The sequence below is a fragment of the Canis aureus genome, chromosome 20 (genome assembly GCF_053574225.1).
Source record: "Canis aureus isolate CA01 chromosome 20, VMU_Caureus_v.1.0, whole genome shotgun sequence".
NCBI classification, from domain to species: domain Eukaryota; kingdom Metazoa; phylum Chordata; class Mammalia; order Carnivora; family Canidae; genus Canis; species Canis aureus.
Genome location: NC_135630.1, coordinates 3,252,329 through 3,396,507, shown reverse-complemented (window position 1 = coordinate 3,396,507; position 144,179 = coordinate 3,252,329).

The window sequence follows — 144,179 nt, the reverse complement described above, 5'->3', positions numbered from 1 at the left end:
ACTGAGCTTGGAGGCACTAGTCTTGTGTGCCGGGTGATTCCAATTACCTCTCCCAGCACTTCCGTCAAACAGCGAGCCTAGGCCTTTTAGAAGCCAAGGGTACCAGCAGGCTGGCTGTGGAGGTACAGGCCATAAGCTCAACTCTCAGAAGTGTGTATGCATGGGAGGCAGATGTCTGCTACTCGCTCGTATATGGGATTTGGACACTAGCTACACTCTGGTTGAAAAAGCCGTTGGAAATCGCTGTATTCAACTCAGGTACACGGGAGTTCAGGCCCAGTGCTCACACATGCTTTTCCCGCAACCTCTCCCAGCCACTAACATAAGGATGTTAGCAGCTACTCCTACAGTCAGGCAGGATGCGGGAGGGTTCTGCCCTGTCCTCAGCTCTCACAGGGAAGCATGTCTTGAAGCCAGCTGTCAACTAGCTGCATTCCTATGGCAGTGAGAAGGTAGCAGTATTCTGAGTCAGGAGGTTCCAAGATTACCAATCGACTGCACCTGGGGATACCCTCCAGGTCTGCATTGTTTCCCTGCGTCTCAGTAGCCTCTGGCAAACGTCTCTGCTGAAGACCTGCGAAACTCACTCTGCAGGCAGTGTCGAACTGTGAGGGACGGAGGCTGAGCTCAACTCTCAGAAGTAAGATGGTTTTGGACAAGGCGTTCAGCTACCCTCTCACGTATGGAACTTAGTATGTAGCACCAGTCTAACACAGGAATTACTAGGAAATCGCTGAACTGAGCTTGGAGGCAATAGTCTTGTGTGCCGGGTGATTCCAATTACCTCTCCCAGCACTTCCGTCAAACAGCGAGCCTAGGCCTTTTAGAAGCCAAGGGTACCAGCAGGCTGGATGTGGAGGTACAGGCCATAAGCTCAACTCTCAGAAGTGTGTATGCATGGGAGGCAGATGTCTGCTACCCGCTCGTACATGGGATTTGGAACCTAGCTACACTCTGGTTGAGGAAAGCCGTTGGAAATCGCTGTATTCAACTCAGGTACACGGGAGTTCAGGCCCAGTGCACACACATGCTTTTCCCGCAACCTCTCCCAGCCACTAACATAAGGATGTTAGCAGCTACTCCTACAGTCAGGCAGCATGCGGGAGGGTTCTGCTCTGTCCTCAGCTCTCACAGGGAAACATGTCTTGAAGCCAGCTGTCAACTAGGTGCATTCCTATGGCAGTGAGAAGGTAGCAGTATTCTGAGTCAGGAGGTTCCAAGATTACCAGTCGACTGCACCTGGGGATACCCTCCAGGTCTGCATTGTTACCCTGCGTCTCAGAAGACTCTGGCAAACGTCTCTGCTGAAGACCTGCGAAAATCACTCTGCAGGCAGTATCGATCTGTGAGGGACGGAGGCTGAGCTCAACTCTCAGAAGGAAGATGGTTTTGGACAAGGCGTTTAGCTACCCTCTCACGTATGGAACTTAGTATGTAGCACCAGTCTACCACAGGAATTACTAGGAAATCGCTGAACTGAGCTTGGAGGCACTAGTCTTGTGTGCGGGTGATTCCAATTACCTCTCCCAGCACTTCCCTCAAACAGCAAGCCTAGGCCTTTTAGAAGCCAAGGGTACCAGCAGGCTGGATGTGGAGGTACAGGCCATAAGCTCAACTCTCAGAAGTGTGTATGCATGGGAGGCAGATGTCTGCTACCCGCTCGTACATGGGATTTGGAACCTAGCTACACTCTGGTTGAGGAAAGCCGTTGGAAATCGCTGTATTCAACTCAGATACACGGGAGTTCAGGCCCAAGGCTCACACATGCTTTTCCCGCAACGTCTCCCCGCCACTAACATAAGGATGTTAGCAGCTACTCCTACAGTCAGGCAGCATGTGGGAGGGTTCTGCCCTGTCCTCAGCTCTCACAGGGAAGCATGTCTTGAAGCCAGCTGTCAACTAGCTGCATTCCTATGGCAGTGAGAAGGTAGCAGTATTCTGAGTCAGGAGGTTCCAAGATTACCAGTCGACTGCACCTGGGGATACCCTCCAGGTCTGCATTGTTACCCTGCGTCTCAGAAGCCTCTGGCAAACGTCTCTGCTGAAGACCTGCGAAACTCACTCTGCAGGCAGTGTGGAACTGTGAGGGACTGAGGCTGAGCTCAACTCTCAGAAGTAAGATGCTTTTGGACAAGGCGTTCAGCTACATTCTCACATATGGAACTTAGTATGTAGCACCTGTCTACCACAAGAATTACTGGGAAATCGTGAATTGAGCTTGGAGGCACTCGTCTTGTGTGCCGGAATATTCCAATTACCTCTCCCAGCACTTCCGTCAAACAGCGAGCCTAGGCCTTTTAGAAGCCAAGGGTACCAGCAGGCTGGATGTGGAGGTACAGGCCATAAGCTCAACTCTCAGAAGTGTGTATGCATGGGAGGCAGATGTCTGCTACCCACTCGGACATGGGAGTTGGAACCTAGCTACACTGTGATTGAAGAAGGCCATTGGAAATCGCTGTATTCAACTCAGATACACGGGAGTTCAGGCCCAGTGCTCACACATGCTTTTCAGGCAACCTCTCCCAGCCACTAACATTAGGATGTTAGGAGCTAGTCCTACAGTCAGGCAGGATGCGGGACGGTTCTGCCCTTTCCTCAGCTCTCACAGGGAAGCATGTCTTGAAGTCAGCTGTCAACTAGCTGCATTCCTATGGCAGTGAGAAGGTAGCAGTACTCTGAGACAGGAGGTTCCAAGATTACCACTCTACTGCACCTGGAGATACCCTCCAGGTCTGCATTGTTACCCTGCGTCTCAGAAGCCTCTGGTAATCGTCTCTGGTGAAGACGTGTGAAACTCACTCTGCAGGCAGTGTGGAACTGTGAGGGACTGAGGCTGAGCTCAACTCTCAGAAGTAAGATGCTTTTGGACAAGGCGTTCAGCTACCTTCTCACGTATGGAAATTAGTATGTAGCACCTTTCTACCACAAGAATTACTGGGAAATCGTGAATTGAGCTTGGAGGCACTAGTCTTGTGTGCCGGGTGATTCCAATTACCTCTCCCAACACTTCCGTCAAACAGCAAGCCTAGGCCTTTTAGAAGCCAAGGGTACCAGCAGGCTGGATGTGGAGGTACAGGCCATAAGCTCAACTCTCAGAAGTGTGTATGCATGGGAGGCAGATGTCTGCTACCCGCTCGTACATGGGATTTGGAACCTAGCTACACTCTGGTTGAGGACAGCCGTTGGAAATCGCTGTATTCAACTCACATACACGGGAGTTCAGGCCCAGTGCTCACACATGCTTTTCCCACAACCTCTCCCAGCCACTAACATTAGGATGTTAGCAGCTACTCCTACAGTCAGGCAGGATGTGGGAGGGTTCTGCCCTGTCCTCAGCTCTCACAGGGAAGCATGTCTTGAAGCCAGCTGTCAAGTAGCTGCATTCCTATAGCAGTGAGAAGGTAGCAGTATTCTGAGTCAGGATGTCCAAGATTACCACTCTACTGCACCTGGAGATACCCTCCAGGTCTGCATTGTTAACTTGTACTCAGAAGTCTCTGGCAATCGTCTCTGCTGAAGACCTGCGAAACTCACTCTGCAGGCAGTGTGGAACTGTGAGGGACTGAGGGTTAGCTCAACTCTCAGAAGTAAGATGCTTTTGGACAAGGCGTTCAGCTACCTTCTCACATATGGAACTTAGTATGTAGCACCTGTCTACCACAAGAATTACTGGGAAATCGCTGGACTGAGCTTGGAGGCACTCGTCTTGTGTGCAGGGTGATTCCAATTACCTCTCCCAACACTTCAGTCAAACAGCGAGCCTAGGCCTTTTAGAAGCCAAGGGTACCAGCAGGCTGGATGTGGAGGTACAGGCCATAAGCTCAACTCTCAGAAGTGTGTATGCATGGGAGGCAGATGTCTGCTACCCGCTCGTACATGGGATTTGGAACCTAGCTACACTATGGTTGAGGAAAGCCGTTGGAAATCGCTGTATTCAACTCAGATACACGGGAGTTCAGGCCCAGTGCTCACACATGCTTTTCCCACAACCTCTCCCAGCCACTAACATTAGGATGTTAGCAGCTACTCCTACAGTCAGGCAGGATGCGGGAGGGTTCTGCCCTGTCCTCAGCTCTCACAGGGAAGCATGTCTTGAAGCCAGCTGTCAAGTAGCTGCATTCCTATAGCAGTGAGAAGGTAGCAGTATTCTGAGTCAGGATGTCCAAGATTACCACTCTACTGCACCTGGAGATACCCTCCAGGTCTGCATTGTTAACTTGTACTCAGAAGCCTCTGGCAATCGTCTCTGGTGAAGACGTGTGAAACTCACATTGCAGGCAGTGTGGAAGTGTGAGGGACTGAGGGTGGGCTCAACTCTCAGAAGTAAGATGCTTTTGGACAAGACGTTCAGCTACTTTCTCACATATGGAACTTAGTATGTAGCACCTGTCTACCACAAGAATTACTGGGAAATCGTGAATTGAGCTGGGAGGCACTCGTCTTGTGTGCTTGGAGATTCCAATTACCTCTCGCAGCACTTCCGTCAAACAGCGAGCCTAGGCCTTTTAGAAGCCAAGGGTACCAGCAGGCTGGATGTGGAGGTTCAGGCCATAAGCTCAACTCTCAGAAGTGTGTATGCATTGGAGGCAGATGTCTGCTACCCGCTCGTACATGGGATTTGGAACCTAGCTCCACTCTGGTTGAGGAAAGCCGTTGGAAATCGCTGTATTCAACTCAGATACACGGGAGTTCAGGCCCAGTGCTCACACATGCTTTTCCCGCAACATCTCCCAGCCACTAATATAAGGATGTTAGCAGCTACTCCTACAGTCAGGCAGCATGCGGGAGGGTTCTGCCCTGTCCTCAGCTCTCACAGGGAAGCATGTCTTGAAGCCAGCTGTCAACTAGCTGCATTCCTATGGCAGTGAGAAGGTACCAGTATTCTGAGTCAGGAGGTTCCAAGATTACCAGTCGACTGCACCTGGGGATAACCTCCAGGTCTGCATTGTTACCCTGCGTCTCAGAAGCCTCTGGCAGACATCTCTGCTGAAGACCTGCGAAACTCACTCTGCAGGCAGTGTGGAACTGTGAGGGACTGAGGGTGAGCTCAACTCTCAGAAGTAAGATGGTTTTGGACAAGGCGTTCAGCTACCCTCTCACGTATGGAACTTAGTATGTAGCACCAGTCTACCACAGGAATTACTAGGAAATCGCAGAACTGAGCTTGGAGGCACTAGTCTTGTGTGCCGGGTGATTCCAGGTACCTCTCCCAGCACTTCCGTCAAACAGCGAGCCTAGGCCTTTTAGATGCCAAGGGTACCAGCAGGCTGGATGTGGAGGTACAGGCCATAAGCTCAACTCTCAGAAGTGTGTATGCATGGGAGGCAGATGTCTGCTACCCACTCGGACATGGGATTTGGAACACAGCTACACTGTGATTGAAGAAGGCCATTGGAAATCGCTGTATTCAACTCACATACACGGGAGTTCAGGCCCAGTGCTCACACATGCTTTTCCCGCAACCACTCCCAGCCACTAACATAAGGATGTTAGCAGCTACTCCTACAGTCAGGAGGATGCGGGAGGGTTCTGCCCTGTCCTCAGCTCTCACAGGGAAGCATGTCTTGAAGCCAGCTGTCAACTAGCTGCATTACTATGGCAGTGAGAAGGTAGCAGTACTCTGAGTCAGGAGGTTCCAAGATTACCACTCTACTGCACCTGGAGATACCCTCCAGGTCTGCATTGTTAACTTGTACTCAGAAGCCTCTGGCAATCGTCTCTGGTGAAGACGTGTGAAACTCACATTGCAGGCAGTGTGGAAGTGTGAGGGACTGAGGGTGGGCTCAACTCTCAGAAGTAAGATGCTTTTGGACAAGACGTTCAGCTACAATCTCACATATGGAACTTAGTATGTAGCACCTGTCTACCACAAGAATTACTGGGAAATCGTGAATTGAGCTTGGAGACACTCGTCTTGTGTGCCGGGAGATTCCAATTACCTCTCCCAGCACTTCCGACAAACAGCGAGCCTAGGCCTTTTAGAAGCCAAGGGTACCAGCAAGCTTGCTGTGGAGGTACAGGCCATAAGCTCAACTCTCAGAAGTGTGTATGCATGGGAGGCAGATGTCTGCTACCCGCTCGTACATGGGATTTGGAACCTAGATACACTTTGGTTGAGGTAAGCCGTTGGAAATCGCTGTAATAAACTCAGATACACGGGAGTTCAGGCCCAGTGCTCACACATACTTTTCCCGCAACCTCTCCCAGCCACTAACATAAGGATGTTAGCAGCTACTCCTACAGTCAGGCAGCATGCGGGAGGGTTCTGCCCTGTCCTCAGCTCTCACAGGGAAGCAGGTCTTGAATCCAGCTGTCAACTAGCTGCATTCCTATGGCAGTGAGAAGGTAGCAGTATTCTGAGTCAGGAGGTTCCAAGATTACCTGTCGACTGCACCTGGGGATACCCTCCAGGTCTGCATTGTTACCCTGCGTCTCAGAAGCCTCTGGCAATCGTCTCTGGTGAAGACGTGTGAAACTCACATTGCAGGCAGTGTGGAAGTGTGAGGGACTGAGGGTGGGCTCAACTCTCAGAAGTAAGATGCTTTTGGACAAGACGTTCAGCTACTTTCTCACATATGGAACTTAGTATGTAGCACCTGTCTACCACAAGAATTACTGGGAAATCGTGAATTGAGCTGGGAGGCACTCGTCTTGTGTGCTTGGAGATTCCAATTACCTCTCGCAGCACTTCCGTCAAACAGCGAGCCTAGGCCTTTTAGAAGCCAAGGGTACCAGCAGGCTGGATGTGGAGGTTCAGGCCATAAGCTCAACTCTCAGAAGTGTGTATGCATTGGAGGCAGATGTCTGCTACCCGCTCGTACATGGGATTTGGAACCTAGCTCCACTCTGGTTGAGGAAAGCCGTTGGAAATCGCTGTATTCAACTCAGATACACGGGAGTTCAGGCCCAGTGCTCACACATGCTTTTCCCGCAACATCTCCCAGCCACTAATATAAGGATGTTAGCAGCTACTCCTACAGTCAGGCAGCATGCGGGAGGGTTCTGCCCTGTCCTCAGCTCTCACAGGGAAGCATGTCTTGAAGCCAGCTGTCAACTAGCTGCATTCCTATGGCAGTGAGAAGGTACCAGTATTCTGAGTCAGGAGGTTCCAAGATTACCAGTCGACTGCACCTGGGGATAACCTCCAGGTCTGCATTGTTACCCTGCGTCTCAGAAGCCTCTGGCAGACATCTCTGCTGAAGACCTGCGAAACTCACTCTGCAGGCAGTGTGGAACTGTGAGGGACTGAGGGTGAGCTCAACTCTCAGAAGTAAGATGGTTTTGGACAAGGCGTTCAGCTACCCTCTCACGTATGGAACTTAGTATGTAGCACCAGTCTACCACAGGAATTACTAGGAAATCGCAGAACTGAGCTTGGAGGCACTAGTCTTGTGTGCCGGGTGATTCCAGGTACCTCTCCCAGCACTTCCGTCAAACAGCGAGCCTAGGCCTTTTAGATGCCAAGGGTACCAGCAGGCTGGATGTGGAGGTACAGGCCATAAGCTCAACTCTCAGAAGTGTGTATGCATGGGAGGCAGATGTCTGCTACCCACTCGGACATGGGATTTGGAACACAGCTACACTGTGATTGAAGAAGGCCATTGGAAATCGCTGTATTCAACTCACATACACGGGAGTTCAGGCCCAGTGCTCACACATGCTTTTCCCGCAACCACTCCCAGCCACTAACATAAGGATGTTAGCAGCTACTCCTACAGTCAGGAGGATGCGGGAGGGTTCTGCCCTGTCCTCAGCTCTCACAGGGAAGCATGTCTTGAAGCCAGCTGTCAACTAGCTGCATTACTATGGCAGTGAGAAGGTAGCAGTACTCTGAGTCAGGAGGTTCCAAGATTACCACTCTACTGCACCTGGAGATACCCTCCAGGTCTGCATTGTTAACTTGTACTCAGAAGCCTCTGGCAATCGTCTCTGGTGAAGACGTGTGAAACTCACATTGCAGGCAGTGTGGAAGTGTGAGGGACTGAGGGTGGGCTCAACTCTCAGAAGTAAGATGCTTTTGGACAAGACGTTCAGCTACAATCTCACATATGGAACTTAGTATGTAGCACCTGTCTACCACAAGAATTACTGGGAAATCGTGAATTGAGCTTGGAGACACTCGTCTTGTGTGCCGGGAGATTCCAATTACCTCTCCCAGCACTTCCGACAAACAGCGAGCCTAGGCCTTTTAGAAGCCAAGGGTACCAGCAAGCTTGCTGTGGAGGTACAGGCCATAAGCTCAACTCTCAGAAGTGTGTATGCATGGGAGGCAGATGTCTGCTACCCGCTCGTACATGGGATTTGGAACCTAGATACACTTTGGTTGAGGTAAGCCGTTGGAAATCGCTGTAATAAACTCAGATACACGGGAGTTCAGGCCCAGTGCTCACACATACTTTTCCCGCAACCTCTCCCAGCCACTAACATAAGGATGTTAGCAGCTACTCCTACAGTCAGGCAGCATGCGGGAGGGTTCTGCCCTGTCCTCAGCTCTCACAGGGAAGCAGGTCTTGAATCCAGCTGTCAACTAGCTGCATTCCTATGGCAGTGAGAAGGTAGCAGTATTCTGAGTCAGGAGGTTCCAAGATTACCTGTCGACTGCACCTGGGGATACCCTCCAGGTCTGCATTGTTACCCTGCGTCTCAGAAGCCTCTGGCAATCGTCTCTGGTGAAGACGTGTGAAACTCACTCTGCAGGCAGTGTGGAAGTGTGAGGGACTGAGGGTGTGCTCAACTCTCAGAAGTAAGATGCTTTTGGACAAGGCCTTCAGCTACCTTCTCACATATGGAACTTAGTATGTAGCACCTGTCTACCACAAGAATTACTGGGAAATCGTGAATTGAGCTTGGAGGCACTCGTATTGTGTGCCAGGAGATTCCAATTACCTCTCCCAGCACGTCCGTCAAACAGCGAGCCTAGGCCTTTTAGAAGCCAAGGGTACCAGCAGGCTGGCTGTGGAGGTACAGGCCATAAGCTCAACTCTCAGAAGTGTGTATGCATGGGAGGCAGATGTCTGCTACCCACTCGGACATGGGAGTTGGAACCTAGCTACACTGTGATTGAAGAAGGCCATTGGAAATCGCTGTATTCAACTCAGATACACGGGAGTTCAGGCCCAGGGCTCACACATGCTTTTCCCGCAACCTCTCCCAGCCACTAACATAAGGATGTTAGCAGCTACTCCTACAGTCAGGCAGGATGCGGGAGGGTTCTGCCCTGTCCTCAGCTCTCACAGGGAAGCATGTCTTGAAGCCAGCTGTCAACTAGCTGCATTCCTCTGGCAGTGAGAAAGTAGCAGTACTCTGAGTCAGGAGGTTCCAAGATTACCACTCTACTGCACCTGGAGATACCCTCCAGGTCTGCATTGTTAACTTGTACTCAGAAGCCTCTGGCAAACGTCTCTGCTGAAGACCTGCGAAACTCACTCTGCAGGCAGTGTGGAACTGTGAGGGACTGAGGCTGAGCTCAACTCTCAGAAGTAAGATGCTTTTGGACAAGGCGTTCAGCTACCCTCTCACGTATGGAACTTAGTATGTAGCACCAGTCTACCACAGGAATTACTAGGAAATCGCTGGACTGAGCTTGGAGGCACTAGTCTTGTGTGCCGGGTGATTCCAATTAACTCTCCCAACACTTCCGTCAAACAGCGAGCCTAGGCCTTTTAGAAGCCAAGGGTACCAGCAGGATGGCTGTGGAGGTACAGGCCATAAGCTCAACTCTCAGAAGTGTGTATGCATGGGAGGCAGATGTCTGCTACCCACTCGGACATGGGAGTTGGAACCTAGCTACACTGTGATTGAAGAAGGCCATTTGAAATCGCTGTATTCAACTCAGATACACGGGAGTTCAGGCCCAGTGCTCACACATGCTTTTCCCGCAACCTCTCCCAGCCACTAACATTAGGATGTAAGCAGCTACTCCTACAGTCAGGCAGGATGCGGGAGGGTTCTGCCCTGTCCTCAGCTCTCACAGGGAAGCATGTCTTGAAGCCAACTGTCCACTAGCTGCATTCCTATAGCAGTGAGAAGGTAGCAGTATTCTGAGTCAGGATGTCCAAGATTACCACTCTACTGCACCTGGAGATACCCTCCAGGTCTGCATTGTTAACTTGTACTCAGAAGCCTCTGGCAATCGTCTCTGCTGAAGACCTGCGAAACTCACTCTGCAGGCAGTGTGGAACTGTGAGGGACTGAGGCTGAGCTCAACTCTCAGAAGTAAGATGATTTTGGACAAGGCGTTCAGCTACATTCTCACGTATGGTACTTAGTATGTAGCACCTGCCTACCACAAGAATTACTGGGAAATCGTGAATTGATCTTGGAGGCACTCGTCTTGTGTGCCGGGAGATTCCAATTACCTCTCCCAGCACTTCCGTCAAACTGCGAGCCTAGGCCTTTTAGAAGCCAAGGGTACCAGCAGGCTGGCTGTGGAGGTACAGGCCATAAGCTCAACTCTCAGAAGTGTGTATGCATGGGAGGCAGATGTCTGCTACCCACTCGGACATGGGAGTTGGAACCTAGCTATATTGTGATTGAAGAAGGCCATTGGAAATCGCTGTCTTCAACTCAGATACACGGGAGTTCAGGCCCAGTGCTCACACATGCTTTTCCCGCAACCTCTCCCAGCCACTAACATTAGGATGTTAGCAGCTACTCCTACAGTCAGGCAGGATGCGGGAGGGTTCTGCCCTGTCCTCAGCTTTCACAGGGAAGCATGTCTTGAAGTCAGCTGTCAACTAGCTGCATTCCTATGGCAGTGAGAAGGTAGCAGCACTCTGAGTCAGGAGGTTCCAAGATTACCTCTCTACTGCACATGGAGATACCCTCCAGGTCTGCATTGTTACCCTGCGTCTCAGAAGCCTCTGGTAATCGTCTCTGGTGAAGACGTGTGAAACTCACTCTGCAGGCAGTGTGGAACTGTGAGGGACTGAGGGTGAGCTCAACTCTCAGAAGTAAGATGCTTTTGGACAAGGCGATCAGCTACCTTCTCACATATGGAACTTAGTATGTAGCACCTGTCTACCACAAGAATTACTGGGAAATCGCTGGACTGAGCTTGGAGGCACTAGTCTTGTGTACAGGGTGATTCCAATTACCTCTCCCAGCACTTCAGTCAAACAGCGAGCCTAGGCCTTTTAGAAGCCAAGGGTACCAGCAGACTGGATTTGGAGGTACAGGCCATAATCTCAACTCTCAGAAGTGTGTAGGCATTGGAGGCAGATGTCTGCTACCCGCTCGTACATGGGATTTGGAACCTAGCTACACTCTGGTTGAGGAAAGCCGTTGGAAATCGCTGTATTCAACTCAGATACACGGGAGTTCAGGCCCAGTGCTCACACATGCTTTTCCCGCAACCTCTCCCAGCCACTAACATTAGGATGTTAGCAGCTACTCCTACAGTCAGGCAGGATGCGGGAGGGTTCTGCCCTGTCCTCAGCTCTCACAGGGAAGCATGTCTTGAAGTCAGCTGTCAACTAGCTGCATTCCTATGGCAGTGAGAAGGTAGCAGTACTCTGAGTCAGGAGGTTCCAAGATTACCACTCTACTGCACCTGGAGATACCCTCCAGGTCTGCATTGTTACCCTGCGTCTCGGAAGCCTCTGGTAATCGTCTCTGGTGAAGACGTGTGAAACTCACTCTGCAGGCAGTGTGGAACTGTGAGGGACTGAGAGTGAGCTCAACTCTCAGAAGTAAGATGGTTTTGGACAAGGCTTTCAGCTACCTTCTCACATATGGAACTTAGTATGTAGAACCTGTCTACCACAAGAATTACTGGGAAATCGCTGGACTGAGCTTGGAGGCACTAGTCTTGTGTGCAGGGTGATTCCAATTACCTCTCCCAGCACTTCAGTCAAACAGCGAGCCTAGGCCTTTTAGAAGCCAAGGGTACCAGCAGGCTGGATGTGGAGGTACAGGCCATAAGCTCAACTCTCAGAAGTGTGTATGCATTGGAGGCAGATGTCTGCTACCGCTCGTACATGGGATTTGTAACCTAGCTACACTCTGGTTGAGGAAAGCCGTTGGAAATCGCTGTATTCAACTCAGATACACGGGAGTTCAGGCCCAGTATTCACACATGCTTTTCCCGCAACCTCTCCCAGCCACTAATATTAGGATGTTAGCAGCTACTCCTAAAGTCAGGCAGGATGCGGGAGGGTTCTGCCCTGTCCTCAGCTCTCTCAGGGAAGCATGTCTTGAAGCCAGCTAGCTGTCAACTAGCTGCATTCCTATGGCAGTGAAAAGGTAGCAGTATTCTGAGTCAGGAGGTTCCAAGATTACCAGTCGACTGCACCTGGGGATACCCTCCATGTCTGCATTGTTACCCTGCGTCTCAGAAGCCTCTGGCAAACGTCTCTGCTGAAGACCTGCGAAACTCACTCTGCAGGCAGTGTGGATCTGTGACAGACTGATGCTGAGCTCAACTCTCAGAAGTAAGATGGTTTTGGACAATGCGTTCAGCTACCCTCTCATGTATGGAACTTAGTATATAGCACCTGTCTACCACAGGAATTACGAGGAAATCGCTGAACTGAGCTTGGAGGCACTAGTCTTGTGTGCCGGGTGATTCCAATTACCTCTCCCAGCACGTCAGTGAAACAGCGAGCCTAGGCCTTTTAGAAGCCAAGGGTACCAGCAGGCTGGATGTGGAGGTACAGGCCATAAGCTCAACTCTCAGAAGTGTGTATGCATGGGAGGCAGATGTCTGCTACCAGCTCGTACATGGGATTTGGAACCTAGCTACACTCTGGTTGAGGAAAGCCGTTGGAAATCGCTGTATTCAACTCAGATACACGGGAGATCAGGCCCAGTGTTCACACATGCTTTTCCCGCAACCTCTCCCAGCCACTAACATTAGGATGTTAGCAGCTACTCCTACAGTCAGGCAGCATGCGGGAGGGTTCTGCCCTGTCCTCAGCTCTCACAGGGAAGCATGTCTTGAAGCCAGCTGTCAACTAGCTGCATTCCTATGGCAGTGAGAAGGTAGCAGTACCCTGAGTCAGGAGGTTCCAAGATTACCACTCTACTGCACCTGGAGATACCCTCCAGGTCTGCATCGTTAACTTGTACTCAGAAGCCTCTGGCAATCGTCTCTGGTGAAGACGTGTGAAACTCACTCTGCAGGCAGTGTGGAAGTGTGAGGGACTGAGGGTGTGCTCAACTCTCAGAAGTAAGATGCTTTTGGACAAGGCGTTCAGCTACCTTCTCACATATGGAACTTAGTATGTAGCACCTGTCTACCACAAGAATTACTGGGAAATCGTGAATTGAGCTGGGAGGCACTCGTCTTGTGTGCTTGGAGATTCCAATTACCTCTCGCAGCACTTCCGTCAAACAGCGAGCCTAGGCCTTTTAGAAGCCAAGGGTACCAGCAGGCTGGATGTGGAGGTTCAGGCCATAAGCTCAACTCTCAGAAGTGTGTATGCATTGGAGGCAGATGTCTGCTACCCGCTCGTACATGGGATTTGGAACCTAGCTCCACTCTGGTTGAGGAAAGCCGTTGGAAATCGCTGTATTCAACTCAGATACACGGGAGTTCAGGCCCAGTGCTCACACATGTTTTTCCCGCAACATCTCCCAGCCACTAACATTAGGATGTTAGCAGCTACTCCTACAGTCAGGCAGCATGCGGGAGGGTTCTTCCCTGTCCTCAGCTCTCTCAGGGAAGCATGTCTTGAAGCCAGCTAGCTGTCAACTAGCTGCATTCCTATGGCAGTGAGAAGGTAGCAGTATTCTGAGTCAGGAGGTTCCAAGATTACCAGTCGACTGCACCTGGGGATACCCTCCAGGTCTGCATTGTTACCCTGCGTCTCAGAAGCCTCTGGCAAACGTCTCTGCTGAAGACCTGCGAAACTCACTCTGCAGGCAGTGTGGAACTGTGAGGGACTGAGGCTGAGCTCAACTCTCAGAAGTAAGATGGTTTTGGACAAGGCGTTCAGCTACCCTCTCACGTATGGAACTTAGTATGTAGCACCAGTCTACCACAGGAATTACTAGGAAATCTCTGAACTGAGCTTGGAGGCACTAGTCTTGTGTGCCGGGTGATTCCAATTACCTCTCCCAGCACTTCCGTCAAAGAGCGAGCCTAGGCCTTTTAGAAGACAAGGGTACCAGCAGGATGGCTGTGGAGGTACAGGCCATAAGCTCAACTCTCAGAAGTGTGTATGCATGGTAGGCAGATGTCTCCGACCCGCTCGTACATGGGATTTGGAACCTAGCTAAACTCTGGTTGAGGAAAGCCGTTGGAAATCGCTGTATTCAACTCAGATACACGGGAGTTCAGGCCCAGTGCTCACACATGCTTTTCCCGCAACCTCTCCCAGCCACTAACATTAGGATGTTAGCAGCTACTCCTACAGTCAGGCAGGATGCGGGAAGGTTCTGCCCTGTCCTCAGCTCTCACAGGGAAGCATGTCTTGAAGCCAGCTGTCAACTAGCTGCATTCCTATAGCAGTGAGAAGGTAGCAGTACTCTGAGTCAGGAGGTTCCAAGATTACCACTCTACTGCACCTGGAGATACCCTCCAGGTCTGCATTGTTAACTTGTACTCAGAAGCCTCTGGCAATCGTCTCTGGTGAAGACGTGTGAAACTCACTCTGCAGGCAGTGTGGAACTGTGAGGGACTGAGGGTGGGCTCAACTCTCAGAAGTAAGATGCTTTTGGACAAGGCGTTCAGCCACATTCTCACATATGGAACTTAGTATGTAGCACCTGTCTACCACAAGAATTACTGGGAAATCGTGAATTGAGCTTGGAGGCACTCGTCTTGTGTGCCGGGAGATTCCAATTACCTCTCCCAGCACTTCCGTCAACAGCGAGCCTAGGCCTTTTAGAAGCCAAGGGTACCAGCAGGCTGGTTGTGGAGGTACAGGCCATACTCTCAACTCTCAGAAGTGTGTATGCATGGGAGGCAGATGTCTGCTACCCGCTCGTACATGGGATTTGGAACCTAGCTACACTCTTGTTGAGGAAAGCCGTTGGAAATCGCTGTATTCAACTCAGATACACGGGAGTTCAGGCCCAGTGCTCACACATGTTTTTCCCGCAACATCTCCCAGCCACTAACATTAGGATGTTAGCAGCTACTCCTACAGTCAGGCAGCATGCCGGAGGGTTCTTCCCTGTCCTCAGCTCTCTCAGGGAAGCATGTCTTGAAGCCAGCTAGCTGTCAACTAGCTGCATTCCTATGGCAGTGAGAAGGTAGCAGTATTCTGAGTCAGGAGGTTCCATGATTACCAGTCGACTGCACCTGGGGATACCCTCCAGGTCTGCATTGTTACCCTGCGTCTCAGAAGCCTCTGGCAAACGTCTCTGCTGAAGACCTGCGAAACTCACTCTGCAGGCAGTGTGGAACTGTGAGGGACTGAGGCTGAGTTCAACTCTCAGAAGTAAGATGGTTTTGGACAAGGCGTTCAGCTACCCTCTCACGTATGGAACTTAGTATGTAGCACCAGTCTACCACAGGAATTACTAGGAAATCGCTGAACTGAGCTTGAAGGCACTAGTCTTGTGTGCCGGGTGATTCCAATTACCTCTCCCAGCACTTCCGTCAAACAGCGAGCCTAGGCCTTTTAGAAGCCAAGGGTACCAGCAGGCTGGCTGTGGAGGTACAGGCCATAAACTCAACTCTCAGAAGTGTGTATGCATGGGAGGCAGATGTCTGCTACCCGCTCGTACATGGGATTTGGAACCTAGCTACACTCTGGTTGAGGAAAGCCGTTGGAAATCGCTGTATTCAACTCAGATACACGGGAGTTCATGCCCAGTGCTCACACATGCTTTTCCCGCAACATCTCCCAGCCACTAATATAAGGATGTTAGCAGCTACTCCTACAGTCAGGCAGCATGCGGGAGGGTTCTGCCCTGTCCTCAGCTCTCACAGGGAAGCATGTCTTGAAGCCAGCTGTCAACTAGCTGCATTCCTATGGCAGTGAGAAGGTACCAGTATTCTGAATCAGGAGGTTCCAAGATTACCAGTCGACTGCACCTGGGGATAACCTCCAGGTCTGCATTGTTACCCTGCGTCTCAGAAGCCTCTGGCAGACGTCTCTGCTGAAGACCTGCGAAACTCACTCTGCAGGCAGTGTGGAACTGTGAGGGACTGAGGCTGAGCTCAACTCTCAGAAGTAAGATGCTTTTGGACAAGGCGTTCAGCTACATTCTCACATATGGAACTTAGTATGTAGCACCTGTCTACCACAAGAATTACTGGGAAATCGTGAATTGAGCTTGGAGGCACTCGTCTTGTGTGCCGGAATATTCCAATTACCTCTCCCAGCACTTCCGTCAAACAGCGAGCCTAGGCCTTTTAGAAGCCAAGGGTACCAGCAGGCTGGATGTGGAGGTACAGGCCATAAGCTCAACTCTCAGAAGTGTGTATGCATGGGAGGCAGATGTCTGCTACCCACTCGGACATGGGAGTTGGAACCTAGCTACACTGTGATTGAAGAAGGCCATTGGAAATCGCTGTATTCAACTCAGATACACGGGAGTTCAGGCCCAGTGCTCACACATGCTTTTCAGGCAACCTCTCCCAGCCACTAACATTAGGATGTTAGGAGCTAGTCCTACAGTCAGGCAGGATGCGGGACGGTTCTGCCCTTTCCTCAGCTCTCACAGGGAAGCATGTCTTGAAGTCAGCTGTCAACTAGCTGCATTCCTATGGCAGTGAGAAGGTAGCAGTACTCTGAGACAGGAGGTTCCAAGATTACCACTCTACTGCACCTGGATATACCCTCCAGGTCTGCATTGTTACCCTGCGTCTCAGAAGCCTCTGGTAATCGTCTCTGGTGAAGACGTGTGAAACTCACTCTGCAGGCAGTGTGGAACTGTGAGGGACTGAGGCTGAGCTCAACTCTCAGAAGTAAGATGCTTTTGGACAAGGCGTTCAGCTACCTTCTCACGTATGGAAATTAGTATGTAGCACCTTTCTACCACAAGAATTACTGGGAAATCGTGAATTGAGCTTGGAGGCACTAGTCTTGTGTGCCGGGTGATTCCAATTACCTCTCCCAACACTTCCGTCAAACAGCAAGCCTAGGCCTTTTAGAAGCCAAGGGTACCAGCAGGCTGGATGTGGAGGTACAGGCCATAAGCTCAACTCTCAGAAGTGTGTATGCATGGGAGGCAGATGTCTGCTACCCGCTCGTACATGGGATTTGGAACCTAGCTACACTCTGGTTGAGGACAGCCGTTGGAAATCGCTGTATTCAACTCACATACACGGGAGTTCAGGCCCAGTGCTCACACATGCTTTTCCCACAACCTCTCCCAGCCACTAACATTAGGATGTTAGCAGCTACTCCTACAGTCAGGCAGGATGTGGGAGGGTTCTGCCCTGTCCTCAGCTCTCACAGGGAAGCATGTCTTGAAGCCAGCTGTCAAGTAGCTGCATTCCTATAGCAGTGAGAAGGTAGCAGTATTCTGAGTCAGGATGTCCAAGATTACCACTCTACTGCACCTGGAGATACCCTCCAGGTCTGCATTGTTAACTTGTACTCAGAAGTCTCTGGCAATCGTCTCTGCTGAAGACCTGCGAAACTCACTCTGCAGGCAGTGTGGAACTGTGAGGGACTGAGGGTTAGCTCAACTCTCAGAAGTAAGATGCTTTTGGACAAGGCGTTCAGCTACCTTCTCACATATGGAACTTAGTATGTAGCACCTGTCTACCACAAGAATTACTGGGAAATCGCTGGACTGAGCTTGGAGGCACTCGTCTTGTGTGCAGGGTGATTCCAATTACCTCTCCCAACACTTCAGTCAAACAGCGAGCCTAGGCCTTTTAGAAGCCAAGGGTACCAGCAGGCTGGATGTGGAGGTACAGGCCATAAGCTCAACTCTCAGAAGTGTGTATGCATGGGAGGCAGATGTCTGCTACCCGCTCGTACATGGGATTTGGAACCTAGCTACACTATGGTTGAGGAAAGCCGTTGGAAATCGCTGTATTCAACTCAGATACACGGGAGTTCAGGCCCAGTGCTCACACATGCTTTTCCCACAACCTCTCCCAGCCACTAACATTAGGATGTTAGCAGCTACTCCTACAGTCAGGCAGGATGCGGGAGGGTTCTGCCCTGTCCTCAGCTCTCACAGGGAAGCATGTCTTGAAGCCAGCTGTCAAGTAGCTGCATTCCTATAGCAGTGAGAAGGTAGCAGTATTCTGAGTCAGGATGTCCAAGATTACCACTCTACTGCACCTGGAGATACCCTCCAGGTCTGCATTGTTAACTTGTACTCAGAAGCCTCTGGCAATCGTCTCTGGTGAAGACGTGTGAAACTCACATTGCAGGCAGTGTGGAAGTGTGAGGGACTGAGGGTGGGCTCAACTCTCAGAAGTAAGATGCTTTTGGACAAGACGTTCAGCTACCTTCTCACATATGGAACTTAGTATGTAGCACCTGTCTACCACAAGAATTACTGGGAAATCGTGAATTGAGCTGGGAGGCACTCGTCTTGTGTGCTTGGAGATTCCAATTACCTCTCGCAGCACTTCCGTCAAACAGCGAGCCTAGGCCTTTTAGAAGCCAAGGGTACCAGCAGGCTGGATGTGGAGGTTCAGGCCATAAGCTCAACTCTCAGAAGTGTGTATGCATTGGAGGCAGATGTCTGCTACCCGCTCGTACATGGGATTTGGAACCTAGCTCCACTCTGGTTGAGGAAAGCCGTTGGAAATCGCTGTATTCAACTCAGATACACGGGAGTTCAGGCCCAGTGCTCACACATGTTTTTCCCGCAACATCTCCCAGCCACTAACATTAGGATGTTAGCAGCTACTCCTACAGTCAGGCAGCATGCGGGAGGGTTCTTCCCTGTCCTCAGCTCTCTCAGGGAAGCATGTCTTGAAGCCAGCTAGCTGTCAACTAGCTGCATTCCTATGGCAGTGAGAAGGTAGCAGTATTCTGAGTCAGGAGGTTCCAAGATTACCAGTCGACTGCACCTGGGGATACCCTCCAGGTCTGCATTGTTACCCTGCGTCTCAGAAGCCTCTGGCAAACGTCTCTGCTGAAGACCTGCGAAACTCACTCTGCAGGCAGTGTGGAACTGTGAGGGACTGAGGCTGAGCTCAACTCTCAGAAGTAAGATGGTTTTGGACAAGGAGTTCAGCTACCCTCTCACGTATGGAACTTAGTATGTAGCACCAGTCTACCACAGGAATTACTAGGAAATCTCTGAACTGAGCTTGGAGGCACTAGTCTTGTGTGCCGGGTGATTCCAATTACCTCTCCCAGCACTTCCGTCAAAGAGCGAGCCTAGGCCTTTTAGAAGACAAGGGTACCAGCAGGATGGCTGTGGAGGTACAGGCCATAAGCTCAACTCTCAGAAGTGTGTATGCATGGTAGGCAGATGTCTCCGACCCGCTCGTACATGGGATTTGGAACCTAGCTAAACTCTGGTTGAGGAAAGCGGTTGGAAATCGCTGTATTCAACTCAGATACACGGGAGTTCAGGCCCAGTGCTCACACATGCTTTTCCCGCAACCTCTCCCAGCCACTAACATTAGGATGTTAGCAGCTACTCCTACAGTCAGGCAGGATGCGGGAAGGTTCTGCCCTGTCCTCAGCTCTCACAGGGAAGCATGTCTTGAAGCCAGCTGTCAACTAGCTGCATTCCTATAGCAGTGAGAAGGTAGCAGTACTCTGAGTCAGGAGGTTCCAAGATTACCACTCTACTGCACCTGGAGATACCCTCCAGGTCTGCATTGTTAACTTGTACTCAGAAGCCTCTGGCAATCGTCTCTGGTGAAGACGTGTGAAACTCACTCTGCAGGCAGTGTGGAACTGTGAGGGACTGAGGGTGGGCTCAACTCTCAGAAGTAAGATGCTTTTGGACAAGGCGTTCAGCCACATTCTCACATATGGAACTTAGTATGTAGCACCTGTCTACCACAAGAATTACTGGGAAATCGTGAATTGAGCTTGGAGGCACTCGTCTTGTGTGCCGGGAGATTCGAATTACCTCTCCCAGCACTTCCGTCAACAGCGAGCCTAGGCCTTTTAGAAGCCAAGGGTACCAGCAGGCTGGTTGTGGAGGTACAGGCCATACTCTCAACTCTCAGAAGTGTGTATGCATGGGAGGCAGATGTCTGCTACCCGCTCGTACATGGGATTTGGAACCTAGATACACTTTGGTTGAGGTAAGCCGTTGGAAATCGCTGTAATAAACTCAGATACACGGGAGTTCAGGCCCAGTGCTCACACATACTTTTCCCGCAACCTCTCCCAGCCACTAACATAAGGATGTTAGCAGCTACTCCTACAGTCAGGCAGCATGCGGGAGGGTTCTGCCCTGTCCTCAGCTCTCACAGGGAAGCAGGTCTTGAATCCAGCTGTCAACTAGCTGCATTCCTATGGCAGTGAGAAGGTAGCAGTATTCTGAGTCAGGAGGTTCCAAGATTACCAGTCGACTGCACCTGGGGATACCCTCCAGGTCTGCATTGTTACCCTGCGTCTCAGAAGCCTCTGGCAATCGTCTCTGGTGAAGACGTGTGAAACTCACTCTGCAGGCAGTGTGGAAGTGTGAGGGACTGAGGGTGTGCTCAACTCTCAGAAGTAAGATGCTTTTGGACAAGGCCTTCAGCTACCTTCTCACATATGGAACTTAGTATGTAGCACCTGTCTACCACAAGAATTACTGGGAAATCGTGAATTGAGCTTGGAGGCACTCGTATTGTGTGCCAGGAGATTCCAATTACCTCTCCCAGCACGTCCGTCAAACAGCGAGCCTAGGCCTTTTAGAAGCCAAGGGTACCAGCAGGCTGGCTGTGGAGGTACAGGCCATAAGCTCAACTCTCAGAAGTGTGTATGCATGGGAGGCAGATGTCTGCTACCCACTCGGACATGGGAGTTGGAACCTAGCTACACTGTGATTGAAGAAGGCCATTGGAAATCGCTGTATTCAACTCAGATACACGGGAGTTCAGGCCCAGGGCTCACACATGCTTTTCCCGCAACCTCTCCCAGCCACTAACATAAGGATGTTAGCAGCTACTCCTACAGTCAGGCAGGATGCGGGAGGGTTCTGCCCTGTCCTCAGCTCTCACAGGGAAGCATGTCTTGAAGCCAGCTGTCAACTAGCTGCATTCCTCTGGCAGTGAGAAAGTAGCAGTACTCTGAGTCAGGAGGTTCCAAGATTACCACTCTACTGCACCTGGAGATACCCTCCAGGTCTGCATTGTTAACTTGTACTCAGAAGCCTCTGGCAAACGTCTCTGCTGAAGACCTGCGAAACTCACTCTGCAGGCAGTGTGGAACTGTGAGGGACTGAGGCTGAGCTCAACTCTCAGAAGTAAGATGCTTTTGGACAAGGCGTTCAGCTACCCTCTCACATATGGAACTTAGTATGTAGCACCAGTCTACGACAGGAATTACTAGGAAATCGCTGGACTGAGCTTGGAGGCACTAGTCTTGTGTGCCGGGTGATTCCAATTAACTCTCCCAACACTTCCGTCAAACAGCGAGCCTAGGCCTTTTAGAAGCCAAGGGTACCAGCAGGCTGGATGTGGAGGTAGAGGCCATAAGCTCAACCCTCAGAAGTGTGTATGCATGGGAGTCAGATGTCTGCTACCCACTCGGACATGGGAGTTGGAACCTAGCTACACTGTGATTGAAGAAGGCCATTGGAAATGGCTGTATTCAACTCAGATACACGGGAGTTCAGGCCCAGTGCTCACACATGCTTTTCCCACAACATCTCCCAGCCACTAACATAAGGATGTTAGCAGCTACTCCTACAGTCAGGCAGGATGCGGGAGGGTTCTGCCCTGTCCTCAGCTCTCACAGGGAAGCATGTCTTGAAGCCAGCTGTCAACTGGCTGCATTCCTATGGCAGTGAGAAGGTAGCAATACTCTGAGTCAGGAGGTTCCAAGATTACCACTCTACTGCACCTGGAGATACCCTCCAGGTCTGCATTGTTAACTTGTACTCAGAAGCCTCTGGCAATCGTCTCTGGTGAAGACGTGTAACACACTCTGCAGGTAGTGTGGAACTGTGAGGGACTGTGGCTGAGCTCAACTCTCAGAAGTAAGATGCTTTTGGACAAGGCGTTCAGCTACCTTCTCACATATGGAACTTAGTATGTAGCACCTGTCTACCACAAGAATTCCTGGGAAATCGTGAATTGAGCTTGGAGGCACTCGTCTTGTGTGCCGGGATATTCCAATTACCTCTCCCAGCACTTCCGTCAAACAGCGAGCCTAGGCCTTTTAGAAGCCAAGGGTAACAGCAGGCTGGATGTGGAGGTACAGGCCATAAGCTCTACTCTCAGAAGTGTGTATGCATGGGAGGCAGATGTCTGCTACCCGCTCATACATGGGATTTGTAACCTAGCTACACTCTGGTTGAGGAAAGCCATTGGAAATCGCTGTGTTCAACTCAGATACACGGGAGTTCAGGCCCAGTGCTCACACATGCTTTTCCCGCAACCTCTCCCAGCCACTAACATAAGGATGTTAGCAGCTACTCCTACAGTCAGGTACCATGCGGGAGGGTTCTGCCCTGTCCTCAGCTCTCACAGGGAAGCATGTCTTGAAGCCAGCTGTCAACTAGCTGCATTCCTATGGCAGTGAGAAGGTAGCAGTATTCTGAGTCAGGAGGTTCCAAGATTACCAGTCGACTGCACCTGGGGATACCCTCCAGGTCTGCATTGTTACCCTGCGTCTCAAAAGCCTCTGGCAAACGTCTCTGCTGAAGACCTGCGAAACTCACTCTGCAGGCAGTGTGGAACTGTGAGGGACTGAGGCTGAGCTCAACTCTCAGAAGTAAGATGGTTTTGGACAAGGCGTTCAGCTACCCTCTCACGTATGGAACTTAGTATGTAGCACCAGTCTACCACAGGAATTACTAGGAAATCGCTGAACTGAGCTTGAAGGCACTAGTCTTGTGTGCCGGGTGATTCCAATTACCTCTCCCAGCACTTGCGTCAATCAGCGAGCCTAGGCCTTTTAGAAGCCAAGGGTACCAGCAGGCTGGCTGTGGAGGTACAGGCCATAAACTCAACTCTCAGAAGTGTGTATGCATGGGAGGCAGATGTCTGCTACCCGCTCGTACATGGGATTTGGAACCTAGCTACACTCTGGTTGAGGAAAGCCGTTGGAAATCGCTGTATTCAACTCAGATACACGGGAGTTCATGCCCAGTGCTCACACATGCTTTTCCCGCAACATCTCCCAGCCACTAATATAAGGATGTTAGCAGCTACTCCTACAGTCAGGCAGCATGCGGGAGGGTTCTGCCCTGTCCTCAGCTCTCACAGGGAAGCATGTCTTGAAGCCAGCTGTCAACTAGCTGCATTCCTATGGCAGTGAGAAGGTACCAGTATTCTGAGTCAGGAGGTTCCAAGATTACCAGTCGACTGCACCTGGGGATAACCTCCAGGTCTGCATTGTTACCCTGCGTCTCAGAAGCCTCTGGCAGACATCTCTGCTGAAGACCTGCGAAACTCACTCTGCAGGCAGTGTGGAACTGTGAGGGACTGAGGGTGAGCTCAACTCTCAGAGGTAAGATGGTTTTGGACAAGGCGTTCAGCTACCCTCTCACGTATGGAACTTAGTATGTAGCACCAGTCTACCACAGGAATTACTAGGAAATCGCAGAACTGAGCTTGGAGGCACTAGTCTTGTGTGCCGGGTGATTCCAGGTACCTCTCCCAGCACTTCCGTCAAACAGCGAGCCTAGGCCTTTTAGATGCCAAGGGTACCAGCAGGCTGGATGTGGAGGTACAGGCCATAAGCTCAACTCTCAGAAGTGTGTATGCATGGGAGGCAGATGTCTGCTACCCACTCGGACATGGGAGTTGGAACACAGCTACACTGTGATTGAAGAAGGCCATTGGAAATCGCTGTATTCAACTCACATACACGGGAGTTCAGTCCCAGTGCTCACACATGCTTTTCCCGCAACCACTCCCAGCCACTAACATAAGGATGTTAGCAGCTACTCCTACAGTCAGGAGGATGCGGGAGGGTTCTGCCCTGTCCTCAGCTCTCACAGGGAAGCATGTCTTGAAGCCAGCTGTCAACTAGCTGCATTACTATGGCAGTGAGAAGGTAGCAGTACTCTGAGTCAGGAGGTTCCAAGATTACCACTCTACTGCACCTGGAGATACCCTCCAGGTCTGCATTGTTAACTTGTACTCAGAAGCCTCTGGCAATCGTCTCTGGTGAAGACGTGTGAAACTCACATTGCAGGCAGTGTGGAAGTGTGAGGGACTGAGGGTGGGCTCAACTCTCAGAAGTAAGATGCTTTTGGACAAGACGTTCAGCTACAATCTCACATATGGAACTTAGTATGTAGCACCTGTCTACCACAAGAATTACTGGGAAATCGTGAATTGAGCTTGGAGACACTCGTCTTGTGTGCCGGGAGATTCCAATTACCTCTCCCAGCACTTCCGACAAACAGCGAGCCTAGGCCTTTTAGAAGCCAAGGGTACCAGCAAGCTTGCTGTGGAGGTACAGGCCATAAGCTCAACTCTCAGAAGTGTGTATGCATGGGAGGCAGATGTCTGCTACCCGCTCGTACATGGGATTTGGAACCTAGATACACTTTGGTTGAGGTAAGCCGTTGGAAATCGCTGTAATAAACTCAGATACACGGGAGTTCAGGCCCAGTGCTCACACATACTTTTCCCGCAACCTCTCCCAGCCACTAACATAAGGATGTTAGCAGCTACTCCTACAGTCAGGCAGCATGCGGGAGGGTTCTGCCCTGTCCTCAGCTCTCACAGGGAAGCAGGTCTTGAATCCAGCTGTCAACTAGCTGCATTCCTATGGCAGTGAGAAGGTAGCAGTATTCTGAGTCAGGAGGTTCCAAGATTACCTGTCGACTGCACCTGGGGATACCCTCCAGGTCTGCATTGTTACCCTGCGTCTCAGAAGCCTCTGGCAATCGTCTCTGGTGAAGACGTGTGAAACTCACTCTGCAGGCAGTGTGGAAGTGTGAGGGACTGAGGGTGTGCTCAACTCTCAGAAGTAAGATGCTTTTGGACAAGGCCTTCAGCTACCTTCTCACATATGGAACTTAGTATGTAGCACCTGTCTACCACAAGAATTACTGGGAAATCGTGAATTGAGCTTGGAGGCACTCGTATTGTGTGCCAGGAGATTCCAATTACCTCTCCCAGCACGTCCGTCAAACAGCGAGCCTAGGCCTTTTAGAAGCCAAGGGTACCAGCAGGCTGGCTGTGGAGGTACAGGCCATAAGCTCAACTCTCAGAAGTGTGTATGCATGGGAGGCAGATGTCTGCTACCCACTCGGACATGGGAGTTGGAACCTAGCTACACTGTGATTGAAGAAGGCCATTGGAAATCGCTGTATTCAACTCAGATACACGGGAGTTCAGGCCCAGGGCTCACACATGCTTTTCCCGCAACCTCTCCCAGCCACTAACATAAGGATGTTAGCAGCTACTCCTACAGTCAGGCAGGATGCGGGAGGGTTCTGCCCTGTCCTCAGCTCTCACAGGGAAGCATGTCTTGAAGCCAGCTGTCAACTAGCTGCATTCCTCTGGCAGTGAGAAAGTAGCAGTACTCTGAGTCAGGAGGTTCCAAGATTACCACTCTACTGCACCTGGAGATACCCTCCAGGTCTGCATTGTTAACTTGTACTCAGAAGCCTCTGGCAAACGTCTCTGCTGAAGACCTGCGAAACTCACTCTGCAGGCAGTGTGGAACTGTGAGGGACTGAGGCTGAGCTCAACTCTCAGAAGTAAGATGCTTTTGGACAAGGCGTTCAGCTACCCTCTCACGTATGGAACTTAGTATGTAGCACCAGTCTACCACAGGAATTACTAGGAAATCGCTGGACTGAGCTTGGAGGCACTAGTCTTGTGTGCCGGGTGATTCCAATTAACTCTCCCAACACTTCCGTCAAACAGCGAGCCTAGGCCTTTTAGAAGCCAAGGGTACCAGCAGGATGGCTGTGGAGGTACAGGCCATAAGCTCAACTCTCAGAAGTGTGTATGCATGGGAGGCAGATGTCTGCTACCCACTCGGACATGGGAGTTGGAACCTAGCTACACTGTGATTGAAGAAGGCCATTTGAAATCGCTGTATTCAACTCAGATACACGGGAGTTCAGGCCCAGTGCTCACACATGCTTTTCCCGCAACCTCTCCCAGCCACTAACATTAGGATGTAAGCAGCTACTCCTACAGTCAGGCAGGATGCGGGAGGGTTCTGCCCTGTCCTCAGCTCTCACAGGGAAGCATGTCTTGAAGCCAACTGTCCACTAGCTGCATTCCTATAGCAGTGAGAAGGTAGCAGTATTCTGAGTCAGGATGTCCAAGATTACCACTCTACTGCACCTGGAGATACCCTCCAGGTCTGCATTGTTAACTTGTACTCAGAAGCCTCTGGCAATCGTCTCTGCTGAAGACCTGCGAAACTCACTCTGCAGGCAGTGTGGAACTGTGAGGGACTGAGGCTGAGCTCAACTCTCAGAAGTAAGATGATTTTGGACAAGGCGTTCAGCTACATTCTCACGTATGGTACTTAGTATGTAGCACCTGCCTACCACAAGAATTACTGGGAAATCGTGAATTGATCTTGGAGGCACTCGTCTTGTGTGCCGGGAGATTCCAATTACCTCTCCCAGCACTTCCGTCAAACTGCGAGCCTAGGCCTTTTAGAAGCCAAGGGTACCAGCAGGCTGGATGTGGAGGTACAGGCCATAAGCTCAACTCTCAGAAGTGTGTATGCATGGGAGGCAGATGTCTGCTACCCACTCGGACATGGGAGTTGGAACCTAGCTATATTGTGATTGAAGAAGGCCATTGGAAATCGCTGTCTTCAACTCAGATACACGGGAGTTCAGGCCCAGTGCTCACACATGCTTTTCCCGCAACCTCTCCCAGCCACTAACATTAGGATGTTAGCAGCTACTCCTACAGTCAGGCAGGATGCGGGAGGGTTCTGCCCTGTCCTCAGCTTTCACAGGGAAGCATGTCTTGAAGTCAGCTGTCAACTAGCTGCATTCCTATGGCAGTGAGAAGGTAGCAGCACTCTGAGTCAGGAGGTTCCAAGATTACCTCTCTACTGCACATGGAGATACCCTCCAGGTCTGCATTGTTACCCTGCGTCTCAGAAGCCTCTGGTAATCGTCTCTGGTGAAGACGTGTGAAACTCACTCTGCAGGCAGTGTGGAACTGTGAGGGACTGAGGGTGAGCTCAACTCTCAGAAGTAAGATGCTTTTGGACAAGGCGATCAGCTACCTTCTCACATATGGAACTTAGTATGTAGCACCTGTCTACCACAAGAATTACTGGGAAATCGCTGGACTGAGCTTGGAGGCACTAGTCTTGTGTACAGGGTGATTCCAATTACCTCTCCCAGCACTTCAGTCAAACAGCGAGCCTAGGCCTTTTAGAAGCCAAGGGTACCAGCAGACTGGATTTGGAGGTACAGGCCATAATCTCAACTCTCAGAAGTGTGTAGGCATTGGAGGCAGATGTCTGCTACCCGCTCGTACATGGGATTTGGAACCTAGCTACACTCTGGTTGAGGAAAGCCGTTGGAAATCGCTGTATTCAACTCAGATACACGGGAGTTCAGGCCCAGTGCTCACACATGCTTTTCCCGCAACCTCTCCCAGCCACTAACATTAGGATGTTAGCAGCTACTCCTACAGTCAGGCAGGATGCGGGAGGGTTCTGCCCTGTCCTCAGCTCTCACAGGGAAGCATGTCTTGAAGTCAGCTGTCAACTAGCTGCATTCCTATGGCAGTGAGAAGGTAGCAGTACTCTGAGTCAGGAGGTTCCAAGATTACCACTCTACTGCACCTGGAGATACCCTCCAGGTCTGCATTGTTACCCTGCGTCTCGGAAGCCTCTGGTAATCGTCTCTGGTGAAGACGTGTGAAACTCACTCTGCAGGCAGTGTGGAACTGTGAGGGACTGAGAGTGAGCTCAACTCTCAGAAGTAAGATGGTTTTGGACAAGGCTTTCAGCTACCTTCTCACATATGGAACTTAGTATGTAGAACCTGTCTACCACTAGAATTACTGGGAAATCGCTGGACTGAGCTTGGAGGCACTAGTCTTGTGTGCAGGGTGATTCCAATTACCTCTCCCAGCACTTCAGTCAAACAGCGAGCCTAGGCCTTTTAGAAGCCAAGGGTACCAGCAGGCTGGATGTGGAGGTACAGGCCATAAGCTCAACTCTCAGAAGTGTGTATGCATTGGAGGCAGATGTCTGCTACCGCTCGTACATGGGATTTGTAACCTAGCTACACTCTGGTTGAGGAAAGCCGTTGGAAATCGCTGTATTCAACTCAGATACACGGGAGTTCAGGCCCAGTACTCACACATGCTTTTCCCGCAACCTCTCCCAGCCACTAATATTAGGATGTTAGCAGCTACTCCTAAAGTCAGGCAGGATGCGGGAGGGTTCTGCCCTGTCCTCAGCTCTCTCAGGGAAGCATGTCTTGAAGCCAGCTAGCTGTCAACTAGCTGCATTCCTATGGCAGTGAAAAGGTAGCAGTATTCTGAGTCAGGAGGTTCCAAGATTACCAGTCGACTGCACCTGGGGATACCCTCCATGTCTGCATTGTTACCCTGCGTCTCAGAAGCCTCTGGCAAACGTCTCTGCTGAAGACCTGCGAAACTCACTCTGCAGGCAGTGTGGATCTGTGACAGACTGATGCTGAGCTCAACTCTCAGAAGTAAGATGGTTTTGGACAATGCGTTCAGCTACCCTCTCATGTATGGAACTTAGTATATAGCACCTGTCTACCACAGGAATTACGAGGAAATCGCTGAACTGAGCTTGGAGGCACTAGTCTTGTGTGCCGGGTGATTCCAATTACCTCTCCCAGCACGTCAGTGAAACAGCGAGCCTAGGCCTTTTAGAAGCCAAGGGTACCAGCAGGCTGGATGTGGAGGTACAGGCCATAAGCTCAACTCTCAGAAGTGTGTATGCATGGGAGGCAGATGTCTGCTACCAGCTCGTACATGGGATTTGGAACCTAGCTACACTCTGGTTGAGGAAAGCCGTTGGAAATCGCTGTATTCAACTCAGATACACGGGAGATCAGGCCCAGTGTTCACACATGCTTTTCCCGCAACCTCTCCCAGCCACTAACATTAGGATGTTAGCAGCTACTCCTACAGTCAGGCAGCATGCGGGAGGGTTCTGCCCTGTCCTCAGCTCTCACAGGGAAGCATGTCTTGAAGCCAGCTGTCAACTAGCTGCATTCCTATGGCAGTGAGAAGGTAGCAGTACCCTGAGTCAGGAGGTTCCAAGATTACCACTCTACTGCACCTGGAGATACCCTCCAGGTCTGCATCGTTAACTTGTACTCAGAAGCCTCTGGCAATCGTCTCTGGTGAAGACGTGTGAAACTCACTCTGCAGGCAGTGTGGAAGTGTGAGGGACTGAGGGTGTGCTCAACTCTCAGAAGTAAGATGCTTTTGGACAAGGCGTTCAGCTACCTTCTCACATATGGAACTTAGTATGTAGCACCTGTCTACCACAAGAATTACTGGGAAATCGTGAATTGAGCTGGGAGGCACTCGTCTTGTGTGCTTGGAGATTCCAATTACCTCTCGCAGCACTTCCGTCAAACAGCGAGCCTAGGCCTTTTAGAAGCCAAGGGTACCAGCAGGCGGGATGTGGAGGTTCAGGCCATAAGCTCAACTCTCAGAAGTGTGTATGCATTGGAGGCAGATGTCTGCTACCCGCTCGTACATGGGATTTGGAACCTAGCTCCACTCTGGTTGAGGAAAGCCGTTGGAAATCGCTGTATTCAACTCAGATACACGGGAGTTCAGGCCCAGTGCTCACACATGTTTTTCCCGCAACATTTCCCAGCCACTAACATTAGGATGTTAGCAGCTACTCCTACAGTCAGGCAGCATGCGGGAGGGTTCTTCCCTGTCCTCAGCTCTCTCAGGGAAGCATGTCTTGAAGCCAGCTAGCTGTCAACTAGCTGCATTCCTATGGCAGTGAGAAGGTAGCAGTATTCTGAGTCAGGAGGTTCCAAGATTACCAGTCGACTGCACCTGGGGATACCCTCCAGGTCTGCATTGTTACCCTGCGTCTCAGAAGCCTCTGGCAAACGTCTCTGCTGAAGACCTGCGAAACTCACTCTGCAGGCAGTGTGGAACTGTGAGGGACTGAGGCTGAGCTCAACTCTCAGAAGTAAGATGGTTTTGGACAAGGAGTTCAGCTACCCTCTCACGTATGGAACTTAGTATGTAGCACCAGTCTACCACAGGAATTACTAGGAAATCTCTGAACTGAGCTTGGAGGCACTAGTCTTGTGTGCCGGGTGATTCCAATTACCTCTCCCAGCACTTCCGTCAAAGAGCGAGCCTAGGCCTTTTAGAAGACAAGGGTACCAGCAGGATGGCTGTGGAGGTACAGGCCATAAGCTCAACTCTCAGAAGTGTGTATGCATGGTAGGCAGATGTCTCCGACCCGCTCGTACATGGGATTTGGAACCTAGCTAAACTCTGGTTGAGGAAAGCCGTTGGAAATCGCTGTATTCAACTCAGATACACGGGAGTTCAGGCCCAGTGCTCACACATGCTTTTCCCGCAACCTCTCCCAGCCACTAACATTAGGATGTTAGCAGCTACTCCTACAGTCAGGCAGGATGCGGGAAGGTTCTGCCCTGTCCTCAGCTCTCACAGGGAAGCATGTCTTGAAGCCAGCTGTCAACTAGCTGCATTCCTATAGCAGTGAGAAGGTAGCAGTACTCTGAGTCAGGAGGTTCCAAGATTACCACTCTACTGCACCTGGAGATACCCTCCAGGTCTGCATTGTTAACTTGTACTCAGAAGCCTCTGGCAATCGTCTCTGGTGAAGACGTGTGAAACTCACTCTGCAGGCAGTGTGGAACTGTGAGGGACTGAGGGTGGGCTCAACTCTCAGAAGTAAGATGCTTTTGGACAAGGCGTTCAGCCACATTCTCACATATGGAACTTAGTATGTAGCACCTGTCTACCACAAGAATTACTGGGAAATCGTGAATTGAGCTTGGAGGCACTCGTCTTGTGTGCCGGGAGATTCCAATTACCTCTCCCAGCACTTCCGTCAACAGCGAGCCTAGGCCTTTTAGAAGCCAAGGGTACCAGCAGGCTGGTTGTGGAGGTACAGGCCATACTCTCAACTCTCAGAAGTGTGTATGCATGGGAGGCAGATGTCTGCTACCCGCTCGTACATGGGATTTGGAACCTAGCTACACTCTTGTTGAGGAAAGCCGTTGGAAATCGCTGTATTCAACTCAGATACACGGGAGTTCAGGCCCAGTGCTCACACATGTTTTTCCCGCAACATCTCCCAGCCACTAACATTAGGATGTTAGCAGCTACTCCTACAGTCAGGCAGCATGCCGGAGGGTTCTTCCCTGTCCTCAGCTCTCTCAGGGAAGCATGTCTTGAAGCCAGCTAGCTGTCAACTAGCTGCATTCCTATGGCAGTGAGAAGGTAGCAGTATTCTGAGTCAGGAGGTTCCATGATTACCAGTCGACTGCACCTGGGGATACCCTCCAGGTCTGCATTGTTACCCTGCGTCTCAGAAGCCTCTGGCAAACGTCTCTGCTGAAGACCTGCGAAACTCACTCTGCAGGCAGTGTGGAACTGTGAGGGACTGAGGCTGAGCTCAACTCTCAGAAGTAAGATGGTTTTGGACAAGGCGTTCAGCTACCCTCTCACGTATGGAACTTAGTATGTAGCACCAGTCTACCACAGGAATTACTAGGAAATCGCTGAACTGAGCTTGAAGGCACTAGTCTTGTGTGCCGGGTGATTCCAATTACCTCTCCCAGCACTTCCGTCAAACAGCGAGCCTAGGCCTTTTAGAAGCCAAGGGTACCAGCAGGCTGGCTGTGGAGGTACAGGCCATAAACTCAACTCTCAGAAGTGTGTATGCATGGGAGGCAGATGTCTGCTACCCGCTCGTACATGGGATTTGGAACCTAGCTACACTCTGGTTGAGGAAAGCCGTTGGAAATCGCTGTATTCAACTCAGATACACGGGAGTTCATGCCCAGTGCTCACACATGCTTTTCCCGCAACATCTCCCAGCCACTAATATAAGGATGTTAGCAGCTACTCCTACAGTCAGGCAGCATGCGGGAGGGTTCTGCCCTGTCCTCAGCTCTCACAGGGAAGCATGTCTTGAAGCCAGCTGTCAACTAGCTGCATTCCTATGGCAGTGAGAAGGTACCAGTATTCTGAATCAGGAGGTTCCAAGATTACCAGTCGACTGCACCTGGGGATAACCTCCAGGTCTGCATTGTTACCCTGCGTCTCAGAAGCCTCTGGCAGACGTCTCTGCTGAAGACCTGCGAAACTCACTCTGCAGGCAGTGTGGAACTGTGAGGGACAGAGGGTGAGCTCAACTCTCAGAAGTAAGATGGTTTTGGACAAGGCGTTCAGCTACCCTCTCACGTATGGAACTTAGTATGTAGCACCAGTCTACCACAGGAATTACTAGGAAATCGCTGAACTGAGCTTGGAGGCACTAGTCTTGTGTGCCGGGTGATTCCAGGTACCTCTCCCAGCACTTCCGTCAAACAGCGAGCCTAGGCCTTTTAGATGCCAAGGGTACCAGCAGGCTGGATGTGGAGGTACAGGCCATAAGCTCAACTCTCAGAAGTGTGTATGCATGGGAGGCAGATGTCTGCTACCAACTCGGACATGGGAGTTGGAAACCAGCTACACTGTGATTGAAGAAGGCCATTGGAAATCGCTGTATTCAACTCACATACACGGGAGTTCAGTCCCAGTGCTCACACATGCTTTTCCCGCAACCACTCCCAGCCACTAACATAAGGATGTTAGCAGCTACTCCTACAGTCAGGCAGGATGCGGGAGGGTTCTGCCCTGTCCTCAGCTCTCACAGGGAAGCATGTCTTGAAGCCAGCTGTCAACTAGCTGCATTACTATGGCAGTTAGAAGGTAGCAGTACTCTGAGTCAGGAGGTTCCAAGATTACCACTCTACTGCACATGGAGATACCCTCCAGGTCTGCATTGTTAACTTGTACTCAGAAGCCTCTGGCAATCGTCTCTGGTGAAGACGTGTGAAACTCACATTGCAGGCAGTGTGGAAGTGTGAGGGACTGAGGGTGGGCTCAAATCTCAGAAGTAAGATGCTTTTGGACAAGACGTTCAGCTACAATCTCACATATGGAACTTAGTATGTAGCACCTGTCTACCACAAGAATTACTGGGAAATCGTGAATTGAGCTTGGAGACACTCGTCTTGTGTGCCGGGAGATTCCAATTACCTCTCCCAGCACTTCCGACAAACAGCGAGCCTAGGCCTTCTAGAAGCCAAGGGTACCAGCAAGCTTGCTGTGGAGGTACAGGCCATAAGCTCAACTCTCAGAAGTGTGTATGCATGGGAGGCAGATGTCTGCTACCCGCTCGTACATGGGATTTGGAACCTAGATACACTTTGGTTGAGGTAAGCCGTTGGAAATCGCTGTAATAAACTCAGATACACGGGAGTTCAGGCCCAGTGCTCACACATACTTTTCCCGCAACCTCTCCCAGCCACTAACATAAGGATGTTAGCAGCTACTCCTACAGTCAGGCAGCATGCGGGAGGGTTCTGCCCTGTCCTCAGCTCTCACAGGGAAGCAGGTCTTTAATCCAGCTGTCAACTAGCTGCATTCCTATGGCAGTGAGAAGGTAGCAGTATTCTGAGTCAGGAGGTTCCAAGATTACCAGTCGACTGCACCTGGGGATACCCTCCAGGTCTGCATTGTTACCCTGCGTCTCAGAAGCCTCTGGCAATCGTCTCTGGTGAAGACGTGTGAAACTCACTCTGCAGGCAGTGTGGAAGTGTGAGGGACTGAGGGTGTGCTCAACTCTCAGAAGTAAGATGCTTTTGGACAAGGCCTTCAGCTACCTTCTCACATATGGAACTTAGTATGTAGCACCTGTCTACCACAAGAATTACTGGGAAATCGTGAATTGAGCTTGGACGCACTCGTATTGTGTGCCAGGAGATTCCAATTACCTCTCCCAGCACTTCCGTCAAACAGCGAGCCTAGGCCTTTTAGAAGCCAAGGGTACCAGCAGGCTGGCTGTGGAGGTACAGGCCATAAGCTCAACTCTCAGAAGTGTGTATGCATGGGAGGCAGATGTCTGCTACCCGCTCGTACATGGGATTTGGAACCTAGCTACACTCTGGTTGAGGAAAGCCGTTGGAAATCGCTGTATTCAACTCAGATACACGGGTGTTCAGGCCCAGTGCTCACACATGCTTTTCCCGCAACCTCTCCCAGCCACTAATATAAGGATGTTAGCAGCTACTCCTACAGTCAGGCAAAATGCGGGAGGGTTCTGCCCTGTCCTCAGCTCTCACAGGGAAGCATGTCTTGAAGCAGGCTGTCAACTGGCTGCATTCCTATGGCAGTGAGAAGGTAGCAGTATTCTGAGTCAGGAGGTTCCAAGATTACCAGTCGACTGCACCTGGGGATACCCTCCAGGTCTGCATTGTTACCCTGCGTCTCAGAAGCCTCTGGCAAACGTCTCTGCTGAAGACCTGCGAAACTCACTCTGCAGGCAGTGTCGAACTGTGAGGGACTGAGGCTGAGCTCAACTCTCAGAAGTAAGATGGTTTTGGACAAGGCGTTCAGCTACCCTCTCACGTATGGAACTTAGTATGTAGCACCAGTCTACCACAGGAATTACTAGGAAATCGCTGAACTGAGCTTGGAGGCACTAGTCTTGTGTGCCGGGTAATTCCAATGACCTCTCCCAGCACTTCCGTCAAACAGCGAGCCTAGGCCTTTTATAAGCCAAGGGTACCAGCAGGCTGGCTGTGGAGGTACAGGCCATAAGCTCAACTCTCAGAAGTGTGTATGCATGGGAGGCAGATATCTGTTACCCGCTCGTACATGGGATTTGGAACCTAGCTACACTCTGGTTGAGGAAAGCCGTTGGAAATCGCTGTATTCAACTCAGATACACGGGAGTTCAGGCCCAGTGCTCACACATGCTTTTCCCGCAACCTGTCCCAGCCACTAACATAAGGATGTTAGCAGATACTCCTACAGTCAGGCAGCATGCGGGAGGGTTCTGCCCTGTCCTCAGCTCTCACAGGGAAGCATGTCTTGAAGCCAGCTGTCAACTAGCTTCATTCCTATGGCAGTGAGAAGGTAGCAGTATTCTGAGTCAGGAGGTTCCAAGATTACCAGTCGACTGCACCTGGGGATACCCTCCAGGTCTGCATTGTTACCCTGCGTCTCAGAAGCCTCTGGCAAACGTCTCTGCTGAAGACCTGCGAAACTCACTCTGCAGGCAGTGTGGAACTGTGAGGGACTGAGGCTGAGCTCAACTCTCAGAAGTAAGATGGTTTTGGACAAGGCGTTCAGCTACCCTCTCACGTATGGAACTTAGTATGTAGCACCAGTCTACCACAGGAATTACTAGGAAATCGCTGAACTGAGCTTGGAGGCACTAGTCTTGTGTGCCGGGTGATTCCAATTACCTCTCCCAGCACTTCCGTCAAATAGCGAGCCTAGGCCTTTTAGAAGCCAAGGGTACCAGCAGGCTGGATGTGGAGGTACAGGCCATAAGCTCAACTCTCAGAAGTGTGTATGCATGGGAGGCAGATGTCTGCAACCCACTCGGACATGGGAGTTGGAACCTAGCTACACTGTGATTGAAGAAGGCCATTGGAAATCGCTGTATTCAACTAAGATACACGGGAGTTCAGGCCCAGTGCTCACACATGCTTTTCCCGCAACCTCTCCCAGCCACTAACATTAGGATGTTAGCAGCTACTCCTACAGTCAGGCAGCATGCGGGAGGGTTCTGCCCTGTCCTCAGCTCTCACAGGGAAGCATGTCTTGAAGCCAGCTGTCAACTAGCTGCATTCCTATGGCAGTGAGAAGGTAGCAGTACTCTGAGTCAGGATGTTCCAAGATTACCACTCTACTGCACCTGGAGATACCCTCCAGGTCTGCATTGTTAACTTGTACTCAGAAGCCTCTGGCAATCGTCTCTGGTGAAGACGTGTGAAACTCACTCTGCAGGCAGTGTGGAAGTGTGAGGGACTGAGGGTGTGCTCAACTCTCAGAAGTAAGATGCTTTTGGACAAGGCCTTCAGCTACCTTCTCACATATGGAACTTAGTATGTAGCACCTGTCTACCACAAGAATTACTGGGAAATCGTGAATTGAGCTTGGAGGCACTCGTCTTGTGTGCCGGGAGATTCCAATTACCTCTCCCAGCACTTCCGTCAAACAGCGAGCCTAGGCCTTTTAGAAGCCAAGGGTACCAGCAGGCTGGCTGTGGAGGTACAGGCCATAAGCTCAACTCTCAGAAGTGTGTATGCATGAGAGGCAGATGTCTGCTACCCGCTCGTACATGGGATTTGGAACCTAGCTACACTCTGGTTGAGGAAAGCCGTTGGAAATCGCTGTATTCAACTCAGATACACGGGAGTTCAGGCCCAGTGCTCACACATGCTTTTCCCGCAACCTGTCCCAGCCACTAACATAAGGATGTTAGCAGCTACTCCTACAGTCAGGCAGCATGCGGGAGGGTTCTGCCCTATCCTCAGCTCTCACAGGGAAGCATGTCTTGAAGCCAGCTAGCTGTCAACTAGCTGCATTCCTATGGCAGTGAGAAGGTAGCAGTATTCTGAGTCAGGAGGTTCCAAGATTACCAGTCGACTGCACCTGGGGATACCCTCCAGGTCTGCATTGTTACCCTGCGTCTCAGAAGCCTCTGGCAAACGTCTCTGCTGAAGACCTGCGAAACTCACTCTGCAGGCAGTGTCGAACTGTGAGGGACTGAGGCTGAGCTCAACTCTCAGAAGTAAGATGGTTTTGGACAAGGCGTTCAGCTACCCTCTCACGTATGGAACTTAGTATGTAGCACCAGTCTACCACAGGAATTACTAGGAAATCGCTGAACTGAGCTTGGAGGCACTAGTCTTGTGTGCCGGGTGATTCCAATTACCTCTCCCAGCACTTCCGCCAAACAGCGAGCCTAGGCCTTTTAGAAGCCAAGGGTACCAGCAGGCTGGCTGTGGAGGTACAGGCCATAAGCTCAACTCTCAGAAGTGTGTATGCATGGGAGGCAGATGTCTGCTACCCGCTCGTACATGGGATTTGGAACCTAGCTACACTCTGGTTGAGGAAAGCCGTTGGAAATCGCTGTATTCAACTCAGATACACGGGAGTTCAGGCCCAGAGCTCACACATGCTTTTCCCGCAACCTCTCCCAGCCACTAACATAAGGATGTTAGCAGCTACTCCTACAGTCAGGCAGCATGCGGGAGGGTTCTGCCCTGTCCTCAGCTCTCACAGGGAAGCATGTCTTGAAGCCAGCTGTCAACTAGCTGCATTCCTATGGCAGTGAGAAGGTAGCAGTATTCTGAGTCAGGAGGTTCCAAGATTACCAGTCGACTGCACCTGGGGATGCCCTCCAGGTCTGCATTGTTACCCTGCGTCTCAGAAGCCTCTGGCAAACGTCTCTGCTGAAGACCTGCGAAACTCACTCTGCAGGCAGTGTGGAACTGTGAGGGACTGAGGCTGAGCTCAACTCTCAGAAGTATGATGGTTTTGGACAAGGTGTTCAGCTACCCTCTCACGTATGGAACTTAGTATGTAGCACCAGTCTACCACAGGAATTACTAGGAAATCGCTGAACTGAGCTTGGAGGCACTAGTCTTGTGTGCCGGGTGATTCCAATTACTTCTCCCAGCACTTCCGCCAAACAGCGAGCCTAGGCCTTTTAGAAGCCAAGGGTACCAGCAGGCTGGCTGTGGAGGTACAGGCCATAAGCTCAACTCTCAGAAGTGTGTATGCATGGGAGGCAGATGTCTGCTACCCGCTCGTACATGTGATTTGGAACCTAGCTACACTCTGGTTGAGGAAAGCCGTTGGAAATCGCTGTATTCAACTCAGGTACACGGGCGTTCAGGCCCAGTGCTCACACATGCTTTTCCCGCAACCTCTCCCAGCCACTAACATAAGGATGTTAGCAGCTACTCCTACAGTCAGGCAGCATGCGGGAGGGTTCTGCCCTGTCCTCAGCTCTCACAGGGAAGCATGTCTTGAAGCCAGCTGTCAACTAGCTGCATTCCTATGGCAGTGAGAAGGTAGCAGTATTCTGAGTCAGGAGGTTCCAAGATTACCAGTCGACTACACCTGGGGATGCCCTCCAGGTCTGCATTGTTACCCTGCGTCTCAGAATCCTCTGGCAAACGTCTCTGCTGAAGACCTGCGAAACTCATTCTGCAGGCAGTGTCGAACTGTGAGGGACTGAGGCTGAGCTCAACTCTCAGAAGTAAGATGGTTTTGGACAAGGCGTTCAGCTACCCTCTCACGTATGGAACTTAGTATGTAGCACCAGTCTACCACAGGAATACCTAGGAAATCGCTGAACTGAGCTAGGAGACACTAGTCTTGTGTGCCGGGTGATTCCAATTACCTCTCCCAGCACTTCCGTCAAACAGTGAGCCTAGGCCTTTTAGAAGCCAAGGGTACCAGCAGGCTGGATGTGGAGGTACAGGCCATAAGCTCAACTCTCAGAAGTGTGTATGCATGGGAGGCAGATATCTGTTACCCGCTCGTACATGGGATTTGGAACCTAGCTACACTCTGGTTGAGGAAAGCCGTTGGAAATCGCTGTATTCAACTCAGATACACGGGAGTTCAGGCCCAGTGCTCACACATGCTTTTCCCGCAACCTCTCCCAGCCACTAACATAAGGATGTTAGCAGCTACAACTACAGTCAGGTAGCATGCGGGAGGGTTCTGCCCTGTCCTCAGCTCTCACAGGGAAGCATGTCTTGAAGCCAGCTGTCAACTAGCTGCATTCCTATGACAGTGAGAAGGTAGCAGTACTCTGAGTCAGGAGGTTCCAAGATTACCACTCTACTGCACCTGGAGATACCCTCCAGGTCTGCATTGTTAACTTGTACTCAGAAGCCTCTGGCAATCGTCCTGGTGAAGACGTGTGAAACTCACTCTGCAGGCACTGTGGAAGTGTGAGGGACTGAGGGTGTGCTCAACTCTCAGAAGTAAGATGCTTTTGGACAAGGCGTTCAGCTACCTTCTCACATATGGAACTTAGTATGTAGCACCTGTCTACCACAAGAATTACTGGGAAATCGTGAATTGAGCTTGGAGGCACTCGTCTTGTGTGCCGGGAGATTCCAATTACCTCTCCCAGCACTTCCGTCAAACAGCGAGCCTAGGCCTTTTAGAAGCCAAGGGTACCAGCAGGCTGGCTGTGGAGGTACAGGCCATAAGCTCAACTCTCAGAAGTGTGTATGCATGGGAGGCAGATGTCTGCTACCCGCTCGTACATGGGATTTGGAACCTAGCTACACTCTGGTTGAGGAAGACGTTGGAAATCGCTGTATTCAACTCAGATACACGGGAGTTCAGGCCCAGTGCTCACACATGCTTTTCCCGCAACCTCTCCCAGCCACTAACATAAGGATGTTAGCAGCTACTCCTACAGTCAGGCAACATGCGGGAGGGTTCTGCCCTGTCCTCAGCTCTCACAGGGAAGCATGTCTTGAAGCCAGCTGTCAACTAGCTGCATTCCTATGGCAATGAGAAGGTAGCAGTATTCTGAGTCAGGAGGTTCCAAGATTACCAGTCGACTGCACCTGGGGAAACCCTCCAGGTCTGCATTGTTACCCTGCGTCTCAGAAGCCTCTGGCAAACGTCTCTGCTGAAGACCTGCGAAACTCACTCTGCAGGCAGTGTGGAACTGTGAGGGACTGAGGCTGAGCTCAACTCTCAGAAGTAAGATGGTTTTGGACAAGGCGTTCAGCTACCCTCTCACGTATGGAACTTAGTATGTAGCACCAGTCTACCACAGGAATTACGAGGAAATCGCTGAACTGAGCTTGGAGGCACTAGTCTTGTGTGCCGGGTGATTCCAATTACCTCTCCCAGCACTTCCGCCAAACAGCGAGCCTAGGCCTTTTAGAAGCCAAGGGTACCAGCAGGCTGGCTGTGGAGGTACAGGCCATAAGCTCAACTCTCAGAAGTGTGTATGCATGGGAGGCAGATGTCTGCTACCCGCTCGTACATGGGATTTGGAACCTAGCTACACTCTGGTTGAGGAAAGCCGTTGGAAATCGCTGTATTCAACTCAGATACACGGGAGATCAGGCCCAGTGCTCACACATGCTTTTCCCGCAACCTCTCCCAGCCACTAACATAAGGATGTTAGCAGCTACTCCTACAGTCAGGCAGCATGCGGGAGTGTTCTGCCCTGTCCTCAGCTCTCACGGGAAGCATGTTTTGAAGCCAGCTGTCAACTAGCTGCATTCCTATGGCAGTGAGAAGGTAGCAGTATTCTGAGTCAGGAGGTTCCAAGATTACCAGTCGACTGCACCTGGGGATACCCTCCAGGTCTGCATTGTTACCCTGCGTCTCAGAAGCCTCTGGCAAACGTCTCTGCTGAAGACCTGCGAAACTCACTCTGCAGGCAGTGTCGAACTGTGAGGGACTGAGGCTGAGCTCAACTCTCAGAAGTAAGATGGTTTTGGACAAGGCGTTCAGCTACCCTCTCACGTATGGAACTTAGTATGTAGCACCAGTCTACCACAGGAATTACTAGGAAATCGCTGAACTGAGCTTGGAGGCACTAGTCTTGTGTGCCGGGTGATTCCAATTACCTCTCCCAGCACTTCCGTCAAACAGCGAGCCTAGGCCTTTTAGAAGCCAAGGGTACCAGCAGGCTGGATGTGGAGGTACAGGCCATAAGCTCAACTCTCAGAAGTGTGTATGCATGGGAGGCAGATGTCTGCTACCCACTAGGACATGGGAGTTGGAACCTAGCTACACTGTGATAAAGAAGGCCATTGGAAATCGTTTTATTCAACTCAGATACACGGGAGTTCAGGCCCAGTGCTCACACATGCTTTTCCCGCAACCTCTCCCAGCCACTAACATTAGGATGTTAGCAGCTACTACTACAGTCAGGCAGGATGCGGGAGGGTTCTGCCCTGTCCTCAGCTCTCACAGGGAAGCATGTCTTGAAGCCAGCTGTCAACTAGCTCCATTCCTATGGCAGTGAGAAACTAGCAGTACTCTGAGTCAGGAGGTTCCAAGATTACCGCTCTACTGCACCTGGAGATACCCTCCAGGTCTGCATTGTTAACTTGTACTCAGAAGCCTCTGGCAATCGTCCTGGTGAAGACGTGTGAAACTCACTCTGCAGGTGTGTGGAAGTGTGAGGGACTGAGGGTGTGCTCACTCTCAGAAGTAAGATGCTTTCGGACAAGGCGTTCAGCTACCTTCTCACATATGGAACTTAGTATGTAGCACCTGTCTACCGCAAGAATTACTGGGAAATCGTGAATTGAGCTTGGAGGAACTCGTCTTGTGTGCCGGGAGATTCCAGTTACCTCTCCCAGCACTTCTGTCAAACAGCGAGCCTAGGCCTTTTAGAAGCCAAGGGTACCAGCAGGCTGGATGTGGAGGTACAGGCCATAAGCTCAACTCTCAGAAGTGTGTATGCATGGGAGGCAGATGTCTGCTACCCACTCGTACATTGGATTTGTATCCTAGCTACACTCTGGTTGAGGAAAGCCGTTGGAAATCGCTGTATTCAACTCAGATACACGGGAGTTCAGGCCCAGTGCTCACACATGCTTTTCCCGCAACCTCTCCCAGCCACTAACATAAGGATGTTAGCAGCTACTCCTACAGTCAGGCAGCATGCGGGAGGGTTCTGCCCTGTCCTCAGCTCTCACAGGGAAGCATGTCTTGAAGCCAGCTGTCAACTAGCTGCATTCCTATGGCAGTGAGAAGGTAGCAGTATTCTGAGTCAGGAGGTTCCAAGATTACCAGTCGACTGCACCTGGGGATACCCTCCAGGTCTGCATTGTTACCCTGCGTCTCAGAAGCCTCTGGCAAACGTCTCTGCTGAAGACCTGCGAAACTACTCTGCAGGCAGTGTGGAACTGTGAGGGACTGAGGCTGAGCTCAACTCTCAGAAGTAAGATGGTTTTGGACAAGGTGTTCAGCTACCCTCTCACGTATGGAACTTAGTATGTAGCACCAGTCTACCACAGGAATTACTAGGAAATCGCTGAACTGAGCTTGGAGGCACTAGTCTTGTGTGCCGGGTGATTCCAATTACCTCTCCCAGCACTTCCGCCAAACAGCGAGCCTAGGCCTTTTAGAAGCCAAGGGTAACAGCAGGCTGGCTGTGGAGGTACAGGCCATAAGCTCAACTCTCAGAAGTGTGTATGCATGGGAGGCAGATGTCTGCTACCCGCTCGTACATGGGATTTGGAACCTAGCTACACTCTGGTTGAGGAAAGCCGTTGGAAATCGCTGTATTCAACTCAGGTACACGGGAGTTCAGGCCCAGTGCTCACACATGCTTTTCCCGCAACCTCTCCCAGCCACTAACATAAAGATGTTAGCAGCTACTCCTACAGTCAGGCAGCATGCGGGAGGGTTCTGCCCTGTCCTCAGCTCTCACGGGGAAGCATGTCTTGAAGTCAGCTGTCAACTAGCTGCATTCCTATGGCAGTGAGAAGGTAGCAGTATTCTGAGTCAGGAGGTTCCAAGATTACCAGTCGACTGCACCTGGGGATACCCTCCAGGTCTGCATTGTTACCCTGCGTCTCAGAAGCCTCTGGCAAACGTCTCTGCTGAAGACCTGCGAAACTCACTCTGCAGGCAGTGTGGAACTGTGAGGGACTGAGGCTGAGCTCAACTCTCAGAAGTAAGATGGTTTTGGACAAGGCGTTCAGCTACCCTCTCACGTATGGAACTTAGTATGTACACCAGTCTACCACAGGAATTACTAGGAAATCTCTGAAATGAGCTTGGAGGCACCAGTCTTGTGTGCCGGGTGATTCCAATTACCTCTCCCAGCACTTCCGTCAAACAGCGAGCCTAGGCCTTTTAGAACCCAAGGGTACCAGCAGGCTGGATGTGGAGGTACAGGCCATAAGCTCAACTCTCAGAAGTGTGTATGCATGGGAGGCAGATGTCTGCTACCCACTCGGACATGGGAGTTGGAACGTAGCTACACTGTGATTAAAAAGGTCATTTAAATCTCTGTATTCAACTCAGATACACGGGAGTTCAGGCCCAGTGCTCACACATGCTTTTCCCGCAACCTCTCCCAGCCACTAACATAAGGATGTTAGGAGCTACTCCTACAGTCAGGCAGGATGCGGGAGGGTTCTGCCCTGTCCTCAGCTCTCACAGGGAAGCATGTCTTGAAGCCAGCTGTCAACTAGCTCCATTCCTATGGCAGTGAGAAGTTGGCAGTACTCTGAGTCAGGATGTTCCAAGATTACCACTCTACTGCACCTGGAGATACCCTCCAGGTCTGCATTGTTAACTTGTACTCAGAAGCCTCTGGCAATCGTCTCTGGTGAAGACATGTGATACACACTCTGCAGGCAGTGTGGAACTGTGAGGGACTGAGGCTGAGCTCAACTCTCAGAAGTAAGATGCTTTTGGACAAGGCGTTCAGCTACCTTCTCACATATGGAACTTAGTATGTAGCACCTGTCTACCACAGGAATTACTGGGAAATCGTGAATTGACCTTGGAGCACTCGTCTTGTGTGCCGGGAGATTCCAATTACCTCTCCCAGCACTTCCGTCAAAGAGCGAGCCTAGGCCTTTTAGAAGCCAAGGGTACCAGCAGGCTGGATGTGGAGGTACAGGCCATAAGCTCAACTCTCAGAAGTGTGTATGCATGGGAGGCAGATGTCTTCTTCCCGCTCGTACATGGGATTTGGAACCTAGCTACACTCTGGTTGAGGAAAGCCGTTGGAAATCGCTGTATTCAACTCAGATACACGGGAGTTCAGGCCCAGTGCTCACACATGCTTTTCCCGCAACATCTCCCAGCCACTAATATTAGGATGTTAGCAGCTACTCCTACAGTCAGGCAGCATGCGGGAGGGTTCTGCACTGTCCTCAGCTCTCTCAGGGAAGCATGTCTTGAAGCCAGCTAGCTGTCAACTAGCTGCATTCCTATGGCAGTGAGAAGGTAGCAGTATTCTGAGTCAGGAGGTTCCAAGATTACCAGTCGACTGCACCTGGGGATACCCTCCAGGTCTGCATTGTTACCCTGCGTCTCAGAAGCCTCTGGCAAACGTCTCTGCTGAAGACCTGCGAAACTCACTCTGCAGGCAGTGTGGAACTGTGAGGGACTGAGGCTGAGCTCAACTCTCAGAAGTAAGATGGTTTTGGACAAGGCGTTCAGCTACACTCTCACGTATGGAACTTAGTATGTAGCACCAGTCTACCACAGGAATTACTAGGAAATCGCTGAACTGAGCTTGGAGGCACTAGTCTTGTGTGCCGGGTGATTCCAATTACCTCTCCCAGCACTTCCGTCAAACAGCGAGCCTAGGCCTTTTAGAAGCCAAGGGTACCAGCAGGCTGGATGTGGAGGTACAGGCCATAAGCTCAACTCTCAGAAGTGTGTATGCATGGGAGGCAGATGTCTGCTACCCACTCGGACATGGGAGTTGGAACCTAGCTACACTGTGATTGAAGAAGGCCATTGGAAATCGCTGTATTCAACTCAGATACACGGGAGTTCAGGCCCAGTGCTCACACATGCTTTTCCCGCAACCTCTCCCAGCCACTAACATTAGGATGTTAGCAGCTACTCCTACAGTCAGGCAGGATGCGGGAGGGTTCTGCCCTGTCCTCAGCTCTCACAGGGAAGCATGTCTTGAAGCCAGCTGTCAACTAGCTGCATTCCTATGGCAGTGAGAAGGTAGTAGTACTCTGAGTCAGGAGGTTCCAAGATTACCACTCTACTGCACCTGGAGATACCCTCCAGGTCTGCATTGTTAACTTGTACTCAGAAGCCTCTGGCAATCGTCTCTAGTGAAGACGTCTGAAACTCACTCTGCAGGCAGTGTGGAAGTGTGAGGGACTGAGGGTGTGCTCAACTCTCAGAAGTAAGATGCTTTTGGACAAGGCGTTCAGCTACCTTCTCACATATGGAACTAAGTATGTAGCACCTGTCTACCACAGGAATTACTAGGAAATCGCTGAACTGAGCTTGGAGGCACTAGTCTTGTGTGCCGGGTGATTCCAATTACCTCTCCCAGCACTTGCGTCAAACAGCGAGCCTAGGCCTTTTAGAAGCCAAGGGTACCAGCAGGCTGCCTGTGGAGGTACAGGCCATAAGCTCAACTCTCAGAAGTGTTTATCAATGGGAGGCAGATGTCTGCTACCCGCTCGTACAAGGGATTTGGAACCTAGCTACACTCTGGTTGAGGAAAGCCGTTGGAAATCGCTGTATTCACCTCAGATACACGGGAGTTCAGGCCCAGTGCTCACACATGCTTTTCCCGCAACCTCTCCCAGCCACTAACATAAGGATGTTAGCAGCTATTCCTACAGTCAGGCAGCATGCGGGAGGGTTCTGCCCTGTCCTCAGCTCTCACAGGGAAGCATGTCTTGAAGCCAGCTGTCAACTAGCTTCACTCCTATGGCAGTGAGAAGGTAGCAGTATTCTGAGTCAGGAGGTTCCAAGATTACCAGTCGACTGCACCTGGGGATACCCTCCAGGTCTGCATTGTTACCCTGCGTCTCAGAAGCCTCTGGCAAACGTCTCTGCTGAAGACCTGCGAAACTCACTCTGCAGGCAGTGTGGAACTGTGAGGGACTGAGGCTGAGCTCAACTCTCAGAAGTAAGATGGTTTTGGACAAGGCGTTCAGCTACCCTCTCACGTATGGAACTTAGTATGTAGCACCAGTCTACCACAGGAATTACTAGGAAATCGCTGAACTGAGCTTGGAGGCACTAGTCTTGTGTGCCGGGTGATTCCAATTACCTCTCCCAGCACTTCCGTCAAACAGCGAGCCTAGGCCTTTTAGAAGCCAAGGGTACCAGCAGGCTGGATGTGGAGGTACAGGCCATAAGCTCAACTCTCAGAAGTGTGTATGCATGGGAGGCAGATGTCTGCTACCCACTCGGACATGGGAGATGGAACCTAGCTACACTGTGATTGAAGAAGGCCATTGGAAATCGCTGTATTCAACTCAGATACACTGGAGTTCAGGCCCAGTGCTCACACATGCTTTTCCCGCAACCTCTCCCAGCCACTAACATTAGGATGTTAGCAGCTACTCCTACAGTCAGGCAGGATGCGGGAGGGTTCTGCCCTGTCCTCAGCTCTCACAGGGAAGCATGTCTTGAAGCCAGCTGTCAACTAGCTGCATTCCTATGGCAGTGAGAATGTAGCAGTACTCTGAGTCAGGAGGTTCCAAGATTAACACTCTACTGCACCTGGAGATACCCTCCAGGTCTGCATTGTTAACTTGTACTCAGAAGCCTCTGGCAATCGTATCTGGTGAAGACGTGTGAAACTCACTGTGCAGGCAGTGTGGATGTGTGAGGGACTGAGGGTGTGCTCAACACTCAGAAGTAAGATGCTTTTGGACAAGGCTTTCAGATACCTTCTCACATATGGAAATTAGTATGTAGCACCTGTCTACCACAAGAATTACTGGGAAATCGTGAATTGAGCTTGGAGGCACTCGTCTTGTGTGCCGGGAGATTCCAATTACCTCTCGCAGCACTTGCTTCAAACAGCGAGCCTAGGCCTTTTAGAAGCCAAGGGTACCAGCAGGCTGGCTGTGGAGGTACAGGCCATAAGCTCAACTCTCAGAAGTGTGTATGCATGGGAGGCAGATGTCTGCTACGCGCTCGTACAAGGGATTTGGAACCTAGCTACACTCTGGTTGAGGAAAGCCGTTGGAAATCGCTGTATTCACCTCAGATACACGGGAGTTCAGGCCCAGTGCTCACACATGCTTTTCCCGCAACCTCTCCCAGCCACTAACATAAGGATGTTAGCAGCTACTCCTACAGTCAGGCAGCATGCGGGAGGGTTCTGCCCTGTCCTCAGCTCTCACAGGGAAGCATGTCTTGAAGCCAGCAGTCAACTAGCTTCACTCCTATGGCAGTGAGAAGGTAGCAGTATTCTGAGTCAGGAGGTTCCAAGATTACCAGTCGACTGCACCTGGGGATAAGCTCCAGGTCTGCATTGTTACCCTGCGTCTCAGAAGCCTCTGGCAAACGTCTCTACTGAAGACCTGCGAAACTCAGTCTGCAGGCAGTGTCGAACTGTGAGGGACTGAGGCTGAGCTCAACTCTCAGAAGTAAGATGGTTTTGGACAAGGCGTTCAGCTACCCTCTCACATATGGAACTTAGTATGTAGCACCTGTCTACAACAAGAATTACTGGGAAATCGTGAATTGAGCTTGGAGCACTCGTCTTGTGTGCCGGGTGATTCCAATTACCTCTCCCAGCACTTCCGTCAAACAGCGAGCCTAGGCCTTTTAGAAGCCAAGGGTACCAGCAGGCTGGCTGTGGAGGTACAGGCCATAAGCTCAACTCTCAGAAGTGTGTATGCATGGGAGGCAGATGTCTGCTACCCACTCGGACATGGGAGTTGGAACCTAGCTACACTGTGATTGAAGAAGGCCATTGGAAATCGCTGTATTCAACTCAGATACACGGGAGTTCAGGCCCAGTGCTCACACATGCTTTTCCCGCAACCTCTCCCAGCCACTAACATAAGGATGTTAGCAGCTACTCCTACAGTCAGGCAGGATGCGGGAGAGTTCTGCCCTGTCCTCAGCTCTCATAGGGAAGCATGTCTTGAAGCCAGCTGTCAACTAGCTGCATTCCTATGGCAGTGAGAAGGTAGCAGTACTCTGAGTCAGGAGGTTCCAAGATTACCACTCTACTGCACCTGGAGATACCCTCCAGGTCTGCATTGTTAGCTTGTACTCAGAAGCCTCTGGTAATCGTCTCTGGTGAAGACGTGTGAAACTCAATCTGCAGGCAGTGTGGAACTCTGAGGGACTGAGGGTGGGCTCAACTCTCAGAGTAAGATGCTTTTGGACAAGGCGTTCAGCTACCATCTCACATATGGAACTTAGTATGTAGCACCTGTCTACCACAAGAATTACTGGGAAATCGTGAATTGAGCCTGGAGGCACTCGTCTTGTGTGCCGGGAGATTCCAATTACCTCTCGCAGCACTTCCGTCAAACAGCGAGCCTAGGCCTTTTAGAAGCCAAGGGTACCAGCAGGCTGGCTGTGGAGGTACAGGCCATAAGCTCAACTCTCAGAAGTGTGTATGCATGGGAGGCAGATGTCTGCTACCCGCTCGTACATGGGATTTGGAACCTAGCTACACTGTGGTTGAGGAAAGCCGTTGGAAACCGCTGTATTCAACTCAGATACACGGGAGTTCAGTCCCAGTGCTCACACATGCTTTTCCCGCATCATCTCCCAGCCACTAACATTAGGATGTTAGCAGCTACACCTACCGTCAGGCAGCATGCGGGAGGGTTCTGCCCTGTCCTCAGCTCTCTCAGGGAAGCATGTCTTGAAGCCAGCTAGCTGTCAACTAGCTGCATTCCTATGGCAGTGAGAAGGTAGCAGTATTCTGAGTCAGGAGGTTCCAAGATTACCAGTCGACTGTACCTGGGGATACCCTCCAGGTCTGCATTGTTACCCTGCGTCTCAGAAGCCTCTGGCAAACGTCTCTGCTGAAGACCTGCGAAACTCACTCTGCAGGCAGTGTGGAACTGTGAGGGACTGAGGCTGAGCTCAACTCTCAGATGTAAGATGGTTTTGGACAAGGCGTTCAGCTACCCTCTCACGTATGGAACTTAGTATGTAGCACCAGTCTAACACAGGAATTACTAGGAAATCGCTGAACTGAGCTTGGAGGCACTAGTCTTGTGTGCCGGGTGATTCCAATTACCTCTCCCAGCACTTCCGTCAAAAAGCGAGCCTAGGCCTTTTAGAAGCCAAGGGTACCAGCAGGCTGGATGTGGAGGTACAGGCCATAAGCTCAACTCTCAGAAGTGTGTATGCATGGGAGGCAGATGTCTGCTACCCACTCGGACATGGGAGTTGGAACCTAGCTACACTGTGATTGAAGAAGGCCATTGGAAATCGCTCTATTCAACTCACATACGCGGGAGTTCAGGCCCAGTGCTCACACATGCTTTTCCCGCAACCTCTCCCAGCCACTAACATTAGGATATTAGCAGCTACTCCTACAGTCAGGCAGGATGCGGGACGGTTCTGCCCTGTCCTCAGCTCTCACAGGGAAGCATGTCTTGAAGGCAGCTGTCAACTAGCTGCATTCCTATGGCAGTGAGAAGGTAGCAGTATTCTGAGTCAGGATGGTCCAAGATTACCAGTCGACTGCACCTGGGGATACCCTCCAGGGCTGCATTGTAACCCTGCGTCTCAGAAGCCTCTGGCAAACGTCTCTGCTGAAGACCTGCGAAACTCACTCTGCAGGCAGTGTGGAACTGTGAGGGACTGAGGCTGAGCTCAACTCTCAGAAGTAAGATGGTTTTGGACAAGGCGTTCAGCTACCCTCTCACGTATGGAAATTAGTATGTAGCACCAGTCTACCACAGGAATTACTAGGAAATCGCTGAACTGAGCTTGGAGGCACTAGTCTTGTGTGCCGGGTGATTCCAATTACCTCTCCCAGCACTTCCGTCAAACAGCGTGCCTAGGCCTTTTAGAAGCCAAGGGTACCAGCAGGCTGGATGTGGAGGTACAGGCCATAAGCTCAACTCTCAGAAGTGTGTATGCATGGGAGGCAGATGTCTGCTACCCACTCGGACATGGGAGTTGGAACCTAGCTACACTGTGATTGAAGAAGGCCATTGGAAATCGCTCTATTCAACTCAGATACACAGGAGTTCAGGCCCAGTGCTCACACATGCTTTTCCCGCAACCTCTCCCAGCCACTAACATTAGGATGTTAGAGGATACTCCTACAGTCAGGCAGGATGCGGGAGGGTTCTGCCCTGTCCTCAGCTCTCACAGGGAAGCATGTCTTGAAGCCAGCTGTCAACTAGCTGCATTCCTATGGCAGTGAGAAGGTATCAGTACTCTGAGTCAGGAGGTTCCAAGATTACCACTCTACTGCACCTGGAGATACCCTCCAGGTCTGCATTGTTAACTTGTACTCAGAAGCCTCTGGCAATCGTCTCTGGTGAAGACGTGTCAAACTCACTCTGCAGGCAGTGTGGAAGTGTGAGGGACTGAGGGTGTGCTCAACTCTCAGAAGTAAGATGCTTTTGGACAAGGCGTTCAGCTACCTTCTCACATACGGAACTTAGAATGTAGCACCTGTCTACCACAAGAATTACTGGGAAATCGTGAATTGAGCTTGGAGGCACTCGTCTTGTGTGCCGGGAGATTCCAATTACCTCTCCCAGCACTTCCGTCAAACAGCGAGCCTAGGCCTTTTAGAAGCCAAGGGTACCAGCAGGCTGGATGTGGAGGTACAGGCCATAAGCTCTACTCACAGAAGTGTGTATGCATGGGAGGCAGATGTCTGCTACACGCTCATACATGGGATTTGGAACCTAGCTACACTCTGGTTGAGGAAAGCCGTTGGAAATCGCTGTGTTCAACTCAGATACACGGGAGTTCAGGCCCAGTGCTCACACATGCTTTTCCCGCAACCTCTCCCAGCCACTAACATAAGGATGTTAGCAGCTACTCCTACAGTCAGGCAGCATGCGGGAGGGTTCTGCCCTGTCCTCAGCTCTCACAGGGAAGCATGTCTTGAAGCCAGCTGTCAACTAGCTGCATTCCTATGGCAGTGAGAAGGTAGCAGTATTCTGAGTCATGAGGTTCCAAGATTACCAGTCGACTGCACCTGGGGATACCCTCCAGGTCTGCATTGTTACCCTGCGTCTCAGAAGACTCTGGCAAACGTCTCTTCTGAAGACCTGCGAAACTCACTCTGCAGGCAGTGTAGAACTGTGAGGGACTGAGGCTGAGCTCAACTCTCAGATGTAAGATGGTTTTGGACAAGGCGTTCAGCTACCCTCTCACGTATGGAACTTAGTATGTAGCACCAGTCTACCACCGGAATTACTAGGAAATCGCTGAACTGAGCTTGGAGGCACTAGTCTTGTGTGCCGGGTGATTCCAATTACCTCTCCCAGCACTTCCGTCAAACAGCGAGCCTAGGCCTTTTAGAAGCCAAGGGTACCAGCAGGCTGGATGTGGAGGTACAGGCCATAAGCTCAACTCTCAGAAGTGTGTATGCATTGGAGGCAGATGTCTGCTACCCGCTCGTACATGGGATTTGTAACCTAGCTACACTCTGGTTGAGGAAAGCCGTTGGAAATCGCTGTATTCAACTCAGGTACACGGGAGTTCAGGCCCAGTGCTCACACATGCTTTTCCCGCAACCTCTCCCAGCCACTAACATTAGGATGTTAGCAGCTACTCCTACAGTCAGGCAGGATGCGGGAGGGTTCTGCCCTGTCCTCAGCTCTCACAGGGAAGCATGTCTTGAAGCCAACTGTCAACTAGCTGCATTCCTATAGCAGTGAGAAGGTAGCAGTATTCTGAGTCAGGAAGTCCAAGATTACCACTCTACTGCACCTGGAGATACCCTCCAGGTCTGCATTGTTAACTTGTACTCAGAAGCCTCTGGCAATCGTCTCTGCTGAAGACCTGCGAAACTCACTCTGCAGGCAGTGTGGAACTGTGAGGGACTGAGGCTGAGCTCAACTCTCAGAAGTAAGATGATTTTGGACAAGGCGTTCAGCTACCTTCTCACGTATGGAACTTAGTATGTAGCACCTGCCTACCACAAGAATTACTGGGAAATCGTGAATTGAGCTTGGAGGCACTAGTCTTATGTGCCGTGTGATTCCAATTACCTCTCCCAACATATCCGTCAAACAGCGAGTCTAGGCCTTTTAGAAGCCAAGGGTACCAGCAGGCTGGATGTGGAGGTACAGGCCACAAGCTCAACTCTCAGAAATGTGTATGCATGGGAGGCAGATGTCTGCTACCCACTCGGACATGGGAGTTGGAAACTAGCTACACTGTGATTGAAGAAGGCCATTGGAAATCGCTGTATTCAACTCAGATACACGGGAGTTCAGGCCCAGTGCTCACACATGCTTTTCCCGCAACCTCTCCCAGCCACTAACATTAGGATGTTAGCAGCTACTCCTACAGTCAGGCAGGATGCGGGAGGGTTCTGCCCTGTCCTCAGCTCTCACAGGGAAGCATGTCTTAAAGCCAGCTGTCAACTAGCTGCATTCCTATGGCAGTGAGAAGGTAGCAGTATTCTGAGTCAGGAGGTTCCAAGATTACCAGTCTACTGCACCTGGGGATACCCTCCAGGTCTGCATTGTTACTCTGCGTCTCAGAAGCCTCTGGCAAACGTCTCTGCTGAAGACCTGCGAAACTCACTCTGCAGGCAGTGTGGAACTGTGAGGGACTGAGGCTGAGCTCAACTCTCAGAAGTAAGATGCTTTTGGACAAGGCGTTCAGCTACCCTCTCACGTATGGAACTTAGTATGTAGCACCAGTCTACCACAGGAATTACTAGGAAATCGCTGGACTGAGCTTGGAGGCACTAGTCTTGTGTGCCGGGTGATTCCAATTAACTCTCCCAACACTTCCGTCAAACAGCCATGCTAGGCCTTTTATAAGCCAAGGGTACCAGCAGGGTGGATGTGGAGGTAAAGGCCATAAGCTCAACTCTCAGAAGTGTGTATGCATTGGAGACAGATGTCTGCTACCCGCTCGTACATGGGATTTGGAACCTAGCTACACTCTGGTTGAGGAAAGCCGTTGGAAATCGCTGTATTCAACTCAGATACACGGGAGTTCACGCCCAGTGCTCACACATGCTTTTCCCGCAACCTCTCCCAGCCACTAACATTAGGATGTTAGCAGCTACTCCTACAGTCAGGCAGCATGCGGGAGGGTTCTGCCCTGTCCTCAGCTCTCACAGGGAAGCATGTCTTGAAGCGAGCTGTCAACTAGCTGCATTCCTATAGCAGTGAGAAGGTAGCAGTGTTCTGAGTCAGGATGTCCAAGATTACCACTCTACTGCACCTGGAGATACCCTTCAGGTCTGCATTGTTAACTTGTACTCAGAAGCCTCTGGCAATCGTCTCTGCTGAAGACCTGCGAAACTCACTCTGAAGGCAGTGTGGAACTGTGAGGGACTGAGGCTGAGCTCAACTCTCAGAAGTAAGATGCTTTTGGACAAGGCGTTCAGCTACCTTCTCACGTATGGAACTTAGTATGTAGCACCTGTCTACCACAAGAATTACTGGGAATCGTGAATTGAGCTTGGAGGCACTAGTCTTTTTTGCCGGGTAATTCCAATTACCTCTCCCAACACTTCCGTCATACAGCGAGCCTAGGCCTTTTAGAAGCCAAGGGTACCAGCAGGCTGGATGTGGAGGTACAGGCCATAAGCTCAACTCTCAGAAGTGTGTATGCATGGGAGGCAGATGTCTGCTACCCGCTCGTACATGGGATTTGGAACATAGCTACACTCTGGTTGAGGAAAGCTGTTGGAAATCGCTGTATTCAACTCAGATACACGGGAGTTCAGGCCCAGTGCTCACACATGCTTTTCCCGCAACCTCTCCCAGCCACTAACATAAGGATGTTAGCAGCTACTCCTACAGTCAGGCAGGATGCGGGAGGGTTCTGCCCTGTCCTCAGCTCTCCCAGGGAAGCATGTCTTGAAGTCAGCTGTCAACTAGCTGCATTCATATGGCAGAGAGAAGGTAGCAGTACTCTGAGACAGGAGATTCCAAGATTACCACTCTACTGCACCTGGAGATACCCTCCAGGTATGCATTGTTACCCTTCGTCTCAGAAGCCTCTGGTAAGCGTCTCTGGTGAAGACGTGTGAAACTCACTCTGCAGGCAGTGTGGAACTGCTGGGACTGAGGCTGAGCTCAACTCTCAGAAGTAAGATGCTTTTGGACAAGGCGTTCAGCTACCTTCTCACGTATGGAACTTAGTATGTAGCACCAGTCTACCACAAGAATTACTGGAAAATCGTGAATTGAGCTTGGAGGCACTCGTCTTGTGTGCCGGGATATTCCAATTACCTCTCCCAGCACTTCCGTCAAACAGCGAGCCTAGGCCTTTTAGAAGCCAAGGGTACCAGCAGGGTGGATGTGGAGGTAAAGGCCATAAGCTCAACTCTCAGAAGTGTGTATGCATGGGAGGCAGATGTCTGCTACCCACTCGGACATGGGAGTTGGAACCTAGCTACACTGTGATTGAAGAAGGCCATTGGAAATCGCTGTATTCAACTCAGATACACGGGAGTTCAGGCCCAGTGCTCACACATGCTTTTCCCGCAACCTCTCCCAGCCACTAACATTAGGATGTTAGCAGCTACTCCTACAGTCAGGCAGGATGCGGGAGGGTTCTGCCCTGTCCTCAGCTCTCACTGGGAAGCATGTCTTGAAGCCAGCTGTCAACTAGCTGCATTCCTATAGCAGTGTGAAGGTAGCAGTATTCTGAGTCAGGAGGTGCCAAGATTACCACTCTACTGCACCTGGAGATACCCTCCAGGTCTGCATTGTTAACTTGTACTCAGAAACCTCTGGCAATCATCTCTGCTGAAGACCTGTGAAACTCACTCTGCAGGCAATGTGGAACTGTGAGTTACTGAGGCTGAGCTCAACTCTCAGAAGTAAGATGCTTTTGGTCAAGGCGTTCAGCTACCTTCTCACGTATGGAACTTAGTATGTAGCACCTGTCTACCACAAGAATTACAGGGAAACCGTGAATTGAGCTTGGAGGCACTAGTCTTGTGTGCCGGGTGATTCCAATTACCTCTCCCAACACTTCCGTCAAACAGCGAGCCTAGGCCTTTTAGAAGCCAAGGGTACCAGCAGGCTGGATGTGGAGGTACAGGCCATAAGCTCAACTCTCAGAAGTGTGTATGCATGGGAGGCAGATGTCTGCTACCCGCTCGTACATGGGATTTGGAACCTAGCTACACTCTGGTTGAGGAAAGCCGTTGGAAATCGCTGTATTCACCTCAGATACACGGGAGTTCAGGCCCAGTGCTCACACATGCTTTTCCCGCAACCTCTCCCAGCCACTAACATAAGGATGTTAGCAGCTACTCCTACAGTCAGGCAGCATGCGGGAGGGTTCTGCCCTGTCCTCAGCTCTCACAGGGAAGCATGTCTTGAAGCCAGCTGTCAACTAGCTTCACTCCTATGGCAGTGAGAAGGTAGCAGTATTCTGAGTCAGGAGGTTCCAAGATTACCAGTCGACTGCACCTGGGGATACCCTCCAGGTCTGCATTGTTACCCTGCGTCTCAGAAGCCTCTGGCAAACGTCTCTGCTGAAGACCTGCGAAACTCACTCTGCAGGCAGTGTCGAACTGTGAGGGACTGAGGCTGAGCTCAACTCTCAGAAGTAAGATGGTTTTGGACAAGGCGTTCAGCTACCCTCTCACGTATGGAACTTAGTATGTAGCACCAGTCTACCACAGGAATTACTAGGAAATCGCTGAACTGAGCTTGGAGGCAATAGTCTTGTGTGCCGGGTGATTCCAATTACCTCTCCCAGCAATTCCGTCAAACAGCGAGCCTAGGCCTTTTAGAAGCCAAGGGTACCAGCAGGCTGGCTTTGGAGGTAAAGGCCATAAGCTCAAATCTCAGAAGTGTGTATGCATGGGAGGCAGATATCTGCTACCCGCTCGTACATGGGATTTGGTACCTAGCTACACTCTGGTTGAGGAAAACCGTTGGAAATCGCTGTATTCAACTCAGATACACGATATTTCAGGCCCAGTGCACACACATGCTTTTCCCGCAACCTCTCCCAGCCACTAACATAAGGATGTTAGCAGCTACTCCTACAGTCAGGCAGCATGCGGGAGGGTTCTGCCCTGTCCTCAGCTCTCACAGGGAAGCATGTCTTGAAGCCAGCTGTCAACTAGCTGCATTCCCTTGGCATTGAGAAGGTAGCAGTATTCTGAGTCAGGAGGTTCCAAGATTACCAGTCGACTGCACCTGGGGATACCCTCCAGGTCTGCATTGTTACCCTGCGTCTCAGAAGCCTCTGGCAAACGTCTCTGCTGAAGACCTGCGAAACTCACTCTGCGGGCAGTGTGGAACTGTGAGGGACTGAGGCTGAGCTCAACTCTCAGAAGTAAGATGGTTTTGGACAAGGCGTTCCGCTACCCTCTCATGTATGGAACTTATTATGTAGCACCAGTCTACCACAGGAATTACTAGGAAATCGCTGAACTGAGCTTGGAGGCACTAGTCTTGTGTGCCGGGTGATTCCAATTACCTCTCCCAGCACTTCCGTCAAACAGCGAGCCTAGGCCTTTTAGAAGCCAAGGGTACCAGCAGGCTGGATGTGGAGGTACAGGCCATAAGCTCAACTCTCAGAAGTGTGTATGCATGGGAGGCAGATGTCTGCTACCCACTCGGACATGGGAGTTGGAAGCTAGCTACACTGTGATTGAAGAAGGCCATTGGAAATCGCTGTATTCAACTCAGATATACGGGAGTTCAGGCCCAGTGCTCACACATGCTTTTCCCGCAACCTCTCCCAGCCACTAACATTAGGATGTTAGCAGCTACTCCTACAGTCAGACAGGATGCGGGAGGGTTCTGCCCAGTCCTCAGCTCTCACAGGGAAGCATGTCTTGAAGCCAGCTGTCAACTAGCTGCATTCCTATGGCAGTGAGAAGGTAGCAGTACTCTGAGTCAGGAGGTTCCAAGATTACCACTCTACTGCACCTGGAGATACCCTCCAGGTCTGCATTGTTTACTTGTACTCAGAAGCCTCTGGCAATCGTCCTGGTGAAGACGTGTGAAACTCACTCTGCAGGCAGTGTGGAAGTGTGAGGGACTGAGGGTGTGCTCAACTCTCAGAAGTAAGATGCTTTTGGACAAGGCGTTCAGCTACCTTCTCACATATGGAACTTAGTATGTAGCACCTGTCTACCACAAGAATTACTGGGAAATCGTGAATTGAGCTTGGAGGCACTCGTCTTGTGTGCCGGGAGATTCCAATTACCTCTCCCAGCACTTCCGTCAAACAGCGAGCCTAGGCCTTTTAGAAGCCAAGTGTACCAGCAGGCTGGCTGTGGAGGTACAGGCCATAAGCTCAACCCTCAGATTTGTGTATGCATGGGAGGCAGATGTCAGCTACCCGCTCGTACATGGGATTTGGAACCTAGCTACACTCTGGTTGAGGAAAGCCGTTGGAAATCGCTGTATTCAACTCAGATACACGGGAGTTCAGGCCCAGTGCTCACACATGCTTTTCCCGCAACCTCTCCCAGCCACTAACATAAGGATGTTAGCAGCTACTCCTACAGTCAGGCAGCATGCGGGAGGGTTCTGCCCTGTCCTCAGCTCTCACAGGGAAGCATGTCTTGAAGCCAGCTGTCAACTAGCTGCATTCCTATGGCAGTGAGAAGGTAGCAGTATTCTGAGTCAGGAGGTTCCAAGATTACCAGTCGACTGCACCTGGGGATACCCTCCAGGTCTGCATTGTTACCCTGCGTCTCAGAAGCCTCTGGCAAACGTCTCTGCTGAAGACCTGCGAAACTCACTCTGCAGGCAGTGTCGAACTGTGAGGGACTGAGGCTGAGCTCAACTCTCAGAAGTAAGATGGTTTTGGACAAGGCGTTCACCTACCCTCTCACGTATGGAACTTAGTATGTAGCACCAGTCTACCACAGGAATTACTAGGAAATCGCTGAACTGAGCTTGGAGGCACTAGTCTTGTGTGCCGGGTGATTCCAATTACCTCTCCCAACACTTCCGTCAAACAGCGAGCCTAGGCCTTTTAGAAGCCAAGGGGACCAGCAGGCTGGCTGTGGAGGTACAGGCCATAAGCTCAACTCTCAGAAGTGTGTATGCATGGGAGGCAGATGTCTGCTACCCAGTCGGACATGGGAGTTGGAACCTAGCTACACTGTGATTGAAGAAGGCCATTGGAAATCGCTGTATTCAACTCAGATACACGGGAGTTCAGGCCCAGTGCTCACACATGCTTTTCCCGCAACCTCTCCCAGCCACTAACATAAGGATGTTAGCAGCTACTCCTACAGTCAGGCAGCATGCGGGAGGGTTCTGCCCTGTCCTCAGCTCTCACAGGGAAGCATGTCTTGAAGCCAGCTGTCAACTAGCTGCATTCCTATGGCAGTGAGAAGGTAGCAGGACTCTGAGTCAGGAGGTTCCAAGATTACCACTCTACTGCACCTGGAGATACCCTCCAGGTCTACATTGTTAACATGTACTCAGAAGCCTCTGGCAATCGTCTCTGGTGAAGACGTGTGAAACTCACTCTGCAGGCAGTGTGGAACTGTGAGGGACTGAGGGTGGGCTCAACTCTCAGAAGTAAGATGCTTTTGGACAAGGCGTTCAGCTACCATCTCACATATGGAACTTAGTATGTAGCACCTTTCTACCACAAAAATTACTGGGATATCGTGAATTGAGCTTGGAGGCACTCGTCTTGTGTCCCGGGAGATTCCAATTACCTCTCGCAGCACTTCCGTCAAACAGCGAGCCTAGGCCTTTTAGAAGCCAAGGGTACCAGCAGGCTGGATGTGGAGGTACAGGCCATAAGCTCAACTCTCAGAAGTGTGTATGCATGGGAGGCAGATGTCAGCTACCCGCTCGTACATGGGATTTGGAACCTAGCTACACTCTGGTTGAGGAAAGCCATTGGAAATCGCTGTATTCAACTCAGATACACGGGAGTTCAGGCCCAGTGCTCAAACATGCTTTTCCCGCAACATCTCCCAGCCACTAACATTAGGATGTTAGCAGCTACTCCTACAGTCAGGCAGCATGCGAGAGGGTTCTGCCCTGTCCTCAGCTCTCTCAGGGAAGCATGTCTTGAAGCCAGCTACCTGTCAACTAGCTGCATTCCTATGGCAGTGAGAAGGTAGCAGTATTCTGAGTCAGGAGGTTCCAAGATTAACAGTCGACTGCACCTGGGGATACCCTCCAGGTCTGCATTGTTACCCTGCGTCTCAGAAGCCTCTGGCAAACGTCTCTGCTGAAGACCTGCGAAACTCACTCTGCAGGCAGTGTCGAACTGTGAGGGACTGAGGCTGAGCTCAACTCTCAGAAGTAAGATGGTTTTGGACAAGGCGTTCACCTACCCTCTCACGTATGGAACTTAGTATGTAGCACCAGTCTACCACAGGAATTACTAGGAAATCGCTGAACTGAGCTTGGAGGCACTAGTCTTGTGTGCCGGGTGATTCCAATTACCTCTCCCAACACTTCCGTCAAACAGCGAGCCTAGGCCTTTTAGAAGCCAAGGGGACCAGCAGGCTGGCTGTGGAGGTACAGGCCATAAGCTCAACTCTCAGAAGTGTGTATGCATGGGAGGCAGATGTCTGCTACCCAGTCGGACATGGGAGTTGGAACCTAGCTACACTGTGATTGAAGAAGGCCATTGGAAATCGCTGTATTCAACTCAGATACACGGGAGTTCAGGCCCAGTGCTCACACATGCTTTTCCCGCAACCTCTCCCAGCCACTAACATAAGGATGTTAGCAGCTACTCCTACAGTCAGGCAGCATGCGGGAGGGTTCTGCCCTGTCCTCAGCTCTCACAGGGAAGCATGTCTTGAAGCCAGCTGTCAACTAGCTGCATTCCTATGGCAGTGAGAAGGTAGCAGGACTCTGAGTCAGGAGGTTCCAAGATTACCACTCTACTGCACCTGGAGATACCCTCCAGGTCTACATTGTTAACATGTACTCAGAAGCCTCTGGCAATCGTCTCTGGTGAAGACGTGTGAAACTCACTCTGCAGGCAGTGTGGAACTGTGAGGGACTGAGGGTGGGCTCAACTCTCAGAAGTAAGATGCTTTTGGACAAGGCGTTCAGCTACCATCTCACATATGGAACTTAGTATGTAGCACCTTTCTACCACAAAAATTACTGGGATATCGTGAATTGAGCTTGGAGGCACTCGTCTTGTGTCCCGGGAGATTCCAATTACCTCTCGCAGCACTTCCGTCAAACAGCGAGCCTAGGCCTTTTAGAAGCCAAGGGTACCAGCAGGCTGGATGTGGAGGTACAGGCCATAAGCTCAACACTCAGAAGTGTGTATGCATGGGAGGCAGATGTCTGCTACCCGCTCGTACATGGGATTTGGAACCTAGCTACACTCTGGTTGAGGAAAGCCGTTGGAAATCGCTGTATTCAACTCAGATACACGGGAGTTCAGGCCCAGTGCTCACACATGCTTTTCCCGCAACCTCTCCCAGCCACTAACATAAGGATGTTAGCAGCTACTCCTACAGTCAGGCAGCATGCGGGAGGGTTCTGCCCTGTCCTCAGCTCTCACAGGGAAGCATGTCTTGAAGCCAGCTGTCAACTAGCTGCATTCCTATGGCAATGAGAAGGTAGCAGTATTCTGAGTCAGGAGGTTCCAAGATTACCAGTCGACTGCACCTGGGGATACCCTCCAGGTCTGCATTGTTGCCCTGCGTCTCAGAAGCCTCTGGCAAACGTCTCTGCTGAAGACCTGCGAAACTCACTCTGCAGGCAGTGTGGAACTGTGAGGGACTGAGGCTGAGCTCAACTCTCAGAAGTAAGATGGTTTTGGACAAGGCGTTCAGCTACCCTCTCACGTATGGAACTTAGTATGTAGCACCAGTCTACCACAGGAATTACTAGGAAATCGCTGAACTGAACTTGGAGGCACTAGTCTTGTGTGCCGGGTGATTCCAATTACCTCTCCCAGCACTTCCGTCAAACAGCGAGCCTAGGCCTTTTAGAAGCCAAGGGTACCAGCAGGCTGGCTGTGGAGGTACAGGCCATAAGCTCAACTCTCAGAAGTGTGTATGCATGGGAGGCAGATGTCTGCTACCCACTCGGACATGGGAGTTGGAACCTAGCTACACTGTGATTGAAGAAGGCCATTGGAAATCGCTGTATTCAACTCAGATACACGGGAGTTCAGGCCCAGTGCTCACACATGCTTTTCCCGCAACCTCTCCCAGCCACTAACATAAGGATGTTAGCAGCTACTCCTACAGTCAGGCAGGATGCGGGAGGTTTCTGCCCTGTCCTCAGCTCTCACAGGGAAGCATGTCTTGAAGCCAGCTGTCAACTAGCTGCATTCCTATGGCAGTGAGAAGGTAGCAGTACTCTGAGGCAGGAGGTTCCAAGATTACCACTCTACTGCACCTGGAGGTACCCTCCAGGTCTTCATTGTTAACCTGTACTCAGAAGCCTCTGGCAATCGTGTCTGGTGAAGACGTGTGAAACTCACTCTGCAGGCAGTGTGGAAGTGTGAGGGACTGAGGGTGTGCTCAACTCTCAGAAGTAAGATGCTTTTGGACAAGGCGTTCAGCTACCTTCTCACATATGGAACTTAGTATGTAGCACCTGTCTACCACAAGAATTACTGGGAAATCGTGAATTGAGCTTGGAGGCACTCGTCTTGTGTGCCGGAGATTCCAATTACCTCTCCCAGCACTTTCGTCAAAGAGCGAGCCTAGGCCTTTTAGAAGCCAAAGTTACCAGCAGGCTGGCTGTGGAGGTACAGGCCATAAGCTCCACTCTCAGAAGTGTGTATGCATGGGAGGCAGATGTCTGCTACCCGCTCGTACATGGGATTTGGAACCTAGCTACACTCTGGTTGAGGAAAGCCGTTGGAAATCGCTGTATTCAACTCAGATACACGGGAGTTCAGGCCCAGTGCTCACACATGCTTTTCCCGCAACCTCTCCCAGCCACTAACATTAGGATGTTAGCAGCTACTCCTACAGTCAGGCAGCATGCGGGAGGGTTCTGCCCTGTCCTCAGCTCTCACAGGGAAGCATGTCTTGAAGCCAGCTGTCAACTGGCTGGATTCCTATGGCAGTGAGAAGGTAGCAGTATTCTGAGTCAGGAGGTTCCAAGATTACCAGTCGACTGCACCTGGGGATACCCTCCAGGTCTGCATTGTTACCCTGCGTCTCAGAAGCCTCTGGCAAACGTCTCTGCTGAAGACCTGCGAAACTCACTCTGCAGGCAGTGTCGAACTGTGAGGGACTGAGGCTGAGCTCAACTCTGAGAAGTAAGATGGTTTTGGACAAGGCGTTCAGCTACCCTCTCACGTATGGAACTTAGTATGTAGCACCAGTCTACCACAGGAATTACTAGGAAATCGCTGAACTGAACTTGGAGGCACTAGTCTTGAATGCCGGGTGATTCCAATTACCTCTCCCAGCACTTCCGTCAAACAGCGAGCCTAGGCCTTTTAGAAGCCAAGGGTACCAGCAGGCTGGATGTGGAGGTACAGGCCATAAGCTCAACTCTCAGAAGTGTGTATGCATGGGAGGCAGATGTCTGCTACCCACTCGGACATGGGAGTTGGAACCTAGCTACACTGTGATTGAAGAAGGCCATTGGAAATCGCTGTATTCAACTCAGATACACGGGAGTTCAGGCCCAGTGCTCACACATGCTTTTCCCGCAACCTCTCCCAGCCACTAACATAAGGATGTTAGCAGCTACTCCTACAGTCAGGCAGGATGCGGGAGGTTTCTGCCCTGTCCTCAGCTCTCACAGGGAAGCATGTCTTGAAGCCAGCTGTCAACTAGCTGCATTCCTATGGCAGTGAGAAGGTAGCAGTACTCTGAGTCAGGAGGTTCCAAGATTACCACTCTACTGCACCTGGAGATACCCTCCAGGTCTGCATTGTTAACTTGTACTCAGAAGCCTCTGGCAATCGTGTCTGGTGAAGACGTGTGAAACTCACTCTGCAGGCAGTGTGGAAGTGTGAGGGACTGAGGGTGTGCTCAACTCTCAGAAGTAAGATGCTTTTGAACAAGGCGTTCAGCTACCTTCTCACATATGGCACTTAGTTTGTAGAACCTGTCTACCACAAGAATTACTGGGAAATCGTGAATTGAGCTTGGAGGCACTCGTCTTGTGTGCCGGGAGATTCCAATTACCTCTCCCAGCACTTCCGTCAAACAGCGAGCCTAGGCCTTTTAGAAGCCAAAGGTACCAGCAGGCTGGCTGTGGAGGTACAGGCCATAAGCTCAACTCTCAGAAGTGTGTATGCATGGGAGGCAGATGTCTGCTACCCGCTCGTACATGGGATTTGGAACCTAGCTACACTCTGGTTGAGGAAAGCCGTTGGAAATCGCTGTATTCAACTCAGATACACGGGAGTTCAGGCCCAGTGCTCACACATGCTTTTCCCGCAACCTCTCCCAGCCACTAACATAAGGATGTTAGCAGCTACTCCTACAGTCAGGCAGCATGCGGGAGGGTTCTGCCCTGTCCTCAGCTCTCACAGGGAAGCATGTCTTGAAGCCAGCTGTCAACTAGCTGCATTCCTATGGCAGTGAGAAGGTAGCAGTATTCTGAGTCAGGAGGTTCCAAGATTACGAGTCGAATGCACCTGGGGATACCCTCCAGGTCTGCATTCTTACCCTGCGTCTCAGAAGCCTCTGGCAAACGTCTCTGCTGAAGATCTGCGAAACACACTCTGCAGGCAGTGTCGAACTGTGAGGGACTGAGGCTGAGCTCAACTCTCAGAAGTAAGATGGTTTTGGACAAGGCGTTCAGCTAACCTCTCACGTATGGAACTTAGTATGTAGCACCAGTCTACCACAGGAATTACTAGGAAATCGCTGAACTGAGCTTGGAGGCACTAGTCTTGTGTGCCGGGTGATTCCAATTACCTCTCCCAGCACTTCCGTCAAACAGCGAGCCTAGGCCTTTTAGAAGCCAAGGGTACCAGCAGGCTGGATGTGGAGGTACAGGCCATAAGCTCAACGCTCAGAAGTGTGTATGCATGGGAGGCAGATGTCTGCTACTCACTCGGACATGGGAGTTGGAACCTAGCTACACTGTGATTGAAGAAGGCCATTGGAAATCGCTGTATTCAACTCAGATACACGGGAGTTCAGGCCCAGTGCTCACACATGCTTTTCCCGCAACCTCTCCCAGCCACTAACATAAGGATGTTAGCAGCTACTCCTACAGTCAGGCAGCATGCGGGAGGGTTCTGCCCTGTCCTCAGCTCTCACAGGGAAGCATGTCTTGAAGCCAGCTGTCAACTACCTGCATTCCTATGGCAGTGAGAAGGTAGCAGTACAATGAGTCAGGAGGTTCCAAGATTACCACTCTACTGCACCTGGAGATACCCTCCAGGTCTGCATTGTTAACTTGTACTAAGAAGCCTCTGGCAATCGTCTCTGGTGAAGACGTGTGAAACTCACTCTGCAGGCAGTGTGGAACTGTGAGGGACTGAGGGTGGGCTCAACTCTCAGAAGTAAGATGCTTTTGGACAAGGCGTTCAGCTACCATCTCACATATGGAACTTAGTATGTAGCACCTGTCTACCACAATAATTACTGGGAAATCGTGAATTCAGCTTGGAGGCACTCGTCTTGTGTGCCGGGAGATTCCAATTACCTCTCCCAGCACTTCCGTCAAACAGCGAGCCTAGGCCTTTTAGAAGCCAAGGGTACCAGCAGGCTGGCTGTGGAGGTACAGGCCATAAGCTCAACTCTCAGAAGTGTGTATGCATGGGAGGCAGATGTCTGCTACCCGCTCGTACATGGGATTTGGAACCTAGCTACACTCTGGTTGAGGAAAGCCGTTGGAAATCGCTGTATTCAACTCAGATACACGGGAGTTCAGGCCCAGTGCTCACACATGCTTTTCCCGCAACCTCTCCCAGCCACTAACAGAAGGATGTTAGCAGCTACTCCTACAGTCAGGCAGCATGCGGGAGGGTTCTGCCCTGTCCTCAGCTCTCACAGGGAAGCATGTCTTGAAGCCAGCTGTCAACTAGCTGCATTCCTATGGCAGTGAGAAGGTAGCAGTATTCTGAGTCAGGAGGTTCCAAGATTACCAGTCGACTGCACCTGGGGATACCCTCCAGGTCTGCATTGTTACCCTGCGTCTCAGAAGCCTCTGGCAAACGTCTCTGCTGAAGACCTGCGAAACTCACTCTGCAGGCAGTGTGGAACTGTGAGGGACTGAGGCTGAGCTCAACTCTCAGAAGTAAGATGGTTTTGGACAAGGCGTTCAGCTACCCTCTCACGTATGGAACTTAGTATGTAGCACCAGTCTACCACAGGAATTACTAGGAAATCGCTGAACTGAGCTTGGAGGCACTAGTCTTGTGTGCCGGGTGATTCCAATTACCTCTCCCAGCACTTCCGTCAAACAGCGAGCCTAGGACTTTTAGAAGCCAAGGGGACCAGCAGGCTGGATGTGGAGGTACAGGCCATAAGCTCAACACTCAGAAGTGTGTATGCATGGGAGGCAGATGTCTGCTACCCTGTCGGACATGGGAGTTGGAACCTAGCTACACTGTGATTGAAGAAGGCCATTGGAAATCGCTGTATTGAACTCAGATACACGGGAGTTCAGGCCCAGTGCTCACACATGCTTTTCCCGCAACCTCTCCCAGCCACTAACATTAGGATGTTAGCAGCTACTCCTACAGTCAGGCAGGATGCGGGAGGGTTCTGCCCTGTCCTCAGCTCTCACAGGGAAGCATGTCTTGAAGCCAGCTGTCAACCAGCTGCATTCCTATGGCAGTGAGAAGGTAGCAGTACTCTGAGTCAGGAGGTTCCAAGATTACCTCTCTACTGCACCTGGAGATACCCTCCAGGTCTGCATTGTTAACCTGTACTCAGAAGCCTCTGGCAATCGTCCTGGTGAAGACGTGTGAAACTCACTCTGCAGGCAGTGTGGAAGTGTGCGGGACTGAGGGTGTGCTCAACTCTCAGAAGTAAGATGCTTTTGGACAAGGCGTTCAGCTACCTTCTCACATCTGGAACTTAGTATGTAGCACCTGTCTACCACAAGAATTACTGGGAAATCGTGAATTGAGCTTGGAGGCACTCGTCTTGTGTGCCGGGAGATTCCAATTACCTCTCCCAGCACTTCTGTCAAACAGCGAGCCTAGGCCTTTTAGAAGCCAAGGGTACCAGCAGGCTGGCTGTGGAGGTACAGGCCATAAGCTCAACTCTCAGAAGTGTGTATGCATGGGAGGTAGATGTCTGCTACCCGCTCGTACATGGGATTTGGAACCTAGCTACACTCTGGTTGAGGAAAGCCGTTGGAAATCGCTGTATTCAACTCAGATACACGGGAGTTCAGGCCCAGTGCTCACACATGCTTTTCCCGCAACCTCTCCTAGCCACTAACATAAGGATGTTAGCAGCTACTCCTACAGTCAGGCAGCATGCGGGAGGGTTCTGCCCTGTCCTCAGCACTCACAGGGAAGCATGTCTTGAAGCCAGCTGTCAACTAGCTGCATTCCTATGGCAGTGAGAAGGTAGCAGTATTCTGAGTCAGGAGGTTCCAAGATTACCAGTCGACTGCACCTGGGGATACCCTCCAGGTCTGCATTGTTACCCTGCGTCTCAGAAGCCTCTGGCAAAAGTCTCTGCTGAAGACCTGCGAAACTCACTCTGCAGGCAGTGTCGAACTGTGAGGGACTGAGGCTGAGCTCAACTCTCCGAAGTAAGATGGTTTTGGACAAGGCGTTCAGCTACCCTCTCACGTATGGAACTTAGTATGTAGCACCAGTCTACCACCGGAATTACTAGGAAATCGCTGAACTGAGTTTGGAGGCACTAGTCTTGTGTGCCGGGTGATTCCAATTACCTCTCCCAGTACTTCCGTCAAACAGTGAGCCTAGGCCTTTTAGAAGCCAAGGGTACCAGCAGGCTGGATGTGGAGGTACAGGCCATAAGCTCAACTCTCAGAAGTGTGTATGCATGGGAGGCAGATGTCTGCTACCCGCTCGTACATGGGATTTGGAACCTAGCTACACTCTGGTTGAGGAAAGCCGTTGGAAATCGCTGTATTCAACTCAGATACACGGGAGTTCAGGCCCAGTGCTCACTCATGCTTTTCCCGCAACCTCTCCCAGCCACTAACATAAGGATGTTAGCAGCTACTCCTACAGTCAGGCAGCATGCGGGAGGGTTCTGCCCTGTCCTCAGCTCTCACAGGGAAGCATGTCTTGAAGCCAGCTGTCAACTAGCTGCATTCCTATGGCAGTGAGAAGGTAGCAGTATTCTGAGTCAGGAGGTTCCAAGATTACCAGTCGAATGCACCTGGGGATACCCTCCAGGCCTGCATTGTTACCCTGCGTCTCAGAAGCCTCTGGCAAACGTCTCTGCTGAAGACCTGCGAAACTCACTCTGCAGGAAGTGTCGAACTGTGAGGGACTGAGGCTGAGCTCAACTCTCAGAAGTAAGATGGTTTTGGACAAGGCGTTCAGCTACCCTCTCACGTATGGAACTTAGTATGTAGCACCAGACTACCACAGGAATTACTAGGAAACGGCTGAACTGAGATTGGAGGCACTAGTCTTCTGTGACCGGTGATTCCAATTACCTCTCCCAGCACTTCCGTCAAACAGCGAGCCTAGGCCTTTTAGAAGCCAAGGGTACCAGCAGGCTGGATGTGGAGGTACAGGCCATAAGCTCAACTCTCAGAAGTGTGTATGCATGGGAGGCAGATGTCTGCTACCCACTCGGACATGGGAGTTGGAACCTAGCTACACTGTGATTGAAGAAGGCCATTGGAAATCGCTGTATTCAACTCAGATACACGGGAGTTCAGGCCCAGTGCTCACATATGCTTTTCCCCCAACCTCTCCCAGCCACTAACATAAGGATGTTAGCAGCTACTCCTACCGTCAGGCAGCATGCGGGAGGGTTCTGCCCTGTCCTCAGCTCTCACAAGGAAGCATGTTTTGAAGCCAGCTGTCAACTAGCTGCATTCCTATGGCAGTGAGAAGGTAGCAGTATTCTGAGTCAGGAGGTTCCAAGATTACCAGTCGACTGCACCCTGGGATACCCTCCAGGTCTGCATTGTTAACTTGTACTAAGAAGCCTCTGGCAATCGTCTCTGGTGAAGACGTGTGAAACTCACTCTGCAGGCAGTGTGGAACTGTGAGGGACTGAGGGTGGGCTCAACTCTCAGAAGTAAGATGCTTTTGGACAAGGCGTTCAGCTACCATCTCACATATGGAACTTAGTATGTAGCACCAGTCTACCACAGGAATTACTAGGAAATCGCTGAACTGAGCTTGGAGGCACTAGTCTTTTGTGCCGGGTGATTCCAATTACCTCTCCCAGCACTTCCGCCAAACAGCGAGCCTAGGCCTTTTAGAAGCCAAGGGTACCAGCAGGCTGGCTGTGGAGGTACAGGCCATAAGCTCAACTCTCAGAAGTGTGTATGCATGGGAGGCAGATGTCTGCTACCCGCTCGTACATGGGATTTGGACCCTAGCTACACTCTGGTTGAGGAAAGCCGTTGGAAATCGCTGTATTCAACTCAGGTACACGGGAGTTCAGGCCCAGTGCTCACACATGCTTTTCCCGCAACCTCTCCCAGCCACTAACATAAGGATGTTAGCAGCTACTCCTACAGTCAGGCAGCATGCGGGAGGGTTCTGCCCTGTCCTCAGCTCTCACAGGGAAGCATGTCTTGAAGCCAGCTGTCAACTAGCTGCATTCCTATGGCAGTGAGAAGGTAGCAGTACTCTGAGTCAGGAGGTTCCAAGATTACCACTCTACTGCCCCTGGAGATACCCTCCAGGTCTGCATTGTTAACTTGTACTAAGAAGCCTCTGGCAATCGTCTCTAGTGAAGACGTGTGAAACTCACTCTGCAGGCAGTGTGGAACTGTGAGGGACTGAAGGTGGGCTCAACTCTCAGAAGTAAGATGCTTTTGGACAAGGCGTTCAGCTACCATCTAGCATATGGAACTTAGTATGTAGCACCTGTCTACCACAAGAATTACTGGGAAATCGTGAATTGAGCTTGGAGGCACTCGTCTTGTGTGCCGGGAGATTCCAATTACCTCTCCCAGCACTTCTGTCAAACAGCGAGCCTAGGCCTTTTAGAAGCCAAGGGTACCAGCAAGCTGGATGTGGAGGTACAGGCCATAAGCTCAACTCTCAGAAGTGTGTATGCATGGGAGGCAGATGTCTGCTACCCGCTCGTACATGGGATTTGGACCCTAGCTACACTCTGGTTGAGGAAAGCCGTTGGAAATCGCTGTATTCAACTCAGATACACGGGAGTTCAGGCCCAGTGCTCACACATGCTTTTCCCGCAACCTCTCCCAGCCACTAACATAAGGATGTTAGCAGCTACTCCTACAGTCAGGCAGCATGCGGGAGGGTTCTGCCCTGTCCTCAGCTCTCACAGGGAAGGATGTCTTGAAGCCAGCTGTCAACTAGCTGCATTCCTATGGCAGTGAGAAGGTAGCAGTATTCTGAGTCAGGAGGTTCCAAGATTACCAGTCGACTGCACCTGGGGATACCCTCCAGGTCTGCATTGTTACCCTGCGTCTCAGAAGCCTCTGGGAAACGTCTCTGCTGAAGACGTGTGAAACTCACTCTGCAGGCAGTGTGGAAGTGTGAGGGACTGAGGGTGTGCTCAACTCTCAGAAGTAAGATGCTTTTGGACAAGGCGTTCAGCTACCTTCTCACATATGGAACTTAGTATGTAGCACCTGTCTACCACAAGAATTACTTGGAAATCGTGAATTGAGCTTGGAGGCACTAGTCTTGTGTGCCGGGTGATTCCAATTACCTCTCCCAGCACTTCCGTCAAACAGCGAGCCTAGGCCTTTTAGAAGCCAAGGGTACCAGGAGGCTGGATGTGGAGGTACAGGCCATAAGCTCAACTCTCAGAAGTGTGTATGCATGGGAGGCAGATGTCTGCTACCCGCTCGTACATGGGATTTGGAACCTAGCTACACTCTGGTTGAGGAAAGCCGTTGGAAATCGCTGTATTCAACTCAGATACACGGGAGTTCAGGCCCAGTGCTCAGACATGCTTTTCCCGCAACCTCTCCCAGCCACTAACATAAGGATGTTAGCAGCTACTCCTACAGTCAGGCAGCATGCGGGAGGGTTCTGCCCTGTCCTCAGCTCTCACAGGGAAGCATGTCTTGAAGCCAGCTGTCAACTAGCTGCATTCCTATGGCAGTGAGAAGGTAGCAGTATTCTGAGTCAGGAGGTTCCAAGATTACCAGTCGACTGCACCTGGGGATACCCTCCAGGTCTGCATTGTTACCCTGCGTCTCAGAAGCCTCTGGCAAACGTCTCTGCTGAAGACCTGCGAAACTCACTCTGCAGGCAGTGTGGAACTGTGAGGGACTGAGGCTGAGCTCAACTCTCAGAAGTAAGATGGATTTGGACAAGGCGTTCAGCTACCCTCTCACGTATGGAACTTAGTATGTAGCACCAGTCTACCACAGGAATTACTAGGAAATCGCAGAACTGAGCTTGGAGGCACTAGTCTTGTGTGCCGGGTGATTCCAATTACCTCTCCCAGCACTTCCGCCAAACAGCGAGCCTAGGCCTTTTAGAAGCCAAGGGTACCAGCAGGCTGGCTGTGGAGTTACAGGCCATAAGCTCAACTCTCAGAAGTGTGTATGCATGGGAGGCAGATGTCTGCTACCCACTCGGACATGGGAGTTGGAACCTAGCTTCAGTGTGATTGAAGAAGGCCATTGGAAATCGCTGTATTCAACTGAGATACACGGGAGTTCAGGCCCAGTGCTCACACATGCTTTTCCCGCAACCTCTCCCAGCCACTAACATTAGGATGTTAGCAGCTACTCCTACAGTCAGGCAGGATGCGGGAGGGTTCTGCCCTGTCCTCAGCTCTCACATGGAAGCATGTCTTGAAGCCAGCTGTCAACTAGCTGCATTCCTATTGCAGTGAGAAGGTAGCAGTACTCTGAGTCAGGAGGTTCCAAGATTACCACTCTACTGCACCTGGAGATACCCTCCAGGTCTGCATTGTTAACTTGTACTCAGAAGCCTCTGGCAATCGTCTCTGGGGAAGACGTGTGAAACTCACTCTGCAGGCAGTGTGGAAGTGTGAGGGACTGAGCGTGTGCTCAACTCTCAGAAGTAAGATGCTTTTGGACAAGGCGTTCAGCTACCTTCTGACATATGGAACTTAGTATGTAGCACCTGTCTACCACAAGAATTACTGGGAAATCGTGATTTGAGCTTGGAGGCACTCGTCTTGTGTGCCGGGAGATTCCAATTACCTCTCCCAGCACTTCCGTCAAACAGCGAGCCTAGGCCTTTTAGAAGGCAAGGGTACCAGCAGGCTGGATGTGTAGGTACAGGCCTTAAGCTCAACTCTCAGAAGTGTGTATGCATGGGAGGCAGATGTCTGCTACCCACTCGGACATGGGATTTGGAACCTTGCTACACTCTGGTTGAGGAAAGCCGTTGGAAATCGCTGTATTCAACTCAGATACACGGGAGTTCAGGCCCAGTGCTCACACCTGCTTTTCCCGCAACCTCTCCCAGCCACTAACATAAGGATGTTAGCAGCTACTCCTACAGTCAGGCAGCATGCGGGAGGGTTCTGCCCTGTCCTCAGCTCTCACAGGGAAGCATGTCTTGAAGCCAGCTGTCAACTAGCTGCATTCCTATGGCAGTGAGAAGGTAGCAGTACTCTGAGTCAGGAGGTTCCAAGATTACCAGTCGACTGCACCTGGGGATACCCTCCAGGTCTGCATTGTTACCCTGCGTCTCAGAAGCCTCTGGCAAACGTCTCTGCTGAAGACCTGCGAAACTCACTCTGCAGGCAGTGTGGAACTGTGAGGGACTGAGGCTGAGCTCAACTCTGAGAAGTAAGATGGTTTTGGACAAGGCGTTCAGCTACCCTCTCACGTATGGAACTTAGTATGTAGCACCAGTCTACCACAGGAATTACTAGGAAATCGCTGAACTGAGCTTGGAGGCACTAGTCTTGTGTGCCGGGTGATTCCAATTACCTCTCCCAGCACTTCCGTCAAACAGCGAGCCTAGGCCTTTTAGAAGCCAAGGGTACCAGCAGGCTGGATGTGGAGGTACAGGCCATAAGCTCAACTCTCAGAAGTGTGTATGCATGGGAGGCAGATGTCTGCTACCCACTCGGACATGGGAGTTGGAACCTAGCTACACTGTGATTGAAGAAGGCCATTGGAAATCGCTGTATTCAACTCAGATACACGGGAGTTCAGGCCCAGTGCTCACACATGCTTTTCCCGCAACCTCTCCCAGCCACTAACATTAGGATGTTAGCAGCTACTCCTACAGTCAGGCATAATGTGGGAGGGTTCTGCCCTGTCCTCAGCTCTCACAGGGAAGCATGTCTTGAAGCCAGCTGTCAACTAGCTGCATTCCTATGGCAGTGAGAAGGTAGCAGTACTCTGAGTCAGGAGGTTCCAAGATTACCACTCTACTGCACCTGGAGATACCCTCCAGGTCTGCATTGTAAACTTGTACTCAGAAGCCTCTGGCAATCGTCTCTGGTGAAGACTTGTGAAACTCACTCTGCAGGCAGTGTGGAAGTGTGAGGGACTGAGGGTGTGCTCAACTCTCAGAAGTAAGATGCTTTTGGACAAGGCGTTCAGCTACCTTCTCACATATGGAACTTAGTATGTAGCACCTGTCTACCACAAGAATTACTTGGAAATCGTGAATTGAGCTTAGAGGCACTCGTCTTGTGTGCCGGGAGATTCCAATTACCTCTCCCAGCACTTCCGTCAAACAGCGAGCCTAGGCCTTTTAGAAGCCAAGGGTACCAGGAGGCTGGATGTGGAGGTACAGGCCATAAGCTCAACTCTCATAAGTGTGTATGCATGGGAGGCAGATGTCTGCTACCCGCTCGTACATGGGATTTGGAACCTAGCTACACTCTGGTTGAGGAAAGCCGTTGGAAATCGCTGTATTCAACTCAGATACACGGGAGTTCAGGCCCAGTGCTCAGACATGCTTTTCCCGCAACCTCTCCCAGCCACTAACATAAGGATGTTAGCAGCTACTCCTACAGTCAGGCAGCATGCGGGAGGGTTCTGCCCTGTCCTCAGCTCTCACAGGGAAGCATGTCTTGAAGCCAGCTGTCAACTAGCTGCATTCCTATGGCAGTGAGAAGGTAGCAGTATTCTGAGTCAGGAGGTTCCAAGATTACCAGTCGACTGCACCTGGGGATACCCTCCAGGTCTGCATTGTTACCCTGCGTCTCAGAAGCCTCTGGCAAACGTCTCTGCTGAAGACCTGCGAAACTCACTCTGCAGGCAGTGTCGAACTGTGAGGGACTGAGGCTGAGCTCAACTCTCAGAAGTAAGATGGTTTTGGACAAGGCGTTCAGCTACCCTCTCACGTATGGAACTTAGTATATAGCACCAGTCTACCACAGGAATTACTAGGAAATCGCAGAACTGAGCTTGGAGGCACTAGTCTTGTGTGCCGGGTGATTCCAATTACCTCTCCCAGCACTTCCGTCAAACAGCGAGCCTAGGCCTTTTAGAAGCCAAGGGTACCAGCAGGCTGGCTGTGGAGGTACAGGCCATAAGCTCAACTCTCAGAAGTGTGTATGCATGGGAGGCAGATGTCTGCTACCCACTCGGACATGGGAGTTGGAACCTAGCTTCAGTGTGATTGAAGAAGGCCATTGGAAATCGCTGTATTCAACTGAGATACACGGGAGTTCAGGCCCAGTGCTCACACATGCTTTTCCCGCAACCTCTCCCAGCCACTAACATTAGGATGTTAGCAGCTACTTCTACAGTCAGGCAGGATGCGGGACGGTTCTGCCCTGTCCTCAGCTCTCACAGGGAAGCATGTCTTGAAGCCAGCTGTCAACTAGCTGCATTCCTATGGCAGTGAGAAGGTAGCAGTACTCTGAGTCAGGAGGTTCCAAGATTACCACTCTACTGCACCTGGAGATACCCTCCAGGTCTGCATTGTTAACTTGTACTCAGGAGCCTCTGGCAATCGTCTCTGGTGAAGACGTGTGAAACTCACTCTGCAGGCAGTGTGGAAGTGTGAGGGACTGAGCGTGTGCTCAACTCTCAGAAGTAAGATGCTTTTGGACAAGGCGTTCAGCTACCTTCTGACATATGGAACTTAGTATGAAGCACCTGTATACCACAAGAATTACTGGGAAATCGTGAATAGAGCTTGGAGGCACTCGTCTTGTGTGCCGGGAGATTCCAATTACCTCTCCCAGCACTTCCGTCAAACAGCGAGCCTAGGCCTTTTAGAAGGCAAGGGTACCAGCAGGCTGGATGTGGAGGTACAGGCCTTAAGCTCAACTCTCAGAAGTGTATATGCATGGGAGGCAGATGTCTGCTACCCACTCGGACATGGGATTTGGAACTTAGCTACACTCTGGTTGAGGAAAGCCGTTGGAAATCGCTGTATTCAACTCAGATACACGATATTTCAGGCCCAGTGCTCACACCTGCTTTTCCCGCAACCTCTCCCAGCCACTAACATAAGGATGTTAGCAGCTACTCCTACAGTCAGGCATCATGCGGGAGGGTTCTGCCCTGTCCTCAGCTCTCACAGGGAAGCATGTCTTGAAGCCAGCTGTCAACTAGGTGCATTCCTATGGCAGTGAGAAGGTAGTAGTACTCTGAGTCAGGAGGTTCCAAGATTACCAGTCGACTGCACCTGGGGATACCCTCCAGGTCTGCATTGTTACCCTGCGTCTCAGAAGCCTCTGGCAAACGTCTCTGCTGAAGACCTGCGAAACTCACTCTGCAGGCAGTGTGGAACTGTGAGGGACTGAGGCTGAGCTCAACTCTGAGAAGTAAGATGGTTTTGGACAAGGCGTTCAGCTACCGTCTCACGTATGGAACTTAGTATGTAGCACCAGTCTACCACAGGAATTACTAGGAAATCGCTGAACTGAGCTTGGAGGCACTAGTCTTGTGTGCCGGGTGATTCCAATTACCTCTCCCAGCACTTCCGTCAAACACCGAGCCTAGGCCTTTTAGAAGCCAAGGGTACCAGCAGGCTGGATGTGGAGGTACAGGCCATAAGCTCAACTCTCAGAAGTGTGTATGCATGGGAGGCAGATGTCTGCTACCCACTCGGACATGGGAATTGGAACCTAGCTACACTGTGATTGAAGAAGGCCATTGGAAATCGCTGTATTCAACTCACATACACGGGAGTTCAGGCCCAGTGCTCACACATGCTTTTCCCGCAACCTCTCCCAGCCACTAACATAAGGATGTTAGCACCTACTCCTACAGTCAGGCAGCATGCGGGAGGGTTCTGCCCTGTCCTCAGCTCTCACAGGGAAGCATGTCTTGAAGCCAGCTGTCAACTAGCTGCATTCCTATGGCAGTGAGAAGGTAGCAGTACTCTGAGTCAGGAGGTTCCAAGATTACCACTCTACTGCACCTGGAGATACCCTCCAGGTCTGCATTGTTTTCTTGTACTCAGAAGCCTCTGGCAATCGTGTCTGGTGAAGACGTGTGAAACTCACTCTGCAGGCAGTGTGGAAGTGTGAGGGACTGAGGCTGAGCTCAACTCTCAGAAGTAAGATGGTTTTGGACAAGGCGTTCAGCTACCCTCTCACGTATGGAACTTAGTATGTAGCACCAGTCTACCACAGGAATTACTAGGAAATCGCTGAACTGAGCTTGGAGGCACTAATCTTGTGTGCCGGGTGATTCCAATTACCTCTCCCAGCACTTCCGTCAAACAGCGAGCCTAGGCCTTTTAGAATCCAAGGGTACCAGCAGGCTGGATGTGGAGGTACAGGCCATAAGCTCAACTCTCAGAAGTGTGTATGCATGGGAGGCAGATGTCTGCTACCCACTCGGACATGGGAGTTGGAACCTAGCTACACTGTGATTGAAGAAGGCCATTGGAAATCGCTGTATTCAATTCAGATACACGGGAGTTAAGGCCCAGTGCTCACACATGCTTTTCCCCAACCTCTCCCAGCCACTAACATAGGGATGTTAGCAGCTACTCATACAGTCAGGCAGCATGCGGGAGGGTTCTCCCTGTCCTCAGCTCTCACAGGGAAGCATGTCTTGAAGCCAGCTGTCAACTAGCTGCATTCCTGTGGCAGTGAGAAGGTAGCAGTACTCTGAGTCAGGAGGTTCCAAGATTACCACTCTACTGCACCTGGAGATACCCTCCAGGTCTGCATTGTTAACTTGTACTCAGAAGCCTCTGGCAATCGTCCCTGGTGAAGACGTGTGAAACTCACTCTGCAGGCAGTGTGGAAGTGTGAGGGAATGAGGGTGTGCTCAACTCTCAGAAGTAAGATGCTTTTGGACAAGGCGTTCAGCTACCTTCTCACATATGGAACTTAGTATGTAGCACCTGTCTCCCACAAGAATTACTGGGAAATCGTGAATTGAGCTTGGAGGCACTCGTCTTGTGTGCCGGGAGATTCCAATTACCTCTCCCAGCACTTCCGTCAAACAGCGAGCCTAGGCCTTTTAGAAGCCAAAGGTACCAGCAGGCTGGCTGTGGAGGTACAGGCCATAAGCTCAACTCTAAGGAGTGTGTATGCATGGGAGGCATATGTCTGCTACCCGCTCGTACATGGGATTTGGAAACTAGCTACACTCTGGCTGAGGAAAGCCGTTGGAAATCGCTGTATTCAACTCAGATACACGGGAGTTCAGGCCCAGTGCTCACACATGCTTTTCCCGCAACCTCTCCCAGCCACTAACATAAGGATGTTAGCAGCTACTCCTACAGTCAGGCAGCATGCGGGAGGGTTCTGCCCTGTCCTCAGCTCTCACAGGGAAGCATGTCTTGAAGCCAGCTGTCAACTAGCTGCATTCCTATGGCAGTGAGAAGGTAGCAGTATTCTGAGTCAGGAGGTTCCAAGATTACCAGTCGACTGCACCTGGGGATACCCTCCAGGCCTGCATTGTTCCCTGCGTCTCAGAAGCCTCTGGCAAACGTCTCTGCTGAAGACCTGCGAAACTCACTCTGCAGGCAGTGTCGAACTGTGAGGGACTGAGGCTGAGCTCAACTCTCCGAAGTAAGATGGTTTTGGACAAGGCGTTCAGCTACCCTCTCACGTATGGAACTTAGTATGTAGCACCAGTCTACCACCGGAATTACTAGGAAATCGCTGAACTGAGTTTGGAGGCACTAGTCTTGTGTGCCGGGTGATTCCAATTACCTCTCCGAGCACTTCCGTCAAACAGTGAGCCTAGGCCTTTTAGAAGCCAAGGGTACCAGCAGGCTGGATGTGGAGGTACAGGCCATAAGCTCAACTCTCAGAAGTGTGTATGCATGGGAGGCAGATGTCTGCTACCCGATCGTACATGGGATTTGGAACCTAGCTACACTCTGGTTGAGGAAAGCCGTTGGAAATCGCTGTATTCAACTCAGATACACGGGAGTTCAGGCCCAGTGCTCACTCATGCTTTTCCCGCAACCTCTCCCAGCCACTAACATAAGGATGTTAGCAGCTACTCCTACAGTCAGGCAGCATGCGGGAGGGTTCTGCCCTGTCCTCAGCTCTCACAGGGAAGCATGTCTTGAAGCCAGCTGTCAACTAGCTGCATTCCTATGGCAGTGAGAAGGTAGCAGTATTCTGAGTCAGGAGGTTCCAAGATTACCAGTCGAATGCACCTGGGGATACCCTCCAGGTCTGCATTGTTACCCTGCGTCTCAGAAGCCTCTGGCAAACGTCTCTGCTGAAGACCTGCGAAACTCACTCTGCAGGAAGTGTCGAACTGTGAGGGACTGAGGCTGAGCTCAACTCTCAGAAGTAAGATGGTTTTGGACAAGGCGTTCAGCTACCCTCTCACGTATGGAACTTAGTATGTAGCACCAGTCTACCACAGGAATTACTAGGAAATGGCTGAACTGAGCTTGGAGGCACTAGTCTTGTGTGACCGGTGATTCCAATTACCTCTCCCAGCACTTCCGTCAAACAGCGAGCCTAGGCCTTTTAGAAGCCAAGGGTACCAGCAGGCTGGATGTGGAGGTACAGGCCATAAGCTCAACTCTCAGAAGTGTGTATGCATGGGAGGCAGATGTCTGCTACCCACTCGGACATGGGAGTTGGAACCTAGCTACACTGTGATTGAAGAAGGCCATTGGAAATCGCTGTATTCAACTCAGATACACGGGAGTTCAGGCCCAGTGCTCACATATGCTTTTCCCCCAACCTCTCCCAGCCACTAACATAAGGATGTTAGCAGCTACTCCTACCGTCAGGCAGCATGCGGGAGGGTTCTGCCCTGTCCTCAGCTCTCACAGGGAAGCATGTTTTGAAGCCAGCTGTCAACTAGCTGCATTCCTATGGCAGTGAGAAGGTAGCAGTATTCTGAGTCAGGAGGTTCCAAGATTACCAGTCGACTGCACCCTGGGATACCCTCCAGGTCTGCATTGTTAACTTGTACTAAGAAGCCTCTGGCAATCGTCTCTGGTGAAGACGTGTGAAACTCACTCTGCAGGCAGTGTGGAACTGTGAGGGACTGAGGGTGGGCTCAACTCTCAGAAGTAAGATGCTTTTGGACAAGGCGTTCAGCTACCATCTCACATATGGAACTTAGTATGTAGCACCAGTCTACCACAGGAATTACTAGGAAATCGCTGAACTGAGCTTGGAGGCACTAGTCTTTTGTGCCGGGTGATTCCAATTACCTCTCCCAGCACTTCCGCCAAACATCGAGCCTAGGCCTTTTAGAAGCCAAGGGTACCAGCAGGCTGGCTGTGGAGGTACAGGCCATAAGCTCAACTCTCAGAAGTGTGTATGCATGGGAGGCAGATGTCTGCTACCCGCTCGTACATGGGATTTGGAACCTAGCTACACTCTGGTTGAGGAAAGCCGTTGGAAATCGCTGTATTCAACTCAGGTACACGGGAGTTCAGGCCCAGTGCTCACACATGCTTTTCCCGCAACCTCTCCCAGCCACTAACATAAGGATGTTAGCAGCTACGCCTACAGTAAGGCAGCATGCGGGAGGGTTCTTCCCTGTCCTCAGCTCTCAAAGGGAAGCATGTTTTGAAGCCAGCTGTCAACTAGCTGCATTCCTATGGCAGTGAGAAGGTAGCAGTATTCTGAGTCAGGAGGTTCCAAGATTACCAGTCGACTGTACCTGGGGATACCCTCCAGGTCTGCATTGTTACCCTGCGTCTCAGAAGCCTCTGGCAAACGTCTCTGCTGAAGACCTGCGAAACTCACTCTGCAGGCAGTGTGGAACTGTGAGGGACTGAGGCTGAGCTCAACTCTCAGAAGTAAGATGGTTTTGGACAAGTCGTTCAGCTACCCTCTCACATATGGAACTTAGTATGTAGCACCAGTCTACCACAGGAATTACTAGGAAATCGCTGAACTGAGCTTGGAGGCACTAGTCTTGTGTGCCGGGTGATTCCAATTACCTCTCCCAGCACTTCCGTCAAACAGCGAGCCTAGGACTTTTAGAAGCCAAGGGTACCAGCAGGCTGGATGTGGAGGCACAGGCCATAAGCTCAACTCTCAGAAGTGTGTATGCATGGGAGGCAGATGTCTGCTACCCAGTAAGACATGGGAGTTGGAACCTAGCTACACTGTGATTGAAGAAGGCCATTGGAAATCGCTGTATTCAACTCAGATACACGGGAGTTCAGGCCCAGTGCTCACACATGCTTTTCCCGCAACCTCTCCCAGCCACTAACATTAGGATGTTAGCAGCTACTCCTACAGTCAGGCAGGATGCGGGAGGGTTCTGCCCTGTCCTCAGCTCTCACAGGGAAGCATGTCTTGAAGCCAGCTGTCAACTAGCTGCATTCCTATGGCAGTGAGAAGGTAGCAGTACTCTGAGTCAGGAGGTTCCAAGATTACCACTCTACTGCACCTGGAGATACCCTCCAGGTCTGCATTGTTAACTTGTACTCAGAAGCCTCTGGCAATCGTCCTGGTGAAGACGTGTGAAACTCACTCTGCAGGCAGTGTGGAAGTGTGAGGGACTGAGGGTGTGCTCAACTCTCAGAAGTAAGATGCTTTTGGACAAGGCGTTCAGCTACCTTCTCACATATGGAACTTAGTATGTAGCACCTGTCTACCACAAGAATTACTGGGAAATCGTGAATTGAGCTTGGAGGCACTCGTCTTGTGTGCCGGGAGATTCCAATTACCTCTCCCAGCACTTCCGTCAAACAGCGAGCCTCGACGTTTTAGAAGCCAAGGGTACCAGCAGGCTGGCTGTGGAGGTACAGGCCATAAGCTCAACTCTCAGAAGTGTGTATGCATGGGAGGCAGATATCTGCTACCCGCTCGTACATGGGATTTGGAACCTAGCTACACTCTGGTTGAGGAAAGCCGTTGGAAATCGCTGTATTCAACTCAGATACACGGGAGTTCATGCCCAGTGCTCACACATGCTTTTCCCGCAACCTCTCCCAGCCACTAACATAAGGATGTTAGCAGCTACTCCTAGAGTCAGGCAGCATGGGGGAGGGTTCTGCCTGTCCTCAGCTCTCACAGGGAAGCATGTCTTGAAGCCAGCTGTCAACTAGCTGCATTCCTATGGCAGTGAGAAGGTAGCAGTATTCTGAGTCAGGAGGTTCCAAGATTACCAGTCGACTGCACCTGCGGATACCCTCCAGGTCTGCATTGTTACCCTGCGTCTCAGAAGCGTCTGGCAAACGTCTCTGCTGAAGACCTGCGAAACTCACTCTCCAGGCAGTGTGGAACTGTGAGGGACTGAGGCTGAGCTCAACTCTCAGAAGTAAGATGGTTTTGGACAAGGCGTTCAGCTACCCTCTCACGTATGGAACTAGTATGTAGCACCAGTCTACCACAGGAATTACTAGGAAATCGCTGAACTGAGCTTGGGGGCACTAGTCTTGTGTGCCTGGTGATTCCAATTACCTCTCCCAGCACTTCCGCCAAACAGCGAGCCTAGGCCTTTTAGAAGCCAAGGGTACCAGCAGGCTGGCTGTGGAGGTACAGGCCATAAGCTCAACTCTCAGAAGTGTGTATGCATGGGACGCAGATGTCTGCTACCCGCTCGTACATGGGATTTGGAACCTAGCTACACTCTGGTTGAGGAAAGCCGTTGGAAATCGCTGTATTCAACTCAGGTACACGGGAGTTCAGGCCCAGTGCTCACACATGCTTTTCCCGCAACCTCTCCCAGCCACTAACATAAGGATGTTAGCAGCTACTCATACAGTCAGGCAGCATGCGGGAGGGTTCTGCCCTGTCCTCAGCTCTCACAGGGAAGCATGTCTTGAAGCCAGCTGTCAACTAGCTGCATTCCTATGGCAGTGAGAAGGTAGCAGTATTCTGAGTCAGGAGGTTCCAAGATAACCAGTCGACTGCACCTGGGGATACCTTCCAGGTCTGCATTGTTACCCTGAGTCTCAGAAGCCTCTGGCAAACGTCTCTGCTGAAGACCTGCGAAAATCACTCTGCAGGCAGTGTGGAACTGTGAGGGACGGAGGCTGAGCTCAACTCTCAGAAGTAAGATGGTTTTGGACAAGGCGTTCAGCTACCCTCTCACGTATGGAACTTAGTATGTAGCACCACTCTACCACAGGAATTACTAGGAAATCGCTGAACTGAGCTTGGAGGCACTAGTCGTGTGTGCCGGGTGATTCCAATTACCTCTCCCAGCACTTCCGTCAAACAGCGAGCCTAGGCCTTTTAGAAGCCAAGGGTACCAGCAGGCTGGCTGTGGAGGTACAGGCCATAAGCTCAACTCTCAGAAGTGTGTATGCATGGGAGGCAGATGTCTGCTACCCGCTCGTACATGGGATTTGGAACCTAGCTACACTCTGGTTGAGGAAAGCCGTTGGAAATCGCTGTATTCAACTCAGATACACGGGAGTTCAGGCCCAGTGCTCACACATGCTTTTCCCGCAACCTCTCCCAGCCACTAACATAAGGATGTTAGCAGCTACTCCTACAGTCAGGCAGCATGCGGGAGGGTTCTGCCCTGTCCTCAGCTCTCACAGGGAAGCATGTCTTGAAGCCAGCTGTCAACTAGCTGCATTCCTATGGCAGTGAGAAGGTAGCAGTATTCTGAGTCAGGAGGTTCCAAGATTACCAGTCGAATGCACCTGGGGATACCCTCCAGGTCTGCATTGTTACCCTGCGTCTCAGAAGCCTCTGGCAAACGTCTCTGCTGAACACCTGCGAAACTCACTCTGCAGGCAGTGTCGAACTGTGAGGGACTGAGGCTGAGCTCAACTCTCAGAAGTAAGATGGTTTTGGACAAGGCGTTCAGCTACCCTCTCACGTATGGAACTTATATGTAGCACCTGTCTACCACAAGATATACTGGGAAATCTTGAATTGAGCTTGGTGGCACTCGTCTTGTGTGCCGGGAGATTCCAATTACCTCTCCCAGCACTTCCGTCAAACAGCGAGCCTCGGCCTTTTAGAAGCCAAGGGTACCAGCAGGCTGGCTGTGGAGGTACAGGCCATAAGCTCAACTCTCAGAAGTGTGTATGCATGGGAGGCAGATGTCTGCTACCCGCTCGTACATGGGATTTGGAACCTAGCTACACTCTGGTTGAGGAAAGTCGTTGGAAATCACTGTATTCAACTCAGATACACGGGAGTTCAGGCCCAGTTCTCACACATGGTTTTCCCGCAACCTCTCCCAGCCACTAACATAAGGATGTTAGCAGCTACTCCTACAGTCAGGCAGCATGGGGGAGGTTTCTGCCTGTCCTCAGCTCTCACAGGGAAGCATGTCTTGAAGCCAGCTGTCAACTAGCTGCATTCCTATGGCAGTGAGAAGGTAGCAGTATTCTGAGTCAGGAGGTTCCAAGATTACCAGTCGACTGCACCTGCGGATACCCTCCACGTCTGCATTGTTACCCTGCGTCTCAGAAGCCTCTGGCAAACGTCTCTGCTGAAGACCTGCGAAACTCACTCTGCAGGCAGTATGAAACTGTGAGGGACTGAGGCTGAGCTCAACTCTCAGAAGTAAGATGGTTTTGGACAAGGCGTTCAGCTACCCTCTCACGTATGGAACTTAGTATGTAGCACCAGTCTACCAGAGGAATTACTAGGAAATCGCTGAACTGAGCTTGGGGGCACTAGTCTTGTGTGCCGGGTGATTCCAATTACCTCTCCCAGCACTTCCGCCAAACAGCGAGCCTAGGCCTTTTAGAAGCCAAGGGTACCAGCAGGCTGGCTGTGGAGGGACAGGCCATAAGCTCAACTCTCAGAAGTGTGTATGCATGGGACGCAGATGTCTGCTACCCGCTCGTACATGGGATTTGGAACCTAGCTACACTCTGGTTGAGGAAAGCCGTTGGAAATCGCTGTATTCAACTCAGGTACACGGGAGTTCAGGCCCAGTGCTCACACATGCTTTTCCCGCAACCTCTCCCAGCCACTAACATAAGGATGTTAGCAGCTACTCCTACAGTCAGGCAGCATGCGGGAGGGTTCTGCCCTGTCCTCAGCTCTCACAGGGAAGCATGTCTTTAAGCCAGCTGTCAACTAGCTGCATTCCTATGGCAGTGAGAAGGTAGCAGTATTCTGAGTCAGGAGGTTCCAAGATAACCAGTCGACTGCACCTGGGGATACCTTCCAGGTCTGCATTGTTACCCTGCGTCTCAGAAGACTCTGGCAAACGTCTCTGCTGAAGACCTGCGAAAATCACTCTGCAGGCAGTGTCGAACTGTGAGGGACGGAGGCTGAGCTCAACTCTCAGAAGTAAGATGGTTTTGGACAAGGCGTTCAGCTACCCTCTCACGTATGGAACTTAGTATGTAGCACCTGTCTACCACAAGAATTACTGGAAAATCGTGAATTGAGCTTGGAGGCACTCGTCTTGTGTGCTGGGAGATTCCAATTACCTCTCCCAGCACTTCCGTCAAACAGCGAGCCTAGGCCTTTTAGAAGCCAAGGGTACCAGCAGGCTGGCTGTGGAGGTACAGGCCATAAGCTCAACTCTCAGAAGTGTGTATGCATGGGAGGCAGATGTCTGCTACCCGCTCGTACATGGGATTTGGAACCTAGCTACACTCTGGTTGAGGAAAGCCGATGGAAATCGCTGTATTCAACTCAGATACACGGGAGTTCAGGCCCAGTGCTCACACATGGTTTTCCCGCAACCTCTCCCAGCCACTAACATAAGGATGTTAGCAGCTACTCCTACAGTCAGGCAGCATGGGGGAGGGTTCTGCCTGTCCTCAGCTCTCACAGGGAAGCATGTCTTGAAGCCAGCTGTCAACTAGCTGCATTCCTATGGCAGTGAGAAGGTAGCAGTATTCTGAGTCAGGAGGTTCCAAGATTACCAGTCGACTGCACCTGCGGATACCCTCCACGTCTGCATTGTTACCCTGCGTCTCAGAAGCCTCTGGCAAACGTCTCTGCTGAAGACCTGCGAAACTCACTCTGCAGGCAGTGTGAAACTGTGAGGGACTGAGGCTGAGCTCAACTCTCAGAAGTAAGATGGTTTTGGACAAGGCGTTCAGCTACCTCTCACGTATGGAACTTAGTATGTAGCACCAGTCTACCACAGGATATACTAGGAAATCGCTGAACTGAGCTTGGGGGCACTAGTCTTGTGTGCCGGGTGATTCCAATTACCTCTCCCAGCACTTCCGCCAAACAGCGAGCCTAGGCCTTTTAGAAGCCAAGGGTACCAGCAGGCTGGCTGTGGAGGTACAGGCCATAAGCTCAACTCTCAGAAGTGTGTATGCATGGGAGGCAGATGTCTGCTACCCGCTCGTACATGGGATTTGGAACCTAGCTACACTCTGGTTGAGGAAAGCCGTTGGAAATCGCTGTATTCAACTCAGGTACACGGGAGTTCAGGCCCAGTGCTCACACATGCTTTTCCCGCAACCTCTCCCAGCCACTAACATAAGGATGTTAGCAGCTACTCCTACAGTCAGGCAGCATGCGGGAGGGTTCTGCCCTGTCCTCAGCTCTCACAGGGAAGCATGTCTTGAAGCCAGCTGTCAACTAGCTGCATTCCTATGGCAGTGAGAAGGTAGCAGTATTCTGAGTCAGGAGGTTCCAAGATAACCAGTCGACTGCACCTGGGGATACCTTCCAGGTCTGCATTGTTACCCTGCGTCTCAGAAGCCTCTGTCAAACGTCTCTGCTGAAGACCTGCGAAAGTCACTCTGCAGGCAGTGTCGAACTGTGAGGGACGGAGGCTGAGCTCAACTCTCAGAAGTAAGATGGTTTTGGACAAGGCGTTCAGCTACCCTCTCACGTATGGAACTTAGTATGTAGCACCAGTCTACCACAGGAATTACTAGGAAATCGCTGAACTGAGCTTGGAGGCACTAGTCTTGTGTGCCCGGTGATTCCAATTACCTCTCCCAGCACTTCCGTCAAACAGCGAGCCTAGGCCTTTTAGAAGCCAAGGGTACCAGAAGGCTGGCTGTGGAGGTACAGGCCATAAGCTCAACTCTCAGAAGTGTGTATGCATGGGAGGCAGATGTCTGCTACCCGCTCGTACATGGGATTTGGAACCTAGCTACACTCTGGTTGAGGAAAGCCGTTGGAAATCGCTGTATTCAACTCAGGTACACGGGAGTTCAGGCCCAGTGCTCACACATGCTTTTCCCGCAACCTCTCCCAGCCACTAACATAAGGATGTTAGCAGCTACTCCTACAGTAAGGCAGCATGCGGGAGGGTTCTTCCCTGTCCTCAGCTCTCAAAGGGAAGCATGTTTTGAAGCCAGCTGTCAACTATCTGCATTCCTATGGCAGTGAGAAGGTAGCAGTATTCTGAGTCAGGAGGTTCCAATATTACCAGTCGACTGCACCTGGGGATACCCTCCAGGTCTGCATTGTTACCCTGCGTCTCAGAAGCCTCTGGCAAACGTCTCTGCTGAAGACCTGCGAAACTCACTCTGCAGGCATTGTGGAACTGTGAGGGACTGAGGCTGAGCTCAACTCTCAGAAGTAAGATGGTTTTGGACAAGGCGTTCAGCTACCCTCTCACGTATGGAACTTAGTATGTAGCACCAGTCTACCACAGGAATTACTAGGAAATCGCTGAACTGAGCTTGGAGGCACTAGTCTTGTGTGCCGCGTGATTCCAATTACCTCTCCCAGCACTTCCGTCAAACAGCGAGCCTAGGCCTTTTAGAAGCCAAGGGTACCAGCAGGCTGGATGTGGAGGTACAGGCCATAAGCTCAACTCTCAGAAGTGTGTATGCATGGGAGGCAGATGTCTGCTACCCACTCGGACATGGGAGTTGGAACCGAGCTACACTGTGATTGAAGAAGGCCATTGGAAATCGCTGTATTCAACTCAGATACACGGGAGTTCAGGCCCAGTGCTCACACATGCTTTTCCCGCAACCTCTCCCAGCCACTAACATTAGGATGTTAGCAGCTACTCCTACAGTCAGGCAGGATGCGGGAGGGTTCTGCCCTGTCCTCAGCTCTCACAGGGAAGCATGTCTCGAAGCCAGCTGTCAACTAGCTGCATTCCTATGGCAGTGAGAAGGTAGCAGTACTCTGAGTCAGGAGGTTCCAAGATTACCACTCTACTGCACCTGGAGATACCCTCCAGGTCTGCATTGTTAACTTGTACTCAGAAGCCTCTGGCAATCGTCCTGGTGAAGACGTGTGAAACTCAATCTGCAGGCAGTGTGGAAGTGTGAGGGACTGAGGGTGTGCTCAACTCTCAGAAGTAAGATGGTTTTGGACAAGGCGTTCAGCTACCTTCTCACATATGGAACTTAGTATGTAGCACCTGTCTACCACAAGAATTACTGGGAAATCCTGAATTGAGCTTGGAGGCACTCGTCTTGTGTGCCGGGAGATTCCAATTACCTCTCCCAGCACTTCCGTCAAACAGCGAGCCTCGGCGTTTTAGAAGCCAAGGGTACCAGCAGGCTGGATGTGGAGGTACAGGCCATAAGCTCAACTCTCAGAAGTGTGTATGCATGGGAGGCAGATGTCTGCTACCCGCACGTACATGGTATTTGGGACCTAGCTACACTCTGGTTGAGGAAAGCCGTTGGAAATCGCTGTATTCAACTCAGATACACGGGAGTTCAGGCCCAGTGCTCACACATGCTTTTCCCGCAACCTCTCCCAGCCACTAACATTAGGATCTTAGCAGCTACTCCTACAGTCAGGCAGGATGCGGGAGGGTTCTGCCCTGTCCTCAGCTCTCACAGGGAAAGATGTCTTGAAGCCCGCTGTCAACTAGCTGCATTCCTATGGCAGTGAGAAGGTAGCAGTACTCTGAGTCAGGAGGTTCCAAGATTACCACTCTACTGCACCTGGAGATACCCTCCAGGTCTGCATTGTTAACTTGTACTCAGAAGCCTCTGGCAATCGTCCTGGTGAAGACGTGTGAAACTCACTCTGCAGGCAGTGTGGAAGTGTGAGGGACTGAGGGTGTGCTCAACTCTCAGAAGTAAGATGCTTTTGGACAAGGCGTTCAGCTACCTTCTCACATATGGAACTTAGTATGTAGCACCTGTCTACCACAAGAATTACTGGGAAATCGTGAATTGAGCTTGGAGGCACTCGTCTTGTGTGCCGGGAGATTCCAATTACCTCTCCCAGCACTTCCGTCAAACAGCGAGTCTAGGCCTTTTAGAAGCCAAGGGTACCAGCAGGCTGGCTGTGGAGGTACAGGCCATAAGCTCAACTCTCAGAAGTGTGTATGCATGGGAGGCAGATGTCTGCTACCCGCTCGTACATGGGATTTGGAACCTAGCTACACTCTGGTTGTGGAAAGCCGTTGGAAATCGCTGTATTCAACTCAGATACACGGGAGTTCAGGCCCAGTGCTCACACATGGTTTTCCCGCAACCTCTCCCAGCCACTAACATAAGGATGTTAGCAGCTACTCCTACAGTCAGGCAGCATGCGGGAGGGTTCTGCCCTGTCCTCAGCTCTCACAGGGAAGCATGTCTTGAAGCCAGCTGTCAACTAGCTGCATTCCTATGGCAGTGAGAAGGTAGCAGTATTCTGATTCAGGAGGTTCCAAGATTACCAGTCGACTGCACCTGGGGATACCCTCCAGGTCTGCATTGTTACCCTGCGTCTCAGAATCCTCGGGCAAACGTCTCTGCTGAAGACCTGCGAAACTCACTCTGCAGGCAGTGTGGAACTGTGAGGGACTGAGGCTGAGCTCAACTCTCAGAAGTAAGATGGTTTTGGACAAGGCGTTCAGCTACCCTCTCACGTATGGAACTTAGTATGTAGCACCAGTCTACCACAGGAATTACTAGGAAATCGCTGAACTGAGCTTGGAGGCACTAGTCTTGTGTGCCGGGTGATTCCAATTACCTCTCCCAGCACTTCCGTCAAACAGCGAGCCTAGGCCTTTTAGAAGCCAAGGGTACCAGCAGGCTGGATGTGGAGGTACAGGCCATAAGCTCAACTCTCAGAAGTGTGTATGCATGGGAGGCAGATGTCTGCTACCCACTCGGACATGGGAGTTGGAACCTAGCTACACTGTGATTGAAGAAGGCCATTGGAAATTGCTGTATTCAACTCAGATACACGGGAGTTCAGGCCCAGTGCTCACACATGCTTTTCCCGCAACCTCTCCAAGCCACTAACATTAGGATGTTAGCAGCTACTCCTACAGTCAGGCAGCATGCGGGAGGGTTCTGCCCTGTCCTCAGCTCTCTCAGGGAAGCATGTCTTGAAGCCAGCTAGCTGTCAACTAGCTGCATTCCTATGGCAGTGAGAAGGTAGCAGTACTCTGAGTCAGGAGGTTCCAAGATTACCACTCTACTGCACCTGGAGATACCCTCCAGGTCTGCATTGTTAACTTGTACTCAGAAGCCTCTGGCAATCGTCTCTGGTGAAGACGTGTGAAACTCACTCTGCAGGCAGTGTGGAAGTGTGAGGGACTGAGGGTGTGCTCCACTCTCAGAAGTAAGATGCTTTTGGACAAGGCGTTCAGCTACCTTCTCACATATGGAACTTAGTATGTAGCACCTGTCTACCACAAGAATTACTGGGAAATCGTGAATTGAGCTTGTAGGCACTCGTCTTGTGTGCCGGGAGATTCCAATTACCTCTCCCAGCACTTCCGTCAAACAGCGAGCCTAGGCCTTTTAGAAGCCAAGGGTACCAGCAGGCTGGATGTGGAGGTACAGGCCATAAGCTCAACTCTCAGAAGTGTGTATGCATGGGAGGCAGATGTCTGCTACCCGCTCGTACATGGGATTTGGAACCTAGCTACACTGTGATTGAAGAATGCCATTGGAAATCGTTGTATTCAACTCAGATACACGGGAGTTCAGGCCCAGTGCTCACACATGCTTTTCCCGCAACCTCTCCCAGCCACTAACATAAGGACGTTAGCAGCTACTCCTACAGTCAGGCAGGATGCGGGAGGGTTCTGCCCTGTCCTCAGCTCTCACAGGGAAGCATGACTTGAAGCCAGCTGTCAACTACCTGCATTCCTATGGCAGTGAGAAGGTAGCAGTACTCTGAGTCAGGAGGTTCCAAGATTACCACTCTACTGCACCTGGAGATACCCTCCAGGTCTGCATTGTTAACTTGTACTCAGAAGCCTCTGGCAATCGTCTCTGGTGAAGACGTGTGAAACACACTCTGCAGGCAGTGTGGAAGTGTGAGGGACTGAGGCTGAGCTCAACTCTCAGAAGTAAGATGGTTTTGGACAAGGCGTTCAGCTACCCTCTCACGTATGGCACTTAGTATGTAGCACCAGTCTACCACAGGAATTACTAGGAAATCGCTGAACTGAGCTTGGAGGCACTAGTCTTGTGTGCCGGGTGATTCCAATTACCTCTCCCAGCACTTGCGTCAAACAGCGAGCCTAGGCCTTTTAGAAGCCAAGGGTACCAGCAGGCTGGATGTGGAGGTACAGGCCATAAGCTCAACTCTCAGAAGTGTGTATGCATGGGAGGCAGATGTCTCCTACCCACTCGGACATGGGAGTTGGAACCTAGCTACACTGTGATTGAAGAAGGCCATTGGAAATTGCTGTATTCAACTCAGATACACGGGAGTTCAGGCCCAGTGCTCACACATGCTTTTCCCGCAACCTCTCCAAGCCACTAACATTAGGATGTTAGCAGCTACTCCTACAGTCAGGCAGCATGCGGGAGGGTTCTGCCCTGTCCTCGGCTCTCTCAGGGAAGCATGTCTTGAAGCCAGCTAGCTGTCAACTAGCTGCATTCCTATGGCAGTGAGAAGGTAGCAGTATTCTGAGTCAGGAGGTTCCAAGATTACCAGTCGACTGCACCTGGGGATACCCTCCATGTCTGCATTGTTACCCTGCGTCTCAGAAGCCTCTGGCAAACGTCTCTGCTGAAGACCTGCGAAACTCACTCTGCAGGCAGTGTGGAACTGTGAGGGACTGAGGGTGAGCTCAACTCTCAGAAGTAAGATGGTTTTGGACAAGGCGTTCAGCTAGCCTCTCACGTATGGAACTTAGTATATAGCACCAGTCTACCACAGGAATTACTAGGAAATCGCTGAACTGAGCTTGGAGGCACTAGTCTTGTGTGCAGGGTGATTCCAATTACCTCTCCCAGCACTTCCGTCAAACAGCGAGCCTAGGCCTTTTAGAAGCCAAGGGTACCAGCAGGCTGGATGTGGAGGTACAGGCCATAAGCTCAACTCTCAGAAGTGTATATGCATGGGAGGCAGATGTCTGCTACCCACTCGGATATGGGAGTTGGAACCTAGCTACACTGTGATTGAAGAAGGCCATTGGAAATCGCAGTATTCAACTCAGATACACGAGTGTTCAGACCCAGTGCTCACACATGCTTTTCCCGCAACCTCTCCCAGCCACAATCATAAGGATGTTACAGCTACTCCTACAATCAGGCAGCATGCGGGAGGGTTCTGCCCTGTCCTCAGCTCTCACAGGGAAGCATGTCTTGAAGCCAGCTGTCAACTAGCTGCATTCCTATGGCAGTGAGAAGGTAGCAGTATTCTGAGTCAGGAGGTTCCAAGATTACCAGTCGACTGCACCTGGGGATACCCTCCAGGTCTGCATTGTTACCCTGCGTCTCAGAATCCTCGGGCAAACGTCTCTGCTGAAGACCTGCGAAACTCACTCTGCAGGCAGTGTGGAACTGTGAGGGACTGAGGCTGAGCTCAACTCTCAGAAGTAAGATGGTTTTGGACAAGGCGTTCAGCTACCCTCTCACGTATGGAACTTAGTATGTAGCACCAGTCTACCACAGGAATTACTAGGAAATCGCTGAACTGAGCTTGGAGGCACTAGTCTTGTGTGCCGGGTGATTCCAATTACCTCTCCCAGCATTTCCGTCAAACAGCGAGCCTAGGCCTTTTAGAAGCCAAGGGTACCAGCAGGCTGGATGTGGAGGTACAGGCCATAAGCTCAACTCTCAGAAGTGTGTATGCATGGGAGGCAGATGTCTGCTACCCACTCGGACATGGGAGTTGGAACCTAGCTACACTGTGATTGAAGAAGGCCATTGGAAATTGCTGTATTCAACTCAGATACACGGGAGTTCAGGCCCAGTGCTCACACATGCTTTTCCCGCAACCTCTCCAAGCCACTAACATTAGGATGTTAGCAGCTACTCCTACAGTCAGGCAGCATGCGGGAGGGTTCTGCCCTGTCCTCAGCTCTCTCAGGGAAGCATGTCTTGAAGCCAGCTAGCTGTCAACTAGCTGCATTCCTATGGCAGTGAGAAGGTAGCAGTACTCTGAGTCAGGAGGTTCCAAGATTACCACTCTACTGCACCTGGAGATACCCTCCAGGTCTGCATTGTTAACTTGTACTCAGAAGCCTCTGGCAATCGTCTCTGGTGAAGACGTGTGAAACTCACTCTGCAGGCAGTGTGGAAGTGTGAGGGACTGAGGGTGTGCTCCACTCTCAGAAGTAAGATGCTTTTGGACAAGGCGTTCAGCTACCTTCTCACATATGGAACTTAGTATGTAGCACCTGTCTACCACAAGAATTACTGGGAAATCGTGAATTGAGCTTGTAGGCACTCGTCTTGTGTGCCGGGAGATTCCAATTACCTCTCCCAGCACTTCCGTCAAACAGCGAGCCTAGGCCTTTTAGAAGCCAAGGGTACCAGCAGGCTGGATGTGGAGGTACAGGCCATAAGCTCAACTCTCAGAAGTCTGTATGCATGGGAGGCAGATGTCTGCTACCCGCTCGTACATGGGATTTGGAACCTAGCTACACTGTGATTGAAGAATGCCATTGGAAATCGTTGTATTCAACTCAGATACACGGGAGTTCAGGCCCAGTGCTCACACATGCTTTTCCCGCAACCTCTCCCAGCCACTAACATAAGGACGTTAGCAGCTACTCCTACAGTCAGGCAGGATGCGGGAGGGTTCTGCCCTGTCCTCAGCTCTCACAGGGAAGCATGACTTGAAGCCAGCTGTCAACTACCTGCATTCCTATGGCAGTGAGAAGGTAGCAGTACTCTGAGTCAGGAGGTTCCAAGATTACCACTCTACTGCACCTGGAGATACCCTCCAGGTCTGCATTGTTAACTTGTACTCAGAAGCCTCTGGCAATCGTCTCTGGTGAAGACGTGTGAAACACACTCTGCAGGCAGTGTGGAAGTGTGAGGGACTGAGGCTGAGCTCAACTCTCAGAAGTAAGATGGTTTTGGACAAGGCGTTCAGCTACCCTCTCACGTATGGAACTTAGTATGTAGCACCAGTCTACCACAGGAATTACTAGGAAATCGCTGAACTGAGCTTGGAGGCACTAGTCTTGTGTGCCGGGTGATTCCAATTACCTCTCCCAGCACTTGCGTCAAACAGCGAGCCTAGGCCTTTTAGAAGCCAAGGGTACCAGCAGGCTGGATGTGGAGGTACAGGCCATAAGCTCAACTCTCAGAAGTGTGTATGCATGGGAGGCAGATGTCTCCTACCCACTCGGACATGGGAATTGGAACCTAGCTACACTGTGATTGAAGAAGGCCATTGGAAATTGCTGTATTCAACTCAGATACACGGGAGTTCAGGCCCAGTGCTCACACATGCTTTTCCCGCAACCTCTCCAAGCCACTAACATTAGGATGTTAGCAGCTACTCCTACAGTCAGGCAGCATGCGGGAGGGTTCTGCCCTGTCCTCGGCTCTCTCAGGGAAGCATGTCTTGAAGCCAGCTAGCTGTCAACTAGCTGCATTCCTATGGCAGTGAGAAGGTAGCAGTATTCTGAGTCAGGAGGTTCCAAGATTACCAGTCGACTGCACCTGGGGATACCCTCCATGTCTGCATTGTTACCCTGCGTCTCAGAAGCCTCTGGCAAACGTCTCTGCTGAAGACCTGCGAAACTCACTCTGCAGGCAGTGTGGAACTGTGAGGGACTGAGGGTGAGCTCAACTCTCAGAAGTAAGATGGTTTTGGACAAGGCGTTCAGCTAGCCTCTCACGTATGGAACTTAGTATATAGCACCAGTCTACCACAGGAATTACTAGGAAATCGCTGAACTGAGCTTGGAGGCACTAGTCTTGTGTGCAGGGTGATTCCAATTACCTCTCCCAGCACTTCCGTCAAACAGCGAGCCTAGGCCTTTTAGAAGCCAAGGGTACCAGCAGGCTGGATGTGGAGGTACAGGCCATAAGCTCAACTCTCAGAAGTGTATATGCATGGGAGGCAGATGTCTGCTACCCACTCGGATATGGGAGTTGGAACCTAGCTACACTGTGATTGAAGAAGGCCATTGGAAATCGCTGTATTCAACTCAGATACACGAGTGTTCAGGCCCAGTGCTCACACATGCTTTTCCCGCAACCTCTCCCAGCCACTATCATAAGGATGTTACAGCTACTCCTACAATCAGGCAGCATGCGGGAGGGTTCTGCCCTGTCCTCAGCTCTCACAGGGAAGCATGTCTTGAAGCCAGCTGTCAACTAGCTGCATTCCTATGGCAGTGAGAAGGTAGCAGTATTCTGAGTCAGGAGGTTCCAAGATTACCAGTCGACTGCACCTGGGGATACCCTCCAGGTCTGCATTGTTACCCTGCGTCTCAGAAGCCTCTGGCAAACGTCTCTGGTGAAGACGTGTGAAACTCACTCTGCAGGCAGTGTGGAAGTGTGAGGGACTGAGGGTGTGCTCCACTCTCAGAAGTAAGATGCTTTTGGACAAGGCGTTCAGCTACCTTCTCACATATGGAACTTAGTATGTAGCACCTGTCTACCACAAGAATTACTGGGAAATCGTGAATTGAGCTTGGAGGCACCCGTCTTGTGTGCCGGGAGATTCCAATTACCTCTCCCAGCACTTCCGTCAAACAGCGAGCCTAGGGCTTTTAGAAGCCAAGGGTACCAGCAGGCTTGATGTGGAGGTACAGGCCATAAGCTCAACTCTCAGAAGTGTGTATGCATGGGAGGCAGATGTCTGCTACCCGCTCGTACATGGGATTTGCAACCTAGCTACACTCTGGTTGAGGAAAGCCGTTGGAAATCGCTGTATTCAACTCAGATACACGGGAGTTCAGGCCCAGTGCTCACACATGGTTTTCCCGCAACCCTTCCCGGCCACTAACATAAGGATTTTAGCAGCTACTCCTACAGTCAGGCAGGATGCGGGAGGGTTATGCCCTGTCCTCAGCTCTCACAGGGAAGCATGTCTTGAAGCCAGCTGTCAACTAGCTGCATTCCTATGGCAGTGAGAAGGTAGCAGTATTCTGAGTCAGGAGGTTCCAAGATTACCAGTCGACTGCACCTGGGGATACCCTCCAGGTCTGCATTGTTACCCTGCGTCTCAGAAGCCTCTGGCAAACGTCTCTGCTGAAGACCTGCGAAACTGACTCTGCAGGCAGTGTGGAACTGTGAGGGACTGAGGCTGAGCTCAACTCTCAGAAGTAAGATGGTTTTGGACAAGGCGTTCAGCTACCCTCTCACGTATGGAACTTAGTATGTAGCACCAGTCTACCACAGGAATTACTAGGAAATCGCTGAACTGAGCTTGGAGGCACTAGTCTTGTGTGCCGGGTGATTCCAATTACCTCTCCCAGCACTTCCGTCAAACAGCGAGCCTAGGCCTTTTAGAAGCCAAGGGTACCAGCAGGCTGGATGTGGAAGTACAGGCCATAAGCTCAACTCTCAGAAGTGTGTATGCATGGGAGGCAGATGTCTGCTACCCACTAGGACATGGGAGTTGGAACCTAGCTACACTGTGATTGAAGAAGGCCATTTAAATCGCTGTATTCAACTCAGATACACGGGAGTTCAGGCCCAGTGCTCACACATGCTTTTCCCGCAACCTCTCCCAGCCACTAACATTAGGATGTTAGCAGCTACTCCTACAGTCAGGCAGGATGCGGGAGGGTTCTGCCCTGTCCTCAGCTCTCACAGGGAAGCATGTCTTGAAGCCAGCTGTCAACTAGCTGCATTCCTATGGCAGTGAGAAGGTAGCAGTACTCTGAGTCAGGAGGTTCCAAGATTACCACTCTACTGCACCTGGAGATACCCTCCAGGTCTGCATTGTTAACTTATACTCAGAAGCCTCTGGCAATCGTCTCTGGTGAAGACGTGTGAAACTCACTCTGCAGGCAGTGTGGAAGTGTGAGGGACTGAGGCTGAGCTCAACTCTCAGAAGTAAGATGGTTTTGGAAAAGGCGTTCAGCTACCTTCTCACATATGGAACTTAGTATGTAGCACCTGTCTACCACAAGAATTACTGGGAAATCGTGAATTGAGCTTGGAGGCACTCGTCTTGTGTGCCGGGTGATTCCAATTACCTCTCCCAGCACTTCCGTCAAACAGCGAGCCTAGGCCTTTTAGAAGCCAAGGGTACCAGCAGGCTGGATGTGGAGGTACAGGCCATAAGCTCAACTCTCAGAAGTGTGTATGCATGGGAGGCAGATGTCTGCTACCCGCTCGTACATGGGATTTGGAACCTAGCTACACTCTGGTTGAGGAAAGCCGTTGGAAATCGCTGTATTCAACTCAGATACACGGGAGTTCAGGCCCAGTGCTCACACATGCTATTCCCGCAACCTCTCACAGCCACTAACATAAGGATGTTAGCAGCTACTCCTAGAGTCAGTCAGCATGCGGGAGGGTTCTGCCCTGTCCTCAGCTCTCACAGGGAAGCATGTCTTGAAGCCAGCTGTCAACTAGCTGCATTCCTATGGCAGTGAGAAGGTAGCAGTATTCTGAGTCAGGAGGTTCCAAGATTACCAGTCGACTGCACCTGGGGATACCCTCCAGGTCTGCATTGTTACCCTGCGTCTCAGAAGCCTCTGGCAAAAGTCTCTGCTGAAGACCTGCGAAACTCACTCTGCAGGCAGTGTCGAACTGTGAGGGACTGAGGCTGAGCTCAACTCTCCGAAGTAAGGTGGTTTTGGACAAGGCGTTCAGCTAGCCTCTCACGTATGGAACTTAGTATGTAGCACCAGTCTACCACAGGAATTACTAGGAAATCGCTGAACTGAGCTTGGAGGCACTAGTCTTGTGTGCCGGGTGATTCCAATTACCTCTCCCAGCACTTCCGTCAAACAGCGAGCCTAGGCCTTTTAGAAGCCAAGGGTACCAGCAGGCTGGATGTGGAGGTACAGGCCATAAGCTCAACACTCAGAAGTGTGTATGCATGGGAGGCAGATGTCTGCTACCCACTCGGACATGGGAGTTGGAACCTAGCTACACTGTGATTGAAGAAGGCCATGGGAAATCGCTGTATTCAACTCAGATACACGGGAGTTCAGGCCCAGTGCTCACACATGCTTTTCCCTCAACCTCTCCCAGCCACTAACATTAGGATGTTAGCAGCTACTCCTACAGTCAGGCAGGATGCGGGAGGGTTCTGCCCTGTCCTCAGCTCTCACAGGGAAGCATGTCTTGAAGCCAGCTGTCAACTAGCTGCATTCCTATGGCAGTGAGAAGGTAGCAGTACTCTGAGTTAGGAGGTTCCAAGATTACCACTCTACTGCACCTGGAGATACCCTCCAGGTCTGCATTGTTAACTTGACTCAGAAGCCTCTGGCAATCGTCTCTGGTGAAGACGTGTGAAACTCACTCTGCAGGCAGTGTGGAAGTGTGAGGGACTGAGGGTGGGCTCAACTCTCAGAAGTAAGATGCTTTTGGACAAGGCGTTCAGCTACTTTCTCACATATGGAACTTAGTATGTATCACCTGTCTACCACAAGAATTACTGGGAAATCGTGAATTGAGCTTGGAGGCACTCGTCTTGTGTGCAGGGAGATTCCAATTACCTCTCGCAGCACTTCCGTCAAACAGCGAGCCTAGGCCTTTTAGAAGCCAAGGGTACCAGCAGGCTGGATGTGGAGGTACAGGCCATAAGCTCAACTCTCAGAAGTGTGTATGCATGGATGGCAGATGTCTGCTACCCGCTCGTACATGGGATTTGGAACCTAGCTACACTCTGGTTGAGGAAAGCCGTTGGAAATCGCTGTATTCAACTCAGATACACGGGAGTTCAGGCCCAGTGCTCACACATGTTTTTCCCACAACATCTCCCAGCCACTAACATTAGGATGTTAGCAGCTACTCCTACAGTCAGGCAGCATGCGGGAGGGTTCTGCCCTGTCCTCAGCTCTTTCAGGGAAGCATGTCTTGAAGCCAGCTAGCTGTCAACTAGCTGCATTCCTATGGCAGTGAGAAGGTAGCAGTATTCTGAGTCAGGAGGTTCCAAGATCACAAGTCGACTGCACCTGGGGATACCCTCCAGGTCTGCATTGTTACCCTGCGTCTCAGAAGCCTCTGGCAAACGTCTCTGCTGAAGACCTGCGAAACTCACTCTGCAGGCAGTGTGGAACTGTGAGGGACTGAGGCTGAGCTCAACTCTCAGAAGTAAGATGGTTTTGGACAAGGCGTTCAGCTACCCTCTCACGTATGGAACTTAGTATGTAGCACCAGTCTACCACAGGAATTACTAGGAAATCGCTGAACTGAGCTTGGAGGCACTAGTCTTGTGTGCCGGGTGATTCCAATTACCTCTCCCAGCACTTCCGTCAAACAGCGATCCTAGGCCTTTTAGAAGCCAAGGGTACCAGCAGGCTGGCTGTGGAGGTACAGGCCATAAGCTCAACTCTCAGAAGTGTGTATGCATGGGAGGCAGATGTCTGCTACCCGCTCGTACATGGGATTTGGAACCTAGCTACACTCTGGTTGAGGAAAGCCGTTGGAAATCGCTGTATTCAGCTCAGATACACGGGAGTTCAGGCCCAGTGCTCAAACATGCTTTTCCCGCAACCTCTCACAGCCACTAACATGAGGATGTTAGCAGCTACACCTACAGTCAGGCAGCATGCGGGAGGGTTCTGCCCTGTCCTCAGCTCTCACAGGGAAGCATGTCTTGAAGCCAGCTTTCAACTAGCTGCATTCCTATGGCAGTGAGTTGGTAGCAGTATTCTGAGTCAGGAGGTTCCAAGATTACCAGTCGACTGCACCTGGGGATACCCTCCAGGTCTGCATTGTTACCCTGCGTCTCAGAAGCCTCTGGCAAACGTCTCTGCTGAAGACCTGCGAAACTCACTCTGCAGGCAGTGTCGAACTGTGAGGGACTGAGGCTGAGCTCAACTCTCCGAAGTAAGATGGTTTTGGACAAGGCGTTCAGCTACCCTCTCACGTATGGAACTTAGTATGTAGCACCAGTCTACCACAGGAATTACTAGGAAATCGCTGAACTGAGCTTGGAGGCACTAGTCTTGTGTGCCGGGTGATTCCAATTACCTCTCCCAGCACTTCCGTCAAACAGCGAGCCTAGGCCTTTTAGAAGCCAAGGGTACCAGCAGGCTGGATGTGGAGGTACAGGCCATAAGCTCAACTCTCAGAAGTGTGTATGCATGGGAGGCAGATGTCTGCTACCCACTCGGACATGGGAGTTGGAACCTAGCTACACTGTGATTGAAGAAGGCCATGGGAAATCGCTGTATTCAACTCAGATACACGGGAGTTCAGGCCCAGTGCTCACACATGCTTTTCCCGCAACCTCTCCCAGCCACTAACATTAGGATGTTAGCAGCTACTCCTACAGTCAGGCAGGATGCGGGAGGGTTCTGCCCTGTCCTCAGCTCTCACAGGGAAGCATGTCTTGAAGCCAGCTGTCAACTAGCTGCATTCCTATGGCAGAGAGAAGGTAGCAGTACTCTGAGTCAGGAGGTTCCAAGATTACCAGTCTACTGCACCTGGAGATACCCTCCAGGTCTGCATTGTTAACTTGTACTCAGAAGCCTCTGGCAATCGTCTCTGGTGAAGACGTGTGAAACTCACTCTGCAGGCAGTGTGGAAGTGTGAGGGACTGAGGGTGGGCTCAACTCTCAGAAGTAAGATGCTTTTGGACAAGGCGTTCAGCTACCTTCTCACATATGGAACTTAGTATGTAGCACCTGTCTACCACAAGAATTACTGGGAAATCGTGAATTGAGCTTGGAGGCACTCGTCTTGTGTGCCGGGAGATTCCAATTACCTCTCGAAGCACTTCCGTCAAACAGCGAGCCTAGGCCTTTTAGAAGCCAAGGGTACCAGCAGGCTGGATGTGGAGGTACAGGCCATAAGCTCAACTCTCAGAAGTGTGTATGCATGGGAGGCAGATGTCTGCTACCCGCTCGTACATGGGTTTTGGAACCTAGCTACACTCTGGTTGAGGAAAGCCGTTGGAAATCGCTGTATTCACCTCAGGTACACGGGAGTTCAGGCCCAGTGCTCACACATGCTTTTCCCGCAACCTCTCCCAGCCACTAACATAAGGAGGTTAGCAGCTACTCCTACAGTCAGGCAGCATGCGGGAGGGTTCTGCCCTGTCCTCAGCTCTCACAGGGAAGCATGTCTTGAAGCCAGCTGTCAACTAGCTGCATTCCTATGGCAGTGAGAAGGTAGCAGTATTCTGAGTCAGGAGGTTCCAAGATTACCAGTCGACTGCACCTGGGGATACCCTCCAGGTCTGCATTGTTACCCTGCGTCTCAGAAGCCTGTGGCAAACGTCTCTGCTGAAGACCTGCGAAACTCACTCTGCAGGCAGTGTCGAACTGTGAGGGACTGAGGCTGAGCTCAACTCTCCGAAGTAAGATGGTTTTGGACAAGGCGTTCAGCTAACCTCTCACGTATGGAACTTAGTATGTAGCACCAGTGTACCACAGGAATTACTAGGAAATCGCTGAACTGAGCTTGGAGGCACTAGTCTTGTGTGCCGGGTGATTCCAATTACCTCTCCCAGCACTTCCGCCAAACAGCGAGCCTAGGCCTTTTAGAAGCCAAGGGTAGCAGCAGGCTGGCTGTGGAGGTACAGGCCATAAGCTCAACTCTCAGAAGTGTGTATGCATGGGAGGCAGATGTCTGCTATCCGCTCGTACATGGGATTTGGAACCTAGCTACACTCTGGTTGAGGAAAGCCGTTGGAAATCGCTGTATTCAACTCAGGTACACGGGAGTTCAGGCCCAGTGCTCACACATGCTTTTCCCGCAACCTCTCCCAGCCACTAACATAAGGATGTTAGCAGCTACTCCTACAGTCAGGCAGCATGCGGGAGGGTTCTTCCCTGTCCTCAGCTCTCACAGGGAAGCATGTTTTGAAGCCAGCTGTCAACTAGCTGCATTCCTATGGCAGTGAGAAGGTAGCAGTATTCTGAGTCAGGAGGTTCCAAGATTACCAGTCGACTGCACCTGGGGATACCCTCCAGGTCTGCATTGTTACCCTGCGTCTCAGAAGCCTCTGGCAAACGTCTCTGCTGAAGACCTGCGAAACTCACTCTGCAGGCAGTGTGGAACTGTGAGGGACTGAGGCTGAGCTCAACTCTCAGAAGTAAGATGGTTTTGGACAAGGCGTTCAGCTACCCTCTCACGTATGGAACTTAGTATGTAGCACCAGTCTACCACAGGAATTACTAGGAAATCGCTGAACTGAGCTTGGAGGCACTAGTCTTGTGTGCCGGGTGATTCCAATTACCTCTCCAGCACTTCCGTCAAACAGCGAGCCTAGGACTTTTAGAAGCCAAGGGTACCAGCAGGCTGGATGTGGAGGTACAGGCCATAAGCTCAACTCTCAGAAGTGTGTATGCATGGGAGGCAGATGTCTGCTACCCGCTCGTACATGGGATTTGGAACCTAGCTACACTCTGGTTGAGGAAAGCCGTTGGAAATCGCTGTATTCAACTCAGGTACACGGGAGTTCAGGCCCAGTGCTCACACATGCTTTTCCCGCAACCTCTCCCAGCCACTAACATAAGGATGTTAGCAGCTACTCCTACAGTCAGGCAGCATGCGGGAGGGTTCTTCCCTGTCCTCAGCTCTCACAGGGAAGCATGTTTTGAAGCCAGCTGTCAACTAGCTGCATTCCTATGGCAGTGAGAAGGTAGCAGTATTCTGAGTCAGGAGGTTCCAAGATTACCAGTCGACTGCACCTGGGGATACCCTCCAGGTCTGCATTGTTACCCTGCGTCTCAGAAGCCTCTGGCAAACGTCTCTGCTGAAGACGTGCGAAACTCACTCTGCAGGCAGTGTGGAACTGTGAGGGACTGAGGCTGAGCTCAACTCTCAGAAGTAAGATGGTTTTGGACAAGGCGTTCAGCTACCCTCTCACGTATGGAACTTAGTATGTAGCACCAGTCTACCACAGGAATTACTAGGAAATCGCTGAACTGAGCTTGGTGGCACTAGTCTTGTGTGCCGGGTGATTCCAATTACCTCTCCCAGCACTTCCGTCAAACAGCGAGCCTAGGACTTTTAGAAGCCAAGGGTACCAGCAGGCTGGATGTGGAGGTACAGGCCATAAGCTCAACACTCAGAAGTGTGTATGCATGGGAGGCAGATGTCTGCTACCCTGTCGGACATGGGAGTTGGAACCTAGCTACACTGTGATTGAAGAAGGCCATTGGAAATCGCTGTATTTAACTCAGATACACGGGAGTTCAGGCCCAGTGCTCACACATGCTTTTCCCGCAACCTCTCCCAGCCACTAACATTAGGATGTTAGCAGCTATCCTACAGTCAGGCAGGATGCGGGAGGGTTCTGCCCTGTCCTCAGCTCTCACAGGGAAGCATCTCTTGAAGCCAGCTGTCAACCAGCTGCATTCCTATGGCAGTGAGAAGGTAGCAGTACTCTGAGTCAGGAGGTTCCAAGATTACCGCTCTACTGCACCTGGAGATACCCTCCAGGTCTGCATTGTTAACTTGTACTCAGAAGCCTCTGGCAATCGTCCTGGTGAAGACGTGTGAAACTCACTCTGCAGGCAGTGTGGAAGTGTGCGGGACTGAGGGTGTGCTCAACTCTCAGAAGTAAGATGCTTTTGGACAAGGCGTTCAGCTACCTTCTCACATATGGAACTTAGTATGTAGCACCTGTCTACCACAAGAATTACTGGGAAATCGTGAATTGAGCTTGGAGGCACTCGTCTTGTGTGCCGGGAGATTCCAATTACCTCTCCCAGCACTTCCGTCAAACAGCGAGCCTAGGCCTTTTAGAAGCCAAGGGTACCAGCAGGCTGGATGTGGAGGTACAGGCCATAAGCTCAACTCTCAGAAGTGTGTATGCATGGGAGGCAGATGTCTGCTACCCACTCGTACATGGGATTTGGAACCTAGCTACACTCTGGTTGAGGAAAGCCGTTGGAAATCGCTGTATTCAACTCAGATACACGGGAGTTCAGGCCCAGTGCTCACACATGCTTTTCCCGCAACCTCTCCCAGCCACTAACATAAGGATGTTAGGAGCTACTCCTACAGTCAGGCAGCATGCGGGAGGGTTCTGCCCTGTCCTCAGCTCTCACAGGGAAGCATGTCTTGAAGCCAGCTGTCAACTAGCTGCATTCCTATGGCAGTGAGAAGGTAGCAGTATTCTGAGTCAGGAGGTTCCAAGATTACCAGTCGACTGCACCTGGGGATACCCTCCAGGTCTGCATTGTTACCCTGCGTCTCAGAAGCCTCTGGCAAACGTCTCTGCTGAAGACCTGCGAAACTCACTCTGCAGGCAGTGTCGAACTGTGAGGGACTGAGGCTGAGCTCAACTCTCCGAAGTAAGATGGTTTTGGACAAGGCGTTCAGCTACCCTCTCACGTATGGAACTTAGTATGTAGCACCAGTCTACCACAGGAATTACTAGGAAATCGCTGAACTGAGCTTGGAGGCACTAGTCTTGTGTGCCGGGTGATTCCAATTACCTCTCCCAGCACTTCCGTCAAACAGTGAGCCTAGGCCTTTTAGAAGCCAAGGGTACCAGCAGGCTGGATGTGGAGGTACAGGCCATAAGCTCAACTCTCAGAAGTGTGTATGCATGGGAGGCAGATGTCTGCTACCCGCTCGTACATGGGATTTGGAACCTAGCTACACTCTGGTTGAGGAAAGCCGTTGGAAATCGCTGTATTCAACTCAGATACACGGGAGTTCAGGCCCAGTTCTCACACATGCTTTTCCCGCAACCTCTCCCAGCCACTAACATAAGGATGTTAGCAGCTACTCCTACAGTCAGGCAGCATGCGGGAGGGTTCTGCCCTGTCCTCAGCTCTCACAGGGAAGCATGTCTTGAAGCCAGCTGTCAACTAGCTGCATTCCTATGGCAGTGAGAAGGTAGCAGTACTCTGAGTCAGGAGGTTCCAAGATTACTAGTCGAATGCACCTGGGGATACCCTCCAGGTCTGCATTGTTACCCTGCGTCTCAGAAGCCTCTGGCAAACGTCTCTGCTGAAGATCTGCGAAACTCACTCTGCAGGAAGTGTCGAACTGTGAGGGACTGAGGCTGAGCTCAACTCTCAGAAGTAAGATGGTTTTGGACAAGGCGTTCAGCTACCCTCTCACGTATGGAACTTAGTATGTAGCACCAGTCTACCACAGGAATTACTAGGAAATCGCTGAAGTGAGCTTGGTGGCACTAGTCTTGTGTGCCGGGTGATTCCAATTACCTCTCCCAGCACTTCCGTCAAACAGCGAGCCTAGGACTTTTAGAAGCCAAGGGTACCAGCAGGCTGGATGTGGAGGTACAGGCCATAAGCTCAACACTCAGAAGTGTGTATGCATGGGAGGCAGATGTCTGCTACCCTGTCGGACATGGGAGTTGGAACCTAGCTACACTGTGATTGAAGAAGGCCATTGGAAATCGCTGTATTGAACTCAGATACACGGGAGTTCAGGCCCAGTGCTCACACATGCTTTTCCCGCAACCTCTCCCAGCCACTAACATTAGGATGTTAGCAGCTATCCTACAGTCAGGCAGGATGCGGGAGGGTTCTGCCCTGTCCTCAGCTCTCACAGGGAAGCATCTCTTGAAGCCAGCTGTCAACCAGCTGCATTCCTATGGCAGTGAGAAGGTAGCAGTACTCTGAGTCAGGAGGTTCCAAGATTACCACTCTACTGCACCTGGAGATACCCTCCAGGTCTGCATTGTTAACTTGTACTCAGAAGCCTCTGGCAATCGTCCTGGTGAAGACGTGTGAAACTCACTCTGCAGGCAGTGTGGAAGTGTGCGGGACTGAGGGTGTGCTCAACTCTCAGAAGTAAGATGCTTTTGGACAAGGCGTTCAGCTACCTTCTCACATATGGAACTTAGTATGTAGCACCTGTCTACCACAAGAATTACTGGGAAATCGTGAATTGAGCTTGGAGGCACTCGTCTTGTGTGCCGGGAGATTCCAATTACCTCTCCCAGCACTTCCGTCAAACAGCGAGCCTAGGCCTTTTAGAAGCCAAGGGTACCAGCAGGCTGGATGTGGAGGTACAGGCCATAAGCTCAACTCTCAGAAGTGTGTATGCATGGGAGGCAGATGTCTGCTACCCACTCGTACATGGGATTTGGAACCTAGCTACACTCTGGTTGAGGAAAGCCGTTGGAAATCGCTGTATTCAACTCAGATACACGGGAGTTCAGGCCCAGTGCTCACACATGCTTTTCCCGCAACCTCTCCCAGCCACTAACATAAGGATGTTAGCAGCTACTCCTACAGTCAGGCAGCATGCGGGAGGGTTCTGCCCTGTCCTCAGCTCTCACAGGGAAGCATGTCTTGAACCCAGCTGTCAACTAGCTGCATTCCTATGGCAGTGAGAAGGTAGCAGTATTCTGAGTCAGGAGGTTCCAAGATTACCAGTCGACTGCACCTGGGGATACCCTCCAGGTCTGCATTGTTACCCTGCGTCTCAGAAGCCTCTGGCAAACGTCTCTGCTGAAGACCTGCGAAACTCACTCTGCAGGCAGTGTCGAACTGTGAGGGACTGAGGCTGAGCTCAACTCTCCGAAGTAAGATGGATTTGGACAAGGCGTTCAGCTACCCTCTCACGTATGGAACTTAGTATGTAGCACCAGTCTACCACAGGAATTACTAGGAAATCGCTGAACTGAGCTTGGAGGCACTAGTCTTGTGTGCCGGGTGATTCCAATTACCTCTCCCAGCACTTCCGTCAAACAGCGAGCCTAGGCCTTTTAGAAGCCTAGGGTACCAGCAGGCTGGATGTGGAGGTACAGGCCATAAGCTCAAATCTCAGAAGTGTGTATGCATGGGAGGCAGATGTCTGCTACCCGCTCGTACATGGGATTTGGAACCTAGCTACACTCTGGTTGAGGAAAGCCGTTGGAAATCGCTGTATTCAACTCAGATACACGGGAGTTCAGGCCCAGTTCTCACACATGCTTTTCCCGCAACCTCTCCCAGCCACTAACATAAGGATGTTAGCAGCTACTCCTACAGTCAGGCAGCATGCGGGAGGGTTCTGCCCTGTCCTCAGCTCTCACAGGGAAGCATGTCTTGAAGCCAGCTGTCAACTAGCTGCATTCCTATGGCAGTGAGAAGGTAGCAGTATTCTGAGTCAGGAGGTTCCAAGATTACCAGTCGAATGCACCTGGGGATACCCTCCAGGTCTGCATTGTTACCCTGCGTCTCAGAAGCCTCTGGCAAACGTCTCTGCTGAAGACCTGCGAAACTCACTCTGCAGGAAGTGTCGAACTGTGAGGGACTGAGGCTGAGCTAAACTCTCAGAAGTAAGATGGTTTTGGACAAGGCGTTCAGCTACCCTCTCACGTATGGAACTTAGAATGTAGCACCAGTCTACCACAGGAATTACTAGGAAATGGCTGAACTGAGCTTGGAGGCACTAGTCTTGTGTGACCGGTGATTCCAATTACCTCTCCCAGCACTTCCGTCAAACAGCGAGCCTAGGCCTTTTAGAAGCCAAGGGTACCAGCAGGCTGGATGTGGAGGTACAGGCCATAAGCTCAACTCTCAGAAGTGTGTATGCATGGGAGGCAGATGTCTGCTACCCACTCGGACATGGGAGTTGGAACCTAGCTACACTGTGATTGAAGAAGGCCATTGGAAATCGCTGTATTCAACTCAGATACACGGGAGTTCAGGCCCAGTGCTCACATATGCTTTTCCCCAACCTCTCCCAGCCACTAAAATAAGGATGTTAGCAGCTACTCCTACAGTCAGGCAGCATGCGGGAGGGCTCTGCCCTGTCCTCAGCTCTCACAGGGAAGCATGTTTTGAAGCCAGCTGTCAACTAGCTGCATTCCTATGGCAGTGAGAAGGTAGCAGTATTCTGAGTCAGGAGGTTCCAAGATTACCAGTTGACTGCACCTGGGGATACCCTCCAGGTCTGCATTGTTACCCTGCGTCTCAGAAGCCTCTGGCAAACGTCTCTGCTGAAGACCTGCGAAACTCACTCTGCAGGCAGTGTCGAACTGTGAGGGACTGAGGCTGAGCTCAACTCTCAGAAGTAAGATGGTTTTGGACAAGGCGTTCAGCTACCCTCTCACGTATGGAACTTAGTATGTAGCACCAGTCTACCACAGGAATTACTAGGAAATCGCTGAACTGAGCTTGGAGGCACTAGTCTTGTGTGCCTTGTGATTCCAATTACCTCTCCCAGCACTTCCGTCAAACAGCGATCCTAGGCCTTTTAGAAGCCAAGGGTACCAGCAGGCTGGCTGTGGAGGTACAGGCCATAAGCTCAACTCTCAGAAGTGTGTATGCATGGGAGGCAGATGTCTGCTACCCGCTCGTACATGGGATTTGGAACCTAGCTACACTCTGGTTGAGGAAAGCCGTTGGAAATCGCTGTATTCAACTCAGGTACACGGGAGTTCAGGCCCAGTGCTCACACATGCTTTTCCCGCAACATCTCCCAGCCACTAACATAAGGATGTTAGCAGCTACTCCTACAGTCAGGCAGCATGCGGGAGGGTTCTTCCCTGTCCTCAGCTCTCACAGGGAAGCATGTTTTGAAGCCAGCTGTCAACTAGCTGCATTCCTATGGCAGTGAGAAGGTAGCAGTATTCTGAGTCAGGAGGTTCCAAGATTACCAGTCGACTGCACCTGGGGATACCCTCCAGGTCTGCATTGTTACCCTGCGTCTCAGAAGCCTCTGGCAAACGTCTCTGCTGAAGACCTGCGAAACTCAATCTGCAGGCAGGGTGGAACTGTGAGGGACTGAGGGTGAGCTCAACTCTCAGAAGTAAGATGGTTTTGGACAAGGCGTTCAGCTACCCTCTCACGTATGGAACTTAGTATGTAGCACCAGTCTACCACAGGAATTACTAGGAAATCGCTGAACTGAGCTTGGAGGCACTAGTCTTGTGTGCCGGGTGATTCCAATTACCTCTCCCAGCACTTCCGTCAAACAGCGAGCCTAGGCCTTTTAGAAGCCAAGGGTACCAGCAGGCTGGATGTGGAGGTACAGGCCATAAGCTCAACACTCAGAAGTGTGTATGCATGGGAGGCAGATGTCTGCTACCCTGTCGGACATGGGAGTTGGAACCTAGCTACACTGTGATTGAAGAAGGCCATTGGAAATCGCTGTATTGAACTCAGATACACGGGAGTTCAGGCCCAGTGCTCACACATGCTTTTCCCGCAACCTCTCCCAGCCACTAACATTAGGATGTTAGCAGCTACTCCTACAGTCAGGCAGGATGCGGGAGGGTTCTGCCCTGTCCTCAGCTCTCACAGGGAAGCATCTCTTGAAGCCAGCTGTCAACCAGCTGCATTCCTATGGCAGTGAGAAGGTAGCAGTACTCTGAGTCAGGAGGTTCCAAGATTACCTCTCTACTGCACCTGGAGATACCCTCCAGGTCTGCATTGTTAACTTGTACTCAGAAGCCTCTGGCAATCGTCCTGGTGAAGACGTGTGAAACTCACTCTGCAGGCAGTGTGGAAGTGTGCGGGACTGAGGGTGTGCTCAACTCTCAGAAGTAAGATGCTTTTGGACAAGGCGTTCAGCTACCTTCTCACATATGGAACTTAGTATGTAGCACCTGTCTACCACAAGAATTACTGGGAAATCGTGAATTGAGCTTGGAGGCACTCGTCTTGTGTGCCGGGAGATTCCAATTACCTCTCCCAGCACTTCCGTCAAACAGCGAGCCTAGGCCTTTTAGAAGCCAAGGGTACCAGCAGGCTGGCTGTGGAGGTACAGGCCATAAGCTCAACTCTCAGAAGTGTGTATGCATGGGAGGCAGATGTCTGCTACCCGCTCGTACATGGGATTTGGAACCTAGCTACACTCTGGTTGAGGAAAGCCGTTGGAAATCGCTGTATTCAACTCAGATACACGGGAGTTCAGGCCCAGTGCTCACACATGCTTTTCCCGCAACTTCTCCTAGCCACTAACATAAGGATGTTAGCAGCTACTCCTACAGTCAGGCAGCATGCGGGAGGGTTCTGCCCTGTCCTCAGCACTCACAGGGAAGCATGTCTTGAAGCCAGCTGTCAACTAGCTGCATTCCTATGGCAGTGAGAAGGTAGCAGTATTCTGAGTCAGGAGGTTCCAAGATTACCAGTCGACTGCACCTGGGGATACCCTCCAGGTCTGCATTGTTACCCTGCGTCTCAGAAGCCTCTGGCAAACGTCTCTGCTGAAGACCTGCGAAACTCACTCTGCAGGCAGTGTCGAACTGTGAGGGACTGAGGCTGAGCTCAAATCTCCGAAGTAAGATGGTTTTGGACAAGGCGTTCAGCTACCCTCTCACGTATGGAACTTAGTATGTAGCACCAGTCTACCACCGGAATTACTAGGAAATCGCTGAACTGAGTTTGGAGGCACTAGTCTTGTGTGCCGGGTGATTCCAATTACCTCTCCCAGCACTTCCGTCAAACAGTGAGCCTAGGCCTTTTAGAAGCCAAGGGTACCAGCAGGCTGGATGTGGAGGTACAGGCCATAAGCTCAACTCTCAGAAGTGTGTATGCATGGGAGGCAGATGTCTGCTACCCGCTCGTACATGGGATTTGGAACCTAGCTACACTCTGGTTGAGGAAAGCCGTTGGAAATCGCTGTATTCAACTCAGATACACGGGAGTTCAGGCCCAGTGCTCACTCATGCTTTTCCCGCAACCTCTCCCAGCCACTAACATAAGGATGTTAGCAGCTACTCCTACAGTCAGGCAGCATGCGGGAGGGTTCTGCCCTGTCCTCAGCTCTCACAGGGAAGCATGTCTTGAAGCCAGCTGTCAACTAGCTGCATTCCTATGGCAGTGAGAAGGTAGCAGTATTCTGAGTCAGGAGGTTCCAAGATTACCAGTCGAATGCACCTGGGGATACCCTCCAGGTCTGCATTGTTACCCTGCGTCTCAGAAGCCTCTGGCAAACGTCTCTGCTGAAGACCTGCGAAACTCACTCTGCAGGAAGTGTCGAACTGTGAGGGACTGAGGCTGAGCTCAACTCTCAGAAGTAAGATGGTTTTGGACAAGGCGTTCAGCTACCCTCTCACGTATGGAACTTAGTATGTAGCACCAGTCTACCACAGGAATTACTAGGAAACGGCTGAACTGAGCTTGGAGGCACTAGTCTTGTGTGACCGGTGATTCCAATTACCTCTCCCAGCACTTCCGTCAAACAGCGAGCCTAGGCCTTTTAGAAGCCAAGGGTACCAGCAGGCTGGATGTGGAGGTACAGGCCATAAGCTCAACTCTCAGAAGTGTGTATGCATGGGAGGCAGATGTCTGCTACCCACTCGGACATGGGAGTTGGAACCTAGCTACACTGTGATTGAAGAAGGCCATTGGAAATCGCTGTATTCAACTCAGATACACGGGAGTTCAGGCCCAGTGCTCACATATGATTTCCCCAAACCTCTCCCAGCCACTAACATAAGGATGTTAGCAGCTACTCCTACCGTCAGGCAGCATGCGGGAGGGTTCTGCCCTGTCCTCAGCTCTCACAAGGAAGCATGTTTTGAAGCCAGCTGTCAACTAGCTGCATTCCTATGGCAGTGAGAAGGTAGCAGTATTCTGAGTCAGGAGGTTCCAAGATTACCAGTCGACTGCACCCTGGGATACCCTCCAGGTCTGCATTGTTAACTTGTACTAAGAAGCCTCTGGCAATCGTCTCTGGTGAAGACGTGTGAAACTCACTCTGCAGGCAGTGTGGAACTGTGAGGGACTGAGGGTGGGCTCAACTCTCAGAAGTAAGATGCTTTTGGACAAGGCGTTCAGCTACCATCTCACATATGGAACTTAGTATGTAGCACCAGTCTACCACAGGAATTACTAGGAAATCGCTGAACTGAGCTTGGAGGCACTAGTCTTTTGTGCCGGGTGATTCCAATTACCTCTCCCAGCACTTCCGCCAAACAGCGAGCCTAGGCCTTTTAGAAGCCAAGGGTACCAGCAGGCTGGCTGTGGAGGTACAGGCCATAAGCTCAACTCTCAGAAGTGTGTATGCATGGGAGGCAGATGTCTGCTACCCGCTCGTACATGGGATTTGGAACCTAGCTACACTCTGGTTGAGGAAAGCCGTTGGAAATCGCTGTATTCAACTCAGGTACACGGGAGTTCAGGCCCAGTGCTCACACATGCTTTTCCCGCAACCTCTCCCAGCCACTAACATAAGGATGTTAGCAGCTACTCCTACAGTCAGGCAGCATGGGGGAGGGTTCTGCCTCTCCTCAGCTCTCACAGGGAAGCATGTCTTGAAGCCAGCTGTCAACTAGCTGCATTCCTATGGCAGTGAGAAGGTAGCAGTATTCTGAGTCAGGAGGTTCCAAGATTACCAGTCGACTGCACCTGCGGATACCCTCCAGGTCTGCATTGTTACCCTGCGTCTCAGAAGCGTCTGGCAAACGTCTCTGCTGAAGATCTGCGAAACTCACACTGCAGGCAGTGTGGAACTGTGAGGGACTGAGGCTGAGCTCAACTCTCAGAAGTAAGATGGTTTTGGACAAGGCGTTCAGCTACCCTCTCACGTATGGAACTAGTATGTAGCACCAGTCTACCACAGGAATTACTAGGAAATCGCTGAACTGAGCTTGGGGGCACTAGTCTTGTGTGCCTGGTGATTCCAATTACCTCTCCCAGCACTTCCGCCAAACAGAGAGCCTAGGCCTTTTAGAAGCCAAGGGTACCAGCAGGCTGGCTGTGGAGGTACAGGCCATAAGCTCAACTCTCAGAAGTGTGTATGCATGGGACGCAGATGTCTGCTACCCGCTCGTACATGGGATTTGGAACCTAGCTACACTCTGGTTGAGGAAAGCCGTTGGAAATCGCTGTATTCAACTCAGATACACGGGAGTTCAATCTCAGTGCTCACACATGCTTTTCCCTCAACCTCTCCCAGCCACTAACATAAGGATGTTAGCAGCTACTCCTACAGTCAGGCAGCATGCGGGAGGGTTCTGCCCTGTCCTCAGCTCTCACAAGGAAGCATGTCTTGAAGCCAGCTGTCAACTAGCTGCATTCCTATGGCAGTGAGAAGGTAGCAGTATTCTGAGTCAGGAGGTTCCAAGATTACCAGTCGACTGCACCTGGGGATACCCTCCAGGTCTGCATTGTTACCCTGCGTCTCAGAAGCCTCTGGCAAACGTCTCTGCTGAACACCTGCGAAACTCACTCTGCAGGCAGTGTGGAACTGTGAGGGACTGAGGCTGAGCTCAACTCTCCGAAGTAAGATAATTTGGACAAGGCGTTCAGCTACCCTTTCACGTATGGAACTTAGTATGTAGCACTAGTCTACCACAGGAATTACTAGGAAATCGCTGAACTGAGCTTGGAGGCACTAGTCTTGTGTGCCGGGTGATTCCAATTACCTCTCCCAGCACTTCCGTCAAACAGCGAGCCTAGGCCTTTTAGAAGCCAAGGGTACCAGCAGGCTGGATGTGGAGGTACAGGCCATAAGCTCAACCCTCAGAAGTGTGTATGCATGGGAGGCAGATGTCTGCTACCCACTCGGACATGGGAGTTGGAACCTAGCTACACTGTGATTGAAGAAGGCCATTGGAAATCGCTGTATTCAACTCAGATACACGGGAGTTCAGGCCCAGTGCTCACACATGCTTTTCCCGCAACCTCTCCCAGCCACTAACATTAGGATGTTAGCAGCTACTCCTACAGTCAGGCAGGATGCGGGAGGGTTCTGCCCTGTCCTCAGCACTCACAGGGAAGCATGTCTTGAAGCCAGCTGTCAACTAGCTGCATTCCTATGGCAGTGAGAAGGTAGCAGTACTCTGAGTCAGGAGGTTCCAAGATTACCGCTCTACTGCACCTGGAGATACCCTCCAGGTCTGCATTGTTAACTTGTACTCAGAAGCCTCTGGCAATCGTCCTGGTGAAGACGTGTGAAACTCACTCTGCAGGTGTGTGGAAGTGTGAGGGACTGAGGGTGTGCTCAACTCTCAGAAGTAAGATGCTTTTGGACAAGGCGTTCAGCTACCTTTTCACATATGGAACTTAGTATGTAGCACCTGTCTACCACAAGAATTACTGGGAAATCGTGAATTGAGCTTGGAGGCACTCGTCTTGTGTGCCGGGAGATTCCAATTACCTCTCCCAGCACTTCCGTCAAACAGCGAGCGTAGGCCTTTTAGAAGCCAAGGGTACCAGCAGACTGGATGTGGAGGTACAGGCCATAAGCTCAAATCTCAGAAGTGTGTATGCATGGGAGGCAGATGTCTGCTACCCGCTCGTACATGGGATTTGGAATCTAGCTACACTCTGGTTGAGGAAAGCCGTTGGAAATCGCTCTATTCAACTCAGATACACGGGAGTTCAGGCCCAGTGCTCACACATGCTTTTCCCGCAACCTCTCCCAGCCACTAACATAAGGATGTTAGCAGCTACTCCTACAGACAGGCAGCATGCGGGAGGGTTCTGCCCTGTCCTCAGCTCTCACAGGGAAGCATGTCTTGAAGCCAGCTGTCAACTAGCTGCATTCCTATGGCAGTGAGAAGGTAGCAGTACTCTGAGTCAGGAGGTTCCAAGATTACCACTCTACTGCACCTGGAGATACCCTCCAGGTCTGCATTGTTAACTTGTACTAAGAAGCCTCTGGCAATCGTCTCTAGTGAAGACGTGTGAAACTCACTCTGCAGGCAGTGTGGAACTGTGAGGGACTGAAGGTGTGCTCAACTCTCAGAAGTAAGATGCTTTTGGACAAGGCGTTCAGCTACCATCTAGCATATGGAACTTAGTATGTAGCACCTGTCTACCACAAGAATTACTGGGAAATCGTGAATTGAGCTTGGAGGCACTCGTCTTGTGTGCCGGGAGATTCCAATTACCTCTCCCAGCACTTCTGTCAAACAGCGAGCCTAGGCCTTTTAGAAGCCAAGGGTACCAGCAAGCTGGATGTGGAGGTACAGGCCATAAGCTCAACTCTCAGAAGTGTGTATGCATGGGAGGCAGATGTCTGCTACCCGCTCGTACATGGGATTTGGACCCTAGCTACACTCTGGTTGAGGAAAGCCGTTGGAAATCGCTGTATTCAACTCAGATACACGGGAGTTCAGGCCCAGTGCTCACACATGCTTTTCCCGCAACTTCTCCCAGCCACTAACATAAGGATGTTAGCAGCTACTCCTACAGTCAGGCAGCATGCGGGAGGGTTCTGCCCTGTCCTCAGCTCTCACAGGGAAGGATGTCTTGAAGCCAGCTGTCAACTAGCTGCATTCCTATGGCAGTGAGAAGGTAGCAGTATTCTGAGTCAGGAGGTTCCAAGATTACCAGTCGACTGCACCTGGGGATACCCTCCAGGTCTGCATTGTTACCCTGCGTCTCAGAAGCCTGTGGCAAACGTCTCTGCTGAAGACCTGCGAAACTCACTCTGCAGGCAGTGTCGAACTGTGAGGGACTGAGGCTGAGCTCAACTCTCAGAAGTAAGATGGATTTGGACAAGGCGTTCAGCTACCCTCTCACGTATGGAACTTAGTATGTAGCACCAGTCTACCTCAGGAATTACTAGGAAATCGCTGAACTGAACTTGGAGGCACTAGTCTTGTGTGCCGGGTGATTCCAATTACCTCTCCCAGCACTTCCGTCAAACAGCGAGCCTAGGCCTTTTAGAAGCCAAGGGTACCAGCAGGCTGGCTGTGGAGGTACAGGCCATAACCTCAACTCTCAGAAGTGTGTATGCATGGGAGGCAGATGTCTGCTACCCGCTCGTACATGGGATTTGGAACCTAGCTACACTCTGGTTGAGAAAAGCCGTTGGAAATCGCTGTATTCAACTCAGATACACGGGAGTTCAGGCCCAGTTCTCACACATGCTTTTCCCGCAACCTCTCCCAGCCACTAACATAAGGATGTTAGCAGCTACTCCTACAGTCAGGCAGCATGCGGGAGAGTTCTGCCCTGTCCTCAGCTCTCACAGGGAAGCATGTCTTGAAGCCAGCTGTCAACTAGCTGCATTCCTATGGCAGTGAGAAGGTAGCAGTATTCTGAGTCAGGAGGTTCCAAGATTACCAGTCGACTGCACCTGGGGATACCCTCCAGGTCTGCATTGTTACCCTGCGTCTCAGAAGCCTCTGGGAAACGTCTCTGCTGAAGACCTGCGAAACTCACTCTGCAGGCAGTGTGGAACTGTGAGGGACTGAGGCTGAGCTCAACTCTCAGAAGTAAGATGGTTTTGGACAAGGCGTTCAGATACCCTCTCACGTATGGAACTTAGTATGTAGCACCAGTCTACCACAGGAATTACTAGGAAATCGCTGAACTGAGCTTGGAGGCACTAGTCTTGTGTGCCGGGTGATTCCAATTACCTCTCCCAGCACTTCCGTCAAACAGCGAGCCTAGGCCTTTTAGAAGCCAAGGGGACCAGCAGGCTGGCTGTGGAGGTACAGGCCATAAGCTCAACTCTCAGAAGTGTGTATGCATGGGAGGCAGATGTCTGCTACCCAGTCGGACATGGGAGTTGGAACCTAGCTACACTGTGATTGAAGAAGGCCATTGGAAATCGCTGTATTCAACTCAGATACACGGGAGTTCAGGCCCAGTGCTCACACATGCTTTTCCCGCAACCTCTCCCAGCCACTAACATTAGGATGTTAGCAGCTACTCCTACAGTCAGGCAGGATGCGGGAGGGTTCTGCCCTGTCCTCAGCTCTCACATGGAATCATGTCTTGAAGCCAGCTGTCAACTAGCTGCATTCCTATGGCAGTGAGAAAGTAGCAGTACTCTGAGTCAGGATGTTCCAAATTTACCGCTCTACTGCACCTGGAGATACCCTCCAGGTCTGCATTGTTAACTTGTACTCAGAAGCCTCTGGCAATCGTCCTGGTGAAGACTTGTGAAACTCACTCTGCAGGTGTGTGGAAGTGTGAGGGACTGAGGGTGTGCTCAACTCTCAGAAGTAACATGCTTTTGGACAAGGCGTTCAGCTACCTTCTCACATATGGAACTTAGTATGTAGCACCTGTCTACCACAAGAATTACTGGGAAATCGTGAATTGAGCTTGGAGGCACTCGTCTTGTGTGCCGGGAGATTCCAATTACCTCTCCCAGCACTTCCGTCAAACAGCGAGCCACGATGTTTTAGAAGCCAAGGGTACCAGCAGGCTGGCTGTGGAGGTACAGGCCATAAGCTCAACTCTCAGAACTGTGGATGCATAGGAGGCAGATATCTGCTACCCGCTCGTACATGGGATTTGGAACCTAGCTACACTCTGGTTGAGGAAAGCCGTTGGAAATCGCTGTATTCAACTCAGATACACGGGAGTTCAGGCCCAGTGCTCACACATGCTTTTCCCGCAACCTCTCCCAGCCACTAACATAAGGATGTTAGCAGCTACTCCTACAGTCAGGCAGCATGGGGGAGGGTTCTGCCTGTCCTCAGCTCTCACAGGGAAGCATGTCTTGAAGCCAGCTGTCAACTAGCTGCATTCCTATGGCAGTGAGAAGGTAGCAGTACTCTGAGTCAGGAGGTTCCAAGATTACCACTCTACTGCACCTGGAGATACCCTCCAGGTCTGCATTGTTAACTTCTACTCAGAAGCCTCTGGCAATCGTCTCTGGTGAAGACGTGTGAAACACACTCTGCAGGCAGTGTGGAAGTGTGAGGGACTGAGGCTGAGCTCAAGTCTCAGAAGTAAGATGGTTTTGGACAAGGCGTTCAGCTACCCTCTCACGTATGGAACTTAGTATGTAGCACCAGTCTACCACAGGAATTACTGGGAAATCGCTGAACTGAGCTTGGAGGCACTAGTCTTGTGTGCCGGGTGATTCCAATTACCTCTCCCAGCACTTGCGTCAAACAGCGAGCCTAGGCCTTTTAGAAGCCAAGGGTACCAGCAGGCTGGATGTGGAGGTACAGGCCATAAGCTCAACTCTCAGAAGTGTGTATGCATGGGAGGCAGATGTCTGCTACCCACTCGGACATGGGAGTTGGAACCTAGCTACACTGTGATTGAAGAAGGCCATTGGAAATTGCTGTATTCAACTCAGATACACGGGAGTTCAGGCCCAGTGCTCACACATGCTTTTCCCGCAATCTCTCCAAGCCACTAACATTAGGATGTTAGCAGCTACTCCTACAGTCAGGCAGCATGCGGGAGGGTTCTGCCCTGTCCTCGGCTCTCTCAGGGAAGCATGTCTTGAAGCCAGCTAGCTGTCAACTAGCTGTATTCCTATGGCAGTGAGAAGGTAGCAGTATTCTGAGTCAGGAGGTTCCAAGATTACCAGTCGACTGCACCTGGGGATACCCTCCAGGTCTGCATTGTTACCCTGCGTCTCAGAAGCCTCTGGCAAACGTCTCTGCTGAAGACCTGCGAAACTAACTCTGCAGGCAGTGTGGAACTGTGAGGGACTGAGGGTGAGCTCAACTCTCAGAAGTAAGATGGTTTTGGACAAGGCGTTCAGCTAGCCTCTCACGTATGGAACTTAGTATATAGCACCAGTCTACCACAGGAATTACTAGGAAATCGCTGAACTGAGCTTGGAGGCGCTAGTCTTGTGTGCAGGGTGATTCCAATTACCTCTCCCAGCACTTCCGTCAAACAGCGAGCCTAGGCCTTTTAGAAGCCAAGGGTACCAGCAGGCTGGATGTGGAGGTACAGGCCATAAGCTCAACTCTCAGAAGTGTATATGCATGGGAGGCAGATGTCTGCTACCCACTCGGATATGGGAGTTGGAACCTAGCTACACTGTGATTGAAGAAGGCCATTGGAAATCGCTGTATTCAACTCAGATACACGAGTGTTCAGGCCCAGTGCTCACACATGCTTTTCCCGCAACCTCTCCCCGCCACTATCATAAGGATGTTACAGCTACTCCTACAATCAGGCAGCATGCGGGAGGGTTCTGCCCTGTCCTCAGCTCTCACAGGGAAGCATGTCTTGAAGCCAGCTGTCAACTAGCTGCATTCCTATGGCAGTGAGAAGGTAGCAGTATTCTGAGTCAGGAGGTTCCAAGATTACCAGTCGACTGCACCCTGGGATACCCTCCAGGTCTGCATTGTTACCCTGCGTCTCAGAAGCCTCTGGCAAACGTCTCTGGTGAAGACGTGTGAAACTCACTCTGCAGGCAGTGTGGAAGTGTGAGGGACTGAGGGTGTGCTCCACTCTCAGAAGTGAGATGCTTTTGGACAAGGCGTTCAGCTACCTTCTCACATATGGAACTTAGTATGTAGCACCTGTCTACCACAAGAATTACTGGGAAATCGTGAATTGAGCTTGGAGGCACCCGTCTTGTGTGCCGGGAGATTCCAATTACCTCTCCCAGCACTTCCGTCAAACAGCGAGCCTAGGGCTTTTAGAAGCCAAGGGTACCAGCAGGCTTGATGTGGAGGTACAGGCCATAAGCTCAACTCTCAGAAGTGTGTATGCATGGGAGGCAGATGTCTGCTACCCGCTCCTACATGGGATTTGCAACCTAGCTACACTCTGGTTGAGGAAAGCCGTTGGAAATCGCTGTATTCAACTCAGATACACGGGAGTTCAGGCCCAGTGCTCACACATTGTTTTCCCGCAACCTCTCCCGGCCACTAACATAAGGATGTTAGCAGCTACTCCTACAGTCAGGCAGCATGCGGGAGGGTTCTGCCCTGTCCTCAGCTCTCACAGGGAAGCATGTCTTGAAGCCAGAAGTCAACTAGCTGCATTCCTATGGCAGTGAGAAGGTAGCAGTATTCTGAGTCAGGAGGTTCCAAGATTACCAGTCGACTGCACCTGGGGATACCCTCCAGGTCTGCATTGTTACCCTGCTTCTCAGAAGCCTCTGGCAAACGTCTCTGCTGAAGACCTGCGAAACTCACTCTGCAGGCAGTGTGGAACTGTGAGGGACTGAGGCTGAGCTCAACTCTCAGAAGTAAGATGGTTTTGGACAAGGCGTTCAGCTACCCTCTCACGTATGGAACTTAGTATGTAGCACCAGTCTACCACAGGAATTACTAGGAAATCGCTGAACTGAGCTTGGAGGCACTAGTCTTGTGTGCCGGGTGATTCCAATTACCTCTCCCAGCACTTCCGTCAAACAGCGAGCCTAGGCCTTTTAGAAGCCAAGGGTACCAGCAGGCTGGATGTGGAAGTACAGGCCATAAGCTCAACTCTCAGAAGTGTGTATGCATGGGAGGCAGATGTCTGCTACCCACTAGGACATGGGAGTTGGAACCTAGCTACACTGTGATTGAAGAAGGCCATTGGAAATCGCTGTATTCAACTCAGATACACGGGAGTTCAGGCCCAGTGCTCACACATGCTTTTCCCGCAACCTCTCCCAGCCACTAACATTAGGATGTTAGCAGCTACTCCTACAGTCAGGCAGGATGCGGGAGGGTTCTGCCCTGTCCTCAGCTCTCACAGGGAAGCATGTCTTGAAGCCAGCTGTCAACTAGCTGCATTCCTATGGCAGTGAGAAGGTAGCAGTACTCTGAGTCAGGAGGTTCCAAGATTACCACTCTACTGCACCTGGAGATACCCTCCAGGTCTGCATTGTTAACTTGTACTCAGAAGCCTCTGGCAATCGTCTCTGGTGAAGACGTGTGAAACTCACTCTGCAGGCAGTGTGGAAGTGTGAGGGACTGAGGGTGTGCTCAACTCTCAGAAGTAAGATGCTTTTGGACAAGGCGTTCAGCTACCTTCTCACATATGGAACTTAGTATGTAGCACCTGTGTACCACAAGAATTACTGGGAAATCGTGAATTGAGCTTGGAGGCACTCGTCTTGTGTGCCGGGAGATTCCAATTACCTCTCCCAGCACTTCCGTCAAACAGCGAGCCTAGACCTTTTAGAAGCCAAGGGTACCAGCAGGCTGGATGTGGAGGTACAGGCCATAAGCTCAACTCTCAGAAGTGTGTATGCATGGGAGGCAGATGTCTGCTACCCGCTCGTACATGGGATTTGGAACCTAGCTACACTCTGGTTGAGGAAAGCCGTTGGAAATCGCTGTATTCAACTCAGATACACGGGAGTTCAGGCCCAGTGCTCACACATGCTTTTCCCGCAACCTCTCCCAGCCACTAACATAAGGATGTTAGCAGCTACTCCTACAGTCAGGCAGCATGCGGGAGTGTTCTGCCCTGTCCTCAGCTCTCACAGGGAAGCATGTCTTGAAGCCAGCTGTCAACTAGCTGCATTCCTATGGCAGTGAGAAGGTAGCAGTATTCTGAGTCAGGAGGTTCCAAGATTACCAGTCGACTGCACCTGGGGATACCCTCCAGGTCTGCATTGTTACCCTGCGTCTCAGAAGCCTCTGGCAAACGTCTCTGTTGAAGACCTGCGAAACTCACTCTGCAGGCAGTGTGGAACTGTGAGGGACTGAGGCTGAGCTCAACTCTCAGAAGTAAGATGGTTTTGGACAAGGCGTTCAGCTACCCTCTAACGTATGGAACTTAGTATGTAGCACCAGTCTACCACAGGAATTACTAGGAAATCGCAGAACTGAGCTTGGAGGCACTAGTCTTGTGTGCCGGGTGATTCCAATTACCTCTCCCAGCACTTCCGCCAAACAGCGAGCCTAGTCCTTTTAGAAGCCAAGGGTACCAGCAGGCTTGCTGTGGAGGTACAGGCCATAAGCTCAACTCTCAGAAGTGTGTATGCATGGGAGGCAGATGTCTGCTACCCGCTCGTACATGGGATTTGGAACCTAGCTACACTCTGGTTGAGGAAAGCCGTTGGAAATCGCTGTATTCAACTCAGATACACGGGAGTTCAAGCCCAGTGCTCACACATGCTTTTCCCGCACCCTCTCCCAGCCACTAACATAAGGATGTTAGCAGCTACTCATACAGTCAGGCAGCATGCGGGAGGGTTCTGCCCTGTCCTCAGCTCTCACAGGGAAGCATGTCTTGAAGCCAGCTGTCAACTAGCTGCATTCCTATGGCAGTGAGAAGGTAGCAGTATTCTGAGTCAGGAGGTTCCAAGATTACCAGTCGACTGCACCTGGGGATACCCTCCAGGTCTGCATTGTTACCCTGCGTCTTAGAAGCCTCTGGCAAACGTCTCTGCTGAAGACCTGCGAAACTCACTCTGCAGGCAGTGTGGAACTGTGAGGGACTGAGGCTGAGCTCAACTCTCAGAAGTAAGATGGTTTTGGACAAGGCGTTCAGCTACCCTCTCACGTATGGAACTTAGTATGTAGCATCAGTCTACCACAGGAATTACTAGGAAATCGCTGAACTGAGCTTGGAGGCACTAGTCTTGTGTGCCGGGTGATTCCAATTACCTCTCCCAGCACTTCTGTCAAACAGCGAGCCAAGGCCTTTTAGAAGCCAAGGGTACCAGCAGGCTGGATGTGGAGGTACAGGCCATAAGCTCAACTCTCAGAAGTGTGTATGCATGGGAGGCAGATGTCTGCTACCCGCTCGTACATGGGTTTTGGAACCTAGCTACACTCTGGTTGAGGAAAGCCGTTGGAATTCGCTGTATTCAACTCAGATACACGGGAGTTCAGGCCCAGTGCTCACAAATGCTTTTCCCGCCACCTCTCCCAGCCACTAACATAAGGATGTTAGCAGCTACTCCTACAGTCAGGCAGCATGCGGGAGGGTTCTGCCCTGTCCTCAGCTCTCACAGGGAAGCATGTCTTGAAGCCAGCTGTCAACTAGCTGCATTCCTATGGCAGTGAGAAGGTAGCAGTATTCTGAGTCAGGAGGTTCCAAGATTACCAGTCGACTGCACCTGGGGATACCCTCCAGGTCTGCATTGTTACCCTGCGTCTCAGAAGCCTCTGGCAAACGTCTCTGCTGAAGACCTGCGAAACTCACTCTGCAGGCAGTGTGGAACTGTGAGGGACTGAGGCTGAGCTCAACTCTCAGAAGTAAGATGGTTTTGGACAAGGCGTTCAGCTACCCTCTCACGTATGGAACTTAGTATGTAGCACCAGTCTACCACAGGAATTACTAGGAAATCGCTGAACTGAGCTTGGAGGCACTAGTCTTGTGTGCCGGGTGATTCCAATTACCTCTCCCAGCACTTCCGTCAAACAGCGAGCCTAGGCCTTTTAGAAGCCAAGGGTACCAGCAGGCTGGATGTGGAGGTACAGGCTATAAGCTCAACTCTCAGAAGTGTGTATGCATGGGAGGCAGATGTCTGCTACCCACTCGGACATGGGAGTTAAGACCTAGCTACACTGTGATTGAAGAAGGCCATTGGAAATCGCTGTATTCAACTCAGATACACGGGAGATCAGGCCCAGTGCTCACACATGCTTTTCCCGCAACCTCTCACAGCCACTAACATAAGGATGTTAGCAGCTACTCCTACAGTCAGGCAGGATGCGGGAGGGTTCTGCCCTGTCCTCAGCTCTCACAGGGAAGCATGTCTTGAAGCCAGCTGTCAACTAGCTGCATTCCTATCGCAGTGAGAAGGTAGCAGTACTCTGAGTCAGGAGGTTCCAAGATTACCACTCTACTGCACCTGGAGATACCCTCCAGGTCTGCATTGTTAACGTACTCAGAAGCCTCTGGCAATCGTCTCTGGTGAAGACGTGTGAAACTCACTCTGCAGCAGTGTGGAAGTGTGAGGGACTGAGGGTGTGCTCAACTCTCAGAAGTAAGATGCTTTTGGACAAGGCGTTCAGCTACCATCTCACATATGGAACTTAGTATGTAGCACCTGTCTACCACAAGAATTACTGGGAAATCGTGAATTGAGCTTGGAGGCACTCGTCTTGTGTGCCGGGAGATTCCAATTACCTCTCCCAGCACTTCCGTCAAACAGCGAGCCTAGGCCTTTTAGAAGCCAAGGGTACCAGCAGGCTGGATATGGAGGTACAGGCCATAAGCTCAACTCTCAGAAGTGTGTATGCATGGGAGGCAGATGTCTGCTACCGCTCGTACATGGGATTTGGAACCTAGCTACACTCTGGTTGAGGAAAGCCGTTGGAAATCGCTGTATTCAACTCAGATACACGGGAGTTCAGGCCCAGTGCTCACACATGCTTTTCCCGCAACCTCTCCCAGCCACTAACATTAGGATGTTACCAGCTACTCCTACAGTCAGGCAGCATGCGGGAGGGTTCTGCCCTGTCCTCAGCTCTCTCAGGGAGGCATGTCTTGAAGCCAGCTAGCTGTCAACTAGCTGCATTCCTATGGCAGTGAGAAGGTAGCAGTATTCTGAGTCAGGAGGTTCCAAGATTACCAGTCGACTGCACCTGGGGATACCCTCCAGGTCTGCATTGTTACCCTGCGTCTCAGAAGCCTCTGGCAAACGTCTCTGCTGAAGACGTGCGAAACTCACTCTGCAGGCAGTGTTGAACTGTGAGGGACTGAGGCTGAGCTCAACTCTCAGAAGTAAGATGGTTTTGGACAAGGCGTTCAGCTACCCTCTCACGTATGGAACTTAGTATGTAGCACCAGTCTACCACAGGAATTACTAGGAAATCGCTGAACTGAGCTTGGAGGCACTAGTCTTGTGTGCCGGGTGATTCCAATTACCTCTCCCAGCACTTCCGTCAAACAGCGAGCCTAGGCCTTTTAGAAGCCAAGGGTACCAGCAGGCTGGATGTGGAGGTACAGGCCATAAGCTCAACTCTCAGAAGTGTATGCATGGGAGGCAGATGTCTGCTACCCACTCGGACATGGGAGTTGGAACCTAGCTACACTGTGATTGAAGAAGGCCATTGGAAATCGCTGTATTCAACTCAGATACACGGGAGTTCAGGCCCAGTGCTCACACATGCTTTTCCCGCAACCTCTCCCAGCCACTAACATTAGGATGTTAGCAGCTACTCCTACAGTCAGGCAGCATGCGGGAGGGTTCTGCCCTGTCCTCAGCTCTCACAGGGAAGCATGTCTTGAAGCCAGCTGTCAACTAGCTGCATTCCTATGGCAGTGAGAAGGTAGCAGTACTCTGAGTCAGGAGGTTCCAAGATTACCACTCTACTGCACCTGGAGATACCCTCCAGGTCTGCATTGTTAACTTGTACTCAGAAGCCTCTGGCAATCGTCTCTGGTGAAGACGTGTGAAACTCACTCTGCAGGCAGTGTGGAAGTGTGAGGGACTGAGGGTGTGCTCAACTCTCAGAAGTAAGATGCTTTTGGACAAGGCGTCAGGTACCTTCTCACATATGGAACTTAGTATGTAGCACCTGTCTACCACAAGAATTACTGGGAAATCGTGAATTGAGCTTGGAGGCACTCGTCTTGTGTGCCGGGAGATTCCAATTACCTCTCCCAGCACTTCCGTCAAACAGCGAGCCTAGGCCTTTTAGAAGCCAAGGGTACCAGCAGGCTGGATGTGGAGGTACAGGCCATAAGCTCAACTCTCAGAAGTGTGTATGCATGGGAGGCAGATGTCTGCTACCCGCTCGTACATGGGATTTGGAACCTAGCTACACTCTGGTTGAGGAAAGCCGTTGGAAATCGCTGTATTCAACTCAGATACACGGGAGTTCAGGCCCAGTGCTCACACATGCTTTTTCCGCAACCTCTCACAGCCACTAACATAAGGATGTTAGCAGCTACTCCTAGAGTCAGTCACCATGCGGGAGGGTTCTGCCCTGTCCTCAGCTCTCACAGGGAAGCATGTCTTGAAGCCAGCTGTCAACTAGCTGCATTCCTATGGCAGTGAGAAGGTAGCAGTATTCTGAGTCAGGAGGTTCCAAGATTACCAGTCGACTGCACCTGGGGATACCCTCCAGGTCTGCATTGTTACCCTGCGTCTCAGAAGCCTCTGGCAAAAGTCTCTGCTGAAGACCTGCGAAACTCACTCTGCAGGCAGTGTCGAACTGTGAGGGACTGAGGCTGAGCTCAACTCTCCGAAGTAAGGTGGTTTTGGACAAGGCGTTCAGCTAGCCTCTCACGTATGGAACTTAGTATGTAGCACCAGTCTACCACAGGAATTACTAGGAAATCGCTGAACTGAGCTTGGAGGCACTAGTCTTGTGTGCCGGGTGATTCCAATTACCTCTCCCAGCACTTCCGTCAAACAGCGAGCCTAGGCCTTTTAGAAGCCAAGGTTACCAGCAGGCTGGATGTGGAGGTACAGGCCATAAGCTCAACACTCAGAAGTGTGTATGCATGGGAGGCAGATGTCTGCTACCCACTCGGACATGGGAGTTGGAACCTAGCTACACTGTGATTGAAGAAGGCCATGGGAAATCGCTGTATTCAACTCAGATACACGGGAGTTCAGGCCCAGTGCTCACACATGCTTTTCCCGCAACCTCTCCCAGCCACTAACATTAGGATGTTAGCAGCTACTCCTACAGTCAGGCAGGATGCGGGAGGGTTCTGCCCTGTCCTCAGCTCTCACAGGGAAGCATGTCTTGAAGCCAGCTGTCAACTAGCTGCATTCCTATGGCAGTGAGAAGGTAGCAGTACTCTGAGTTAGGAGGTTCCAAGATTACCACTCTACTGCACCTGGAGATACCCTCCAGGTCTGCATTGTTAACTTGACTCAGAAGCCTCTGGCAATCGTCTCTGGTGAAGACGTGTGAAACTCACTCTGCAGGCAGTGTGGAAGTGTGAGGGACTGAGGGTGGGCTCAACTCTCAGAAGTAAGATGCTTTTGGACAAGGCGTTCAGCTACCTTCTCACATATGGAACTTAGTATGTATCACCTGTCTACCACAAGAATTACTGGGAAATCGTGAATTGAGCTTGGAGGCACTCGTCTTGTGTGCAGGGAGATTCCAATTACCTCTCGCAGCACTTCCGTCAAACAGCGAGCCTAGGCCTTTTAGAAGCCAAGGGTACCAGCAGGCTGGATGTGGAGGTACAGGCCATAAGCTCAACTCTCAGAAGTGTGTATGCATGGGAGGCAGATGTCTGCTACCCGCTCGTACATGGGATTTGGAACCTAGCTACACTCTGGTTGAGGAAAGCCGTTGGAAATCGCTGTATTCAACTCAGATACACGGGAGTTCAGGCCCAGTGCTCACACATGTTTTTCCCACAACATCTCCCAGCCACTAACATTAGGATGTTAGCAGCTACTCCTACAGTCAGGCAGCATGCGGGAGGGTTCTGCCCTGTCCTCAGCTCTCTCAGGGAAGCATGTCTTGAAGCCAGCTAGCTGTCAACTAGCTGCATTCCTATGGCAGTGAGAAGGTAGCAGTATTCTGAGTCAGGAGGTTCCAAGATCACAAGTCGACTGCACCTGGGGATACCCTCCAGGTCTGCATTGTTACCCTGCGTCTTAGAAGCCTCTGGCAAACGTCTCTGCTGAAGACCTGCGAAACTCACTCTGCAGGCAGTGTGGAATTGTGAGGGACTGAGGCTGAGCTCAACTCTCAGAAGTAAGATGGTTTTGGACAAGGCGTTCAGCTACCCTCTCACGTATGGAACTTAGTATGTAGCACCTGTCTACCACAGGAATTACTAGGAAATCGCTGAACTGAGCTTGGAGGCACTAGTCTTGTGTTCCGGGTGATTCCAATTACCTCTCCCAGCACTTCCGTCAAACAGCGAGCCTAGGCCTTTTAGAATCCAAGGGTACCAGCAGGCTGGATGTGGAGGTACAGGCCATAAGCTCAACTCTCAGAAGTGTGTATGCATGGGAGGCAGATGTCTGCTACCCGCTCGTACATGGGATTTGGAACCTAGCTACACTCTGGTTGAGGAAAGCCGTTGGAAATCGCTGTATTCAACTCAGATACACGGGAGTTCAGGCCCAGTGCTCACACATGCTTTTCCCGCAACCTCTCCCAGCCACTAACATAAGGATGTTAGCAGCTACTCCTACAGTCAGGCAGCATGCGGGAGGGTTCTGCCCTGTCCTCAGCTCTCACAGGGAAGCATGTCTTGAAGCCAGCTGTCAACTAGCTGCATTCCTATGGCAGTGAGAAGGTAGCAGTATTCTGAGTCAGGAGGTTCCAAGATTACCAGTCGACTGCACCTGGGGATACCCTCCAGGTCTGCATTGTTACCCTGCGTCTCAGAAGCCTCTGGCAAACGTCTCTGCTGAAGACCTGCGAAACTCACTCTGCAGGCAGTGTGGAACTGTGAGGGACTGAGGCTGAGCTCAACTCTCAGAAGTAAGATGGTTTTGGACAAGGCGTTCAGCTAGCCTCTCACGTATGGAACTTAGTATGTAGCACCAGTCTACCACAGGAATTACTAGGAAATCGCTGAACTGAGCTTGGAGGCACTAGTCTTGTGTGCCGGGTGATTCCAATTACCTCTCCCAGCACTTCCGTCAAACAGCGAGCCTAGGCCTTTTAGAAGCCAAGGGTAACAGCAGGCTGGATGTGGAGGTACAGGCCATAAGCTCAACTCTCAGAAGTGTGTATGCATGGGAGGCAGATGTCTGCTACCCACTCGGACATGGGAGTTGGATCCGAGCTACACTGTGATTGAAGAAGGCCATTGGAAATCGCTGTATTCAACTCAGATACACGGGAGTTCAGGCCCAGTGCTCACACATGCTTTTCCCGCAACCTCTTCCAGCCACTAACATTAGGATGTTAGCAGCTACTCCTACAGTCAGGCAGGATGCGGGAGGGTTCTGCCCTGTCCTCAGCTCTCACAGGGAAGCATGTCTTGAAGCCAGCTGTCAACTAGCTGCATTCCTATGGCAGTGAGAAGGTAGCAGTACTCTGAGTCAGGAGGTTCCAAGATTACCACTCTACTGCACCTGGAGATACCCTCCAGGTCTGCATTGTTAACTTGTACTCAGAAGCCTCTGGCAATCGTCTCTGGTGAAGACGTGTGAAACTCACTCTGCAGGCAGTGTGGAAGTGTGAGGGACTGAGGGTGTGCTCAACTCTCAGAAGTAAGATGCTTTTGGACAAGGCGTCAGGTACCTTCTCACATATGGAACTTAGTATGTAGCACCTGTCTACCACAAGAATTACTGGGAAATCGTGAATTGAGCTTGGAGGCACTCGTCTTGTGTGCCGGGAGATTCCAATTACCTCTCCCAGCACTTCCGTCAAACAGCGAGCCTAGGCCTTTTAGAAGCCAAGGGTACCAGCAGGCTGGATGTGGAGGTACAGGCCATAAGCTCAACTCTCAGAAGTGTGTATGCATGGGAGGCAGATGTCTGCTACCCGCTCGTACATGGGATTTGGAACCTAGCTACACTCTGGTTGAGGAAAGCCGTTGGAAATCGCTGTATTCAACTCAGATACACGGGAGTTCAGGCCCAGTGCTCACACATGCTTTTCCCGCAACCTCTCACAGCCACTAACATAAGGATGTTAGCAGCTACTCCTACAGTCAGTCAGCATGCGGGAGGGTTCTGCCCTGTCCTCAGCTCTCACAGGGAAGCATGTCTTGAAGCCAGCTGTCAACTAGCTGCATTCCTATGGCAGTGAGAAGGTAGCAGTATTCTGAGTCAGGAGGTTCCAAGATTACCAGTCGACTGCACCTGGGGATACCCTCCAGGTCTGCATTGTTACCCTGCGTCTCAGAAGCCTCTGGCAAAAGTCTCTGCTGAAGACCTGCGAAACTCACTCTGCAGGCAGTGTCGAACTGTGAGGGACTGAAGCTGAGCTCAACTCTCCGAAGTAAGGTGGTTTTGGACAAGGCGTTCAGCTACCCTCTCACGTATGGAACTTAGTATGTAGCACCAGTCTACCACAGGAATTACTAGGAAATCGCTGAACTGAGCTTGGAGGCACTAGTCTTGTGTGCCGGGTGATTCCAATTACCTCTCCCAGCACTTCCGTCAAACAGCGAGCCTAGGCCTTTTAGAAGCCAAGGGTACCAGCAGGCTGGATGTGGAGGTACAGGCCATAAGCTCAACTCTCAGAAGTGTATGCATGGGAGGCAGATGTCTGCTACCCACTCGGACATGGGAGTTGGAACCTAGCTACACTGTGATTGAAGAAGGCCATTGGAAATCGCTGTATTCAACTCAGATACACGGGAGTTCAGGCCCAGTGCTCACACATGCTTTTCCCGCAACCTCTCCCAGCCACTAACATTAGGATGTTAGCAGCTACTCCTACAGTCAGGCAGCATGCGGGAGGGTTCTGCCCTGTCCTCAGCTCTCACAGGGAAGCATGTCTTGAAGCCAGCTGTCAACTAGCTGCATTCCTATGGCAGTGAGAAGGTAGCAGTACTCTGAGTCAGGAGGTTCCAAGATTACCACTCTACTGCACCTGGAGATACCCTCCAGGTCTGCATTGTTAACTTGTACTCAGAAGCCTCTGGCAATCGTCTCTGGTGAAGACGTGTGAAACTCACTCTGCAGGCAGTGTGGAAGTGTGAGGGACTGAGGGTGTGCTCAACTCTCAGAAGTAAGATGCTTTTGGACAAGGCGTCAGGTACCTTCTCACATATGGAACTTAGTATGTAGCACCTGTCTACCACAAGAATTACTGGGAAATCGTGAATTGAGCTTGGAGGCACTCGTCTTGTGTGCCGGGAGATTCCAATTACCTCTCCCAGCACTTCCGTCAAACAGCGAGCCTAGGCCTTTTAGAAGCCAAGGGTACCAGCAGGCTGGATGTGGAGGTACAGGCCATAAGCTCAACTCTCAGAAGTGTGTATGCATGGGAGGCAGATGTCTGCTACCCGCTCGTACATGGGATTTGGAACCTAGCTACACTCTGGTTGAGGAAAGCCGTTGGAAATCGCTGTATTCAACTCAGATACACGGGAGTTCAGGCCCAGTGCTCACACATGCTTTTTCCGCAACCTCTCACAGCCACTAACATAAGGATGTTAGCAGCTACTCCTAGAGTCAGTCACCATGCGGGAGGGTTCTGCCCTGTCCTCAGCTCTCACAGGGAAGCATGTCTTGAAGCCAGCTGTCAACTAGCTGCATTCCTATGGCAGTGAGAAGGTAGCAGTATTCTGAGTCAGGAGGTTCCAAGATTACCAGTCGACTGCACCTGGGGATACCCTCCAGGTCTGCATTGTTACCCTGCGTCTCAGAAGCCTCTGGCAAAAGTCTCTGCTGAAGACCTGCGAAACTCACTCTGCAGGCAGTGTCGAACTGTGAGGGACTGAGGCTGAGCTCAACTCTCCGAAGTAAGGTGGTTTTGGACAAGGCGTTCAGCTAGCCTCTCACGTATGGAACTTAGTATGTAGCACCAGTCTACCACAGGAATTACTAGGAAATCGCTGAACTGAGCTTGGAGGCACTAGTCTTGTGTGCCGGGTGATTCCAATTACCTCTCCCAGCACTTCCGTCAAACAGCGAGCCTAGGCCTTTTAGAAGCCAAGGTTACCAGCAGGCTGGATGTGGAGGTACAGGCCATAAGCTCAACACTCAGAAGTGTGTATGCATGGGAGGCAGATGTCTGCTACCCACTCGGACATGGGAGTTGGAACCTAGCTACACTGTGATTGAAGAAGGCCATGGGAAATCGCTGTATTCAACTCAGATACACGGGAGTTCAGGCCCAGTGCTCACACATGCTTTTCCCGCAACCTCTCCCAGCCACTAACATTAGGATGTTAGCAGCTACTCCTACAGTCAGGCAGGATGCGGGAGGGTTCTGCCCTGTCCTCAGCTCTCACAGGGAAGCATGTCTTGAAGCCAGCTGTCAACTAGCTGCATTCCTATGGCAGTGAGAAGGTAGCAGTACTCTGAGTTAGGAGGTTCCAAGATTACCACTCTACTGCACCTGGAGATACCCTCCAGGTCTGCATTGTTAACTTGACTCAGAAGCCTCTGGCAATCGTCTCTGGTGAAGACGTGTGAAACTCACTCTGCAGGCAGTGTGGAAGTGTGAGGGACTGAGGGTGGGCTCAACTCTCAGAAGTAAGATGCTTTTGGACAAGGCGTTCAGCTACCTTCTCACATATGGAACTTAGTATGTATCACCTGTCTACCACAAGAATTACTGGGAAATCGTGAATTGAGCTTGGAGGCACTCGTCTTGTGTGCAGGGAGATTCCAATTACCTCTCGCAGCACTTCCGTCAAACAGCGAGCCTAGGCCTTTTAGAAGCCAAGGGTACCAGCAGGCTGGATGTGGAGGTACAGGCCATAAGCTCAACTCTCAGAAGTGTGTATGCATGGGAGGCAGATGTCTGCTACCCGCTCGTACATGGGATTTGGAACCTAGCTACACTCTGGTTGAGGAAAGCCGTTGGAAATCGCTGTATTCAACTCAGATACACGGGAGTTCAGGCCCAGTGCTCACACATGTTTTTCCCACAACATCTCCCAGCCACTAACATTAGGATGTTAGCAGCTACTCCTACAGTCAGGCAGCATGCGGGAGGGTTCTGCCCTGTCCTCAGCTCTCTCAGGGAAGCATGTCTTGAAGCCAGCTAGCTGTCAACTAGCTGCATTCCTATGGCAGTGAGAAGGTAGCAGTATTCTGAGTCAGGAGGTTCCAAGATCACAAGTCGACTGCACCTGGGGATACCCTCCAGGTCTGCATTGTTACCCTGCGTCTTAGAAGCCTCTGGCAAACGTCTCTGCTGAAGACCTGCGAAACTCACTCTGCAGGCAGTGTGGAATTGTGAGGGACTGAGGCTGAGCTCAACTCTCAGAAGTAAGATGGTTTTGGACAAGGCGTTCAGCTACCCTCTCACGTATGGAACTTAGTATGTAGCACCTGTCTACCACAGGAATTACTAGGAAATCGCTGAACTGAGCTTGGAGGCACTAGTCTTGTGTTCCGGGTGATTCCAATTACCTCTCCCAGCACTTCCGTCAAACAGCGAGCCTAGGCCTTTTAGAATCCAAGGGTACCAGCAGGCTGGATGTGGAGGTACAGGCCATAAGCTCAACTCTCAGAAGTGTGTATGCATGGGAGGCAGATGTCTGCTACCCGCTCGTACATGGGATTTGGAACCTAGCTACACTCTGGTTGAGGAAAGCCGTTGGAAATCGCTGTATTCAACTCAGATACACGGGAGTTCAGGCCCAGTGCTCACACATGCTTTTCCCGCAACCTCTCCCAGCCACTAACATAAGGATGTTAGCAGCTACTCCTACAGTCAGGCAGCATGCGGGAGGGTTCTGCCCTGTCCTCAGCTCTCACAGGGAAGCATGTCTTGAAGCCAGCTGTCAACTAGCTGCATTCCTATGGCAGTGAGAAGGTAGCAGTATTCTGAGTCAGGAGGTTCCAAGATTACCAGTCGACTGCACCTGGGGATACCCTCCAGGTCTGCATTGTTACCCTGCGTCTCAGAAGCCTCTGGCAAACGTCTCTGCTGAAGACCTGCGAAACTCACTCTGCAGGCAGTGTGGAACTGTGAGGGACTGAGGCTGAGCTCAACTCTCAGAAGTAAGATGGTTTTGGACAAGGCGTTCAGCTAGCCTCTCACGTATGGAACTTAGTATGTAGCACCAGTCTACCACAGGAATTACTAGGAAATCGCTGAACTGAGCTTGGAGGCACTAGTCTTGTGTGCCGGGTGATTCCAATTACCTCTCCCAGCACTTCCGTCAAACAGCGAGCCTAGGCCTTTTAGAAGCCAAGGGTAACAGCAGGCTGGATGTGGAGGTACAGGCCATAAGCTCAACTCTCAGAAGTGTGTATGCATGGGAGGCAGATGTCTGCTACCCACTCGGACATGGGAGTTGGATCCGAGCTACACTGTGATTGAAGAAGGCCATTGGAAATCGCTGTATTCAACTCAGATACACGGGAGTTCAGGCCCAGTGCTCACACATGCTTTTCCCGCAACCTCTTCCAGCCACTAACATTAGGATGTTAGCAGCTACTCCTACAGTCAGGCAGGATGCGGGAGGGTTCTGCCCTGTCCTCAGCTCTCACAGGGAAGCATGTCTTGAAGCCAGCTGTCAACTAGCTGCATTCCTATGGCAGTGAGAAGGTAGCAGTACTCTGAGTCAGGAGGTTCCAAGATTACCACTCTACTGCACCTGGAGATACCCTCCAGGTCTGCATTGTTAACTTGTACTCAGAAGCCTCTGGCAATCGTCTCTGGTGAAGACGTGTGAAACTCACTCTGCAGGCAGTGTGGAAGTGTGAGGGACTGAGGGTGTGCTCAACTCTCAGAAGTAAGATGCTTTTGGACAAGGCGTCAGGTACCTTCTCACATATGGAACTTAGTATGTAGCACCTGTCTACCACAAGAATTACTGGGAAATCGTGAATTGAGCTTGGAGGCACTCGTCTTGTGTGCCGGGAGATTCCAATTACCTCTCCCAGCACTTCCGTCAAACAGCGAGCCTAGGCCTTTTAGAAGCCAAGGGTACCAGCAGGCTGGATGTGGAGGTACAGGCCATAAGCTCAACTCTCAGAAGTGTGTATGCATGGGAGGCAGATGTCTGCTACCCGCTCGTACATGGGATTTGGAACCTAGCTACACTCTGGTTGAGGAAAGCCGTTGGAAATCGCTGTATTCAACTCAGATACACGGGAGTTCAGGCCCAGTGCTCACACATGCTTTTCCCGCAACCTCTCACAGCCACTAACATAAGGATGTTAGCAGCTACTCCTACAGTCAGTCAGCATGCGGGAGGGTTCTGCCCTGTCCTCAGCTCTCACAGGGAAGCATGTCTTGAAGCCAGCTGTCAACTAGCTGCATTCCTATGGCAGTGAGAAGGTAGCAGTATTCTGAGTCAGGAGGTTCCAAGATTACCAGTCGACTGCACCTGGGGATACCCTCCAGGTCTGCATTGTTACCCTGCGTCTCAGAAGCCTCTGGCAAAAGTCTCTGCTGAAGACCTGCGAAACTCACTCTGCAGGCAGTGTCGAACTGTGAGGGACTGAAGCTGAGCTCAACTCTCCGAAGTAAGGTGGTTTTGGACAAGGCGTTCAGCTACCCTCTCACGTATGGAACTTAGTATGTAGCACCAGTCTACCACAGGAATTACTAGGAAATCGCTGAACTGAGCTTGGAGGCACTAGTCTTGTGTGCCGGGTGATTCCAATTACCTCTCCCAGCACTTCCGTCAAACAGCGAGCCTAGGCCTTTTAGAAGCCAAGGGTACCAGCAGGCTGGATGTGGAGGTACAGGCCATAAGCTCAACTCTCAGAAGTGTGTATGCATGGGAGGCAGATGTCTGCTACCCACTCGGACATGGGAGTTGGAACCTAGCTACACTGTGATTGAAGAAGGCCATTGGAAATCGCTGTATTCAACTCAGATACACGGGAGTTCAGGCCCAGTGCTCACACATGCTTTTCCCGCAACCTCTCCCAGCCACTAACATTAGGATGTTAGCAGCTACTCCTACAGTCAGGCAGGATGCGGGAGGGTTCTGCCCTGTCCTCAGCTCTCACAGGGAAGCATGTCTTGAAGCCAGCTGTCAACTAGCTGCATTCCTATGGCAGTGAGAAGGTAGCAGTACTCTGAGTCAGGAGGTTCCAAGATTACCACTCTACTGCACCTGGAGATACCCTCCAGAACTGCATTGTTAACTTGTACTCAGAAGCCTCTGGCAATCGTCTCTGGTGAAGACGTGTGAAACTCACTCTGCAGGCAGTGTGGAAGTGTGAGGGACTGAGGGTGTGCTCAACTCTCAGAAGTAAGATGCTTTTGGACAAGGCGTCAGGTACCTTCTCACATATGGAACTTAGTATGTAGCACCTGTCTACCACAAGAATTACTGGGAAATCGTGAATTGAGCTTGGAGGCACTCGTCTTGTGTGCCGGGTGATTCCAATTACCTCTCCCAGCACTTCCGTCAAACAGCGAGCCTAGGCCTTTTAGAAGCCAAGGGTACCAGCAGGCTGGATGTGGAGGTACAGGCCATAAGCTCAACTCTCAGAAGTGTGTATGCATGGGAGGCAGATGTCTGCTACCCGCTCGTACATGGGATTTGGAACCTAGCTACACTCTGGTTGAGGAAAGCCGTTGGAAATCGCTGTATTCAACTCAGATACACGGGAGTTCAGGCCCAGTGCTCACACATGCTTTTCCCGCAACCTCTCACAGCCACTAACATAAGGATGTTAGCAGCTACTCCTAGAGTCAGTCAGCATGCGGGAGGGTTCTGCCCTGTCCTCAGCTCTCACAGGGAAGCATGTCTTGAAGCCAGCTGTCAACTAGCTGCATTCCTATGGCAGTGAGAAGGTAGCAGTATTCTGAGTCAGGAGGTTCCAAGATTACCAGTCGACTGCACCTGGGGATACCCTCCAGGTCTGCATTGTTACCCTGCGTCTCAGAAGCCTCTGGCAAAAGTCTCTGCTGAAGACCTGCGAAACTCACTCTGCAGGCAGTGTCGAACTGTGAGGGACTGAGGCTGAGCTCAACTCTCCGAAGTAAGGTGGTTTTGGACAAGGCGTTCAGCTAGCCTCTCACGTATGGAACTTAGTATGTAGCACCAGTCTACCACAGGAATTACTAGGAAATCGCTGAACTGAGCTTGGAGGCACTAGTCTTGTGTGCCGGGTGATTCCAATTACCTCTCCCAGCACTTCCGTCAAACAGCGAGCCTAGGCCTTTTAGAAGCCAAGGTTACCAGCAGGCTGGATGTGGAGGTACAGGCCATAAGCTCAACACTCAGAAGTGTGTATGCATGGGAGGCAGATGTCTGCTACCCACTCGGACATGGGAGTTGGAACCTAGCTACACTGTGATTGAAGAAGGCCATGGGAAATCGCTGTATTCAACTCAGATACACGGGAGTTCAGGCCCAGTGCTCACACATGCTTTTCCCGCAACCTCTCCCAGCCACTAACATTAGGATGTTAGCAGCTACTCCTACAGTCAGGCAGGATGCGGGAGGGTTCTGCCCTGTCCTCAGCTCTCACAGGGAAGCATGTCTTGAAGCCAGCTGTCAACTAGCTGCATTCCTATGGCAGTGAGAAGGTAGCAGTACTCTGAGTTAGGAGGTTCCAAGATTACCACTCTACTGCACCTGGAGATACCCTCCAGGTCTGCATTGTTAACTTGACTCAGAAGCCTCTGGCAATCGTCTCTGGTGAAGTGTGAAACTCACTCTGCAGGCAGTGTGGAAGTGTGAGGGACTGAGGGTGGGCTCAACTCTCAGAAGTAAGATGCTTTTGGACAAGGCGTTCAGCTACCTTCTCACATATGGAACTTAGTATGTATCACCTGTCTACCACAAGAATTACTGGGAAATCGTGAATTGAGCTTGGAGGCACTCGTCTTGTGTGCAGGGAGATTCCAATTACATCTCGCAGCACTTCCGTCAAACAGCGAGCCTAGGCCTTTTAGAAGCCAAGGGTACCAGCAGGCTGGATGTGGAGGTACAGGCCATAAGCTCAACTCTCAGAAGTGTGTATGCATGGGAGGCAGATGTCTGCTACCCGCTCGTACATGGGATTTGGAACCTAGCTACACTCTGGTTGAGGAAAGCCGTTGGAAATCGCTGTATTCAACTCAGATACACGGGAGTTCAGGCCCAGTGCTCACACATGTTTTTCCCACAACATCTCCCAGCCACTAACATTAGGATGTTAGCAGCTACTCCTACAGTCAGGCAGCATGCGGGAGGGTTCTGCCCTGTCCTCAGCTCTCTCAGGGAAGCATGTCTTGAAGCCAGCTAGCTGTCAACTAGCTGCATTCCTATGGCAGTGAGAAGGTAGCAGTATTCTGAGTCAGGAGGTTCCAAGATCACAAGTCGACTGCACCTGGGGATACCCTCCAGGTCTGCATTGTTACCTGCGTCTCAGAAGCCTCTGGCAAACGTCTCTGCTGAAGACCCTCGAAACTCACTCTGCAGGCAGTGTGGAACTGTGAGGGACTGAGGCTGAGCTCAACTCTCAGAAGTAAGATGGTTTTGGACAAGGTGTTCAGCTACCCTCTCACGTATGGAACTTAGTATGTAGCACCAGTCTACCACAGGAATTACTAGGAAATCGCTGAACTGAGCTTGGAGGCACTAGTCTTGTGTGCCGGGTGATTCCAATTACCTCTCCCAGCACTTCCGTCAAACAGCGATCCTAGGCCTTTTAGAAGCCAAGGGTACCAGCAGGCTGGCTGTGGAGGTACAGGCCATAAGCTCAACTCTCAGAAGTGTGTATGCATGGGAGGCAGATGTCTGCTACCCGCTCGTACATGGGATTTGGAACCTAGCTACACTCTGGTTGAGGAAAGCCGTTGGAAATCGCTGTATTCAGCTCAGATACACGGGAGTTCAGGCCCAGTGCTCACACATGCTTTTCCCGCAACCTCTCACAGCCACTAACATAAGGATGTTAGCAGCTACTCCTACAGTCAGGCAGGATGCGGGAGGGTTCTGCCCTGTCCTCAGCTCTCACAGGGAAACATGTCTTGAAGCCAGCTGTCAACTAGCTGCATTCCTATGGCAGTGAGAAGGTAGCAGTACTCTGAGTCAGGAGGTTCCAAGATTACCACTCTACTGCACCTGGAGATACCCTCCAGGTCTGCATTGTTAACTTGTACTCAGAAGCCTCTGGCAATCGTCTTTGGTGAAGACGTGTGAAACTCACTCTGCAGGCAGTGTGGAAGTGTGAGGGACTGAGGGTGGGCTCTACTCTCAGAAGTAAGATGCTTTTGGACAAGGCGTTCAGCTACCATCTCACATATGGAACTTAGTATGTAGCACCTGTCTACCACAAGAATTACTGGGAAATCGTGAATTGAGCTTGGAGGCACTCGTCTTGTGTGCCGGGAGATTCCAATTACCTCTCCCAGCACTTCCGTCAAACAGCGAGCCTAGGCCTTTTAGAAGCCAAGGGCACCAGCAGGCTGGCTGTGGAGGTACAGGCCATAAGCTCAACTCTCAGAAGTGTGTATGCATGGGAGGCAGATGTCTGCTACCCGCTCGTACATGGGATTTGGAACCTAGCTACACTCTGGTTGAGGAAAGCCGTTGGAAATCGCTGTATTCAACTCAGATACACGGGAGTTCAGGCCCAGTGCTCACACATGCTTTTCCCGCAACCTCTCCCAGCCACTAACATAAGGATGTTAGCAGCTACTCCTACAGTCAGGCAGCATGCGGGAGGGTTCTGCCCTGTCCTCAGCTCTCACAGGGAAGCATGTCTTGAAGCCAGCTCTCAACTGGCTGCATTCCTATGGCAGTGAGAAGGTAGCAGTATTCTGAGTCAGGAGGTTCCAAGATTACCAGTCGACTGCACCTGGGGATACCCTCCAGGTCTGCATTGTTACCCTGCGTCTCAGAAGCCTCTGGCAAACGTCTCTGCTGAAGACCTGCGAAACTCACTCTGCAGGCAGTGTGGAACTGTGAGGGACTGAGGCTGAGCTCAACTCTCAGAAGTAAGATGGATTTGGACAAGGCGTTCAGCTACCTTCTCACGTATGGAACTTAGTATGTAGCACCAGTCTACCACAGGAATTACTAGGAAATCGCAGAACTGAGCTTGGAGGCACTAGTCTTGTGTGCCGGGTGATTCCAATTACCTCTCCCAGCACTTCCGACAAACAGCGAGCCTAGGCCTTTTAGAAGCCAAGGGTACCAGCAGGCTGGCTGTGGAGGTACAGGCCATAAGCTCAACTCTCAGAAGTGTGTATGCATGGGATGCAGATGTCTGCTACCCGCTCGTACATGGGATTTGGATCCTAGCTACACTCTGGTTGAGGAAAGCCGTTGGAAATCGCTGTATTCAACTCAGGTACACGGGAGTTCAGGCCCAGTGCTCACACATGCTTTTCCCGCAACCTCTCCCAGCCACTAACATAAGGAGGTTAGCAGCTACTCCTACAGTCAGGCAGCATGCGGGAGGGTTCTGCCCTGTCCTCAGCTCTCACAGGGAAGCATGTCCTGAAGCCAGCTGTCAACTAGCTGCACTCCTATGGCAGTGAGAAGGTAGCAGTATTCTGAGTCAGGAGGTTCCAAGATTACCAGTCGACTGCACCTGGGGATACCCTCCAGGTCTGCATTGTTACCCTGCGTCTCAGAAGCCTCTGGCAAACGTCTCTGCTGAAGACCTGCGAAACTCACTCTGCAGGCAGTGTGGAACTGTGAGGGACTGAGGCTGAGCTCAACTCTCAGAAGTAAGATGGTTTTGGACAAGGCATTCAGCTACACTCTCACGTATGGAACTTAGTATGTAGCACCAGTCTACCACAGGAATTACTAGGAAATCGCTGAACTGAGCTTGGAGGCACTAGTCTTGTGTGCCGGGTGATTCCAATTACCTCTCCCAGCACTTCCGTCAAACAGCGAGCCTAGGCCTTTTAGAAGCCAAGGGTACCAGCAGGCTGGCTGTGGAGGTACAGGCCATTAGCTCAACTCTCAGAAGTGTGTATGCATGGGAGGCAGATGTCTGCTACCCACTCGGACATGGGATTTGGAACCTAGCTACACTGTGATTGAAGAAGGCCATTGGAAATCGCTGTATTCAACTCAGATACACGGGAGTTCAGGCCCAGTGCTCACACATGCTTTTCCCGCCACCTCTCCCAGCCACTAACATAAGGATGTTAGCAGCTACTCCTACAGTCAGGCAGCATGCGGGAGGGTTCTACCCTGTCCTCAGCTCTCACAGGGAAGCATGTCTTTAAGCCAGCTGTCAACTAGCTGCATTCCTATGGCAGTGAGAAAGTAGCAGTACTCTGAGTCAGGAGGTTCCAAGATTACCACTCTACTGCACCTGGAGATACCCTCCAGGTCTGCATTGTTAACTTGTACTCAGAAGCCTCTGGCAATCGTCTCTGGTGAAGACGTGTGAAACTCACTCTGCAGGCAGTGTGGAAGTGTGAGGGACTGAGGGTGTGCTCAACTCTCAGAAGTAAGATGCTTTTGGACAAGGCGTTCAGCTACCTTCTCACATATGGAACTTAGTATGTAGCACCAGTCTACCACAAGAATTACTGGGAAATCGTGAATTGAGCTTGGAGGCACTCGTCTTGTGTGCCGGGAGATTCCAATTACCTCTCCCAGCACTTCCGTCAAACAGCGAGCCTAGGCCTTTTAGAAGCCAAGGGTACCAGCAGGCTGGCTGTGGAGGTACAGGCCATAAGCTCAACTCTCAGAAGTGTGTAGGCATGGGAGGCAGATATCTGCTACCCGCTCGTACATGGGATTTGGAACCTAGCTACACTCTGGTTGAGGAAAGCCGTTGGAAATCGCTGTATTCAACTCAGATACACGGGAGTTCAGGCCCAGTGCCCACACATGCTTTTCCCGCAACCTCTCCCAGCCACTAACATAAGGATGTTAGCAGCTACTCCTACAGTCAGGCAGCATGCGGGAGGGTTCTGCCCTGTCCTCAGCTCTCACAGGGAAGCATGTGTTGAAGCCAGCTGTCAACTAGCTTCATTCCTATGGCAGTGAGAAGGTAGCAGTATTCTGAGTCAGGAAGTTCCAAGATTACCAGTCGACTGCACCTGGGGATACCCTCCAGGTCTGCATTGTTACCCTGCGTCTCAGAAGCCTCTGGCAAACGTCTCTGCTGAAGACCTGCGAACCTCACTCTGCAGGCAGTGTGGAACTGTGAGGGACTGAGGCTGAGCTCAACTCTCAGAAGTAAGATGGTTTTGGACAAGGCGTTCAGCTACCCTCTCACGTATGGAACTTAGTATGTAGCACCAGTCTACCACAGGAATTACTAGGAAATCGCTGAACTGAGCTTGGAGGCACTCGTCTTGTGTGCCGGGAGATTCCAATTACCTCTCGCAGCACTTCCGTCAAACAGCGAGCCTAGGCCTTTTAGAAGCCAAGGGTACCAGCTGGCTGGCTGTGGAGGTACAGGCCATAAGCTCAACTCTCAGAAGTGTGTATGCATGGGAGGCAGATGTCTGCTACCCGCTCGTACATGGGATTTGGAACCTAGCTACACTGTGGTTGAGGAAAGCCGTTGGAAATCGTTGTATTCAACTCAGATACACGGGAGTTCAGGCCCAGTGCTCACACATGCTTTTCCCGCAACCTCTCCCAGCCACTAACATAAGGATGTTAGCAGCTACTCCTACAGTCAGGCAGCATGCGGGAGGGATCTGCCCTGTCCTCAGCTCTCACAGGGAAGCATGTCTTGAAGCCAGCTGTCAACTAGCTGTATTCCTATGGCAGTGAGAAGGTAGCAGTACTCTGAGTCAGGAGGTTCCAAGATTACCACTCTACTGCACCTGGAGATACCCTCCAGGTCTGCATTGTTAACTTGTACTAAGAAGCCTCTGGCAATCGTCTCTGGTGAAGACTTGTGAAACTCACTCTGCAGGCAGTGTGGAACTGTGAGGGACTGAGGGTGGGCTCAACTCTCAGAAGTAAGATGCCTTTGGACAAGGCGTTCAGCTACCATCTCACATATGGAACTTAGTATGTAGCACCTGTCTACCACAAGAATTACTGGGAAATCGTGAATTGAGCTTGGAGGCACTCGTCTTGTGTGCCGGGAGATTCCAATTACCTCTCCCAGCACTTCCGTCAAACAGCGAGCCTAGGCCTTTTAGAAGCCAAGGGTACCAGCAAGCTGGATGTGGAGCTACAGGCCATAAGCTCAACTGTCAGAAGTGTGTATGCATGGGAGGCAGATGTCTGCTACCCGCTCGTACATGGGATTTGGAACCTAGCTACACTCTGGTTGAGGAAAGCCGTTGGAAATCGCTGTATTCAACTCAGGTACACGGGAGTTCAGGCCCAGTGCTCACACATGCTTTTCCCGCAACCTCTCCCAGCCACTAACATAAGGATGTTAGCAGCTACTCCTACAGTCAGGCAGCATGCGGGAGGGTTCTGCCCTGTCCTCAGCTCTCACAGGGAAGCATGTCTTGAAGCCAGCTGTCAACTGGCTGCATTCCTATGGCAGTGAGAAGGTAGCAGTATTCTGCGTCAGGAGGTTCCAAGATTACCAGTCGACTGCACCTGGGGATACCCTCCAGGTCTGCATTGTTACCCTGCGTCTCAGAAGCCTCTGGCAAACGTCTCTGCTGAAGACCTGCGAAACTCACTCTGCAGGCAGTGTGGAACTGTGAGGGACTGAGGCTGATCTCAACTCTCAGAAGTATGATGGTTTTGGACAAGGCGTTCAGCTACCCTCTCACGTATGGAACTTAGTATGTAGCACCAGTCTACCACAGGAATTACTAGGAAATCGCTGAACTGAGCTTGGAGGCACTAGTCTTGTGTGCCGGGTGATTCCAATTACCTCTCCCAGCACTTCCGTCAAACAGCGAGCCTAGGCCTTTTAGAAGCCAAGGGTACCAGCAGGGTGAATGTGGAGGTACAGGCCATAAGCTCAACTCTCAGAAGTGTGTATGCATGGGAGGCAGATGTCTGCTACTCGCTCGTACATGGGATTTGGACACTAGCTACACTCTGGTTCAGGAAAGCCGTTGGAAATCGCTGTATTCAACTCAGATACACGGGAGTTCAGGCCCAGTGCTCACACATGCTTTTCGCGCAACCTCTCCCAGCCACCAACATAAGGATGTTAGCAGCTACTCCTACAGTCAGGCAGCATGCGGGAGGGTTCTGCCCTGTCCTCAGCTCTCACAGGGAAGCATGTCTTGAAGCCAGCTGTCAACTAGCTGCATTCCTATGGCAGTGAGAAGGTAGCATATTCTGAGTCAGGAGGTTCCAAGATTACCAGTCGACTGCACCTGGGGATACCCTCCAGGTCTGCATTGTTACCCTGCGTCTCAGAAGCCTCTGGCAAACGTCTCTGCTGAAGACCTGCGAAAATCACTCTGCAGGCAGTGTCGAACTGTGAGGGACTGAGGCTGAGCTCAACTCTCAGAAGTAAGATGGTTTTGGACAAGGCGTTCACCTACCCTCTCACGTATGAAACTTAGTATGTAGCACCAGTCTACCACAGGAATTACTAGGAAATCGCTGAACTGACCTTGGAGGCACTAGTCTTGTGTGCCGGGTGATTCCAATTACCTCTCCCAGCACTTCAGTCAAACAGCGAGAATAGGCCTTTTAGAAGCCAAGGTTACCAGCAGGCTGGATGTGGAGGTACAGGCCATAAGCTCAACTCTCAGAAGTTTGTATGCATGGGAGGCAGATGTCTGCTACCCGCTCGTACATGGGATTTGGAAACTAGCTACACTCTGGTTGAGGAAAGCCGTTGGAAATCGCTGTATTCAACTCAGATACACGGGATTTCAGGCCCGTGCTCACACATGCTTTTCCCGCAACCTCTCCCAGCCACTAACATAAGGATGTTAGCAGCTACCCTACAGTCAGGCAGCATGCGGGAGGGTTCTGCCCTGTCCTCAGCTCTCACAGGGAAGCATGTCTTGAAGCCAGCTGTCAACTAGCTGCATTCCTATGGCAGTGAGAAGGTAGCAGTATTCTGAGTCAGGAGGTTCCAAGATTACCAGTCGACTGCACCTGGGGATACCCTCCAGGTCTGCATTGTTACCCTGCGTCTCAGAAGCCTCTGGCAAACGTCTCTGCTGAAGACCTGCGAAACTCACTCTGCAGGCAGTGTGGAACTGTGAGGGACTGAGGCTGAGCTCAACTCTCAGAAGTAAGATGGATTTGGACAAGGCGTTCAGCTACCCTCTCACGTATGGAACTTAGTATGTAGCACCAGTCTACCACAGGAATTACTAGGAAATCGCTGAACTGAGCTTGGAGGCACTAGTCTTGTGTGCCGGGTGATTCCAATTACCTCTCCCAGCACTTCCGTCAAACAGCGAGCCTAGGCCTTTTAGAAGCCAAGGGTACCAGCAGGCTGGATGTGGAGGTACAGGCCATAAGCTCAACTCTCAGAAGTGTGTATGCATGGGAGGCAGATGTCTGCTACCCGCTCGTACATGGGATTTGGAACCTAGCTACACTCTGGTTGAGGAAAGCCGTTGGAAATCGCTGTATTCAACTCAGATACACGGGAGTTCAGGCCCAAGGCTCACACATGCTTTTCCCGCAACATCTCCCCGCCACTAACATAAGGATGTTAGCAGCTACTCCTACAGTCAGGCAGCATGCGGGAGGGTTCTGCCCTGTCCTCAGCTCTCACAGGGAAGCATGTCTTGAAGCCAGCTGTCAACTAGCAGCATTCCTATGGCAGTGAGAAGGTAGCAGTATTCTGAGTCAGGAGGTTCCAAGATTACCAGTCGACTGCACCTGGGGATACCCTCCAGGTCTGCATTGTTACCCTGCGTCTCAGAAGCCTCTGGCAAACGTCTCTGCTGAAGTCCTGCGAAACTCACTCTGCAGGCAGTGTCGAACTGTGAGGGACTGAGGCTGAGCTCAACTCTCCGAAGTAAGATTGTTTTGGACAAGGCGTTCAGCTACCCTCTCACGTATGGAACTTAGTATGTAGCACCAGTCTACCACAGGAATTACTAGGAAATCGCTGAACTGAGCTTGGAGGCACTAGTCTTGTGTGCCGGGTGATTCCAATTACCTCTCCCAGCACTTCCGTCAAACAGCGAGCCTAGGCCTTTTAGAAGCCAAGGGTACCAGCAGGCTGGATGTGGAGGTACAGGCCATAAGCTCAACTCTCAGAAGTGTGTATGCATGGGAGGCAGATGTCTGCTACCCACTCGGACATGGGAGTTGGACCCTAGCTACACTGTGATTGAAGAAGGCCATTGGAAATCGCTGTATTCAACTCAGATACACGGGAGTTCAGGCCCAGTGCTCACACATGCTTTTCCCGCAACCTCTTCCAGCCACTAACATTAGGATGTTAGCAGCTACTCCTACAGTCAGGCAGCATGCGGGAGGGTTCTGCCCTGTCCTCAGCTCTCACAGGGAAGCATGTCTTGAAGCCAGCTGTCAACTAGCTGCATTCCTATGGCAGTGAGAAGGTAGCAGTACTCTGAGTCAGGAGGTTCCAAGATTACCACTCTACTGCACCTGGAGATACCCTCCAGGTGTGCATTGTTAACTTGTACTCAGAAGCCTCTGGCAATCGTCTCTGGTGAAGACGTGTGAAACTCACTCTGCAGGCAGTGTGGAAGTGTGAGGGACTGAGGGTGTGCTCAACTCTCAGAAGTAAAATGCTTTTGGACAAGGCGTTCAGCTACCCTCTCACGTATGGAACTTAGTATGTAGCACCAGTCTACCACAGGAATTACTAGGAAATCGCTGAACTGAGCTTGGAGGCACCAGTCTTGTGTGCCGGGTGATTCCAATTACCTCTCCCAGCACTTCCGTCAAACAGCGAGCCTAGGCCTTTTAGAAGCCAAGGGTACCAGCAGGCTGGATGTGGAGGTACAGGCCATAAGCTCAACACTCAGAATTGTGTATGCATGGGAGGCAGATGTCTGCTACCCACTCGGACATGGGAGTTGGAACATAGCTACACTGTGATTGAAGAAGGCCATTGGAAATCGCTGTATTCAACTGAGATACACGGGAGTTAGGCCCAGTGCTCACACATGCTTTTCCCGCAACCTCTCCCAGCCACTAACATTAGGATGTTAGCAACTACTCCTACAGTCAGGCAGGATGCGGGAGGGTTCTGCCCTGTCCTCAGCTCTCACAGGGAAGCATGTCTTGAAGCCAGCTGTCAACTAGCTGCATTC